Raw genomic sequence first — 128,959 nt, 5'->3', positions numbered from 1 at the left:
AGGGCAGTTTTGATAATGGCTGTAAAATGTTAGGAAAAATAAAAGGTGTTCAGGCCTGCATTATGTTCAAAAATCAACTTGCTGTCTGTTCTCCTTGTGCTTCTGATTTACTACATCTTGTAGGTGTTAATACTGCATAAGCCTATATTAAAATGTTCATCTACTTTGTGGGCAGCAACTTTTTTTGTTTTTCAAGACTAGCTCTCTAAGGAGGAGGAATAGAACAGAAAAGATACACAGCTCACTCTCAGACATACTAGCCTGCATGGGTCAGTGTTATTCATTTACTCACAAAGAATCTTCTGGGTATTCTGCAAGCATTTGAATGTACTCTCAAATTAAACTTGATGCTTGAAGCTCAATCACATCTAGAAGCATTGAAAAGATACTTCAGTTCATTTTCATGCCTTTTGTTGGCAAGCTTTTAGTACAAGATTCTTTCAAGTACTGATGACAGAAGCAAGATTTTACAAGCCAGAGAAATCTGTCCTGAATCAGAAGTAGTTCTCGTTGCACACATTGAAGAAGTAAAACAATGTAGAGAACAGTGGCCCAATATTTTTCAAGAAGCATGTCTTATATCAGAAGGCATTTTTAAAGTTTTTGATAATATTTATTTGTATATATATATTTTTAGCTTTGTTGTACGCCGCCCAGTCACTTGTCTGTGAGATGGGCAGCCATATAAATATGACGTAATTAATTAATTAGCCAAAGTAGAAAGCAGGAAGTAGAAAAGAGTAAATGTTGACTCTAGTAAGGAATCATGTTTCATCCACTGATGAATTTTTATTCAGAATGATAGTTTTCAGTATAATTTTGGCAATTATGTGCAAATCGAAGTGCGGATTCAAAGCAACCAATACGTTTTGCATTCCATTCAGCTCTAAACTTTGTGACATTGGGGTCTGAAGAACAGAAAGAAGCTTCTAAATGGTCTACTTTTCAAGCATCTGACATACTTCTGAACATTTTTCTTGGGGAATGTCGCAACTGGGGGGAAAAAAGGCCAATCTACTTGTAGGAAAGAGTAAAACTTGGCCTACTAATCTTATAAAAAAAGATTTACAAAAAAAGCCAAACAGCCCATAACTAATTTTTAGTGGAAGAGGTCTTTTGCACATTGCCATTGACTGGCTGTAAGTCATGAGCAACCTTTAAATTGAATTGATCTATGTGTTTACTGCCATGTTGTTCCATTAGAATAACAACAACAACAATCCTACTGGGATATTACTATTCTCAGAAGCAACATTAAAAAAAAGTTATACAATAGCCAGCAATGGATAGTTGAGTAAAACAGAATCCTTTATGCATGAAACTTTATGCATATGGGATGGGATACAGGCAAGGCTCAGCAATTTGTATCATGCACCATGTGGCAAATTTCTGAGCTTTGAAACAAAAGCAGCTATGATGCAGCTGATCCAGTTACTTTCAATAATATATGGCCAAAGAACATAAATCTTCTGCAAGGCAGTTTAGTCCCTTTCTCACGAAACAGACCTGTTTGCCCCATCCTTTCCCATCATGCTTAGACCCTAGAGTTATGGCAACTATGTTTTTTCCCTGTGAAGAAGGAAATGTGTTGGCATTTCTTTGTTTTTGCCCGGACCAAGCCACTAGGTTACCATGGTAATTGAGTACTTTCTTAAGTATCGGCAGGGTGAAGAGGTTGAACTTAATTGTCCTCAGTTTGGGTGTTAATAGCTGCATTGCCTGGGGGAGGGCAGCTTGCCTGGGTTCGTTTAACTTCGCTTTTGCAGCCTCTCAGCTCAGTCCTCTCTGAGCGCATGTGAAGTAAAAATATGTTTTTGTGCTTTCTGTAAATACATTTATTTTTATAGAAATGCCTGGTGAGTGATTCTTCTGATCTCTTGGGCCAAACGCTTTCTAGCACTCTGACAGGTTATAGGCCCAGTCCAGAGAGAGCAGAGAGATCAGCTCCACACCTCATGTACATTTTAAAGGCAGATAGCAAAGACCTGTGAAGATTTTCTTTGGAGCCGCCTGGAGATTTTCCAGCCACTGCTGGTCTGCAGGACAAAGAAGCCATGACTTGCAAAAGAAGGAAGAAGCCATGGCTACCTCCCAGCCCTCAGCGATGCCTCTGGAGCGCCTATCAGAGACCAACTACTTGAATTGGGCCCTGAAGCTGGAGATGTATCTTCGCAGAGAGAATCTTTGGCTGCCAATTGGTGAGCCAACCCCCCAAAATCCCAGTGCTGAATGGCTTAGACAGGATGAGTGGGCTAGAGCCACCGTTATCCTGGGAGTTGAGGACAATCAGCTAGTCCACATGAGAGGCATGCAGTCTGCAAAACAACTTTGGGACACTTTGAGAGACTTGTATGTAAAGGCAACAGCAGGGAGTAAAGTTACCCTGATGAAAAAGCTGTACAAAGCCTACCTTGCAGAAGGAGATAGCCTTCCTGAGCAGCTGCATTATATTCAGCAGCTGTTTGTTGAGTTGCAGGAGAGAGGAATGGAATTTACACCTCTCAAAAAATCCTATATCCTGCTGTCCTCATTGAATGAAATGTGGGACATGCTGATTTGTACCCTGGAGGCTATGCCTGAAGCAGACCTCACCCCATCGTATGTAACACAGCACTTACTCGCTGAATGGGAGAAGAGAGAGGAAAGATCCCCGCCGTCTCTTCTGGAAAGCTGCAGCACCAGAAATCAAGGGAAAAGAAGGGAAAGGAAGCTGAGGCCACAGCGCTAGCCAGCCAGCGATGTTTCAACTGTGGGTCAGCTGGACATTTGCAGAAAGACTGCCTTGAGACCCAAACGTAGAAAGACAGAGAAGAACACCACAAGGGCAAAGCAGAAGAAGGCTCTTCAGACAACCCAAATTGCACAGGTTGCTGAGAAGGGTAATTCTGATGTACGGGTGTAAGATTCTGGGGCCAATTGTCAATTATGTAATTGTAAAAGCTCTTTTGTGTCACTATCTAAAACTGACAGACAAAGTGTATCTTTGGCTGATGGGTCTGTGACCAAAATTATGGGACAAGGTGACTTGTATTTAACCTGCTTGGGAGAAACTCTGAAAGGTGTGTTGTATGTTCCAAATTTACAGTCAAACCTTTTATCTGTGGCACAATTAGCTGCAACAGGGTATGTCATAACATTTAAGAAAAATGGTTGTGAGATACGTAAAAATGGAAAATTGTGTGCTACTGGTATATTAAAAGACTCCTTGTACATTGTACAAAATGCAAGGAAGCCAAGCTGCAGATGGCAACACTCCATATCATGACCAATGTGTACACCTGATGCACAGGAGATTTGGTCATGCTAATTTCAAGTATATAGCACAAATGCCACAGCTGTGTGCTGACCTAAAGATAAAATCCTGTGACAAATACTTAGGCTGTGTAGTTTGCAAAGAATGCAAAACACTAAAAGCTCCTGTGAGTAAGCACAGTGACAGAGTTCCAACTAGACCTTTGGAAATTGTACACTCTGACATTATTGGTCCTTTTGCTCCAAGTCTTGGACAAGCAAGGTATGCAATGACCATAATTGATGATTTCTCAAGATACACATTTATCTACATCTTAAAACATAAAGATGAGGCATTTGAGAAATTCAAAAGTTTTGTGACATGGGCAAATGGAAAATTGCCAAGGCCTGTATCTGCACTCCAGTGTGATAGAGGAGGAGAGTACCTTTCTCACAAATTCAAACGGTTCTTAGCAGAAAAGGGGACAGTACAAATTCTTTCTAACCCTTACACCCCTTAGCAAAATGGTGTTGCTGAAAGAAAGGGCAGAACCTTGCAAAATGCGATGGAATGCATGCTTAAAGATTCCAGGTTATCATTCAGATTTTGGGCAGAAGGAATATCCACTGCCTGTTATGTACAAAACAGATTGTATAACTCTGTGATTCAGGACACTCCATTCCATTTGTTTTATGGTGTGAAAACAAAGGTAAACCATCTTAAGAGTGTTTGGTAGTACTGCATGGGTTCATATTCCAAAACAACAGAGAAGGAAAGGAGGCCGCACAACAAAGAAAGCCATCTTTGTTGGCTATGAACACAGCCAAAGGAGCTACAGGTTCATAGTGGGAGAGAAATTGATAATTAGCAAAAGCGCTTCTTTTGCTGAGCAAAACTGGGGGAGATTAAATTCTAGCTCTCCAGTTGATCTATCTACAACAGAACAGCAAGGACTTGCTGATAGTGATCTTTTGCCTAGTGAGGACATTAAACCAGAAAAGCAAACTGAAGATCTGTCTGATGAGACAGATGCTTCTCAGGAAAGTGATAGGAGTCAAAATTTAAGCCCTGTATTACCTCGCAGATCTCAGAGGAGTAATAAAGGCATTCCTCCATCATGTTTTCAGGCTGAAACAGTAAAGGCTTTTCACCTATTCACTGAACCTTAGAACAAGTGAATGCTTTACCACCTGAGATTGCACAAAATTGGCATTCTGCCATGCAACAGGAGTTAGCATCCTTGAAAGAAAATAAAACATGGAAACTGGTAAATCTACCTCCCAATGAACACTGTCTAGGTTGTAGGTGGGTTTTCAAACTGAAAAGGGATGCTGATGGCAAAATCCAAAAATATAAAGCAAGGTTGGTTGCAAAAGGGTTCACTCAAAGGAAAGATTTAGACTTTGATAAGACTTTTGCACCAGTTACTAAAGGCAAATCAATTAGATTACTGTTAAAAATTGCTGCACTCAGAGGAATGTCAGTTCATCACTATGACATTCAAATTGCATTTCTCTATGGTGATTTAGACCACAAATTATATATGCAGCAACTCCCTGGCTCTGAAAAAGGGGAGAATCTGATCTGTGAACTGCAAAAGTCAGCCTATAGATTAAAACAGGCTGCTAGATCCTGGAACCAAAAATTAGATGAAAAACTGCAGAATTTTGGTTTTGAAAAAGGTAAAGCAGATCCATGTATATATGTGAAGAAAGACAAACAAGGCTGTATGTATCTGTGCATTTATGTTGATGATTTGCTGCTGTTCACATCAACAGAAAAAGGCTTGATTTTGAAGCCTGCATGAAAAGCCATTTCACATTAAAAAGTCTTGGAACAGTAACAAATTACCTAGGCTTGGAAATACACAGGGACAAGGATGGTAGCTTTCTGTTAGTAAAATTCAAAAGCTCCTAGAGGATTTTAACATACAGAGTTGACAGAGAAAATTGGTTTGTGTCTTACTCTTTAGCAAAACAAAGGGGAGTGTTGGCATTTCTTTGTTTTTGCCTGGACCAAGCCACTAGGTTACCATGGTAATTGAGTACTTCCTTAAGTATCGGCAGGGTGAAGAGGTCAAACTTAATTGCCCTCTGTTTGGGTGTTAATAGCTGCATTGCCTGGGGGAGGGCAGCTTGCCTGAGCTTGTTTAGTTTCGCTTTTGCAGCCTCTCAGCTCAGTCCTCTCTGAGGGCGTGTGAACGCACAGCTTGTAAAAATATGTTTTTGTGCTTTCTGTAAATGCATTTATTTTTATAGAAATACCTGGCGTGTGATTTTTCTGATCTCTTGGGACAAACGCTTTCTAGCACTCTGACAAATGCAGAGAAGAAAAGGGCTAAGTAGACTTGCCTGCATTTTTTTCAATTCCCAGCTCCTTTTCATTTATAGTAAAAAATCTGAGGAAAAAATGTAATGCATTGCCATATTTATCTTGCCATCCAAAAAATTTGGAGATGTGCAATATGCGATCTTCTTGTCAAAACTGGAAAATAATGCAGGCAGCAACTAAAGACTCCCTAAAATCTTGTATTCCTGTACCATGAAAATTCAACCTGCTAGGAAAATGATGTATTATTAAAGGCATATTTAAGCTACAAAATGTGAGTTTTTTACATATTTTTTAGAGAAATATTGGATTATGTATTTGCTGACAAAATAAAATGCTCTGATTTCTTTATAGAGAAGCTAAAATTTGATTGTGTCTCTGTGAATATCCTAGGGGGAAACAAGTGGTGGGGGGAGCTATACTATAACAATGTTCAGAGGTATCCATGGAAGGGATTCAAAACAGTCAAGATGGCAGCTGTGTGACTGAAGCTCTCCCCCTTTTTAGTGTCCCTCGTGATGCATGTACAAAAGGTGTGGAGCAACTATCATGCAGTCATGGCCACCATCTTGACTTTTTTGAGCCCCCCCACCCCAACTGCAAGAGCCAGTGGAGATGTTGCACCTGCAATCTCAGAATGATTAACTTATCATGGTTTACAATCCATGTACCTCAGCCCACACTTCTTTCTGTTTTGTCACAAACAGAAAAGGCTAACCCTGATAAATACGTAATGGTATTATTTTAGAACATAATCACAAGTTCCTTCCATGTTTCCTCAGAAGTTAGTCCTAGCATTTTCAAGTATGATTAAAGGATTGTCGCTGATTTGTGGACTATTATTGTTGTTTTGCTTGCTTAGAAGTAAAGAATAGGTCATGACTTGTTTAGAAAGTATGTTGGAACCCGAGAATTTGCCAAATTCAGAACCAGGAAAGGTGGGGACTCTTTTTTGAGGTGGATACAGCATAAATGTTTGCCGGGTCTTTCCTGGTTAAAAATAAGGGGTAGTGAGAGCAGCAAAAGAAAACATGAAGGCCAGCAAGGATTATGTGGAAAATGCTAACTCTGTCCCATACATACATGTGCAAAAGCCTCCAGTGATCAGTCTTTCCAATTTGTGATTTATTTATGGAAAAAGATTCTGATAAATTAGACCTTTGAGCTTGCTAGCACTTTTGTTGGCACAGATGTATAAAAAAAAACAAGCTGTGGAAGAGAGCCCGCCCCCCCCCCAAGCTCTATATTTTAAAATCTGCCTGTTGTCCTAAGCCCATTAAGTAGTCTAATTCTCAGGAGTACTGGTTCATGATGCAATCTCTTCTGACAGCCCATCATCCATCTTTGGCTAACCCTGGGATTGGGTAAAAATGTTGTAGCTGTACATTCTCCCTCTAGGGAGAGGTTACACCCCCACCTCCATGCACTCCTGCTATGCTTCCTGACCTAGATTAAGAAAGAATTCGTCTTGTAGAGAAATCTGGCTTGCAAATGGGCCACAACTTTGCATTGTTGGGCAGAAAGGTTGTAAGTAAAATTCCAATTGCCTTTGAGTTTCTGCCTCTCATTAGGAAGTCATGGGGAAAGGACAGTTCTTTACTGAAAGAAGAAAGCATTTGGTGTTATTATTAGGGTACAGTAGTTGCAAATGATAGCCCTGCTTTGGTCCTGTCTTTTGACAGAGAGGTAAAGCAAAAGCAAATGGGCAGGTTTCACTGAGTCCTTTGCTGGCCACTTCAAATACCCAGTATTCAGTTACGGGCCTTTCATTCCTCAGGTGCAAAGTCATTACCTCAGAGATAACAAGCCTGCTGAAGCAGTACAGAGGGGTCCCCGCCATGGTTCGACCCTCTTCTCCACCTGCCTGCTCTCAATCTTTGAAGATGCAGCAAAGATGCAATTAAATACTACCATTCTTTGTGGCATAAGAGAAAGACAAGTGAAGCAGCCCTGTTAATACTCTGGAATAAGACTGGTTTATTAGTAAAATGCAAAGATGAACCAGTTAATTTTAGTAAATTGAAGTTCAGTTAATTTCATTTGGTTGCAATATTTAACTCTTCCTTTAAAATCAGTGGCATGTTAAAAAAAAACAGTTGGATGGGAAGGCATACATTGGAGAAATCTGGTCTGAATCTCCACTCAGCCCTTTGCCAGCTGTCAGTCTAATCAGCCTTGCAAGGTTGTTATGAGGATAAAAACAGGGATATATTCACCATCCCTTGCTGTATACTGCTCTGAGTTACTTGAGGAAGGACAGGACTGAAGGATTGTTGCATAATATTAATATTTAATTAATGCAATTTTTATCCCTGCCCACATTTTAACTCTTTTTATGTTGTCATTTTGCAATGTGTTTCCCAACAGACCATTTCAAACACTGTTGCAACCCTTGACTCATGAAAATTGTATGCCCTTCTTAAGCCAGATTAATACATTTGTTCCCTCAGAACAGTTCTGAGGCAAAGTAAATAATTTAGAAAAGCTACCTTGCCTTCCAGGTTTGCAAATTGTAGAATGAGTTTTGGAGCTACCCAGAGCTCCTCTGTAGGCATACTTGATACTCAGTAGTTGTAGTTGCTGCTGTGGGAATAAATCAGTAATAGAACCAGACATACCTGACAAGCCATAATGTGATTTGTTTTTAGCTTGTTGTATGAACCAGGCCAATGTATACAATAGTGACCTGATCAAAAAGAAAATTGGGAGATCATCCATAACAGAAAGAGGGGGAAGGCTTTCATTGTAGGATGACTGGCAAGTCTACAGCATTTCCATGTGATACAGAACCTTAGTTATGATGAAGAAAGTCTGACTGGTTATTGCAAACAGAGTGAATCATGGAGCATACGAGCCCCTCAAGGCCTAACTCTGGAGTGGAAGTAATTTGTTAGAAATGTCCAGACCATCAGTGAAGCAATTAAGGACCCCAAGGACAGCAAGCTTCAGTACTTGGTCTTTTCTTTCCCCCAAATTAACCAATAAGCTAAGTACTCCAAAAGGCAAGCAATTCTTGGGATGGTAACTAGGGAGTGGGGTACTGTACCCACACACAGCCTCTTCTTTTTGAGCTTTAGAATGTTGCCCCAGAAGTAACATCACTCTCCTGCTAAGCAGAATATCTCAGGTAGCCTTTCTTGGGGACTCACATTGCCAGCTGGAGAAGCAAATGCTTCTGGCTGCATTGACTATTGTTTGACTCAGTAGCATGACAGCTTTTGTTTGTTTGTTGTTGTTGTTTATTCGTTTAGTCACTTCCGACTCTTCGTGACTTCATGGACCAGCCCACGCCAGAGCTTCCTGTCGGTCGTCAACACCCCCAGCTCCCCCAGGGACGAGTCCGTCACCTCTAGAATATCATCCATCCATCTTGCCCTTGGTCGGCCCCTCTTCCTTTTGCCTTCCACTCTCCCTAGCATCAGCATCTTCTCCAGGGTGTCCTGTCTTCTCATTATGTGGCCAAAGTATTTCAGTTTTGCCTTTAATATCATTCCCTCAAGTGAGCAGTCTGGCTTTATTTCCTGGAGGATGGACTGGTTGGATCTTCTTGCAGTCCAAGGCACTCTCAGAATTTTCCTCCAACACCACAGTTCAAAAGCACCGATCTTCCTTCGCTCAGCCTTCCTTATGGTCCAGCTCTCGCAGCCATATGTTACTACAGGGAACACCATTGCTTTAACTATGCGGGCCTTTGTTGTCAGTGTGATGTCTCTGCTCTTAACTATTTTATCGAGATTTGTCATTGCTTTTCTTCCAAGGATTAAGCGTCTTCTGATTTCCTGACTGCAGTCAGCATCTGCAGTAATCTTTGCACCTAGGAATACAAAGTCTTTCACTGCTTCTACATTTTCTCCCTCTATTTGCCAGTTATCAATCAAGCTGGTTGCCATAATCTTGGTTTTTTTGAGGTTTAGCTGCAAACCAGCTTTTGCACTTTCTTCTTTCACCTTCATCATAAGGCTCCTCAGTTCCTCTTCACTTTCAGCCATCAAAGTGGTATCATCTGCATATCTGAGATTGTTAATGTTTCTTCCAGAGATTTTAACTCCAGCCTTGGATTCCTCAAGCCCAGCACGTCGCATGATGTGTTCTGCATACAAGTTGAATAGGTAGGGTGAGAGTATACAGCCCTGCCGTACTCCTTTCCCAATCTTAAACCAGTCTGTTGTTCCGTGGTCTGTTCTTACTGTTGCTACTTGGTCGTTATACGGATTCTTCAGGAGGCATACAAGATGACTTGGTATCCCCATACCACTAAGACCTTGCCACAATTTGTTATGGTCCACACAGTCAAAGGCTTTAGAATAGTCAATAAAACAGAAATAGATGTTTTTCTGAAACTCCCTGGCTTTTTCCATTATCCAGCGGATATTGGCAATTTGGTCTCTAGTTCCTCTGCCTTTTCTAAACCCAGCTTGTACATCTGGCAATTCTCGCTCCATGAACTGTTGAAGTCTACCTTGCAGGATCTTGAGCATTACCTTACTGGCATGTGAAATGAGTGCCACTGTTCGATAGTTTGAACATTCTTTAGTGTTTCCCTTTTTTGGTATGGGGATATAAGTTGATTTTTTCCAGTCTGATGGCCATTCTTGTGTTTTCCAAATTTGCTGGCATACAGCATGCATTACCTTGACAGCATCATCTTGCAAGATTTTGAACAGTTCAGCTGGGATGCCGTCGTCTCCTGTTGCCTTGTTATTAGCAATGCTTCTTAAGGCCCACTCAACCTCACTCTTCAGGATGTCTGGCTCTAGCTCACCGACCACACCGTCAAAGCTATCCCCGATATTGTTATCCTTCCTATACAGGTCTTCTGTATATTCTTGCCACCTTTTCTTGATCTCTTCTTCTTCTGTTAGGTCCTTGCCATCTTTGTTTTTGAGCATACCCATTTTTGCCTGGAATTTACCTCCGATGATTCTAATTTTCTGGAAGAGGTCTCTTGTCCTTCCTATTCTATTGTCTTCTTCCACTTCCGCGCATTGCTTGTTTAAAAATAATTCCTTATCTCTTCTGGCTAACCTCTGGAATTTTGCATTTAATTGGGCATATCTCCCCCTATCACTGTTGCCTTTTGCTTTCCTTCTTTCTTGGGCTACTTCTAGTGTCTCAGCAGACAGCCCTTTTGCCTTCTTGGTTTTCTCTTTCTTTGGGATGTATTTTGTTGCCGCCTCCTGAACAATGCTGCCAACTTCTGTCCAGAGTTCTTCCAGGACCCTATCTACTAAGTCCAGTCCCTTAAATCTATTCTTCACCTCCACTGCATATTCCTTAGGAATATTAGTGAGCTCATATCTAGCTGATCTGTGGGTCTTCCCTAATCTCTTTAGTCTGATCCTAAATTGTGCAAGAAGAAGTTCGTGATCTGAACTACAGTCAGCTCCAGGCCTTGTTTTTACCGACTGTACAGATGTCCGCCACCTTTGGCTGCAAAGGATGTAATCAATCTGATTTCGGTGTTGTCCATCTGGTGAAGTCCATGTATAAAGCCGTCTCTTAGGTTGTTGGAAGAGAGTGTTTGTTATGCAGAGTGAATTGTCCTGGCAAAATTCTATCAGCCTGTGTCCTGCTTCGTTTTGTTCTCCCAGGCCATACTTACCTGTAATTCGAGGTGTCATTTGACTGCCCACCTTAGCATTCCAGTCTCCTGTGATGAAAATAACATCTCTTTTAGGCGTGTTGTCCAGTAGGTGCTGCAGATCCTCATAGAACTGCTCTACTTCAGCTTCTTCAGCATTTGTGGTTGGGGCGTATATTTGGATCACTGTGATGTTAGATGGCTTGCCCTGAATTCGAATTGAGATCATTCTGTCGTTTTTTGGGTTGTATCCAAGCACTGCTTTAGCCACTTTACTATTAATTATGAAGGCTACTCCATTTCTTCTGTGGTCCTCTTGTCCGCAGTAGTAGATCTGGTGGTCATTTGATGTGAAGTGGCCCATTCCAGTCCATTTCAGTTCACTGACGCCCAGAATGTCTATCTTTAATCTTGACATCTCACCAATAACCACATCCAATTTGCCCTGGCTCATAGATCTTACATTCCAGGTTCCGATGGTGTGTTGATCCTTAGAACATCGGATTCGCCATTCACCACCAGCACCATCGGCCGCTAGCCGTCCTTTCGGCTTTGAGCTAGCTGCGTCATCACGTCTGGGGCTAGTTGAGCTCATCCTCTGTTCCTCCCCAGTAGCATTTTGACCATCTTCCGACCTGGGGGTCTCATCTTCCGATGGTATACCGACATATCTCTGGTTGTACTGATCCATTTAGTTTTCACGGCAAGAATACTGAGGTGGGTTGCCATTACCTTCCCCAGGGATCGCATTTAGTCTGACCTCTCTGTCATGACCTTCCCGTCTTGGGTGGCCCTTCACGGTTTAGCTCATGGCATCATTGAGGTGCTCAAGCTCCAGCACCACGACAAGGTAACGATCCTTTGCTGAAGTGTGCCATGTTAGCAGATTGAAAACAATTTAAGGGAGAAACACCCACTTTTATTCCTTCTTTTGCAGAACTTTTATTTTGTTACTGCCCATCTCCCCCAAAAGAGGGACTCTGGGCGGTTTAAAATAAAATTAATACTATAACAATTAAAATCCCATAAAAAGTAAAAATAAGTTACAGATATAAAATACAATATAAATAAATACAGCATCCAAGTGGCTATAAAAATTCCAGTCTGGGAAGAGGAAAACAGCAAACCTTTATGGGGAAGGAAAAGAATATGCACAACTTTGGCTGGATAGGAGATTTTTTTTTTTACATTAAAGAGGCTTCTGCACTGCCCTTCATCACCATATTTTTAAGATATGTACGAATAAAACAATTATCAAAACATCAAAAGCACTGCAGGAAGTTAAAAATGTTTATCTCGGACCTAAAAAAACATGCAAAGTTCTTGCCTGTTGTTGAAATGGTAATGTTGGCAGCAGCAAACCTCCAGGATGGAGGAGTTCTAACAAGGGGGCTCCCCAGCCAGAATGGCCCACTACTTGAGGTTACATGCACAGAAGACATCATAAGGAAGAGGCAGGATCAAACATGCCTTCAGGTTTCTGGACCCTACACCTTCTCAGGCTTTATTAGGAAAAACGGACCCTCGAACTAGATCAGCAAACTATTTCAATCTTGGCAAAGTAAGCTTCCAGTGATTGGTCTCTAGGAGCTGCGTTCTGTGCCAATGGAAATGTCCAGATCATCTCCAAGGCAGCTGAGAAGGCTTTATGGAAGTCTAAACTTGGGGAAATTAATCGATTGATTATGTGCCATCAGGTTGGTGTCAACTCTTAGGAACCACATAGATTTTCTCCATGATGATTTGTCCCTAATCTGGTTTTTCAGGTCTTCCAACAGTGTACACATCACTACTGTAACTGAGTCCATCCACTTTACCCTACCAAGTGCTATTCTGCAGCATATTTCTCGACTTCTTGTTCCTCTACTGTTGATGGTCGATTCTAAAAGGCAGAAGCTATCTATTACTTCAATATCTTTATATTGAAGTTCTAAAGCTAGTCGTTGTACCTGTCGTCATTAGTTTGGTCTTCTTTAGATTTAATTTTAGTCCCATTTTTTCACTGTGCTCCTTGACTTTTATTACTAGAGCTTATCTGACTGTTCCCTAGGCAGCATCTCTTCCCCCTGTCTCTTGAGGTCTTTCCCAGTTACCATTTGTCATGAGTGCCGTTGAGCTAAAGTCATCAGCGCAATGGCACACATGACAATGGCAAGGAAATAGGTGAAGGGGTACAAGATAAGTAGCCATCAACCCACAATGACTAACGGCCAACAAACAATAGCTAAACGGATCACGGAGCACACCCAAGCCATCAGCGGCAATACAACGGGGATCGCCCAGCTGAAAGCAATCAGCAGAGGAATGGGAAACCTGATGATGGGCGATCCCGGAAACCCTCACCCACCGGCAGGGCAACGTATTGGACAAAGGGGGGTGACGTGACCGTGAGCGAGGGGGCGGTGACTGGCGCGGGGTATTTAAACCCCGCACCGGCGCGCTCCTGTCACTCTCAGCTTTTTTCTACCAACGCTGTACCTGCCCTGCAAATAAACCAGAGCCTGATCCGCGAACCAGTGTCTGAGTGTTATTCAGAGGTAGGCAGCGCATGACATAAAGCTGAGAGTCATAAACTCAGCCTCGCCGAGCCCCACCGGACGACAACGAGCCGCGGGAGGAGTAGACGGCGAGAAGACCAGCAAGATGAGGCCGGAGCGGCGCGGGCAAGGAGGGCGAGCCGCGCGGCAAGAGACAGAGGAGGACCGACCAAGGCCAGAGGCACCGCGGACTCCCGGAGCCATGGACGCCCACCCTACCCGACCTGAGCCTCAGCTCCAACCCCAAGGGGAGATGGCGACGGAGGCAACCCGACCGCGGGAGGGAGCAGCACGACTTCCGAAACCAGCGGAGGACCCCGCGCCCCACATCGCACCCCAGCAACGGGCGTGGAGCGACAGCCCCACGGCGGTCAACACGGAGGAGGACGACGGAGACACCCATCAGACGGCGGAGGAAGCGGACCCGCGGCAGAGGGACGATGAACCCCGCCGGCAACCCACCCCCGAGGACGCGCCAACGGAACCGGCCCCAGCGGCGGCGCGGGCTGTGGACGAGGAGGCACGAGCTGAACTCGCGGCCATGCGGGCTCAACTGACGGAACTCCGGACCATGCTCCAGGCGCTTATGCCCCCCGCGCCACCCAACGACGTCCCCGCACAGGCCCACACCCCGAGCGAAGCACCGAACCCACACGGGCCAGCGGAGGGTCAGCAGACGGCACAGGCGGCCGACACCACACCCCGGGAAGCGAGAGGCGGGGCCGCACAAAACGCCCGGGCCCCAAAGGACTTCCCCATCTTCTTCGATGGGACCCCCACAAAACTCTCGTTTTTCGTGACCAACGCTAGGGAGTTCATGGGGAGGCACGGACACTCCTATGACTCCGAGGCCGACAAGATCGCCGCCGTGGCGATCAAACTCCAAGACAGGGCGGCGGACTGGTACGTCCAACTGTACGAGTCCAGATCCCCCGCCCTCGCCACCTTCCCTGCTTTCATCAATGAGATGAAAAACTACTTCGAAGACCCCCTAGCCAAAGTAAGGGCGAAAAGCGCACTCCAAAGACTCAAACAGGGCACACGCACGGTCCCTGACTACGCCCTGGAGTTCAAAGCCCTCGTGGGGAAGGTCAGCGACTGGTCCGAGACCACCCTGCTGGAAATGTTCAAAAGGGGGCTCAACCGCGACGTTCTCCAATGGGCCCTCTACCGCGACGACCCAGAAACGTTACACGGGTGGACCCACCTCGCGGGGAAAGCCGAACATGCGCACCGCACCTTCCTCATGACAACCACGGAAGACACAAACTATGCCGGGAAAAAGGTACCCGCACCACACGGGGGGATGGCCGGCCCCATATACCCAAAAAAGAAGTTCAACCGGGAGCCCTGCGGGAGGTGTGGCAAATTAGGGCACAAGACGGTGGATTGCTTCGCCAACCGACCGCCGACCAGCGCGCCCAAACCCACTCCGAAAATTAGCCCCAAACCACCCAACCCGGGGCCGCCCCCTCACCGCCGAATGACCGTGGCCACAGCGACACCAGAAGAGGGCTGGGACGCTTACTGGGGGGAAGAGGACAATACAGACCCCGACCAGCCGGCGGGAAATGCTCCCCGCTTGCCCTGAGACGCGTGGCGAGGCAGGCGGTGGGACAGCAACGCGGACCACCTCAACGAAACGACGAAAGCCCCGTAATATTGGCAGCAATCCAACTCTCTGCCGGCAACGGAGCCACCACGGCCGCGGCACTAGTGGACTCTGGGTGCTCAAAAAACCTCATCCACCCCGACCTAGTCGCCAAACTCGACCTCCGCTGCTTCCCCCTCCCCACGCCGCTGGCATTCCACCATCTGGACGGCTCTACAGCGGGAGGGAAACCAGCCACGCTACAAACCGAGCCGGTCACCCTGCAAATGGGCACGCACACCGAGCGCACATCGTTCGTAGTCACGCACATCGGACGGCCCATTGCAGTCCTGGGGATGCCATGGCTCGCGACAAACAACCCGCGGATCAACTGGGAGACCCGCACCTTCACATTCGGCGACGGCGAGTATCGAGCACCAGTTCCAGCGGGCAGAAGCAACCCCACGGTAGGACGAGCGGAGGCGACCACACAAGACAACGCCGCTACCACAGCAGACCTACCAGAACAATACGCCGACTTCTCCGAGGTCTTCGGAGAGGCAGAAGCTGACCAACTACCCCCCCACCGCAAGACGGATTGCCGGATCGACCTACTGCCCGACGTCCCCTTACCTAGACCAAAGATCTATTCGATGACCCCGAAGGAGATGGCAACCCTCCGGGAGTTCATCGATAAAAACCTAGACAGGGGATTCATAGAGCCAGCATGCTCACCGGTCGGAGCCCCCGTCCTATTCCGGGAGAAGAAAGACGGGACCCTACGGCTCTGCACCGACTACCGGGGCCTAAACGCGGCTTCCCTGTCCAACAAATACCCCTTACCCCTGGTGAAGGACATGCTCGCCCACCTGTCCACGGGCAAAGTCTTTTCCAAACTGGACCTTCGCGAGGCGTACTATCGCATCCGAATCAGGGAGGGGGACGAATGGAAGACGGCGTTTAACTGCCCCCTAGGCGCTTTCCAGTACAAGGTACTGCCCTTCGGACTCGCGGGGGCCCCTGGGGTGTTCATGCAACTCATCAATGAGGTACTGCATGAACATCTGTTCAAAGGGGTCCTGGTCTACATCGACGACGTCCTTATTTACACAAAAACGCACGAGGAACATGTAACCCTAGTCAGGCAAGTCCTCGACAAGCTCAGAAGGGCGCAGCTCTATGCAAAGCCTACAAAGTGCGAGTTTCACAAAGAGCGCCTAGACTATCTGGGGTACCGAATCTCCGGGGACGGCATCGAAATGGACCCCGCAAAAGTCGAAGCGGTGCTAAACTGGGAGCGGCCCCGCAACAGACGGCAACTACAGAGCTTCCTCGGATTCGCGAATTTCTACAGGTCATTCGCCCGGGGGTTCGCTGAGATAGCCCTCCCCTTAACGGACCTCCTCAAAACCAAAGGGGTGGGGGACACCCGACGCGCCAAGAACCCAGGCACAGTGCTGAATTGGACTCCCGCGTGCCAGACCGCATTCAACAAGCTGAAAGCGCTGTTCACTACGGAGCCAATCCTAGCGCACCCGGACCCAGAACGGCCGTTCGTGGTCCAAGCCGACGCCTCAGACTTCTCCCTGGGAGCCATCCTGCTACAGAAAGACCCCACGGGACTCCTGAAACCATGCGCCTACCTGTCAAGGAAGTTCTCCGAGACAGAGAGGCGATGGCACGTCTGGGAGAAAGAAGCCTTCGCGGTGAAATCGGCACTAGAGACATGGCGACACCTACTCGAGGGAGCCACCCAACCATTCGAGGTCTGGACTGACCACCGGAACCTCGAGGCCCTACGAACGCCTAGACGCCTTAGCCCAAAACAGGTCCGATGGGCCCAATTCTTCAGCCGCTTTGATTTCCAGCTGAAGTTCATGCCGGGCAAGAAGAACTTCCTGGCCGATGCCCTCTCCCGACTGCCCCAAGACGAAGAGCCCGCCCCAGACACCATTGGGACGGTCCTATCCGCCTCGCAACTGGGGATGGCCGTGACCACCCGAAGCGGCGCACGGAGGCAGCTCGACTCTACGGCGCAGCCGACGGCGGGACAACCGGCGACTGAAAGAAGCCAACCGCAACTACCAGGGGGAATGCGCACGGACCTCGCCGCCGCCCTCAAAACCGACCCCTGGTTCCTGGCAAACCCCGACAAGGTAACGATGGCACAAGACCTGGCATGGGGGGAAGGCAGAATCTACGTCCCGGACTCGCAACGCCAGGCGATCTTGCATAGGTCACACGACGCCAAGCAAGCGGGACACTTTGGGTTCCTCAAGACCCTACACCTAACACGGCGTCAATTCTGGTGGCCCGCGCTCAGGCGAGACGTAAAAACCTACGTGGCGTCCTGCCCAACGTGCGCTAGGGCCAAACGGGCACCAGGCAAACCCGCGGGGCTATTGCAACGGGTGGCAGAACCCTCCCGCCCATGGGAGGAAATCTCTATGGATTTTATAGTGGACCTCCCACCCAGCCAGAAGAAAACGGCCATTTGGGTGGTGAAGGACTACTTCTCAAAGCAGGCCCACTTCATCCCCTGCACGTCGGTCTCATCCTCACAACAGCTAGCCAAACTCTTCCTCATCCACGTGTACAGGCTACACGGATGTCCCGCACGTGTGGTGACCGACAGGGGCACACAGTTCACCTCCAAATTCTGGCGGGCCTTCCTGAAGCTGACGGGGACCCAACAGGCCCTATCTACGGCTTGGCACCCTCAGACGGACGGAGCCACAGAGGTTCTTAATGCCACCTTAGAGCAATTCATACGATCATATACTAACTACCACCAAGACGACTGGGCTGAACTGCTCCCGTTCGCCGAAGTCGCATACAACAACGCCGTCCACACGAGCACGGGGAAAACTCCGTTCGAAGTAGTCTCGGGGCGCGACTTCGTCCCCATACCGGAGCTACCTCAACCCCCGGAACCCCAGGTGAACGCTAGCGACTGGGGACGGAAGATCGCGGAAGCATGGCCAGTAATCACGGCGGCGCTGAAGGATGCACAGGCTGCCTACAAAGAGCAGGCCGACAAGCACCGGCGCCAACAACCGACGTTCCAGGCGGGGGATATGGCCTATCTATCCACCAAGTTCCTAAAGTCAACCCAACCCTCGAAAAAACTGGGGCCTAAGTACATCGGGCCGTTCCGAGTCACGCAAATAGTGAACCCGGTAGCAATACGCTTGGACCTGCCACACAACCTCCGGAGACTCCACCCGGTGTTCCACACCAGCCTCCTGAAACCGGCAACCACCTCCCGATGGCACCCAAGCACGCCACAGCCCGCACCGGTGATGATCGACGGGCAACACCACTTCGAGATAAGGGACATTCTCGACTCCCGCAAGCAACGAGGAACTCTACACTATCTGGTCAGGTGGAAACATTTCCCCCACCCGGAATGGGTGGCGGCGCACAACGTTAAAGCGCCTGACCTGACCAGAGCATTTCACCGGGCATACCCCGACAAACCGCAACCAAGGTCAGCAAAACCAAACCCCCCCCCCGCAGGCCCCCCCCGCCTCCCGTGCCCCAAGGGAAAGGGCCCCCCCAAGCCCGCGACTTGGGTGGACCTCCCCCCCCCGGGACTCACTCCCCCCCGCCCCGGGCCCACGGGGTGGTGACAAACGTTCGCCAGCACCCTCCCCCCGCCCCCCGGCCGCGGGGGAGTGGCAAGCAAGTCAACAGGGCAACCTGGGGGCAACGCCCAGGAGACACAACAAAGGCGACGCACTTTAAATAAGAAAAAGAAGGGCCCTACCTGGAGCTGAGAAGCACCCGACCAGCCACGCCTCTCTCCTCGCCAAACTGAGCCAAACAAACAGGGTGTGGCTGGAGCATGCGCACGCCAGGTCAGGACCCGAGCATGCGCACCATGGACACACCCTGGGAAGGCACGTGGTAGAGGGAGGAGCAAAGGGAGGGGCGACAACTACTCCGGCGGGAACTTTGAAAAAAAAAATAAAAAAAAAAATGTGGCGTTTTGACAGCTCCACGGGGAAAACCCAGAAAACCGGGGGAGAACACTATTCGAAAAGGGGGCAGTATGTCATGAGTGCCGTTGAGCTAAAGTCATCAGCGCAATGGCACACATGACAATGGCAAGGAAATAGGTGAAGGGGTACAAGATAAGTAGCCATCAACCCACAACGACTAACGGCCAACAAACAATAGCTAAACGGATCACGGAGCACACCCAAGCCATCAGCGGCAATACAACGGGGATCGCCCAGCTGAAAGCAATCAGCAGAGGAATGGGAAACCTGATGATGGGCGATCCCGGAAACCCTCACCCACCGGCAGGGCAACGTATTGGACAAAGGGGGGTGACGTGACCGTGAGCGAGGGGGCGCTGACCGGCACGGGGTATTTAAACCCCGCACCGGCGCGCTCCTGTCACTCTCAGCTTTTTTCTACCAACGCTGTACCTGCCCTGCAAATAAACCAGAGCCTGATCCGCGAACCAGTGTCTGAGTGTTATTCAGAGGTAGGCAGCGCATGACACCATTACAGTGCATTAGCAATAAGGGGAGATTAATAGACATGAGTAAATGTGGCTAGCCCAACCTTTTTTTAATCTGGTGCCTTCCTGATGTGTTGGGACCTCAATCTGATGCCAAGTCGCAGAAGACTGGTTTGAACTCTAGATGTGTTTGCATGATACACTTGAGCATGTTTAACCTGATTTACTGAATTTATCCAGTTGACTGAGTTCGCACAACATAACCTAATCAAGGGTTTGCACAATATGCTAGACTAAGATGTGATTGGCAAGGCCGTGATTCACAATGTTGTGGAAACTCAACCCTTTGGCTAGGAGAAGCTGTACTGTTGCAACAGATTAAACAACTGAAAAATGCTTCTTCCCACCAAGGCTACTCAAATCTCTACTGTTATGACCAAGGTGGATCTAAGAATACCCCCAAACTATAGGGTGGTCCTTTCCAAGTACAACCCCATCTCACCAAAGGTTAAACTAACAATGCAGACAGACATCTCCTTACACACCTCTTACCGTGTCAGAAGCAAGTTTTATTTTACCTAGCCAATTTATTCCCTATTCCAAGCAATTATTTCCACTTCCTTGTCTCCTGCCTCAGATGTCAAAGGGAAATAAATCCTTTTCAAGCATTCAGATTCCCAATGGGTTTACAGTAGAATCAGTTAGGATCATGCAAGGGCAAGTGGCTCAGTCTTGCTAACTCTGCTTTCTCTTCAGCATCCATGTTGCTGCCCCCCCTCCCGCTCTCTGTGAGTCAGCGGGCAAATTACTGGGGAGGGAAGCATGCTCCCTAGGCAACTGAGGAAAGTGTTCATACATACAACACAGTTGCTTGGCCTTGAACACTGAGAGATGGAAGGTCTGGCCACACAGATGCAAAGGAGGGAGGGGAGTGACAGAGAGATCACAGTTAACCAATTTGGTCCAATTGTTCCTCATGTAATTTTAATTGGTTAATTTGAAGGTTGTGGCAGTGACACAGACCAATGTGTCAGTGAACCCTTTCCTTGACGCTTACCAAAGATCCCTACTTCATCTGACTGTATTTCTTTTTCAATACTTTTAAAAATACACATAAATACACTGAAAGTTGGCATGCTGCAAAGCAATGTGTCAGCTCTAGTATCATCTATTTTTACAAGAATGTCTCTAGGCCCCACATAAGCTCCAGAGGTATTTTTAGAAAAGAAAAATTATGGATGGCTGCAGTTCAGTGCTTTGTCTGGAAATGTGATCACTGGCCCAGGGAAAAAGGTGAAGATAAAAGAGGAGCAGCAGTGTTATTGGGGAGGAGAGGGAAGTACCTCATCCACTTTGCCTTTTAGTAAATGGCTGTTTTGTGATTGACCAGGTGGCTCCTCAGGCAGCCATTTGGGAGAGGATCCATGGCATTCTCTCACCGTTTGAATGGGGAACTAGTAATAGGTAGGTTTTGGCTCCAAAACCTCTTCCTGGGCTATGGAGTTGAGCCAGCCATGGATTAACCATTAAGCCAGTGTTTCTCCTGTGCAACTTGCTGGCTGGGGAATTCTGGAAGTTGAAGTCCACACACCTCAAACGAATAAACAAACAAGCCCATGTTAGGGCACCAAGGGAAGGGGAGGCACCATAGATTGTTTACCCCTAGCTATCATGCCCTTAACTCTTTCACTGCCACCCTTGACTGTAGTCAATTTTTTGGTAACTGTCCTCATCTGCCACATTCGACTTTAATCTACTTTGTTTAAAAAACATTTTCTTTGGCATGGTGAGTGACTAAAGTTTAAAAGTTTGGTTTGAAGGTGTTGTCAGATATCACATGGTATGAAAGTTTTGCTTCCATCAAGAGGCACCATAGTTGGGTTGTGCATAGGGCATCTGTTGACTTTAATCTGGCCCTGGGTTGAGTATTGTGCCTAAACCAGAATTGGAAGTGGGTTACATATTCTCTTCAAATATAATATTTAAAGGAGCAGGTTAACCTCAAAATGCTGGGGTATTACCACAGGCGTCAGTACTAGGCATAAGGATGGCATGTGTATTATGATATCATCTCTCAGAATGATGCAAATTATGTATTTCAGATCATTTGCACAATGACATCATGATGTGATATTGTTTTTCCCCTTATACCCCCCCTCCTCGTGTATACCCATGGATTTTGCACCAAGGCAGGCAGGCAGGCAGGCAGGCAGGCAGGCAGGCAGGCAGGCAGGCAGATCTATCTATCTATCTATCTATCTATCTATCTATCTATCTATCTATCTATCTATCGATCTATCGATCTATCTATCGATCTATCTATCGATCTATCGATCTATCTATATTTCAAGTTTTTCTTGAATCATGACCAGGATTACACTTTCTGTCTCTTCAGCCACCACAATCTAACTATACTGGCTGAAGATGATAGAAACTGTAGTTAGCTTGCCTGGAGAGCAGAAGGAAGACTGCTCCAGGAAAGGTGGCAGTCACATTATTCTTTCTCCCTTGGAGATAATTTAAAAAAATTAAATATATTTTTCAAAACTTTTGTAAAATGTTGCAGGTTCTGGGTGTTTGTGGGATTAAACTGATTGTTGCCAATGGTGCTGTATGTGCTTATTAAGGTATTCCAGGCTGCATGGACTTACCTCAGTCTTCATCTGGAAAATTCTGGTCATTTGCTAATCTGAGATAAGCATGGGAGATTTTTTTTATGGGTTAAGTTTCTATGTAGGTTTTAACTTAAACAAATGTACTGGTGCTACTTTGTACCTCCATACCAAAAAACCTACCTCTCCCTCTGTGGGTTTTTTGACTGCCACACGGGACTTGCATTTGCCAAAGGAGTTGTAAAGTGTTTGAGGAAGTGGGAAAGACAGGATGTATTTGCTCCCTCTTTCATTAGAAGGGCAGTGTGGCATATGCCCATCCCCAGCATATGCCAGCAAGGACTTTTGTTGCAGGATGACACTGGCAAGGGAATTGGAGTGGCGGGTCCAAACCCCAAGTCTTCCTCCCAACACCATTGTCCTGACCCTGTTCATCTGCACCTATTTTAGCAGATAACATCTCTTGTAGGCCAGATGACCCAGCTGGGGCCAGTTTGGGCCCAGTCAAAAGGGCTTGTAATTGATGACAACTAAGCCTAACCAAGTCTTCCAAGCTCTTGATTCTGGGTTTTGCAGTGGGGAGAGGCAAACAAGCTTAGCAATGTCATAGCTACAACTGATTTTGTCTGATTTTGTATTTTCTTCTGATTAGAGAGTTAACACAATAGATAGCTAAATAGGGGAGCCACAAAAAAAGGTCAGGTCCTGGCTCAGATCTCCTCTCCTATGAATATACAAGAGGTCCTTAAGCAAGTCTCAGTTTCTCATTCTCAGTTTCTCCCCTGCCCATTTTCAATATGGGAAAAAATAATTCCCATCTACCTACAAGGCATGCAGTAGAAAGGTGCTATATAATCTTTAAATGTTTTATTGTTTACTATCTTGATTTTTTGTTTTTAGGCAGAATGGCATTGTATCAAGATTTTAAACAAAAAATAAAGTTAAAAATGTCAATGTTAGTTTGTATTATTTTTCAGCTGCACAGGCTGTTTCCTTTCCTGTAATCATTTAAACTACCTTTTTTTTGTATCTGTCCTTAATGTTTGGCAACCTCTAAGAGGCTCTTCTTGAAAAAGCAATTTTGAATAAGAGGTCTGATCTGCGGTCAGGCACTTTCCCTTTGATCTGGAACCCAAGCAGGCAAAATGTTTAGCACTGCAATTCATAGCTGCCATCTAGTGTCATTTCAAAGCCCAGCCTGTTATATTTGCTCACAGTTCCTTTCCATTAGCTTCTGTCTAGTACTTTCAGCCAACTAGCCAGAAATAAACAGCCTAACCAGTGTTGAAGTATTATTCTACAGAGGAGCAAAGCCTATGTCTGCCTGTTGTTGTTGTTTCAAAACATAATAATTTTCCATCCATATGGTATTTCTCTTGTGTATATTTAATCATTGCATGTACACATCCAATTACAACTGACATTGCCAGTTACTAAGGAAAACTGTACATGTGCCATTCCAAATCTGATACTCTCTCCATGTTGGCTAGAGACTGAATTCCAAGCCTTCTGGAAAGCATCAGGCTAGAAAAGACTGCACAAAGATCACAGCTACTTGGTGCCAATAACTTCAGTTCCCATTCTATCACAAGTCCTGGTCCCAACCAATATCTTATTTGGTGTTCTCTTATTCAAACAAACGACTTTCTCACTGCCTCTGCTTTAGAGGTTTTGTAACTTCTTGTTTATAGAGTTGGAAGACACATCTCTCAGTACTTAAACGCACATATAAAATATCTGACCAATCCTTTTTTTTTAATTGTATTAAAGATTACAATTATACAGATAAAAGCTAGTACTGATTACAAAAAAGAAAAAAGAAAAAGTGCAGAAAAGTAAAAGAAATATATAAAAGGAAGTATAGGAAAGGAAGAAATAATAAGAATATAACGAAGAAAGAAAAGACAATATAAAGAAGTAACTTCCCCCTTCATCACAACAAGTATAAACAATTTTAACAACTTGTCATTTTCTCTTAAAATACAACAAACAATCTCTTCATTCCGTATCACATCTCTTATCTGTAGACAAATCCTTAAAAACTCATCATTCAGTCCTGGTTGGCAAAAGTCTATTAAGGATTACCAGAAATATCTATTTTAACCTTGATCAAATAAACCAACTTTATATTTCTTCTCTTTACTTTTAACAATCTTAATTTCTTCAAATAATGTCCTAGAGCTTGATTTCTTTTCTTTTTTTCTTCTCACAAAGTCTTTAAAAACTTTAACACGTCTCCTTTGTAAATCCAATATAGGAAAATTATCCAAGTCATTTTCCTGGTTTGTTATTTGTATATCCCTTTTAATTATTAAAACATCAGCCATTTCATTCAATTGTATACTGTATATACAATTTCATCTTTTTTCAAATCATACTTGTAGCCAGTCATTTTTAAATCCATGTTCAAATCTATTTCCATCTTATCTGGTAGAACTTGTTCCTCTTCCATGACATCATACACACACAGTCTGTCTATGATGACAGGCATTCTTAAAATCAACTTCGGAGTCCATTGTTCACAAATATCCTTCTGTACATCTGATGTTAAAGTATTTTGCTCCATTCTGTGTTAACAAGTTGAATAGGTATTCTCCTTTAATTATAATCTTTACTTCCTTCTGGCTCCCTCTAGTGTCCAACCTTCAAAATCCCATCCTATCATATTGGGTTTTTTAAAAAATTTGGAATTAAAACAACCACCATTTCCCATGGGAAGGATTCTTTTAATAAATTTCAAAATCCCATTGCAAGTCCATCTAGACCCTTAATCCATTTATAACTGTCCAGAAACAACACTCTGATCATCCTTTTGCCATTTATTCTCAAAAATCGCTAAGTCCTTAAACTCATACTGAAAAACTTCTTTCGTTAAGGATTGAAGGAAATTCACCCAGTGAATACCAATAAACATGTCGTTCCAAAGTTCTTAATATTTGAAAAGGCTTGGCCAAGCTTTATGTCCATATAGGCTACTTTATGACTGTGGGTGTAGTTGGAATCCCTTGACTCCCAGCTGCTTCACTTACCAGCTGACCTCAAAAACTCCAGTTCCTGCAGCCTACTCATGAGTAGCAGCTGTCCAGAGTACATGTGGGCATTCCCATGATCTCTCCTTTCTCCAGAGAGATTTTGCTGGCCAGATCCATCCTCTGGCCACCAATTTTGGCAGTAATGCTGTCCCCACTCCTTTAGGGATGTCTAGCTTGCAATGCCCTCACCGGAAGTCAAAAATATTTGACCAATCCTTATGGCAAGTTACCTTTCTCTGTATTTTAGGGTGGACTAGTGTTCTTTACACTAGTTTGGAATGGAGCTACTAAGATAGTAGCTTATATTGGGACAATATGAAGCTTCTTCATCTCTTTCATCTCAGTCTTGGTTACAATGAACATTTTCCCACTTTCCAGAAGACACTCCCTGGTGTGAAGGTTACTGATAATGCCACCCACTCCAGAACCATAAGAGGGAAGAGAGCAGAAGCTCTGAAATTGCTCATTAACATCTACTATTCATGAAGGAGACTGAGCTGGGACACAGATCACTAGGCTCCTATTATTCCCACTGCAGTTAAGTTGCATTTTATTTCTCTTTCTATTATAATAATGATTTCCAACTGTGCATCTCTGTATATTGGCCCAAGTTCTATACATAATGTCAGTCCTTCTTCTCCCCTCTTTTGTCATGATGAAATACAGTGGTCACACTGCTTTGCAGTTGGCCAAGAAACCACAGAGTGGATTCCCTGGGCAGCTTGTTACATTACAGAAATCTTGCTAGGCCTTGCCCTCTCTTTAAGAATTTCTCCCTCTGTGTTGCTGGTGAAGGTACAGAAAGCTAAGAGCTCTTCTCAGTTGCATCTCCTTACTCTGGGGATGGAATCTCTACCACAGCCCCGGGGGCACCAGCATCCCCACTGACTCTTCCCTTGGTACCTTTTAGGGTCCATGTCCTGCATGAGTTTTTTGATTAAAATACTGTAATTTTAAAAAGAATAATTAAACATGCTTGCATCCAGCATCTTCTTTATTTCCAAGGATGGGTTCCATAAGCTTTCTTATAAAATACAGTTGATGGGCAATAGCATCCCAGTGCTTTGTCTGAAACTTTTCTCACTTGCCCGGAAAAAAGGATGAGTTTATTAATATGTATGAAGACACATACATCCATATTTATTTATTTATTTATTTATTTATTTATTTATATATATATATATACACACACACACACACATACATACATACATATACACATACATACATACACACACACACCATATAACAAAATGAAAGAAATTTTAATATAAAGTAATTTTGCTTAAGACTGAAATCTTTATTGTAAAACAAATACCTTGATGTATGCTCTTCCTTCATTTTTTCATTTCATTTCCAATGCTATATTTAATTTGGAAGAAAAGTCAAATAATCATAATGCTTATAACATTAATATCTGAAATTGTAAGTAATAATGATAGAATATCCATTTTTTGTCTTATCTATATTCAATATTCTAAGGCACCTAAATAATAGAATATTAAGAATCTAGGTATAGTATATAAATATCATTGTACATATTGTACCAAAACTGAGAAGATGGAGCAATTGACGGCTAGATTTAATAATATGTTAAAGGACTGAGCTCCTATACTTCTATATTAACACTTTATGGATATTAGTTTCTACAAATATCACTCATTTAATCTTTATTCTGTAATTCTTTTCTGATTTTATTAGCACTGTTACGTTTTTGGTTGTACTTCATCACACCATCTGGTTATTATATTTACCAACAAGATGTATATGTATATGTATATGTATATGTATATGTATATGTATATGTATATGTATATGTATAAAGAAAAAAGAAAAAAGAAAAAAAAAGTAAACCTAAATAAGACTAATATGGAACAGCCTGCTGGAAGGAGGGACTGAGGAGCATTCTGGTCAGTTAGTGATTATATTCCCTGTGGCAGCCATGTTGTAACTGATCAAACTCCACCCAACACCCAGTTCACAGGTTCCTTAAATTCTAAATGTGCCCATGGCCCTACGCTAGAGCTTACGTCCTCCTGATTGGTTGGACCTGCAACTCTAAGGATATGCTATGCTAGTTTCTGAGTGACTCGAGTGTTGTGTGGGACCTTAACTCCCAACATGCATATCCTTAGAGTTGCAGGTCCAACAAATCAGGAGGGCATTAGGTTAGGACCTATGTATTGTATTATCTCACAAAGCTTGTGGTTCTAAATTGATATTGTATAGGAACTGCAGGTTTATATGCAGTAAGAAGCAAGGTAGGGAAAGCATTCAGAGCATGGCTTCTGAATTTTTTTCCAAACTCTTTATCAGCAGTAGCCACAGGAGGCACCTGTATTTTCTTCTCTACAAAGGAAAAACATATTACATCTGGGTGTGGGAATGTGTTTCTTCTCTCACCTCGTACTGCACTATGTGTGTGTATGCACTGGACAGTGTGGGTCTGGCTGCACAAGGTCTGTTGTGGATCACTTAGAATGTGGGGCACTGTGGGGGTGCTTAGAATGGAGCAGTTGCCCACATTTGGAGCCTCTGTCCAACTGTCTCTTCCATAGGGATGCATAGGGGGAATTTTTTAGGATTTCTTTTTCTTTTTCACAGCCTGCAGCCTGTTCTAGCCTATTTTCAGACTTGATCTTTCTTTTGCTGGCTCTTCCCTCTGCATCAAATCTGATCCTTCTGTTCAGTTTTCAGACCATTATCATGCCAAGAGGCAGAGCCCCAATCCCCTTTATTTCAAACATTTGGTTAGGTTGGAAAGAATGTAAAAAAAAATCTGCTGAAAGCATCCAACAGTATTGACTGAATCAGTTAAAGCTGAGAGTTGGATCCATGTGGCAACTGTGTTCATTTTTTCTTGCTCTGTTTAGGCCATTGTGGCCCTGGTATATATTTGTCATTGGGAAAGAAAAAGAAAACCAACAATGAATAGTTCATTTTTGCTTTTCCAGTTGTAAGTTCTCTTACTTTACTGCCTTTAGCAGTTCAAAGAAGCCTTTGTGTTGAGGTACTGGCAAGAGTAAAATGCATTTCAATTTAATTGATCTTATTAAACTACTTATAAGCTAGTTAGCAGTCCTTCTGGGATATTACTGTCCTTTCCTTGTCCTTGTTTTCCAAGTCTGTGTCCTGGATTCTTAGCATCCCTCAGCCATCAGTTTCCAGAACCCCACCTCTTTTTCGGGCAACTTCTCTGGTCTCCCACCAATTCTGCTGTTCAAGAGGAAAAGACAAAAGAGGCCCCTCCCTGCATCACTTTGGCTGGGAATAAAGAAAGCCTTGTGTGCTCCCTGTAGCCTCATTAGAGCCTTGGATTCCCTTCGGCGGATTCTGATGTCATAATGGTCCCCAGGCTCCCTGGCTACTAAACAAACAGTATAAGACATGGTCTCCAAGAGGTTTGGCAGATGGTCAACTTACCCACAACTAGAGTAGTACAATGGAACTTCTTTCAAAATCTATCTGAAATCAGATTTCTCCCAATACTGGGTTAGCAGGATTTGGGGTCAACAGTTCAAATTCAGCTGCAGGTCACTGAGTATTTCTCTACTTTTTAAAGCTATTGTCAGTTGGTCCCAGAGTGGCCTCCTTTGCAACAGTGAGATTGCCAAAATGAAAACAAGACCCTGTTGTTCCACATTAAGTATAATAAAATGATGTGACTAGCTTGATGTTACAATCCAATATGCAATTGGTTATTTTAAATCAATGTATGAGCTTCGGCTCACTCCATGTTATAAAAGGCAAGGAGGATGCACCAATTAGTAAGCTAGATAAGAACTTTATTATCTTTTTCTAGTAAGAAAACATCAGGAAGTTCATACCTTCATCCAGATGCAATGTAGCCCAATGCTATCTAATATCAGGATCAAATCCACCCAAGCCTCAAAGAAACTTGTGGGGGAAAAAAGGGGGATCTACAAGGAGCCCCATCCTATGGAAAGTTTAAGAAACCTTCAGTAGACCCACAACATCAGAAAAGTTCTGCTCCAAGGAGGACTTGCTTTGGCCCTCAACAAAGATATGCTGAGTTCTCCATTTCTCTCCTCATCCTGCGCTCCCCAGGAATATCAGTCATTTTCTGTTTAAAGTTTTGGAAGATACGAATTTTGGAGAGAATTTTATTAAATTGGTAAGATTTATTTACATTTCACAGAAAGCACAAATAATTGTCAATGCAGATCTAATAAAACCCTGTTAAGATACAAAAAGGGACAAGACAGGGATGCTCATTGTCTCCTCTCCTGTTTATTTTAGTTCTTGAAATACTGAACAGAGATATAAGACAAGATGAGAGGATTGTGGGAGTAATGATTAAAAAAGAAACTTCTAAGTTAAGGGCATTTACTGATGACTTGGTGTTGACTGGAAGATCCACTAAATGTAATAGAGACATTAATAGGAAAATTAAAAGAATTTGGTGCACTAGCAGGTTTTAAGATTAATAATCAGAAGACGAAGATGTTAACAAAAAATATAAAAATAGAGGATTAAACAGTATTGATGAAGAAAACAGGTTTTAAGATTGAGAAAAAAGTAAAGTATCTGTATATCTGCATGACAAATATGAATTGTATGTTATTTCAAAATAATTATGTTAAGACTTGTTTGATTAGAGAAAAGACAGTATCTATGTTTATTGCTGACTGGAAACCCCTTATGGACTTTTTGCATAAAACAGAAAAAAATTAACTTATGATCTATGGTTTTGACGATAGGATAGATTATAGCAAGAAAAGAGTCACAATGTAACTTGAGAGAAAGAGGTAAATCTACAATTGTACTTATAACTGCTGTAAAGAAGATTGGAAGCCACTTCTTTATATCTTTTTTCTTTCTATTTTTCTTCTACTTTTTCTTTTTGCACTTTAGCCGTTTTATTTCTTCCTTTGTCTTTTTTCCTTCTTACTTTATTTTAGTTTGTATTAATTTTACTCTTGTTTTTAAAACTTTCAATATTTTTTTTTTAAGGTGCAGCAGTCCTGGTTGCCATGATGGGAATCTTTGAATTGCCATGGAAACACCCAGCTGCTGATAACAATGAACCAACAGAGGATAAGAAATAGGGGAAGCTAGTATTGACCATTTTCTAACAAGTTTACCCATGATTTGCTCAATTAATTCAGTTTTCTAAGTGTGTATGATACTAACCTAACCAAATAAGTGAAGCTTGCTCACACAACGTATTAGTCTAAACCACGGTTAATTGACATGTGGTTCAGAAAGTAATGTAACCATAGCCACTATCCATATCAGAAATTTATATTCTTGGGTCAGATTTGACCTTTGATTGACATGCCTAAGACTGCACTCTAGAACTGAGGCAGGACCAGGAGAAAGAAGTGGGTGTCAGCCCTTCAAGGTAGACCCGAGCAGGCCCCGCAAGAAATACTAGAACTCCACTTTATTGATATACAGTAGGTTATAATAATATATGCTGATATTTGACCGTAATAAAGATTTGTTTGTTTGTTGTTATAATAATAGAATTTTGAAAGCCTGACACCATTTCTTCTTCCTTCCCTCTTATACCAAGGAGAGTCAAGACAGGGCAATCTTGAGTTTTTTTCTCACTCCTTTCAGTTTTCCCAGGCTAACTTCATATTTTCTTAACAGCTACTGTATATTTTATTCAAGGCCATTTCTGTGTTCCTCTAAGGTGGATGAAGCTAAGAGACAAAAAAGATTTAATTTAATTTAATTTAATTCAATTCAATTCAATTCAATTCAATTCAATTCAATTCAATTTAATTTAAACATTACTACTCTACATGTTCCCACTTTGGGCACATTAAAGATTGCCATTCTATGGCAACTTTTGGAAGGGCAAGTTATGCACCTCCATACCTTTGTCAAATTAATAGTTCCCATATCTCATCTTCTCCTGCTATATGTCCTGGACATCTATTGACCATGCTATCTAATGACAACAGCTGCTTTCTAGGTTTCTCTGCATATTCTCTCTTCCAAAAACTAATATTTGCTCAGCTTTGGTTATGTTTCTCTAACTTGGTGTGCTCCAGAGATGTTAGGACGATAACATCCAAGATGCTATCTTTGGGTGATGGGATCTGTAGTCCAACACCTCTGAAAGGATCTTGTTGGGGAAAGCTACAGTAATATTCCACATCTTCACTCCTCCCCACTTTTAGTATTGCACATAGAAATAAATAATGTTGTGTGAAAAATAAACCAGTTTTTTTTTCAGATAGTTGTGAAACAGGGCAACACTCACTGTGGGATTTTCTCAGTGCCCACCCAACCTTCGTGACGGCTCCTGCTCTCATCCAAGCATCACTACACTACTTGCATTTTCTGGGAGTGTCATTTGCATCCTTGCAACATTCACTTTCAGCCAGTGCCTCTGCATACAAATTATCCTTCCACAATTGCACAGCAGTTACTTCACCTTAAGCCAGGCTGTGTAATGTCCCAGGATCTATGATAGCCTTTGCGTTGCAGAAATTAAGAGGATCACACAGAGAACTCCTGGTGGGGGGAATGGGGTGGTCAAATCCAGTACTAGTCTTTTAGCTCAGGCAGATGATAAATTTCTCTTTCCTCCTCCTCTTCCCCCCCCCCCCAATTCAATCTCCCTAGATTACAAACAGATCACAGGCAAGGCAAGCAGGAAGAGGTGCTTACTGCTCATGCTTTTCTGGCAGTGTGAACTTGTCTGTTTTTCAACATGCACAGACAACATTAAGTAACCTTACAGTGGAGATCTGGGTACTAAGTAATCAGCTTAAGACCAAAACCTTTATTGTACAACAAATACCTTGATGCAATCTGCAGCGGTTTTTAAAATATTATATTCAGTTCTGGATGAAAAAGCTAAATAATCTTACGTTCATTAACACTGAAATTTTAAATCATAATTAATATCAGTATAATATATTTTTTTTTAACTTCAATGGTCTAAGTTATCTAAATATTAGAATGTTAATAAGCTTTAATCAATACTGTACAAATACCACTGTATCAAAATTATATAATGTATTATGTAAGTTTCACAACAATATAATAAAAATATTACTATATATAAAAAAAAGAACTTGTCTGTTGGCAGTTATCTATCTCTGTGTGTGTGTGTTTCTCTCTGCTGAAAATGTCATGCTTTGTTCACATGCCATTCAAGCCCCGGAGGCAAATTTGTTGTGACTATTCCTCTGCATGATGAATTGATTTTTGGTTTTGAATGTTTAGATTCCCAGTTGATGGATGGTTGCATTGTGATTGATGGAGGTTTCAATTTTGATTCTATATTTCTGTTGCTGTTATATTCATCTTGTCTATCGAACTCCAGTTACAGATTTGGGGTATTGTACACTGCTCAGAATCAGCATGATTGGAGTGGCTTATAAACCCTGTAAACAAACACACACAAAAAACAGCCTCTCTTTGTATTTCATTTTTCATCTCCCTTTCAATTTTTTAAGAGGGCCTTTCTTCCAGTAATCAGCCAATCATCATGCCTGTCCCCTCGACAGGTAGGTCCCCGTATCAAGAGAAATAAGAGAAGGAGGAGCTGTATAAAGTACTGGGAAGCCTGTTCTTGAGAAACCACAGCCTAACCTGAGTTTTCAACAGAATGAGGTTCCTACACTTCTGATCCTTTAGTCCAAGGTTCTACCCTTATAATAACAAGTCCCAGAGTCTATACAACCATTACTACCAGCAGGTTAAGACCAAAAGGTAGAAACGTAGAGGAATGCTATTTGTAATCAAGTCTGACCAACACTGGCTGCATTAGGTGGAGGCCAGAAATTCCAGATCAACATCTTCGTAGGTGCTGAAACATCTGTATCATCCTCCCCCAGATGCTGTATGCCTTGAACAGAATTGTTGTGGTAACTGCCCAGATCACTTGACCTTTACTAATACTCTGACAATATTGTGCTACCTAATCCTCTAAGCCTTGTTACAGATACCCGAAGCCCATTGATATTATTTTGGGGTGGTTTTCAACCCAGGATTGTGTGGCTACATCTCTTGCCATATTGTTTGAAGCCCAGCCCAAGACACCAGTCTCCTGTAGTCTCTCTGTAGTTTCTAAGCACGTGCAACCTAACCTGGACTGTTCCCAGCTTCCTTAGGGAAGGGGCAATCACACTGTTTTGAGTCAGAAGCTACCCTTGGAGGAGAATGCTGTGGTTTCTGTTTCTGAAGGCCTCAAGAGGCATGGCTAATGATGCAGTGATGTCACAGATGAGTAGAACCATTTTTTCCCTTTTTTCTGTTTGTTGAGGGGGGTGGGGTGGGCTTAATAGGAGGCTTAACATATTTTTTGTTTCCCCCTGTTTTGTCCCCAAAATGCAAACAAGAAAAGAAATAATGCTGCTGAAAATAGTTTTGCTGCCAGATTTCAGATGTATAAACAGGAAATGTTCTGGGAACTGCAGAAAATGAGGATGGGGGTTACAGGCCTCCTTTGGGAAAACATAGTTCCTCCCAAGCCTGCTGATATCTCATTCTTATGCATAGATGGTATTATTCTGACTGCATAGTAACAGCACTTAAAAGCTTGATTTTGCTACAGTGCTTGCATTTTTTAAAGTTTGTAATATTTATATCACACTTTCCATCCAGGAGCTCGAGGTGGCATCCATAACGCTCCATTCTTTTCTCAACAACATTACAATACAACTGTGAGCTATGCTGTATTGAGGGTGGCTGGCCCAAAGTTACTCAGTGAGCTTTCTTGACACACTGTGGACTTGAGCCTAGATTTCACTAGCCCCACCCCAATTGTTAACTACTACACTATGGTGCTAGGAATGGGCTTTTTTTTCCCACCTGAATACCATAATCTTTTAATAGCATGTTGTTAACTGGATAAAGCTAAGCCCCAAATTCCGAGTTTCCTGATTTTTTTTTAAAAAATTACCAATAGTAAACTGCAATTGAATACTTGAAGAATGGAAGCTAGACTCACACCACTGAATTCCGGCAATGACTGTACTTGGGCTCCATAACCCTAACCCAAGATCAGGGGCAGAAGATGCAGTGACAGACTTCTCATTCCTGATATATAAGGTATGTAAGGGCTACTAAAACAGTCACTGATTCATTTACAGGTAGTCCTCGTTTAGCAACTGACTTGTTTAGCGACCGTTCACAATTACAACAGTGATGAAAAAGTAACTTTACAACCATTCCTTGCATTTATGACCTTCACAGGTCTGTAAAGCAAAGGAAAGCTGAAATAAGATCATAAGCACAGTCACGGTTTCACTTAGCGACCACTTCACTTAACAACCAAGTTGCTGGTCCCAACTGTGGTTGTTAAATGAGGACTACTGGTAGTCCCGTTCTACATGCTCTGGTATAGTGTTTTTCAGTAGCATTGTAGATATTTAAAAAAAGAAGTCTTGTTGTCACAAAGACTTGTAATGTCTGAGCATATGAAGAAATGTTTCAGCTACAGTCCACATCATAGACCTGCCGTCTAGCACACAACAAGGAGCCAGGTTTAATGGATTATATATTTAGGGTCAGGAATCCAGACCACAAAAGGGTATGGTACAACTTAATGTTATGGATTGTAATGCACTAGTCCTAATACATAAAATGCATATAATTAATACAGCTAATGTACTTACAAAGTTTGCGTATAACTTTCCCTTCAAGATTATAGCTACAATAGAGTATACTTAGCAATCTTGGCGGACAGCACTCAGGTGTACACCATCATCTATTTTAATTTCACAGAATTATTAATTACTAATACCTTAATATGTGTTTGATATGAACTTCCATCTGATAGAGGGGCAGAACATAAACTGTCTAGCTGCTCTCTGGAACTCATGATTCTCTTTTCTATCTCTTTCTTCGTGTCTTTCTCTTGTACAGTACAATTACACAGTGTTCACCCACCCCTATATTTCCATTTTAGTACATCCTTGTTTCCACAAATTCCAGCTTCTCAGCAATTAATCAAAACACAGTTTCCTTATCATAGATCAAGAGAAGGAAACCCTTGACCTTCCATGTTCTGTTGAACTATAGAGCAGGGCCAGTGGCGAGAGATGTTGAGAACAACAGTTTAGCGATACCTGGAGGACCACAGGTTTCCCACCCTAACAAAAATCAAGGGCTGCCATCACTCATCCTTCTGCTCATTATTTTTACTACCACAGCTGATTTACCATTGGCAAACAAAATCAAATCTGGCATGTGATTTCATTTTGGATTCTACAATCTACAACAGAGAGCCATCTCTCATTCACAGCTTGTCATAAAATTATATATCTTTCATGCAAGAGCTTCAAGTTCCTAGGGAAAAAATGGGACATGAATGCAAGTAATAATCAAATAAATAAAACAAATAGCTTCCTAATTTCCACAAAGGTACCATTCCCAAATTGTCCCTCAATTGTCCCTTCCTGCAGGAGGAGGTGAGCTTTAATTAATTCCTTCCCTTATTTATTTATTTTATTATATAAACACTGAAAGAAAATATCACGGTAGGAAAGCAGGAGATAAATTCACCCTTTCCGGGAATAGGAACTTTTAAAGGGCAATTCAGAAGGCATTATGAATGGGCCAAACAGAAATCAATTCACCAGTAATCCTCACCTACATTCAGCAAAAAATAACAGAACAGGCTTAGACACAGGAAACCTTTAACTAACTTTGATAGGGACCAGTTTTCTTCTACATACACATTATAATCTATGGAAAAGGATATCACTTGGGAATGCTGTGCAATATTAAGTGCCAATGAATCTGTTGTATTGATTGTGTTTCCAATTAATTGCCAAAAATGCATTATAATTTCCACATAGTATTATGGAATTACACAATATTATTATGCAACTGATCTATGTTCCTTTTGAGACACATCAGTAATAGGAGCCCTAGAGCGAAAGATCTAGGGGCATCCAAAAACATTGTTGCATATGCATTATGTAGGTTACAGTAATGTCATTGCAGAGACTAAGGCATTTGAATAATAACTTTGAAATTCTTCCTCCGAAATTGCCCAGTGTCGCTTTCACAGTAATGAGAAAATTAATGCTTTATTATTGTGGTCACTGGCATGAATGCTCACTATGTTATTTTTTTAGGTAAGTCTTACCAATCAGTGAAGTGTGGTTTTCAGTATCTGGCTCAGAAGTCTACAGGACACAGCTGCGTGCATCAAATTTTGAATTCTTAAGGCTGTACTGCAAGGATTAATTGAAATATTAGATCATACCTAGTGGAATTCCTGAATAGGCTTACTTGCACCTATCCAGGGCACCAAATGTCTGCCATGTCCCCATAATGTTGCCTTCATCTCACACCCAGTCTCTGAGTGTGGCAGCCTTTAGTCAGCTGTACTGGCAGGAGCATCCAAGGGGTAGGGGTCAAAAAGGGGAATGACAGCAGCTGCAACCATGTGATTGAAAGCCCATCTCTTTTTTTACATGCAGTGTAATTTTTAAAAAGGGGCAGGGCTTCCACTGCATGGTCACATTTACCATGTTGACCTTTTTGACACCTCTGTTTACTGATTAGATGCAACAGAGGAAAGACATACAGTGCAAGATATAACAAAGCCAGCTACAGCCAAATGGGGATATCAGCGTAAAACATGCTCCAGTCACTGTACCTGATGGACATATCTTGTTTGCCACAATTAATCTCATTTAAAAGGAAAACTACAAGGGGTCTTCAAGGCCCCTAAAGGTAGCCTCCTCCTCTGTTGCTGCAGCTGCATTGTTTCCCAGGACTTTGCAGAGCTGAAATACCCGACTGAGTTATATAGGTAGTTCCCCAGAGATGTGCCAGGTCCCCAGTCATGTGGGATAAAGAAGACTTAATTGCTATGCACAGGCCGCTCCTTCCCCGCTGCCATCCTATTCATAGCATCCAACTCTTGCCCAACAGCCAAACAACAGTCTTTTCTCTCTGTTCCAATGGGTGACATGGCTTAAAAGACTCTGGAGCTGGCAAACAACTTCCTTGACCTTCATTTTCTGGGCAGGGGGGTTGCACAGACAGGGAATTGAGCCTGGAGATAAGCCAGGGACAAGAGGAGCCACAGTCGGTTTTATAGTTACATAGTTGTAAAATTCTCCTGAACAGCAAGTTAGTCACTACGGTACTTGGCTGTGGCTGGGGTCAGTGCACAGGACAATCATGTTATAGGACAGGGTGGCATAAGGGCACCAATATATATGTGGCCGCAAGATCATGAGTACAAAGGCATGAAGACCACCTAATGCTGTACTTTTCTATGTCAGCTGTTGCAACATTTACTGTAGTATAGCTGTTAGTACTAAAGACTCAGGTCTCAGTTGTTTAAAATCTAGTGAAGGGCATCAGAGTCATTGATCATGAGCATGGAATGTCATATCCTCACTGGGGATGGTCCCCAATCCTTGGGGTTGGTGGACCCCCATTTGGAATTTGAGGGGCATGTAGGGCATACTAGCAATATGGCTGATGGGCGTGGGGGCTCCCTATTCATAATATGGCTGATAAAGCACCAATTTATCAGAATCTACCTCCCACTTGCCTAACTCCAGCCCAGCCATTTTGCTAGGGCTTTCCAAACCAAGTGCTGGATCACAACAATGTGTCATTTTTATTTTCTATGAAAGCTTATGGATCCCATTTGGGGCACAAGCATTCTTGGAAATAAAGGTGATGAAAGAAGCTAATACAGGTCAAATTCCCTTTTTAAATTATTTTTTTAAATGTAAAAGGTCAGGTAATAAAGTCGTTTTTAAACCTGTGTTTTTTCCACATGTTCATTTTTTAAAGTTTTGCTAACATGGTTTGCTTGCTCTAAGTTGTAAGATTCCTTTACCACTAGCTATAAATGGCAGTAGCCCAGATTTTGTTTAGCAGGCTGAGATTATAACTTGGAATCTATCACTTAGTTTTAAATCAGTCTCATGCAAGCTAACTGAGACTTTCTGGGAGTCATAGTCTAACATATTGAGTTTAACCAAACTTGTATCAGTTTGGTTTATATCACCATACAAAGCAGTTTCTGTGCTACCTGAAGTCACTTCAGAATGTACCAGTGAAGTCAAACTCTTTGCCTGATGCTCTTGCTTGGTTTTTTTTTTTTGTCAAGTAGGGAAGAAGTGTGGTAGCAACTGAGAGATGCATTAGCTAAAGTGTTTGTCAGCTGATATCAAGGGTAGCATTTCAGGCAGAGAGGACATAAGTCAGTAAGCTTCTGGTTACTCTGAATTCTGTAGGTCCATCTCCTTCCTCACCTAGTCAAATCAGGACTTAAAAGTCTGACAATGAACATGGAGAAGAGGAACAAACCATCAGCTTACTGTATATTCTTTCTCTGACAGACCTGAACACATTTGAAAATAGAGTAACCCCCTTCCCCCAAAGCCAAAAGACTTTCTCCTCCTCCATCTTTGCTTTTGCTCTGTGTGTTCATTTGATTTTTACCTTTGGATAAACATATTTTGAAGGCTTTTGCATGAAAAATCTGTTTTAGTGGTGTCATCAAGTCATGGATAAATGCATATGATAAAAAAATAAATCCTGTCTCAAGCCAATTGAGCCATGAATGGTGGAGAGCTATTGGCGAGCTATCTCAGGCGATGTCCTCAGATACTCTAATGGTATGTGGGAAAGACCTTGGGAGACTGGGCCAAGATACGCCAATGTAGCTTTATAATAAAGTAGAATTAGCTCATCTGGTCTTGCTTCCTGTCCAGTCTGCCTAGTAAAGCTGACATCAATCTTGTAGGTCTGAAAGTACCCCCTTCTCCTTTACAGCCCGAGAAACTAGGGAGGGTCTCTTCTGAGCCTCTTGCCCTTCCCACTGTCCAGCTGTGGTCTATGCTGTCTCTTATCTGACCATTCCCTAGGCAGTATCTCTTGGCCCAGTCTCCCAAGGTCTTTCCCACATACCATTACAGATACTCATTTGGAGGAAAAGACACCAGAAGAAGCAACTTCAAGACTCTTGCCTGGACCATGGCTGAGATAAACCTTCCAATGAAGAACCATCATTTGTAGATAAGAATACAAAGATATCCTGTATATCCTTGCTGTTAAAAGTCAGAAGTCACCTCTTTTTGTAACTTAAAAAAAATTCTTTTGTGTTTTTATACTTTTTTAGTTTTTTCCTTTTTCTTTGTAGTTTTTTGTTTTTCTGTAGTTTTTATCTTTGTATGAAACTTAATAAAATTCTTATTAAAAAAAGTACACAAAGATATCCTATTTTAAAGACTCACGTGAACAAATACAGATGATTTTGGGTTGCGACTCCTAGACAATGCACTATTTGACAGTTGATATTTAGAATGGCATAGAGCTAGTAAGGTGCAAGGAAAAAGTGTGACTTTCAGCCTAGGTAAAAATATTACCCCTGAAGCAGCGTATGATCTAAGAAGTATACTTGGAAGATTTTGCTGGCATGCCATTCTTAGATCGTGCACCACATGGGCCATCTCTAGTTCCTCAAAGTTCTCTTCAACAGAGGTTTCCAGCAATGCTTCCCCCGCCCCAACTTTGATTTCTTTGTGTTGTCAGTTTCTTCCCTGGGGATACTGTGTCCCTGCAACAATTCCCAGTCTTCTCGGCAATGCCAGTGGGACTAGGAAGTGGGTATCAATCTTGTCATGATGAGCATGAAACCAGACAGCTTGAGACAGGGCACAGAGTACAGAGCTCCTTCTGTTCTAAGAAAAGGACTCATGCTGTGGCCTCAGGTCTATTAGTAAGGCCCTTTGTGGGGCTGTCCGCTTCTGGCTCCAGAGGGACGCAGGGCCTGGTCAGCCAGGACTGTTCACAAAGTGGTGGGGAAGGGGTAGTTAAGCAAGGGCTGGAATGAGAGGAGATGGCTGTAGACCAGCGGTGTGGTAGGCAGAGAAGCAGTTGGCCCAAATTCTACCAGTCTTCCCCAGCCCTGGGTAACTGCCAGAGAATTGGGAGTGTCAAGGCCCATTTGCTGTTAAGACAGTACTGTATGATACTAAGGTGGGAAAGGCCTGATCAATGCGGTAAATGAATATGCATTGTACCACAACCTAGGAGCAAAGGTGTCTCTGAAAGATGCTCAATTACTCTACTCCCTGTGCATCTTTCTATGTTCCCTGCTTTTAGGTGGAGTTGTGTGGTAAATCTGGATTTGACTGATTTCTAGGAAAATGGAAAACTCACCAATGCCTTTTTATATTGACCTTCACCAGCCTTATTCCCCTCCAGATTGTTGAATTAACCCCCCTTCCAGGCAACACAGTTAATGGCTGTGGTGGCTCCGGCTGATGCAGCTGGAAATACAGGAAGGTAGGAAGCCTCCTGGTTCATCTAGTTCAGCACTGTAGACCCTGAGTGGCAGTGACTCTCCAGGCTAGAGTTTGTCCAACGTACATGAAGATGTTGGGAACTGAACCTGAGACTTTCTCATGTGAAGGACGTGTTCTAACACTAAGCAACTGTCTCTTGGAGGAGGAGTGCCAGGTTGGAAAAGGCTGGTTCACGTGGATAATAAAGCTTTTAATGGACAAGACCTTTTTGCATGTTGTCTTCTACAGTACCTAAGTGGCAGAAGGAGGGATTTTAAAGGATATACTGTAAATGGTAGCAGTAATAATGAAACAAATGCAGTATGATCTCCTTCCTCTGCATTGTATTAACATCCTTTGTGCCTTCAGGGTGAGCACAATCATTTATTATTTGGGATCAACCAACCTTGTGTCTGCTGCCCACCCACTTATCCCAGTGGGGGTCAGAAACCAAGAGTCCACTTAAGGTCAGCAGTGACATTACATTCTTGGTGGTTCTTTTTGCCTTCTTTTTCCTTTTTTATCCTTAGGAAATTTAATTGGTTATTTAAAGTACAGTATATCCCTATTTAGTTCTTAACCTTGTTCAAGCAGGAGAACAATACTAACATACTGTATACAGGAATTGTCTCAGGCCACACACCTCTGAGATTAGAATGAATTGGTCTTGAGTAAAAGCAATTTTCCCCAAGATGGTGTCCAAGAAAGATGGAAGCTGTCATTCAAAACCTGAGAACTAACTGTGGAAGTTCTGGCAAATCCAGCATGCCTCATTTGCATGTGAATTAACATGTAAATTAAGTTGTCCCACAATGCAACTCTGAGGAAGCTGTTTGTTGCCACTCCCACTTCCTTTCCCTCTTCCTTCTTCTCCAGCAGAAGCAAGCACAGGGATGTGTGCTGCTCTCCTCCATTCTGGGCACCACGTGGTAGGCCTGGAATTCCCCTTTCTTCCACACAGCTCTTGGCAGCTGTAGGGTTGAGAGTTTAGGGCAAAACTAAGTATTTAGAAAGAAAAGAAAAACAAAGGAACCTCATCTTTTCCACCAAGATGGATGTAACAAAAGCAACAATAAAGCCAGTAAGATTCTTTTTACTTCTTAACCTAATGTGTCTAAGCATGTGATTCTTTAAACTTGGGAGGGCTGAATGTGTAAGATCCATAATCTGTGTTTCCCTGGCATGCTCATTGGAGCTTTCTAAGATAATTATCTTTTTCTGTGCCCGCTTCTCAGCTGTATTATAAGCTCTGCTCCATTTCAGTGGTTCTAGCAGGCCACTAAATTGGCTTCAAGAACTTAAGGTTTGGGAAGGCTAAATACATATATACTGTATAAGTATTTTCCAAGCAAGTTCTAGTCTGGCATCTCTTTGTAAAACTAAGTTAACCCATTGATTGCTTGTGTGCCCACTCTTGTTAGTCTTGTCTTCTCTTAATGGCACCAGATGTATCTCCAACTCAAATCTGAATTGAAAAGAAATCTAAAAATATGGAGGATCACTCTCACCCCTGTCTTTAAGGAACTGCTGGAACCGAAAGTCCGAGAGTTGAAAAGGCATTTAATTTAAATCTGGTTTAATTAGTTTCTCAGCTGTCTGCTTGTGAGATGAATCAGACTCATGGCATTTGGATACTTAAAGAAAATGCAGTAGATTGCTGAGAAAAAGACAAGACGTTGCTACTCACATTCCAAAAAAAATTGCTCTAGCTTGCTGTACTTCTTCAGTCTGAAACTCTTTCCTACTTCTTCCTTCCATACCTTAGATCCAGAAAACTGAGGAGGTGAATGGTTGCAAGGGGGGAGGGGGGGCAAGGGGACATAACTCTTGATAGCATCACACTGCCTTAACATGTGAGTTACAGGGAGATGGTGGCCTTCATAGATGGGCAAAGTCATCCAAGTGCTTTCTCTTTCTTGTTGATCAAGAACGCTCAAAGCCTCCTGCCTGATGTCTTTCTTTTCGTGCTTTGCCAGGGCACAGGGCACTTGGCATGGTAAATATGAAATATGTTGGGGCCTGGCAGGCAACCCATTCCTCCCCCTCTTCCAGCCCTTCTCAGGCATATGATCAGGCAGGGATGGTTAATCCTTCTGCATAAAACCCAGTGCAGCACACATACAGAAAAGCCTGAGTGTGCAGAGCCTGCAAAACTGTTTTGACCATGGAAGGACACAGAGTCTCATCCTATGGAAGACGCTTCGGCTCACAAACCACCTCTGTCCACCATGCCCTGAGGTTCTCGCCAGGCCGCAGATACTTTTCTCCATCTCCCGCCACCCAATTCTCTCTCACTAAGCTGAAGACAGCCAGGCTCAGTTTCCATTCTGGCGCCAAGTTCTCCTCCGACAAGGTGGATTTTTCTTTGGCGGATGCCCTCAACAGTGAATTCAAAGAGACCCGCACCAATGAGAAGGTGGAAATGATGGAGCTGAATGACCGTTTTGCCAGCTACATTGAAAAAGTTCGCTTCCTGGAGCAACAGAACAAAGTTCTTGTGGCTGAGCTCAATCAAATCCGAGACAAGGAGCCAAATAAGTTGGCTGACATTTACCTTGAAGAGATGAGGGAACTACGCCACCAAGTAGACCAACTCTCCAACTCTAAAGTCCGGTTGGAGATCGAGAGAGACAACATGCTGGAGGATCTCAACAACCTCCGGCAAAAGTAAGAAAGCCTTTCCGGTTTTCATTTGGTGGGGTGGGGAGTTCCTAAACATGGCCAGAGAATTGGAACATGGCAGTATAGGTGGAAGCTGGGGAATTCTAAGATTTAAAGTGATCTAGGATTTCAAGGTGATAATTGGGGATGATTTAGTCAAGATCTGCCTCTTCCAGATTTGAAATAGATTTTTCAATCAGTCAGATTAGTTAAATAATTTTAGGGAGGGGCATATTTGCATCCCCTTGCCACATGCTGCTTGGCTATGGAATTGGCTAGAGCCTGTTTCTCCAAACTAGTGCCCTCCAGATGTTAAGACTGCAACTCCTAAAATTCCAGTTAGCTTGGTGGCCTGGAATTCTGAGAACTTCAATTTCAGCACATCCTAGGAATTCTACATTGAGGAAATACACTTTATAGAGCATAGAGTTTCACAAAATGTGATTCTTCAGAAATCTATTAGTTCTTCAGCAAGAAAGTAAATAACAGCAGACTTCTCTTAGTGGCAGTTTGCCCATCATTGCTGATCATCTCCTGCAGTACGAGGCAGCAGCAGAGGTTTTGGGGGAACATTTTCCCCAGTAATACAATCTGATAGTGAAGTCTGAATTTCTGGCTAGCATATCTTATAAAGTGAGCATGAGTTAATGTAAAGACTTTCCTGAAGTAAAAAGCTTGAAAGCAGCAGATCCATTGCATGGGTAGCTTTTAATCATCTGCTTTTCTTATTTCTGACTTACAATTGTTCATTGTTCATTTATTCCTGGGAGGTTTCAACTAGATAGAAAACACAGGAAATGCATAATATATATGTATATATGTGTATGTGTGTATATATATATATATATGTATGTATGTATATATGTATGTATGTATACACACACACACACACATATACAATTTACAAATTACACTATACCATAATATAGCATGCTCAAGTGAGTAGGGCCAAGACAGAAATTGCATTTGTTTTAATTTAAATGTAACTCATTACATTTAGTTAATTTGTATTTCTTCCAAATATTTAATAAATTTCTCCTTTGGTCACATTTAAAATTACAATTCATTGTCAACTCCGAGAGGCACTATAGGGCATTATTCAGTTCTATTGTTCCATCCTCAATTCAATAGTCCCCCTTTCCTCTCTGAAACTCAAGCTATCTTTAAAACAAGAGCATTGTAGGTATTACGGTGTAAGCAAACCCCATAATATCTATCTAACTATCTATCTATCCATCTATCTATCTATCTATCTATCAAATTTGTCACTGCCCATCTCCTCCAACCGGAGGGACTTATTCAAGATCAAGAGAGTGCTGGCCCTGTTATTAGACAGAAGGAGGCATTTGGCAGTTGCTGAGATGGCAAAAGATTTCCATCATTCATGAATATCCTCAGCTACTCTGGTGTGTAACCTTTAATCAACTACAAGGGAAGGCTTGTCCAGTCATCACTGTTACTGAAATGAGATTTAAATGGCAGTTCGATCTGCTTCTGTACATGGCATTTGGAGCAGGGGAGGGTCTAAACCTTGTCCTTTGCCTCAGGTAGCAAAATGCCTTTGACCTGCCTGTCAGCATGGCTGACTGGGGAATTCTAGGAGTTGAAGTCCACACACCTTTAAGTGGCCAAGATTGAGAAACACTGCTCTAGATACTGGGCTGCATTGACCTGTTCTTGGGAGAGAAAAGCATACAGTGGGAGATGATACGAAATGGATAGGACCATGACAAACATGGAAGGGAACAAGAAAAAAATATTCCCAGAATTATGGGGAAAGTTTCCTTATTTTATGGTTTACATTACAGTTTGTATATATTTTGTGCCTCCAAATGGCAGTAAACTGTGTTGCCACTTTTCAGCAATTTGGGATAGCAGAGGCTCCTGAAAGGGCCTCTGGTTGACCATCCCGCCTATAGAACATCATCACAAAAAGGTCCAGTCCCATCTGAGTCCAGACCAGCAGGAGGAGAGCTATAGCAGTATAAGAGCAATCACAGAACTGCTCCTCAAATATGGGGGATCTCTCTCTCTCTTTTTTTTTCCTTTAGATTAGCCATGACTCACATTCCCTACTGTGATGGGCAAGGACACTCTGTACTCTTCCTGCTTTTGCAAGGCCCTTTTCTCTCTCCCCCTGCTTCCCCTTTCCTTTGGCCTTCCCATTCTGTAGGTTGCTAGGACACATTGCTTTTATAGGAGTTACAATCTGGATACCAGTTACAGGTGGTCCTTGGACTTAGGCTTGATCCTGCAGTTTGATCAAGAAATACACACCAGCTTGATCTCCAACATTACATTAGGACTGAGGCTGCTCACTTGAGCTCTGGCTAGCTCTACCGGTGGGTGGTCCCGCTGACCACCTGGATTACAGAACAGGGCCAAGATGAGGGACTAGCTAGGCCTGGAAAAATGTTGTAAAAGTAAAAACATTCCACATTATTTTTACCCCTGGGAGTTGCATATTACCAAAGTGCCACCCTACAGAGCCAAGTGTTAAAATCAATTAAAATTCCTGACAGTGAGAGAATGAAAGGCGGGAACCGTTAATCACTTCTCATTATATTTGACAGATTCCCCGGCCCACACACCCATGCACATGCACACAAAGCCGCACTTTTCTCCAAGTTTCCTTCCTCCCAATGGCTGATTGAGAGGGAAAAGGTGATTAAGCCTTCCCTCCTTGTGAATCCTGTCAGGCCTTCAGTGTATTATTATTATTATTATTATTATTATTATTATTATTATTATTATTATCCCTTTATTGCCTGCAGAAGTTTGGAGGATGGGTGTATATGAACTGCAGGGGATTTGCGAAGGTTTGAGTGTTCCATAGATGCTTTGAACTTGATGTTTGTCCTTGATTAGAGCCTTTGGTAGAAGAGTACTGATCATTCAATAAACCTGCCTTACTTTTCCACCCTTCTCTCTCTTACTCTCATTTAAGATTACAGGATGAGATTAATCTGCGCCTTGAAGCTGAAAGCAATTTGTCTTCCTACCGACAGGTAAGGTGGCAAAATGACAAATCTTGTCTTGGAAAAATGGGAAGAAAATACAAGTCCTCACAATTGGTGCCTGGTTCTTTGGACATTGTTTTACTTCAGGGGCATTTGCTGGGAGGGGGTCAAAAAAGTCAAGACGGTGGTCGCAACCATGCAATCAAAGTCCTGCCCTTTTTTATGTGCATTGTGAGACATGTAAAAAAGGGCTAGGTGAGGCTTCAGTCGCATGGTTGTGGCCACCATCTTGACACCCCTGTGGATACCCTAGTTTCACTTTCTGTGCGGGGAATTATTCAAGTGCTAAAATTGGGCTACTTGCATAATAGTTGAAGCAGCCCACTGAGTGTGTTCATTTTTTTCTGATGAAACTAAGAATTTCAATAAGATTTTATATCAACAAAGAAACAAATATTCAAAGGGTTCATATCTAGAATGCACTGTCCTCTGTCCTATTCAGATAGCTGCCATATTTCTACATCAGCTGTTTATTCTGGAATTGACATACTTTATGCATTCTGTTTTAACAGATAATATCAATCAGGGGTGTGTCACTTTTTCTGAGCAAAGAGCAACACTTGAACTGCATGCCAAGAGGTGTGCTCCAGAATGTAATGGATGGATCCAGGACAAAAATCAGAAATTAATTGAAATGACATGTATATTTTTATAATTATTTATTTATTTATCGTATTTTTCCACCACCCGTCTTGAAAAATCACATATGATTAATACAGTTATTCACGTTATGTGGAGACTCAAAAAAGTATCTTTATAACACCTTGAATATTACTTGTTCTCAGACCAGATAGAAAGAAATGCATATTTACAACTTTTATCATTCACTTTCTGAACTACACACATCATTCACACATGCACATGTCCATATATACTTAACCAATTTAAACTAGCTGATTAGCTTAGATTTGAGTCCTAGAAGAACAGAGGCAGGATGCCCACCATGTATGGTACCTTGCTCTATGTGATGGCTCTGAAGCTGAAGAAGTAGAATTAGTAGGAGATTTGGGAGGAACGTGTCTAAATACAGTCGTAATGGAGTTCTTTAGTGGTGAAGCATAGTCAAAGATGTACTTTGGAGTTCAAAAAATCAGAGTATAATTTCAGAAAAATTATAAATAGGATCCCATGGCAGGAGAAGCTAATAGGAAAAAAAGAATGAGATAGTTGGGAGTTCCTAAAGAAGGAGATACTAAAAGCACATTTTCAAATAATTCCAGTTAAGAGGGGGAAAAATGAGGACAATGGAAGAGGCTAATGTAGCCAAACAAAAACCTTAATGAAAATCTGGAACCAAAAAAGGATGCATACAGGTAACAGAAAAAGGGACATATCACAAAAGAATAGTAGAGACTGGACAACCCTGTGACCTGTGTAGTGCAGTCTGATGTGACCAGAATGAACATTAAATTTTAGGCTGACCGTATTTTTTTTACCCTAATGTTGGATGGTCCCGTGATCATCTAAGAAGAGTATATATCATAAATAGAAAAGTAATTGTAGTGGCAAACAAACTTCAATAATAAGTCAGTATTTACTTACCTAAACAGATAAACAGAATGGCCACAGGCGGGCAAAAAAGCAGTGGGAGCAGGAACAACTTCCAACCTTCTGCCAACTTCCCCATTGACTTTGCTTGTGGGAAGCTGGCAGGGACCATCGGAAATCACAGTCATGTGACTGTGGGGATGCTGCAACAACCACAACTTTGCTAATAAAATCAATCTGAACATCATGGAAATTTCAATTCCACAGGAGTAGTGGGTCCTGGATTTTTTACGCATTCTTTAAGTTAGCGGATTTTAGGTACCTTGATTCAAAAACTGTTGTGGTATAATGTACTGTTTGGGCTAACCTGAGGACACAAACAGTCAAACAGATAAAGACAATGAGAGATTTAGTAGTATATAGATAAGTAGTCTGGAACTGGTATTATGAAAGCAAAAACTCAGAATGTAATTTGGTTAGTGAAGGATGCTAAGAATAATAAAAAGGGCTTCGTTAAACATGTTCAAAATAAAAAGGAAAAGGAAAGCATCAATAGAACAGTCACTCAATTTTTTTCCTCCTAGCGTTTTTCCTGCATATGCAGGGTCCACTTTTTTTCAGATCAACTGAATGTTGATCCGTTGATTGCAACAGGGAATTAACTGACCGGCTTGTCGCTCAAGCCTGACGTCAGGGGCCGAGAAAAAGTGACTGGCCCAAGGTCACCCAGCTGGCTTTCACACCTAAGGCGAGACTAGAACTCACAATCTCCTGGTTTCTAGCCCGGAGCCTTAACCTCTAGACCAAACTGTCTCTCTTACCCGTTGTTCGATGAAGAAGCTAACAAAAAACAAAAGATAGAACTATTCAACTCCTATTTTGCTTCAAGCTTCTCTAGCAAAAATAAGTTTGTGTTCCATCGGGAAATTGTGAAGAACAAGTTGAAGGGACAGGACCAAAGCTTGAAATTCATAAAAACATAATCAGGGGATACTTATTTACTTTGAATGAGCTTAAATCTCCAGGGCTAGATGAATTGCGCCTAGGTACTGAAGAAACAACTCACTGATGGTCTGGCTGAATACTTTTTTTTTTTATCTTTGAGAAATTTTAAAGAATAGGTGAAATGTTAGATAACTGGAGGCAGCAAATGATGTCACTATCTGTACTGTATCTGGGAAGATTCTTGAACAGATTAGGAAGAGGTCATTTTGAAAGCATCTTGAAAATAGTGTAATTACCAGAAATCAGCATGGACTTGACAAGAACAAAGAGCCAACTAATCCAGCCTTTCTCAACCTTTTGACCCTGGAAGAACCCTTGAAATATTTTTCAGGCCTCAGGGAACACCTGCACATTCAGGCTCAAATATAGGCCAGAAGTTACAAAATTATTGAATTTGTTTCATGGGTAGGCCTGTGTAGATGCATCAACAGTGTTCTTAAACTAAAAATAAAGAATGAAATTTACCTCTTTATGTGAGTTGCAAATGTGAAATTGCCCAATTTGAAATAATTTTTAAAATTATTATTATTATTATTATTATTAATCAAATTTGTCACCGCCCATCTCCCAGAAGGGACTCTGGGCAGTTTACAGTAAGACAATAAATTGTCAGTAAGACAATAAATTGTGATCCCCCAGGGAACCCCTAGTGACCTCTCATGGAACCCTGGTTGAGAAACCCTGAACTAATCTATTGGGGGCTCTCTCTCTCTCTCTCTCTCTCTCTGTGCCTTCAAGTCAGTATTGACTCCTAGTGTCTGTCTGGACAAGTCCCTGCAGTTTTCTTGGCAAGGTTTTGGAAGTGGTTTGCCATTGCCTCCTTCTTAGGGCTGAGAGAGTGACTGGCCCAATGTCACCCAGCTGGCTTTATGTCTTTCTTTGAAAACAAAACTATAGTATACTATTTTGTTCCTTTCTTTTTAAGTAGCTAATAAATTTCTTCTTATTCACTTGCTACTGGGTTTCCTAATTACCCTTAATTAATCAGTTCCAGTTCCCACTGAGAATCAGTGGATGGTATGAGAACAGGAGAGTGTATTTTATTACTAAGTTAGTTTTGCAATCAAGAAAAAAAATATCCTATACACAAAATAGGATTTTTATGAATGGACCATGCGCAGTAGCAGTGTTGCCCCCCTCCCCCTCCCCCCCAAGGGAGATCAGATGGAACAAAGTGCCTTTCTGGAGGGAGCTTTGTTGCACACATTAGATTTCCCAAGAGAAATAATGGCATATTTCACATTAACATTCTCATCATAAACGTTTCTTCTCTGAACTGAGTATGAAAAGTGTCATTCCCTCAATAGGGGATCAATCCCCAACTACTTTCAGTGCTGTCTATGCTCCTGTAGTTTAATAAGATGTGGCTTTATCAATAAAAGGATTAAAAAATATATAAACTCTTATTAATAAAATTATCCAGGAAATACACATGGAGGGATGGGTATAATAACTGCATTTAAACATTGTTTTCTCAGTGCCTGCTGTTGTAACTGTTCCAATGCTGTTTGTATTCTGCTATTTTAAATAATGCTACACTTTTTAAAAAAAGATTGATTTGTACTGTTGCTATAATGGATCTTGGAAAGGTCGTATTGAACAGTGGGTGAAAATGGCTGTATTGGGCCTGTCTCTTGATCTGGCTTGGCTTTTCCTCCCTAAGTAGAATGTACAGGTAATCCTCGTTTAGCGTCCACAGTTGGGACCGGCACTCAGTTGTTAAGCAAAGTGGTCACTAAGTGTAATCACAACTGTGCTCACAATCTTACTTCAGCTTTCCTTTGCTTTACAGACCTGCAATGGTCATAAATGCAAGGATTGCTCACAAAGTTACTTTTTCATCATTGTCGTAACTGCAAACAGTTGCTAAATGAGTCAAATGAAGTCACTAAATGAGGACTACCTGTATTATTGTGGTACTAAAATAAGTTGCATGGGGCTGACTTTCCTTCTCATATCCCAGTTTGTCTGTCCCCACAGGATGTTGATGCTGCTGCTTTAGCCCGAATTGATCTGGAACGCAAAATTGAATCATTGCAGGAGGAGATTATCTTCCTAAAGAAAATCCATGATGAGGTACAATCCAACAGAGTCTACCACTTTTTTTTTTTAAACAGAGTATGAAAAGGAAATTGAAGGCTCAGATTAGTCATCTTGCTAGACAGTGCTTGTTTTTCTTTAATGTCTACAATCAGGCTGGGTTTACACATTGCATGATGCCATAATTGTTTGGTTTTGTCTTAGCATGTGTTTGAACTCTGCTTACTGGACATTAATCCACAAATGTGTGAACCAGATCAGTTTTCAATTATAGGAAAACTGGACAACAGCTTCCCATAACCTGGTGTCCTGAAGACGTGTAAGTCCAGCCAGCACACCCAAGAGCCTTGTTGGGTGGAAACTATGGAACCTGTAATCCCACACATCAGAAGAGGAATAGATTGGGAAATACTGCCATACAAAATATAGTGATGCTTAGTTGCGTTGTTTGGAAAGCTAACCTGTTTGTCATCAGACTCACTGACTGACTATTATACTTTATGCAAACAGTTCTTAAATTCTTTTTTACTTTACTTTTACTATCATGCTCAATGTTATCTCCCACTCCAATTCTCTGCCACAATAATTCCAGAATGCAATGTTATCTAGGTTTAACTTCTTTTAAAATGGGGTCACTGGAATGTCATATTTATACAGAAATCAGTAAAGTCCACAGTTTACCTTTGAATAGATAGTCTTCCATAGTTCCAATATGGCTCTCTGTTAGTCTCAACCTGCCTCAGAACTGAAAATTGATTATATTGTGCAGTTTTTATAAAGACATCTGGATTTGTGTGTTTGGGAGGAAGAAGAAACAATCCAAGCAAGCTGTCTTCTTATCCTTCTGGTTAAGAGCACGTGATCACCTTCAGTTAATTTACAGACATCTTCCAAGGGATTTTTTGCAAAATATCTTGCTCCCTTTAATCCAGAGTCCTTTATACTCAACATCCTTGAGCTAGAAAAGTCCTGAGGAGATTATTTAGTCTTGAGGTGCATAATTTCTTATGGGATGAGCTCCACATGTTGTTGTGCAGTGTGTGATGGGCAGACACCAAATAACATTAGATAGAGCCAAGAAAAAATATTATCCTCCAGTCATATAATTCATAATATTCTGTTTCATTTAAATTACAGTATGGGAATAAGTTAAAAACCAAGACTTTGGAGAGCAGCATTCAGCCCCAGGGCCTCAGATTGTACACCTCTGATTTAATGCAGTCACCAGTCCCATAATACAGAGGTGGGCATATTTGTTTCACTCAGAGACTGTATTTTTATTTATTTACTTAGATGTCCAAGACGTGCAGAAAACTTGGTAGTGACATAGTGACATAGTGGAAGGAGCGGCAGGGCTGAGAACTTCCCCTCCTCCTCCCAAAATTTCAGTGGTGGTTTCTGATGTCCTGTAGGAGACAAAAAAACAGCCCCAAGGCCATATGTGGCTCACAAGCTACAGATTGTCCCCTCCTGCCATAACCATATTTAAATATGGATGCATGTTCAAAACTGACTCATCAATCTTAACCTAAAAAGCCCATCTCCTGGAACCTGGAACTAGAGATGCTGATTTTGTAGTCCCAATTACCTCCAGGGTTCCGGAAGCAAAACTACCAAATATCAATAAATATAGTATTAGCATGAATGAGAAAAGGAAAGAAGAAAAGGTAAGTATTGAAAAACCAAGCCAGTTAAGCTTGATTTCAGTTGTAGGTCAAATGGTCTGATGGTCAAATAATTCCTTTTCTGATGTAGGAGGTATAGGTAGCAATAAGTAAATGGTAGCCCAGCTCACTTCAGCAAAGGATTGTTACCTTGTCATGGTGCTGGAGCTTGAGCACCTCAATGATGCCATGAGCTAAACCGTGAAGGGCCACCCAAGACGGGAAGGTCATGACAGAGAGGTCAGACTAAATGCGATCCCTGGGGAAGGTAATGGCAACCCACCTCAGTATTCTTGCCGTGAAAACTAAATGGATCAGTACAACCAGAGATATGTTGGTATACTATCGGAAGATGAGACCCCTAGGTCGGAAGATGGTCAAAATGCTACTGGGGAGGAACAGAGGATGAGTTCAACTAGCCCCAGACGTGATGACGCAGCTAGCTCAAAGCCGAAAGGACGGCTAGCGGCCGACGGTGCTGGTGGTGAACGGCGAATCCGATGTTCTAAGGATCAACACACCATTGGAACCTGGAATGTAAGATCTATGAGCCAGGGCAAATTGGATGTGGTTATTGGTGAGATGTCAAGATTAAGGATAGACATTTTGGGCGTCAGTGAACTGAAATGGACTGGAATGGGCCACTTCACATCAAATGACCACCAGATCTACTACTGTGGACAAGAGGACCACAGAAGAAATGGAGTAGCCTTCATAATTAATAGTAAAGTGGCTAAAGCAGTGCTTGGATACAATCCAAAAAACGATAGAATGATCTCAATTCGAATTCAGGGCAAGCCATCTAACATCACAGTGATCCAAATATACGCCCCAACCACAGATGCTGAAGAAGTTGAAGTAGAGCAGTTCTATGAGGATCTGCAGCACCTACTGGACAACACGCCTAAAAGAGATGTTATTTTCATCACGGGAGACTGGAATGCTAAGGTGGGCAGTCAAATGACACCTGGAATTACAGGTAAGCATGGCCTGGGAGAACAAAACGAAGCAGGACATAGGCTGATAGAATTTTACCAAGACAACTCACTCTGCATAACAAACACTCTCTTCCAACAACCTAAAAGATGGCTTTATACATGGACTTCACCAGATGGACAACACTGAAATCAGATTGACTACATCCTTTGCAGCCAAAGGTGGCGGACATCTATACAGTCAGTAAAAACAAGACCTGGAGCTGACTGTAGTTCAGATCACGAACTTCTTCTTGCACAATTTAGGATCAGACTAAAGAGATTAGGGAAGACCCACAGATCAGCTAGATATGAGCTCACTAATATTCCTAAGGAATATGCAGTGGAGGTGAAGAATAGATTTAAGGGACTGGACTTAGTAGATAGGGTCCCGGAAGAACTATGGACAGAAGTTCGCAACATTGTTCAGGAGGCGGCAACAAAATACATCCCAAAGAAAGAGAAAACCAAGAAGGCAAAATGGCTGTCTGCTGAGACACTAGAAGTAGCCCAAGAAAGAAGGAAAGCAAAAGGCAACAGTGATAGGGGGAGATATGCCCAATTAAATGCAAAATTCCAGAGGTTAGCCAGAAGAGATAAGGAATTATTTTTAAACAAGCAATGCATGGAAGTGGAAGAAGACAATAGATTAGGAAGGACAAGAGACCTCTTCCAGAAAATTAGAATCATCGGAGGTAAATTCCAGGCAAAAATGGGTATGCTCAAAAACAAAGATGGCAAGGACCTAACAGAAGAAGAAGAGATCAAGAAAAGGTGGCAAGCATATACAGAAGACCTGTATAGGAAGGATAACAATACCGGGGATAGCTTTGATGGTGTGGTCAGTGAGCTAGAGCCAGACATCCTGAAGAGTGAGGTTGAGTGGGCCTTAAGAAGCATTGCTAATAACAAGGCAGCAGGAGATGACGGCATCCCAGCTGAACTGTTCAAAATCTTGCAAGATGATGCTGTCAAGGTAATGCATGCTATATGCCAGCAAATTTGGAAAACACAAGAATGGCCATCAGACTGGAAAAAATCAACTTATATCCCCATACCAAAAAAGGGAAACACTAAAGAATGTTCAAACTATTGAACAGTGGCACTCATTTCACATGCCAGTAAGGTAATGCTCAAGATCCTGCAAGGTAGACTTCAGCAATTCATGGAGCGAGAATTGCCAGATGTACAAGCTGGGTTTAGAAAAGGCAGAGGAACCCGGGACCAAATTGCCAATATCCTCTGGATAATGGAAAAAGCCAGGGAGTTTCAGAAAAACATCTATTTCTGTTTTATGGACTATTCTAAAGCCTTTGACTGTGTGGACCATAACAAATTGTGGCAAGTTCTTAGCGGTATGGGGATACCAAGTCATCTTGTCTGCCTCCTGAAGAATCCGTATAACGACCAAGTAGCAACAGTAAGAACAGACCACGGAACAACAGACTGGTTTAAGATTGGGAAAGGAGTACGGCAGGGCTGTATACTCTCACCCTACCTATTCAACTTGTACACAGAACACATCATGCGACGTGCTGGGCTTGAGGAATCCAAGGCTGGAGTTAAAATCGCTGGAAGAAACATTAACAATCTCAGATATGCAGATGATGCCGCTTTGATGGCTGAAAGTGAAGAGGAACTGAGTAGCCTTATGATGAAGGTGAAAGAAGAAAGTGCAAAAGCTGGCTTGCAGCTAAACCTCAAAAAAACCAAGATTATGGCAACCAGCTTGATTGATAACTGGCAAATAGAGGGAGAAAATGTAGAAGCGGTGAAAGACTTTGTATTTCTTGGTGCGAAGATTACTGCAGATGCTGACTGCAGTCAGGAAATCAGAAGACGCTTAATCCTTGGGAGAAGAGCAATGGCAAATCTCGATAAAATAGTTAAGAGCAGAGACATCACACTGACAACAAAGGTCCGCATAGTTAAAGCAATGGTGTTCCCCATAGTAACATATGGCTGCGAGAGCTGGACCATAAGGAAGGCTGAGCGAAGGAAGATCGGTGCTTTTGAACTGTGGTGTTGGAGGAAAATTCTGAGAGTGCCTTGGACTGCAAGAAGATCCAACCAGTCCATCCTCCAGGAAATAAAGCCAGACTGCTCACTTGAGGGAATGATATTAAAGGCAAAACTGAAATACTTTGGCCACATAATGAGAAGACAGGACACCCTGGAGAAGATGCTGATGCTAGGGAGAGTGGAAGGCAAAAGGAAGAGGGGCCGACCAAGGGCAAGATGGATGGATGATATTCTAGAGGTGACGGACTCGTCCCTGGGGGAGCTGGGGGTGTTGACGACCGACAGGAAGCTCTGGCGTGGGCTGGTCCATGAAGTCACAAAGAGTTGGAAGCGACTAAATGAATAAACAACAACAGCCCAAAAGGCAACTTGGGCTGATCTTAAGAATGCTAAGCAGGGTAGAACCTGATTAGTTATTGGATGGGAGGGCTCCAGGAAAGCCCGGACCTGAAGGTTATATTATGAAGTTTAAAACAACAACAACAACCCCTTCTGTTCTGTTGCCATGAGCACTGTATGCATATCTCTATGTAGTCATCAGGAGTCAAGACCAACTCAAGAGAAACATTACTCACTTTTTTTTTTAACTTTGTTTAGTCTTTGGCCAAACTTAGCCTACAAGCAACTGCCAATTCATGTTTTTCTGCTTGCTTATGAGCTGTGGCTAATTGGTAGCCTTTAAACCACAAGCATTTATGAAGATTCTGAACTCAAAAAATCATTTTGTCTCTCGGAACAGGAAGCACTGCACTCTGTAGCTCTCAGAAGTGGGGGAGAGTGTTAAGAGACTCACTTCTAGTTCTGAGTCGAAAGCTCCAGTTTGAATGCAGCATGGGGCTGAGTCTGTAGGAGTATAGCCTCACTTATGGAATATACAAGGTGTGACCCAACCCATCCTCCTTAATTTATTTCCCTCCAAAACCTGTTTTTAACTCTGACTGCTTTTATGATGGTTCTTTCAAGCAACCAAGTGGTCTTTCAAACTTAGGATATCATATAACCAGGAGAAAGCTGCTTGAGGAATATACAGGCAAAATCAAGCCACGCCATTTTTATAGGGATTGTGAAATTGTCTAGAAAGGGTTAAAACTAACAGTAACAACAATTATAACACCACCAACACCCCACGGCATGGTCCAACCACAATTAAGATTATCAGTTAAAACAAAAGTAAAAATTACAAGAATGCTATAAAATCAATATGTGTCCTACAATCCCCATTAAATAATACCTGTAGAAATAGTAAATCTATATTAGACAGATTAGGATTGGTTTTGCTGACACAAATTCTTATGAAATCTACTACAGTGCTCTGACTAAAGAGTGAGTAACTTGCAAAGGGGAGAATGGAAGCAGAGAGGGAAGAAATGCTCCAACTTGGTATGCCTGAGAAAATTAGAGTCAAGTAAAGTGTTACATCTTTTCTTTCACAGGATGTTCTGATCTATGTACTTTTGCTGACAAAAATTAGGACTAAATCAGCAACGTGCACACACACACTCACACAGACTCAACTACAGTATTGTTGGTCACACAAGCATGAGTTTTGTAGCAGCTGATTGTTCCTCTGCATTTGTGAGGTGTGTTTCTCATGCTTCTGTAGTGTAGTGATTAAGGTGGGTGACCCAGAAACTTTGGACATTATCTCTCCATTCAGCCTACCTCAATAGAACGGGTGTGAGGATCAAAGTAGGGGAGACCACGCACACCCCACGTATAACACCTTGAGCATTCAGAGGAATGTGGAATATAAATATAATAGATAAGCAAATATGCACACAATGGAAGAGTAGGTGAATTTGGGGAAACTACCACTGACATAGCACTCCATACCTGGAAGAGTTCTCCTGTAAATTCTGCCAAGATTTCATAGTGGAAACTTTTTAAAGATTTCCCTTTGAAAACCGCATAGGCTGTGAATTATTGCATTCAGTCCATTGGGAGGACTTCTTTTTTTGGTGGTGGTTGTTTGAAATAAGATTGGCTGGGTGGTTAGTTAGAGAGAAAAAAGACAGCATTGGTGTTAGAAGCTGGCAATCGGGAATCACATTAGTCAACGATGAATCCCCAAGGTCATAGATCTGCCTGAATTTTCAGTGCTTTGGAAGGAACAACGAGAGGTCACCACATAACTCTCTCTGAGAGACCAATTTCATACAAGCAATTGCAAAGTGGTAAAGTAAAACTGTTCTGAACTGAACCACTTGATATTTGGGGGAGGGGAGAGAGAGAGTGCTGGAAAATCAGGCACCATTGATGGAAACATTCTATGTTTTCTGAGTCTGTAGAGAGCTTGTTACACATGAAAGCATTTCATTATGCCACCATCGCAGTGTACCAAATAAAGGGCACATGCAAGACCCATGTATCTGCTCCATACCACTTGTGTAAATTTGTATGTCTGCATTCTCTAGGGTGACTTCATTCCAGGGAAACTTGGGCCTGCCCCAACACTGATGCTTCTGGCTTAAAAACCTTTCCATCACTTTCTCAGGAACTGCGGGAGCTGCGGGAGTATTTGCAGCAGCAGCAGGTCCACATCGAGATGGACATGACCAAACCTGATCTGACATCTGCCCTGCGTGAGATCCGTATCCAGTATGAGTCCATGGCCACAAACAATATGCATGAGACTGAGGAATGGTACAAGTCAAAGGTATAGCTCCAATACTATGGACAGGAATAAGAAGGACCATCAAAGGGAATGTAGCATAACTAAGGGCTTCTGTTCCAATATCTTCTGGCCAGCATTTCTGATACTGAAGAAGGGGGCCAGGCTAATCAAGATGCAAGACACTGACTGGAGTAGCATGGGCAACAACAACTTTCAATTCAGTGTTAGAAATTCAGGCTATTAATTTTATTTACAAAACATTGTGTGCTGCCTACTTAGGCTCTAGGCAGGTTGTATTTCACTCTTTGCTGCATGAGTGGAAGTCCTTTGAGGGGAAGACGAATCATGTTTACTTTGATCGTAAGAATAAGGACAGGGATATGTGGCTAAAAGCAAATATTCTTTTGTTCTCCTCCAACTATGTATGTTATTGTCATTGCCATCATTATTATGTAAAAAACTGGTTTTTTAAAAAAAAAACCATCTGAGGCCCGGTCAACATAGAGCAGGAGAATATTAACTGTTCTGCATTACCTGCTATGGAAATTGCAAGCCTCTGATTTGCCTCTCCTCTGAGGGGCAGCCCATTTGAATTCAGGTTTGGTGTTTCCATTGGCATGGGAGCCAAAGACTTTCTTAATGGCAGAGATCCAGGCATAGTTGACTGCTCAGCTTCAAGAACTGGGTGATGAAGGATTGGAAAGGCCGGATAATGTTGTTTAAACTTCTGGCTGCAACTTTTGGAAATAACTAACTTGTATCTGACAGTTTGCAGATCTGAGTGATGCCGCAGCACGGAACATTGAGGCACTGCGTCTAGCCAAGCAGGAAGCCAACGAGTACCGCCGGCAGCTGCAGGCCCTCACTTGTGATCTGGAGTCCCTTAAAGGCTCGGTAGGTGGAGCTGATGCGTGGAAATACCGAAATGTCCAAAATATCTGGCTAGCAGGGGGTTGGCTGGTCCCAGCTCATAGTTTCTATGGATAGCAGCAGGAGGGAGTTAATAACTTTCTCCTCAGCCACAACAGATGATGAGATAAAACAGAGAGCATCTCTCCACTGAGTCAGTTGAAATCATCTATTTGCCTCCACCACCACCAAACTGTCTCCATCAGTGGTCATTCTACATGGCTGTAGCAGAGGGTGAGATGGAACCACAAAAGCCCTTCCATCAGCTGAGTTAGTGGTGAAGGCAACAGGCTAGAAACCGGGAGGCCATGAGTTATCATCCCACCTTAGGCACAAAGCCAGCTGGGTGACCTTGGGCCAGTCACTTTCTCTCAGCCCTAGGAAGCAGGCAATAGCAAACCACTTCTGAAAAGCCTTGCTAAGAAAACTGCAGGGACTTGTCCAGGCAGTCTCTGAGAATCGGACATGACTGAACAGTTTATGAATGTAGCTGGAAAGTAAATATGGGTCACTTTCAGGGACCATAGTGTGGTCAACCTTGACCATTCTTGCTAGTGTCACTTAGAGCTCCCTGTGAGCTGCAGCCAGCAGGTGACTCTTTCTCTGTGCTGATTACAGTAGTGGTTGATCACTGCCTTGTTGCCTCATCAATAACCTTTTCATTTTTTTCCTTGCAGAATGAATCTTTGGAGAGGCAACTGAGAGAGTTGGAAGATCGTTATGCTCTTGAGACTACCAACTATCATGACACAGTGATTCGGTTGGAGGAAGACAGTCGGAGCTTAAAAGAGGAGATGGCTCGTCACCTCCAGGAATATCAAGATCTCCTCAATGTCAAACTGGCACTAGATATTGAGATTGCTACTTACCGCAAACTCTTGGAGGGAGAAGAGAGTAGGTAAGATACAGATCCGTTTCTTGTCCTGACACTCTTGCGTAACAGCTTTCCCAGTGAAATTGCTGAGAATCCTGTCAGTGGTCAGCCTTGCCCTATCAGAAAACAGCAGACCTCATCTGTATATTAGCTTTGATCTAGATCAGTATTTCTCAACAAACTGCTGGCTGGGGAATTCTGGGAGTTGAAGTCCACTCATCTTCAAGTTGCCAGGGTTGAGAAACACTGGTCTAGATGTACAGCAGAGTGAGTCTTTAATGTCCTGAGGTATCAGAAGAAATTGTACAATATCACACTGGGGTCATATTTTAAATGTTCTCCTATGTTAAGTTCCTGCAATTCCCTCAGGTAGGCAACTGGCACAAGAAGGAGCTGGCTGAGCTTCTAGGGAAGGATGGGCCTGTACAACATGCAAAAAAGGAATGCTTTGCAGCCTGTCCTTCCTCCATTCTTTTTAAATGGCCCCAGCAGATCACGACATCAGCAAGTTAAAAGAAAGAATTTACAGCCCAGTAAAGAGATCGAGGAAAGCCTTTTCATGCTCTTGAAGCCGGCTGAAGGGAGTGAAAAGCCATCAGAGCCTGGAAAGAGCTGGACATTTTTCCTTAGAGATGGCAGGCTGAAAACCTGAAGAGCCAAAGGAAAACAGCCATCTGGATGAGCTTGCCTGAAACTGCAGCATCCGAAACTATGAAAGGAGGACAACGCCAAAGCCAGGAGGAGGCTAAGTAGGATGGGTAAAGCAGACAGGCCTAGGGAGTATTCCTATGAATTAGCCCCACAGCAGCTAAGACCCACTAAAGCGGCCCAGTGGCAGTGACCCACAAAACAGATCTGGTTGCCAGCTATTGTCCACTCTGTGCTAATTTCCTGGGAGAGGCAGGTGGAAGGCAGCGGGTCACAGGAGGAACAACCCCCATGATTACAGTGACCTCCCATACATCCTTTATTATAAGGGACAGTTCTGCTGTCCTTTAGCTTTATTTAATTTAATTACTTATTTTCTTGCTTTCGCTCTCAAATTTTCCTTTGTAAAGCAAAGATATAAACATAAACAATTTTTTTTAATCCTTATGAATCTTGTTCAGATTTGCCCCTTTTTCAGGTTTGTCCTATACTTTTTCCAAGAAAATAGGGTCACTGTACCCATGATAAAATCTGCATCAGGTCCTGGAGGACCAGATAGGCTCAGGAAGCCTTCAGCCAACCCAAAGGCTAAGTCCTAGTGGATCATAGAAGGACTACAGGGACCCTACTCAGTAGGTGTAAGCAGCATAGCCCTATACCCTTAGAAGGCAACTGGGAGAAGGATTGCACTACCAACTTGTAACCAACCTACCAATTAATTGCCCAGTATATGGGCATTGTCACTTTCCCTGCCTGTTACTGATTCCATTCTAAGTGGAACCTAACCACAACTTCAATCTGTTTTCTGCTTGCAGGTGGGTAGGTGGATAAATGGATGGATGAATGGATAGTCAGATAGATAAGATACTAATCCCCATCTGCAATCTAAAATTATAGTCTATTCTCTCACTTCAGAGTTCTTCTGGTTCATTCTACTTTATGTGGAGATTAGGTCTCCCTCCAAAGCTGGGACAGATGATTAGGAAATACCATGAGAGAGATAAAACGTATGCCTCGGGGTTGTCTTGTTGCTAGTCAGACACTGCAGTTTAATATTTTAAAAAGTGATCCAATACAATCAGGTTTGAAAGAAGACATGTCTTTGTCCCATTGAGCTACCATATAGGTTCAAAATTCTGAATTCACCATGCTAAAACTCTCCATTTAGTTTAGGAGTAAGATGTGTGTGGAAAGCTCCTGTCTGTTAACCTTGGCTCTGAAATATGGTTGTTTTTACTGTTTCATGTCAGTTTGAGCAACAACTTTGTCAGATTCTTGTTTCTTTTACTAGTGCTTCTTTGATCTTATACCTTGTCTAAAACAAAATCTGAAATTAATTGATGAACTGGACAGAGATTGGGGAAGGAGGGAGAAATGAAAAGATTAGTACATAATTCCCAAACCCACATTGTTCCTTGCTTACTTCTGCAGGATTACTATCCCAGTACAGACTTTCTCCAACCTTCAGATCCGAGGTAAGATATTCGTTCTGCCTTGCTAGTCAGCACATACGGTCCCTCCTGCTTGAATCAGTACTATTCTTTTTTTTAAGAACTGAATGCTTCCCTATCTTCTGACCAGTGGGCTGTAGAAAGATGGCTTTGGCACAGCTGGTTATCTTTGGAACAGGAAACTGTGGCAAATTGCCTCTTTATGGAAATAAAATAACTGAATAGGCTTCAACCTCAGAAGGAAATACAGAAGCAGCAGCCAGAATGATGGATACTTTAAAAATGTATATGATTATGATTATGATTATGTTATTATTTCTAATCCTCTCAGTAACCAAAGTTCTTGGATTATAAAGTAATTTGAAACAGTAAAACTCTCAAAACATTAAAAATAATACAGTAAGTACAAGAAGTACCAAAATAAACATACAAACATGTTTATAAATTTGTTTATTTTCTATATACTTATTTCCTGCCTAACTCCAAAAATTTTGAAGAGCTTTCACAAATATTGAGAATTTTATTGGAAATAAAGAAAAAAATATTCCTTGCTTATTGAAACTCTTTCTCGGGCCAATAACTGAATCCAGAGTGTCTTTTCCCTTGCTCCTGCAGCTGTAGGGGAAGTTATATACTCTTATATGGCATCTCTTTTATCTCCTCTTCAAAGATGTGTTCTAGTTCAGTGATACTGGAATGCTGATCATCTCAAAACCTTTTGTTGCGATCCAGCATAGAAACACTGTAGGTCCTGACATTCAGCCAGCTTAGAACAAAGTGGACTGCACTTGATAAATCTCTGCTTCCAACTTCCAACCCAGCCATTTAAAAATTCTGCATCTATGCACCTTAGATAATCAACCCCGTGAAGCACAGAAGCATCGCCCTGTTAAATGCTATACCAGTTCTCTGTTTCGTATATATGTCGTATATGCTTCTTTCTCAGTTACTACATTTTTGTTGTTGCCTAATTTAGGAGAGGCTGTTAAAAATACTCCAAACTAAAAAGTCAAAAGTCTATCTTAGGGCCTTAAATCGTTTTTTTCTGTCTTCTAACACCAAAGATGCCATTATGGATTAGTTATGTCCAGCAACATTACTTATGTTTAGTCTACCTGCAGCACTATCTAGCAAAGTTTCTTCCATGTTTTCATGCTAGGTGTTCAATGAAGCAGCATTACAGAGTGAAAGACATTGCATGTTACATCAGAGTGTTTTTTTTTCCCCATCACCACCCCTAAGAAAGTCCTTCAGCATTTTCTTTGTCATTACTTTTCTTACGGTCTCATATCTCAAAGCTCACTACAGATCACCAGTGCAGTGGCTCCCAAGTCAAAGTTATGCTCAGTGGCAATGACCCAGCTGTTCTTTTCCTCTTTACCAGAAACCAGCCTTGACACCAAGTCAGTCTCTGAGGCTCGCCTGAAGAGGAGCATTGTGGTCAGAACAGTGGAAACTAGAGATGGTGAGGTAGGCGATAGCTACCCATGCATTCAAAGCCTTCTATTTTTGATCATAGAGTTTGTCTTATAAAAAGTTTAATGAAAAATCTAGTTTGACCTTTTGTTTCCAGACATCTGAAGCATCCATGAGCATGTCTATTCAGAATCTCCCTAATTATTTGTATTCCCTTTCACCTCTGATAGCCAAGAAATTCTTAATTTTCAGATTATTAGTCGGTGATGTTTCTCTTTTTCATCTTGTTCTGCCATCAGCAGGTAAATGACTCTATCCCTTTTAGCTTTCAAGCTTCTTTGTAAATTGCCAGTAGATCTTAGTCAATTTAATGTTTATCATCCTAACTTGCTAAATTAGACCTTTAACTAGCCAGCATTAAAGGATTGATACAGCTCAAAACTGATAAGCATAGTACTATATTAAGAGGGGAAAAGGCGTGGAAATTATGTCATAAACAGAACAACAAATCTCTGACTATAGTGCTCAAAAATCTTATACTTTGTCTCTTTGTCAAAAAACTACCACCACCCACAACAACCCACCCCCCGAACTCTCTTTGAAATGATAACAAACATCATTGTGCATTACTGCAGATCAGCAATAAGTCTTACTTTCTTGTGTTAAAATATAGTAATTCTTTTAGACAATTCCCATGTCCTTCTGCATTGGGGTTCCTTTTTAAAAAAAACATGTAACAGTATTCTTTCTGGTTTTCATACTGTTGCTTTCTTGCTGTATCCCCAGTTTACCACAATGGAAATATTAGTAAGATTCCTATCTTACAAGTAGGACTGTGCACAGTAAAAATAAACTTTATTTCTTCTAGAACTAATGTATAGAAATATAGGTGATGGGTATGCGGAGTGGAATTAGAAGAGATGGGAATTCTGTAATGTTATCTCTTTTTTAAAAAATAATTTTATTAAAGATTATAATTGCAATAGTAAAAACTAATAGAAAAAGAAAGAAAGAGAGTAAAAAGTGTAAAGGGAAAGAAAAAAGTAGAGAAGGAAGGAAGGAAGGAAGGAAGGAAGGAATATAGTAAAGAAAAAGAAAAATATATTAAAAAGTGGTAACTTTTTATCTCCTCTTAATTTAAAACCAATGATCTCTTCTTCCCATGTCCCATCTCTTATCTATAAACAAATTTTATTTATTTATTTATTTTCGATCCTGCCTTTATTATTTTTATAAATAACTCAAAGCAGCGAACATACGGTACCTAATACTCCTTCCTCCTCCTATTTTCCCCACAACAATAATTCTGTGAGGTGAGTTGGGCTGAGAGAGAATGACTGGCCCAAGGTCATCCACTAGCTTTCATGCCTAAGGCGGAACTAGAACTCTCAGTTTCCTGGTTTCTAGCCCATTGCCTTAACCAACTAGACCAAACTGGCTCCATAAAAATCCATAAAGCATCATCATTTCAGTTCTGGTGTCAGCAAAAGTCCATTAAGGGTTGCCAGAAATAACAATATATCTATTTTAACCTTGATCAAATAAACCAATTTTATATTCCTTCCTTTTACTTCTAACAGTCTTAATCTTCAATCCATTTAAGTAATGCCATAGCACTTGATTTCTTTTCATTTCTTTTTTTACGCCTTCTCACAAGATTCATCCGAGCTTTAACAAATCTCTTTTGTAAATCCAATATCAAAGAATTATCCAGGTCACACTCTTGGTTTATTATTTGTAATTCCCTTTTGATTTTTAAAGCATCAACTGATTTCTTTTGTATGCCAATGAAACATCTTTTTCCATGTCTTTCTTGTAGCCTGTCATTTGTAGATCCACTTTCAGTGCCAACTCAGTGTCTTGTTAGATAAAACTTGCCTTTTCTTCCAAAACACCTTTTGGACACAGTGTAGCTATAGAAGCGAACATTACTATTGACATTGTTGATATTAACTTCTGATTCCATTTTTCAAAACTATCCTTCAGTATTTCCAATGTTATAATATTTTGAGTCATTCTGTAGCTGTTAATCAGGTTTATGTATTCTTCTCCTTTAATTAAAATCTTTAGTTCCCTCTAGTGTCCAATTTTTAAAAATTATTTATCTCTTTAATGCTGTAGAAAAAATTTAAAGTCAACTTTCTCATGGGAAGGATTCTTTATAATTAATTCCAAAATCTTATTTCAAATTTATCTAGACCTTTAATCCATTTATAATTTTCTAAAATCAAAGTCTTAATTAGCTTTTTGCTGTTTATTTCAAACATTTTTAAGTTCTTAAGCTTGTAGTTAAAATTTTCTTTTATTAAGGATCAAAGGCAGACTCACCTGGTGTTTTCAGACTTGTCATCCAAAGGTTTCTAATAGCTGAAAAGTAGTTAATAAGCAATTTCCAAATGTGATTAGGAAAGGAAGTATGCAAACTTAATGTCCTTTTAAAGGTGCTGACCGCAGTTTGAGCTTCGTGTGAGATGGGTAGTGACGAAATTTGAAGTATAAATAAAATAAAAATTAAGATAGCTATTCCCTTGTCTCCCAGTGCTCAAAACCCACCAGAGACTGCTGTCTTGTTGTCTCCTCATGAGGAGCAACTGTCTAGGCACTTGTGAGCAATTTCCCATCCTCTCTTTGTCCAGAGAGGTTCAAAGAACTGGTCTAGTTCTTCACTGTGGTTGTCAGATCCACTTTTCACGGAGCTGTCTTCAGTCTGTCATTTCTTCCTCTGAAAGTCTGAATTCTGTAATGTTATCAATAGGACGAGGATTTCTATGATCCAAAAATGTTAGAAATATGCAAGCATTCATGACCTTAAAACCATTTAAATATGACCAATTAAACCAAAAATATGACTTTTAAAGCAAAAATATGACTTTACAATTTTTCTGAAATTAGCACCCAATTTTTAAAAATCTGTGCTTACACACACACACACAAATTAAAAGGTTTATTCTTCTTCACGTCCAGTGCAGAAGTGCTAGTATTGAAGGAATCAAATTAACATTTTGAGAGTCAAATGGTCATCCCTGGATTAGTTTTCATTAACAGCAGAATTGCATTGGATGACCATGTGCACCTTGAGGTTATCAAACTCAGAACTCCTTCTGTTGTCCACCAGTATGTTCTTGTATCTGGAGAAACTCCATTCAACATCACAAGAGGTTATAGGAACAAATTTGAAAAATGGAAAATCATCTGGAGAAAATTCTGGCTCGAGGTCTTCAAATTTTGCTTCGAGTCCATTTAGAACGTTACTTATTTTGCAAAGTGTCGAATAACCCAGATTAGATTGCAGTTTATCACTAATTTTTTCAGCCACTTTTACAAGTTAAAATGAACATTTTACAATGTTCAGTGCATCACTAAGTTCCATTCCTACAGTTTCAAGGCGGGTGATTGCTCTTGATAATCCACTGAAGTGAGATCCTATATATGCTAAGTTTCCAGCCAAGGTTTCAGAAAAAGAATCTTGCACAATCTTGATGGAGGAAGATTCACAACAGTTAAATTCTTTAACTATACACTGCAAGGAAGCATAATTTGTGAAATAATACATAGCCGCATCTAGCCAAGTCACCCAACATGTCACGACAAGTTGGGGAAGGAGAGCCAAAGTAGGAGCAATTTCTTTGAACTTTTGTACGTGAAGTGGAGCTTTAATGAACATTTTTTTCCCATTCGAAATTATCTATATCAGGATAGTTGCTTCGAATCTCTTTGGCCACTCTGTGTAAACGATGTGCAAGGCATGTGACATGGATCATTTTTGGATAAAGAAGTTTAAGTCCCTTGGCTGCTTTAGTCATGTATGGAGCAGCATCTGTTACAAAGAGAAGGATATTTCCTCTTTTTATACCATCCAGCCAGAGTAGTTTCATAGAATCGTCAAAGAGCATAGCAATAGTGGAATTGTTTACTTTTTGTGGAGTTTCACATGTTAGAAGAAATATTTCACCAGGCTTGTCACATTTCAGAGTGCCAATAATAACATTGGCTACATATCTTCCATTTACATCACTTGTTTCATCTATTGAAACCCATATCTTATTGTTGTCAACAGCAGATCTTATCTTCCTAGCATATCTTCATAGCAGGCAGAGATGTGATTTTTCCTTACAGTTGATTCATTTGGAATTGGGTGACTGGTGTACTTCTCCAAAAAATGCCTGAGACTACCACTACCTAATTTCCTTAAGGGAATATTTGAAGTAACCATCATTATACAGAGATCCTTACAAAATTCTGACTGGGTATTTGATGAACCTGCAGTTGAAGAAGAAGCTCTCTTGAAAAGGAGACTTTGCCTGTTCTCAGTGAAGGTAAATCTTGCTAAACAAGTCTTGTGTTTTGCGGTGTCACAATGTTGTTGAATATTAAAATGCTTTTGGGCCGATACCTTAACTTCACACAATTTACAAAACGAAATATCACCATTGCTACTGAAAATCTGCTCCCCAAATTCTTGAACAAGACACCATAATTTCACACTCGCTGAACATCTACTTTTAGGCATGTTGAAATCAGATTGCAGCTCTCACGTGATTCCACCACCTTGAACACACACAGACCTGAGTTGGGGAGTAAATGAGAGGAAAAAAAAAAAAAGGCAAATTCTCACTCTTTTTTTCAGGCCTGGTCAGGGGAGAAGCTTCTGCCTGCTGAAGTCATTACACACACACACACACAGCCCTGAGTTGGGGAGCAAGTAAGAAAAAGAAAAAACAGGCAAATTCTCACCTTTTTTTCAGGCCTGGTCAGGGAAGAAGCCTTTGTTCCCACCCCTCTCTCTCTCTCTCACACACACACATACACACCTCCCTGAGTTGGGGAGCGAATAAGAAAAAAAACACACACAGGCAAATTCTCACTTTCTTTGCTAGCTCAAACTTGCTGGCTTATCAGGAGGGTTGCCAATGACCAAAATATGACATTTGTTAGAAAATTAAGCAGAAATATGACATAACACCTTTAAAAAGTCAAAATATGACTTTTCAGGCAAAATAAAAAGCATCTAATTCTCACCAGATTACTCTAAAACATGTTTTAACTTACTTGTAACTTCAGATAAAGGTTCCAGAAAAAATATGACATGTCATAGAAATCCTCGCCCTAGTTATCAAAGTGAGCTTTTTCACTATAGAGAGATGCTCAGCCACTTGGGAAGGAATACTTGATCCTTGATTTACACAACACCATAAAATACGATGAGTAGCAGATGGCAGAGTATGAATCAAGTCTTCTGCCTTACCTCCTAAGTCTGATCATTTTGGATCAGCATGCAGAACCTATTCTACCAGAATCATCATCTTTAGGAGTCCACAGTGGGTTTCATGTATATTACAATTTTTCAATCACCTTATAAGATAAATCAATTTCATTTGAATCTGGTGGCTCACTCAAAAGGAAGACCTCCTATTTTGTAGCTTTGAAGCATTTTCCACAAGGGTCCTGCTGTGTCATTTCCATTCCCCAGTACCTCAAGAGCAGTTTGAAATCCCCGTTTCCATCCACCTCAGCATGCTGAGAACTATGGTACAGCAGCTGAACTGCTGGTGGTGGAGGGAGAAAGTTGATGAGAGGCAGAATAAGGTGAGTGTTTGCTAGTGGAGAATGGACCACCCCTAAGCTCAACAGAGCTGTAATGCTTAGTGAAAAGATTGCCTGTGCTGTGATTCCAGCTGAGGCAGTGAGACTGACTTAGTTCCTCACCGTAACCCAGTTTGTGAGAGTGAACAATTCTGGAGGTGATAAACTGGCATAGAAACCCCATGTGAAGGCTGCCTCAGTGTACCAGCTAAGGTGCTAATTTTATGTACCAATAGAGTTCTACAATTTGAGTAAATTTCAGGAAGTTGCCTTGCCTGAAATATCTCTTAGGCCAAATTAGATATGCCCCCTTCCACACAGAACGTGCTTTGCCTGCCAGCCATAAGCAGCGCTGTCATGCCACTGCATGATGAAATACTTCCCTCTTTAAAATTGCCAATAAACAAAAACAGATCATTGGAGGCTGTGGCAAAGCTGCCCCTCAGAACAGCTAGAAAGCAGAGATGGTGTAATAGCAGCAAGACATCACTGTACCTTTCTTGGGGAGGCGAAACCTGAGGTCCCACAAAACAGCCCACCCAGCAAATCAAGTTAATATTGCAAATCAGCCTTTGCAGTGTTTCTTCTAGAGCAGGAGCTGGCTGGGGAATTCTGTGAGTTGAAGTCCACTATCTTAAACTTGCCACGGTTGAGAAACACTGGTATAGAGGGAAGAATTTGAACCTGAAGCTTATGGAGAGGAGATTTACTGGCTCTTTCAACTAAGGCCAAATTCCCCATTTAAACTGCTTTACAAACTTGTCATTCATCCAACAGGAAAAAACAAGAACTGAGGGAAGAATCTTAATCAAGAAAATGGTGGGGAGTCCTTGCCCACCAAGATTCACATTTACTTTTAAAAAGCCAAACAAATAACAGAGAACCCAACAACAGTGTAAACAGGCTAAGGGAGGATTTCCCCATCTTACTAGCCTTTCTTTTTTGCTAACTGGAGTTGGATAGAATCTCAGGTGCCCTCTTGTGTTTTACAAGGTAGACTACAGTTAGTTAAAATCTTTCTTGGCTGATTTTTTTTTGCATGCAATACCTATCCCCTTGGTATTACATTTTCCATCTCCTACAGGTTTGTATATTACAAACCATTAGCTAAATTAATACATGAAAGTATTTTATTTTTTTATTTAATTTCTATCCCACCTTTATTGTTTTTATAAATAACTCAAGGTGGCAAACATACCTAAGTCTCTTTCCTCCTCCTATTTTCCCCACAACAGCAACCCTATGAGGTGGGTTGGGCTGAGAGAGAGTGACTGGCCCACGGTCACCCAGCCGGCTTTCATGCCTAAGATGGGACTAGAACTCTCAGTCTCCTGGTTTCTAGCCCAGCACCTTAACCACTAGACCAAATTGTCTGTCTTGCATTATTAATTGCAATAACAAGAGCCAAATTAATTGCTTAATTTCTAGTTTCACCTTAGTATTGTGTTAAAAAACTGGGTGAAAACCAATCATATTGTAGCCTCTGTTAATATAGAGTTGGTAGAAAAGTATTTTGATTTTTAAAAAAATGTAAAATGAAGCACATGCCTGGTCAAAATGAACAGAAATATGGCAATTATAGGTTAAACACCAAGTGATGCAACTTTCACATTCTCTCACACTCTATAGGTGATCAAGGAGTCCACCCAGGAACAGAAGGAAGTGGCATGAAGTAAAAACCACGTCTAGGAACAAGGAAGAATGTTTGTAGCTTAGGATGCTAAAAGCTTCGCGTCCTTCCAACCTTCAGTGCCTCAGCACAGAAGCAGTTCTGGACCTGCAGCAACCACTGAGGATAAGAAATATGCAAATTTAATTACCATGCCAGAAAATAACCAAATTACTTGCTAGCTGGTGCTTCAGCTGATTATAATGGCTTTTTGAGTTTACTTTTGTCTTGAGTGCTTCTGTCACAGTGACCTTTAAAGTGTCCCAAATAGCACAGTGTTTACACCTGAATATGCTTTGTCTAAATAATCGTTCTGGGCTGGCTTAACCAGTTTGATGCTTCTCATTAAAACCAACGAATGAATAGGATCCATGTTATTGCTGATTACAGGAAGGTGCTGGGTGCATTTACGTGTGAGAAATATGACCATTGACCTAAAAGGGCTATAATTCAGAAGCAAGCTTCTTTAATGAAAATATATGCCATAGATTGTAAAGCTTAGATGTATTATTTCTTAGTAATGAATTCAGATAGACTTACCTGACTGTGAAAAGGAAATTGATGTTTGAGACACTCCTACCTTGGCTTTTGAGTTAAGGTTAGTCCCATTTTCCGGCAAAACCTCTGTGATTTTAAGAAATGTATAACAGACTGAAATTTAAGAGGCAAAATATCCTACTATGAGTTTACAATTAAAATAATCCATGCTGAAGTTTTAGCTGTGTTACAGATGTTAAAGGCATAGCTTCTTTTCTAGGGAAAATAAGCAAAGATTCCCACCTGGGCTTCCTGTACCCCTGCAAGTAGGGACCATGGTGAGCAGGAGGCAGGTTTTATTTTAAAAAATAATCCATTTGTGGTCCCAATTCTGCTTACTTCCAACAGCATTTATTTTATTTATTTGTTAGAATTACATCTTGCCTTTCTTCCAAGAGTACAAGGCAACTTACAAGGGAATCTCCCTTTTAAAAATTCTCATTTATCAATAAGCAATTAACAGTGTTTTTAGCTATTTACATCCAATAATCTTGTATCTAGTTTTGCCCTCATAGTGGATAGGTTTTGTTCACCTTTGACTGCCATGGAGTTTGGGAGGAATTCCAGTAAAACGTGGCTAGTGACTGAAATTTGTTTCCTTGTATTCCCCTGTAGGATATGTCCCTTCTCTCTATCATCTTGTGTGCTAGTTTACTGGTTGTGATGGATAGTAGTATTCCAAATTAGATAAATGTGTTACGTGTTTCATTTATGTATGGAAATCTGAGCCTATAGAGTGAAAATTTCGAGGTCTCAGACTCTTCCCCCTGAAGCCCTCTGAGTCTACATGTCTTAGCTCAGCCTTTTTCCTTGGTGTAGTGGCTTGGTAGTTACTGCTGCCATCACCAGTCTTCTAGGGGGTCACCTTACCTAGTATCCTCTCTCTAATCCCAGCATGTGAGAGAGAGAGGGTTCCACAACCCTGTGTTGTCTTTCTGGCAAAATAAGAGAGAGAAAAAAATAAGGAAAAAAGTGAAATAATTTTATAGCACTACCTTCTGGCCCTGAAGCACAAAGGCATTCAGGTAAGGGCTAAGCCCTTCCTCCTCTTCCCCTTTGGGAGATAGATCAATCTCACAAGAGAGAAATAAAATCAATTTTTATTTTTTTAAAAAGGGGGAAAGAAAATATAAAAATACCATTTTAGTATCATCACATGCAAAAACCAGTGAAAAGGGAGATAAAAAGATAGTATTGTTCAAATCACAGATCATGACTTAAAAGTATTTCCCACAGGAAAAAAATATAAAGGAAAATATATGGCTATGTGCAGACCACAAGAAGTTGCTTGTCTGCTCCTAATTTGGAGACAACTTTTCTGTAAAGAGGTTCCAAGTTGCATAACACAATTACTGATCTCATAAAGAGAAAATAAATACCCCCCAAAATTAGATTTAAGCTCAAACAGATTAAAATATGATTGTTACAGTATATTGTTAGATATACTACTTTACTAGTTACTGAGATCACCATTTCCCTCTGTCTCAATTGTTCCTGGATTTCCCTCCACTCAGTTAATTATGAAATTGCTGGGGAAATGGAATGAGTTCCATTTCTGTTCTCAGTCTTGCTCCTCCGTTGCTTGCTCCTCTGATCCTTGGAGTTCTGCCTTAATGTTTTTAAAAGAACAAAGCTTTTTCCCCTCCAGCAGGGGTGAAGCTGGAGGGATGTGCCTGTTGTACATGACTGAAAAAGCATCTCTCTTGTAAATCATGATGGGGGTTTAAATCCAAATGCTGGCTGGCAGTAAATATAAGACTGAATTGCCTGCCCATCAGCTCCAATTGATATCCCAGTTTTCTGTTAAGGAGTTAAGATGGTTAGATGACTCTTCCTGTGCTTTCCTCTAAGCAATCTTGTGCTGTAGATTAGGCTGAAAGATACTGACCAAACTGTGGGTTTGAAACTGTATCTCCACATTTGTAATGCAGCATTAAAACTTCACAGAATACTGGTTTCTTATAGCTTTTAGCATCTTCCAAATTGATGACCCTGTGATTTATATTCAGCAAATTGTATGTGTTGTGATCCAAGTAAAAAGGGGATGCAATTGTATTCCTCTGGGGGCTACCAGCCATTTGAGTCTGTGCGGGTGGTGTGCAGTGGATGATAAAGAGGACTGACGGGAATGAGACCAAAAGACAAAGTGGCAGAAGAGAGGGAGATAGAGGAGGAAAGGACAGGTGTTCGGGAAGGGCAGTGTCAAGATGCCTGTAAGATTAGAGGTCTAGGGGAAAGGTTGGAGGAATTTGGCATATGGTTTAACCAAGCCAGTGAAAGTAAATAAAACTTTAAAAATTGGATAGGATTGTTTTCAAATATTGAAGCAATTGCTCTAAATCAGGGTTAGGCAACCTATGGCACTTCAGATGTTACTGAATGACAATTTTCAACTTCCCTGGGAAGTGTGGCGAATGCCTACCCTAGCCCTAAATGACAGCCCACTCCATTTTGAAGGCTCAGGAAGTTACTCTTTATCAAATATTTATTCTCTGGGTAAATATGTGTGGGTAGGAGGATTTCAGTTTTGGGAAGTCAACAGCTTCAGCTTAAAGCAAAACAGAATTTAGCTGCATAGCAGAAAAGATACAAGTAAGCAGGTAGCCGACGTTAGGGGGTTTCTCAGCGTGTGTTGACAAGGCAGGCAGGCAGGCAGGCAGGCAACAAATAAGTCTTTCACATAGCATGCTTATAAGAAGCAGTGAGGCAACTCTCTCTTCTTCAGCAACTAAATGAGAGGAACAGAATTTGAGGGGACGGATTTTCCAAGAGTGACTGGAGTTTTCCACCCCTGTTAAATCAGCCACATGTCCAATCATCATTTCAGGATGTCAGCCTGCTTAATGGGATAACGCATACGTTTAGCGACATAAATTTCTTATATGAGACTTATATGGCTGTGTGCACACTGTCACTTAAACGTTGCCATTATACAAATGCTGCTTATTGCGTTTTTCACTTTTGCCTCCCCGTGTCACATGCACTCAGGCATGCACTACATGACTGTTGTTGTTGTTGCTGTGTTTAGTGGTTCTTTGGGGGAGAAGACTGCATGATGTTTACGCTCAGCCTCTTCCCTTCCTCCAGTGTCCTATGTTTCAATTAGTAGCTGTGACTGTGGAAGAAATGGGATCGCTTTCATTTTTCTTTTAAAAAGGAAAAGTAGGGGAGTCTGAAATGATCAGTGCCTCCAAAGTGCAGAGCGACTCTTGATGGAACTCATTATTTTCCACCACAAAGCAGTGACGCAGAACTTACCTTTCGATTTTCCAGTAAAACTAGCTGTACTAACACCAGTAGTGTGGGTCGTACAGATACGGCTAAGTTATATAATTCATATTTCAAATATTTTCCTTTTTTGGAATCACAGTGCAAAAATACTTCACATGTATAGTTTCATGCTGTGCTTTGTATGCTGGCCTCTCAAACCTGCTTGCATATTTCTATTAATAGATGAACTTCTAAGGATAGTTTTTACAGAAGATTGTATGTAAATGCTTAACAGAAACTAGAAGTATAATGAGGCTGCAGCAATGGCACTATTTAAAATTGCACTCTTGCTTATTATTATCATCTTTCTTTTACAATTAAACATTACATTATAAAATTGCTTCTCCTCCAGTTTCTCACTGCTTATTCTGTTTGTTTGATGTCTTTATATCCTACTCTCCAAAGTATTCTCATAGTGACTTACTGAGGAAACAAGAAAAATATATGATATCGATAGAAACGTGTACATCAAACCAAAATGCAGAAGTTCCTTTTGGGATAAAAGCTGCACAAAATCAGTTGCTTGTTCTTCCTTACAGCAATTAAACTGGATGAGAAATGAATTACCCATCTACCTTCAAATGTCAACAGAGTGATTGCTCTGTGTGTGACTGCTAGAGATTTGCAATATATGTGTATTGTTCAGGTATTTTTGAACCTGTACTAGTACAAAACTTTGACCCACCTTGCCGTAGTAACACCTGGTCAGAATGGCAGCAACTCTCAGGTCTCAGCAAAAAGATTTCCTCTAGCCCACCTGAAATCCTTTCCAAATTTAAGATGCTAATGTCTGCAGGATGAAACTGACACTTTCAGCAGGCAAAGCATTTGCAGTAACATGGTGTTCTTACAGTTTTCCTATCAGTAAGAATGACAGGCAACTCATACTGACAATGCTCAGTTAACTATTTTATCTGGATTTTCACAATACCGATGGCTTGTGATCTGGCTTACCAAATTGGCATATTATTACAACAGTGAATTATACAGTAGAGAGACTTTTGTATTCCCATATTTAATGAAAAACTATTAAACAGTGTCCTTGCCTTCTGTTAACAGTTGCTTACTCCATTGTATATTAGCTCTCACATTTAAGAGAGCTGATTGTCTAAAGGGTTCTGCAGTGATCTTAAACTGAAATACTTAACTGATAAAGAACCAGACAGCTGATCAATTAATTAAATTAGTTATGAGACAAACAGTTGATTGATTAATTATTAAATTAGTACTGAGACAAATCATCGTCACTTACTAGGCCTATGGTAATTTTCTTGAGATGCTATTCTATAGCTGTACACTTAAACACATAGAGACAACAGCAAACAATGTGAATGATGATAAAGAAGATGGTGATGAGCACATAGCTTGTGACAATAGCCTTAAGAGCGTACTGAGTTTCAGGATCATCAAGGCTTCGTCTGTGGCGGCTTTCATACACTACAGATAGCCGGAATCCAGCAACTATTTCTCCTTCTCGCCAGCAGTAATAAATACCTCTGTCATTCATCTGGGTAAAGCGAATGTGGAGGTGATTTCCATGGTCAATGAAGACCCTCATTGTCTTATTAACCCCAGTGAGAAACCTAGTGAGGTACAATCGAGTTGAATCTTTATCCCAGGCAACAGCATGCTCTGGCCTAGCACCGGGGCAGGCAATGATCAATCCTCTGCCAAGGGACTGTCTGTGGAATTGAATAGGGATGTTGGAAACCCAAGGTTTTTCTCCAAGCTTTGAGATGATGTTTGAAATGGGTGCCTTTCCTTCATTTGAGGGTGTCTTCCCCTTACAAGATATCATGCAACTTCGTATAACAACTTCAGGCTTTCTCATCTGAATACCACGAAGAAAATGCTTTGGGACTGACTTTGAGCCACAAGATGCCATCTCTTCTATAGTGGTATGGTACCGCCTGAACAGAGAAGGACTCTTCACATAGCAAAGACCAATTCTCCGTTGCTCACCTCTGGCATCACAGCGGTTACATTTGGTCCAGTCCCAGAAAATGGTGAAGACCGTGAAATTTGCTTCATGGAGGTCATTCTGTGGATGCTGTCCCTCATCTGCAAAGGCAACAGCTATGCCCCTTGAAGGCTGTACATCTATATCATAACCATAGAAGAAATCCCCTTTCTTTGTACCACAAATATAATGCCCTGAATCTTCCACCTGAACTCGGAAGACAATGAGACTGAACATCCTAATGCTGAAACGTCGGAGCATGTCACTGCCCACCTTGACATGGCTTGAGTCTACTATCAAAGTGCCATCAAAGTCTGTCAAGACCTTAGTTTGCTGACTGCCCATGCTTTTTTGAAAGTACCAAACTACAGTAGTTATTTCCTCTGGTTTACAATTACAGGGCAATTCAAAGCTCATATCAGCCAAGTAAGCAGCATTCTCAAACATCAAGAAAGCTGGACAAGGAGTCTTCTTGAACACATCTTCCTTTTCCATAATGGCAAAGGCATGAAGAACATCAGCAGCGCCAAGGACCATAGCTATCCCAGCCCACCCTGCTGATGCCATTGGATGGCTGTCCAAATACACATCACCCAACAGTTTCCATGTCCTATAGGAGAGGCTAATTACAAATTCTGGAGTTTACATTTTAACTATGTACATCAATACAGCAAGTCTTCATTCTAGAATTGCTGGTTTTGTTCCAATTCTTTTGGAGCTGTCATTTTAATAATCTGTATCTGTATGTGCATATTATCCTTTCGTAAGAAACAAAGACTCTAGAATTGCTTCATAAGAAACAAACACTCTAGAATTGCTTCTAGAATGCAAACTGAGCTCTGGCAAAGACAAATCTAAGTCCTTGTAGAACATTATGGCTGATTGTATAAATAAAGCTGCCTCATACTGAGTAGGAGCATTGTTTTTTTGTTTCTGTTTTTCTGAAGTAATCAGAAACCTAGGACCATATGCTTCCTGTTGTTAGAGACCTTCAGACTGCACTGCCATTTCTATAGCATAATTATTGAACCACCTGGCAGCGTGGTTTCCTGTCATTTTAAGGGGAGAAATACTGAAAAACTATTATGTAACTCTTTAAATGGGTTTAACAGTTAAGGAACAAAAGTAATTTTCCCATTTGCACCTACTGTAACTACAGCACCAACATGCCTGGCAATCCGTTTGATTGTTATTTTTCTTTTGCCAAGTCCTCATGACGAACTTTCATCTCATTCCCAGCCTATGAGCCTATGACTGAGACAGTCATAAGGCATCCTTAGTTTTACTACTGTATTGTTAAAGCCCTCTTTCCCACCTTAAACTGACAGCATTCTACAGCAGGTGCATGATGTGCAAAATCTGTTTCACACACACAACAAACACACCCATATGTTGAAGGTGAGTAGTAGATGGGATCAAGGAGGTGCTGATTGGCATTTCAGGCTGATGTGAGCATGCACTTTCCCCTTCAAACCCTATTCAGCCCTGTACTGATCATCTGTCAGAACTGCACAAGTGTTAGACTGCTCAACCACCAATATTAAAGTGCTTTAGCTCTATAACCTTTACTGGTTTAGTGAAACTGGAATGATAGGACCATTACAACAGGTAGGATCACCGTATCATTGCACCTCCCACTGTATATAAGTATCTGCAATATTTAATGTAACATCTGAGTAATTCTTTTTGGAAGACTCAAATAGAGACTCTTTCCCTCCCTCCATATACCACCCCCGTTACTTATGGCTTTTCTACTACAGTATACTCTAGATACAACTTCATAATATATGAAGTTATATAGTTAAGAGCTAATCACAACTAAGTTAAATTAGAGCAGTTATGGTGAAGATGGCCTTTGGTGTCTGAAGCTTGTGCAATGTCTTCTGTGGAACATTAAGGGATCTAGAGATTGAGACAATGATACAAGTGAGTCTGGTAGAATCGTATTTGCTGGCAGGCTGATTTTTTTTTTTGGTTTTCAGGGTGTGTTGTTTTTTTAAAATTGTATTAAACTGAGTTGGAACCAAAGCCTGGCTAGGCCGCTCAAAGTAGAGTTCAAGGAATGTGGCTTTCCCGGTTCTGAACTAGATAGAAGAAACTTATGGTACTATGGCAGAAGCTTTATTTTTTTGAATGTGGCAAATATAGTATCCCTCTTACAGTTCATCTGCTGTGTTCACAATATGCTAAGCTCCAAAGTCTAATCCTCTTGGTCCAAACATATATGTGGTTCTATGCTGCTTTCTTGAGCCTCATGTGGCACAGAGGGGTAGGCGGCAATATTGCAACTGAAACTCTCCCCACGACCCAAGTTCAATCCCAGCATAAGCTGGATTCTTGGGTAGCCGGCTCAGGTTGACTCAGCCTTCCATCCTTCCAAGGTCTGTAAAATGAGTACCCAGCTTGCTGGGGAAGGTGACTGGGCATGGCAATGGCAAACCACCCTGCTATAGTCTGCCAAGAAAACATCGCGAAAGGGGCATCCCTCCAAAGGGCCAGACATGACTCGGTGCTTGCACAGGGGACCTTTCACCATGCTGCTTTCTTACTACTTTTACAAGAATATCTTTTTTATAGTGTCATTTCTACCTCAGTATTGTGCCCAAGATGACACAAGACCAAACAATTTGACTACTTGCTAACAGCAAAGTTCTTGACAATGCATGGCCTGCATATTTATCTTTAGTTAAATTAATTGTGAAGAGTTGGGGGCACTCTCAACTTGCCAAGGCCTCCCTGGTATATGTGGTATCTCTGATGGGAAGGATGAGAGAGAATGCAAAGGGCAAAGATTAAGTAGAAAGTACTGCATACGTAGGTATTTGATGGACCGTTCCATCTGATACCATGATCCAAAACAACTTCCTTAAATTGGAGTAAGACATCTTGGGATGTCTTTCTTGTCTAAATGTTTTATTACTTTGCTGGGAAGTAACACATTTTTTATTTTCTTTATCAAGACTAAGTTTGTTGGAATCCCAACTAATATAGTATCAAGTTAATATTAGCCTGGATGTACAATACTATTTTTGCTTTGACAGAGTATGTCAGAACATTGCAGATACTCAAAAGCTTGCTTCCAAACTGTTAATTGGACCATTGCTATGGTAAGCATCTAGAAATAGAGGAGACAAGCAATCTATCATACCCTGTCACTGACATCATACGGCTCTAAAGAATAAAGTGAATTCCCTTAAAATGTCTTAATAAAATCCTTTTTATGACTAATACTTTCCTTCAGGTTCTACAGCCTGAATTAAAAGTCCTTCTCTCTAATCCCAGCTGAGTTGCTTGCTATGGTTACCCATTAGTCAGAGAAAAACACTATGCAAATATGCTCAGACAGCCACATTTGAGTTGCCAGTTTTGCTGTGCCTTTGCTACTTCAGGGACTAAGCCTTCTAGCTAAAGCAGAAGATAAATCAAGATGTGTCATAAGAAATATGAAAAAAGTACTGCAAAAACAAATCAAATAGCAAATACTTTTTAATACTTTTCCCCGAGGTGAGGCAGGCCCCCACTCTCCCAGCCTTCTGGAAAGGAGTAAAGACCTGACTTTGCCGTCTCGCATGGGGGGTGAAGAGGGCTGGCCAACCCTGTGGGTGTCTGGCACCTTAAGTTGCTCCCTGGAATTTAAATCAAGAACTTTTTACTAGCTATATTTTTGGAATTCATTACTTATTAAGAAGATTGTTTTTATTGTACCGTTTTACTGTTTTTATTGTATTTTGTTTTACTCCTGTTTTATGTAACCCACCCAGAGTCGCTCTCTGAGTGAGATGGGCAGGGAATAAATTTGATATATAAAATAAAATAAAATAAGTAAAATTGATAATGGTTTAACTGTGTGATTGGAGAAAGTAAAGTTGATATAACATTTTAATGCAATAGAGACAAAAAGCAAGAGGCAAGGACTCTTCAACTAGGTATCTATTCTTCATATGCTCTTCTGTCTTTCCAATACATACTAAAAGGGCTGATGGATATGTTCTTAATGGGCACTCTAGTCCTTCCTTTATGTTACAATATTTCCATATCCTGTGTAGTTATTAATATAAATTCAAGACTTGACCAAGGAGATTTGGTAAAGGCTCATCAGTTCTAGCACTTTTCTTTCAACTACTTCACCACCTTGGCAATGGATTTGAGTAATATCTGTACCATCTTCATTTGGAACCTGTGGAGCTTCAGGAAAATCACCAAGGCCAGTTCCCATTTTTTGCAATTTTTCAAACAACTGCCTGCAGCTTTCTTTCTCGCTCTCACTCAGGAGTTCAACATTTAATCCAAAACGTTTGGTGCCTGATAAATTCTCCAAGATATCCAAGATAGCATTGCAGTCTTTGATGCAAGCATTTTTGCTCAGCACCACTAGAAATTCACCTAAGAGGCCAAAGGCAAGATCTGTTTGGAACATCCGGCCCAAGTTCTCAGATCCAAGTTGCAGCAGGAGGTGATAGCGTTCCTGATTGCTTTTCATACATCTGCGCCAATCTCTGTAGAACTCCGCAGAGGTCTTAGGCAGGTGCTCCAATTCCTAAAGAATTAAAAAAAAATGACATAGGCCCACCACCTAGATATAATTCTACTTTCCAACCCCATAATTAAGAACTCAGACTTCTTCCTTTTATAGGGTGTCAATCATATGTCTTATGGAAACTGAAATTTGAACAGGGCTGGTAGAAACTAATTTTTTTAAAACAAAGGAATGGCACAGGATAGTAAATAATGATGAGCAACCAGAAGTAGAAGAGACCCAAGAGAAGAAAAGCAGAATGCAGAAGCACCATCTCTTGAAAGATATTTCCTCTCACTATATACTTTTGAGTATAACTCTTCAACCAAACAATAAAAACTAGGGATAGAATAGGAGTAGGATAACAATGATTCCATATTCATTGTCAGATTTAGCCAAATATTGAGGAAAACAATCTTCAATTTTTACTGCTAAATACAATCAAAGTATAGTTTTAATTTTAAAAGAACACTGGAGAAAAAACATCAGCTTATAGAGAGAATCACTCTTACCTGAGGCAACTCTATCTTACTCTCTTGTTTGCGATTTGCTTTAACTGCACAGGAGTTCCATAACACATTTCTGCTATTTCCCATTTTGTCCTTTTTCTCCAGAGGTTTCAAATGGGAGGCTAGAACAATATCCCTGCAGATAGAATGGAAGAAGGTTCTAGAGATGTTTCAGATAACATTTCAGCAACAGCAATGTGGTCTAATACTTGCAGAGATGAGAGAGTTTAAAGCTACTAAACTGTCATTTTTATCTAATTATTGAAGATATAGGAAAGTTATCAATTGTTTCATGCATCCTACATGAGCCCTGGCCTCCAAACTGTTAGTCTATGGGAAAGGCAGCTCTACCACATGAAACTCTGGATAACTTACTATAATGTAATATAGACTGAAACCTGCAAGGGAAAAAGGATATGGTAAAGAGAACACCTCTGCTTCCTCCAGTTCTAACCAGTAACGCTAGCCTCTCTGTATCATATACTCCAATTGTTGCTTCTTTCCCTAATAAATAATGCAAAATAGTAAGAGGGAGAGTGATTTAATTGTTAGTTATTTGGCTTCCTTCTCTCAGGTACGCAGAAGTTAAAATTGGAGGTGATGGAAGCTGCGCTGTATTGTTAATGCATGTCATAGAAACAAATACCTCTTCAGTGTTGTCGTTAAGGTTCCTGCACAAGATAGAAGGATTGGACAAGAAAGTCTCCTAGGTCACTTTCCAATCTCTACATTCCATGATTATCATTTAAGATGCTATTTAGTGCGCAACATATCATCCAATATTCTACATGCAGTGAAATAAACATTAAAGAACTAGTAATCTTATGGAACAATTATTACTCTCCAGATTTAACACACTGCAAGTAGGCTATTATAAAATAAATGATTATATTTCTCAGCACCAATAGAGCAGTAGGAGGACAGCTCAGACAATAACTGTTGGTACGAAAACAGAGATGTTACAAATATTGTGCTTTCATCCAGAAGAGCTCAGATTCCAAAAATAACCAGGCTTACAAATACTCACATATTAACTGTGTTAAATTCAAAGGAAGCTGCCCTCATGGATAAATTAATGTCTCTATCCACCTTTTGTATCAAATCAATAAAGGAATCAACGAAAATCAAGAAACCTGAATTCTTCATAAGATGACACTTTCTGACGCACTGCTCGGAACTTAGCCTCATTTTCTCTCTGGTATTTCTCATCAGTAGCAATAGCTTCTTCCAGCTCTTTCTCCAAAGCATGGAAATCTATCATGTCTTCCACTTCGGGAACCTAGGAACAACACAGCTACCCAATAAATTATACAATTGATTTAAAAGATTGGGTTTCTCTCTCAAATAATCTCGTAAGAAAAATCAATCAGCTTCTTATGATTTTCCAAACACACCAATATTTTGTCCCAATTCCCCAAATGGTAAAAAGTTCCAAGTCTAAAGATACATAATAAGCTTCAGTTTCCTTTAGGAGAGAACACTGAAGACTTTGTAATACACCTTTTATTTACAAATATATTAGTAAACAGAAAAAAACAGTAGCCCTTGCACTCAGAGGTACTTCATTTTCAGCCAACTCACAACTGTAAATTCTCAGTATCTGGATTCAGTCATTCCAGTGAACCATGTCTTGTTTTAACCACTGTTTGGTGAATAAGCCATAATGGCAGCAGTATGCTTAATTTAATATGCATATTGCATTATATGTAAATCATGATTTGCTAATCAAGGTGGCTGGGATCATGTACTAAATCAATATTGAACAATCCACTTCATTGTTTAGCATGATGCATAATTCCACTGATGCCTCTTGTCTGTTCAAATTACAAAAATTGGCTCCATGTTGTTCCTCTGCCCTTTGCCTTAGCTCTGAAAAGTACCATTTTCCAACATTGTAATGTGAAAATTAATAAAATAATACATTGCAGTGACTGCTCCCACTGACTATTCCAAATTAGCCATACCCGCCCCCCCCATATATATTAGATTTTTATAAATAACTCAAGGCAACAAACATACGTAATACTCCTTCCTCCTATTTTCCCCACAACAACCCTATGAGGTGAGTTGGAATGAGAGAGGGACTTCATTTCATTTGTTCTAATATATGTAATTCAGTCCCCATCCCCATTATCCTGTGTCCAGTGAACTCATTCAGTAAAAACAGCAAAAATAAATAGAAAAACAGACAGACAAATAGATATGATCTCTCTTGAGTCAATTCAGCTTGGGGTGATTTCACCGCCACAGCCTTGCAAGGGGGTTCTGGCCACACTGTGTAAGGGATTTGCTACTGAATGCACCCCTCTTCTGGGTCTTTTTTTTTTTCAACTTGCAATCTAGCCTACAGCCCTGGGATCTCCTCGTCGACTCCCACCCAAGATCGGCAACTGACGGAACCGAAGTATGTAAATTTAAAATAGTAAGCAAGCAAGAATATATTCAGCAACACTCCCAAAAACAGTAAGCAAATCAGCCCGAACTCATAACACTGTTTTAACTACTCCATAATCAGTGCCGGCGGATTCCACTGGTTTATGTTTTATGTTACTACCCCGAAAACTGATCCCAATTTCCCTCTCCCAAACACGACCGATACCATATAGAACGAAGGGAAGCTTTTCCCGCCAGTCTAGCATTTCGTGGAAACGTGGTTCGATACCTTGCTTCCGCCTAAGCCTCCGGTTTCCATAGCAACTAAGCTTCGGTTGGGTTTCCATAACAACCAGAAAACGAAAAGTCAAGGGAATGGCGGGATGGACCTATGGCCATCGGAGCAGTCTATAATAAACGCCTGATCATAGTCGACGCTCATGCAGGAATTTCCATTTTGCCGAGACGGACCGAAAAGAACCGGAAGTGAATCTCTAAATCTCCCTCACTCCCCAGCACCAAACAGAGGGAAAAGGGTTGAGAATCAATTAGGCCGCTAAATAGACAGCTACATCCGGAGGAAGTGGGAGGGACTTTTTATCCCGCTGTCGCATCGTGCGCCGGGAAGGGAAACGTCTCAAGCAACGCGCGCTTGCTGAGAACGGGAACAAAAAAGGTGTGTGCATGCGTATTTCTTGTATAAGCTTACAATCTAAAAAAAATATTCTTTTTTAAACCGATAACTAGCCGTTAGATTGCACGGTACTTCTCAATAGGCTTAAAGTACGCGCTTCGTACATTGAACGAACTACGGGCTGAAATTAGAATGAACGGGTATAGTAACGCGTAGAGATTTAGGAGAACCCTATCCATGGAAGCTAATAGGAAGGTAGATGAGGGATTTTAGAAACAAGATTTTATACTTTCAAACTGTAGAGAATAAACGTAGACTTGCCAAATCTATACATGCCTGCCTTTATTGATTGCAGCGTGAAAGAAGTTTGTTGTTTATTCGTTTAGTCGCTTCCGACTCTTCGTGACTTCATGAAAGAAGTTAATATATGCTTAATCCTCCCTCTGAAATAAAAAGGACTCAACAGTGAAACCATATACATGCATTCAGATAGACTCGGTTTCTGGGCAATAAAGCTACAGTATACATTTCTGATATGATGCTGTTCCGTTTTCTTCCTTCTTCTTTTTTTTTAAACCCATAATAGAAAGCCATCATATTCTAAAATTGGAAATTGTGGCTGGTAATTTAGAAAAGGTCACTGTTGAATAAGAACAACTAATAAGACTAAGAATAGCTGTTTTTATTCTGGATAAGGTAAATGTTGTCAAATGAGCACAGTTGTGACTGAAAAGGAGTTGGAGAAGGTATACCTGACAATTAAAACTAGGGAGAATGGTGGAAGTTGTTAGGAGAATTGATCAATAAAGAAACAGTTCTTGGGTAAATAAAATAACAGGAAAGCTAATGGATTGGTAGCTAATAATAGGGAGGCTGAAAATATAATGCAGAACCATAAGCAAGGAATAGGCTGTTGAGAAGAGTAGCTTTACATTCTGATAAAGTATTAAGCTTGCAATAAAACTAAGGTGTCAGGATAATAATAAATTGAAAAGTATCCCAATATCAATCCTGCAAGCAGATGTAAGGCACATTAAATAATTAGCAAAGCAATTAAATATTGGAATGATATTTTCAGAATACAAACTAGCTCTGTTAAAGGATTTTTTTTTTCTGTCCAAGACCCAGCAACATGGATACAGACCTGTATGATGAATTTGGGAATTATATTGGCCCAGAGCTTGATTCTGATGATGACGATGATGAACTGGGTCGTGATTCAAAAGATCTTGATGAGGTACTGATTTCATGTTTTTGCTGCAAATAATATTCATGCTTAAGATCACCCTTTAGTTTTTTGTTTAGTTACATGCTTATGTAATTCAATTTCTGTAATGAAGAGATTAAAGTTGTTTTTTTGCAGCTCTTGCTCCTGAAAAAAGTGTGAGTTCGCCTTAATTTTAGGAGTAGCTATGTCACATGTTGCTGAAAAAGCACCTTAGTGTTTGCCAGCATTTTAAAAACTACCCAATGTGCATATCTGTTTGCAAGTTATAACTGTGAATGTATACACCAGCCCTAAATTCTGTAAGTGGGATTCTAATTATTAGCAGTTGGCTGAGGGCAATTTGTTTTGGTTTCAGCCTGATGATGATGACGACGACGACGATGACATGGGAGACCATGATGAAGATCACCCTGGGATGGACATAGTGTTGCATGAGGATAAGAAATATTATCCAACTGCTGAGGAGGTATATGGTCCAGAAGTAGAAACCATAGTGCAGGAGGAAGATACACAGCCTCTTACAGGTAAGAAATTTAAATGGTAGCACTCAATTTCTTGCATAACTTATTACAGTTTTCTCCAACCTTAGCTCAGTTTTGTTGGATTACAACTGCTTTAAAAGCCAGCCAGCTTTCCTGGGAGTGATCAGAGTTTTTTTTTGTTTTTGTTTTTTTTTGTTTATTTATTTAATTCATTTTCTTTTTGGTCTGCTCAAGGTGGCATACTTATCTAATGCTCCTACCTCCTATTTTCCCTACAACAACAACCCTGTGAGTTGTGTTGGGCTTAGAAAGAGTGGCTGGTGCAATATCACCAGTGGCTTTCATGCCTGTGGGAGGACTACAACTCGCAGTCTCCTGGTTTCTACCCCATTGCTTTAGCCGCTACCCCAGAGAGGATCTCACAGTTGTAATTTGACATATCCCAATGACACCAGCTTGGGGAAGACTGTTCCATTAACATGATGAGAAGGCAGCCAAACCTTGGGTAGAAAGGCTAGATTACAGCATAAGTGGCAAATAAAGATGTTTCCCCATCTGAAAGGTGTCCACAGTGCAGGCCTGGAAAGATATTTCTAGCGGCCAGTGTCAGATATTTAGCTCATAGCACCTTTCAGGGCTAGAAAAAAAGATATGTCTGACCAGTCTTAAAACTATTCTGTTAAATGTATTTATCTACTTAAGCATCAATAGGAACTGCCTAACTGTCACTATATCTGTATTCTATCCTCATTCTATCTCAAGAATAGTTTATATAACTTCAATTTAAAAAAAATAAAGAAACAACAACTGAATAGTTGTTTTTTCTTTATTTTTTTTCAAGGAGCATTAAAACACAGTGAGTGTTTAAAAAAATAACTAAAAAACCTCCTGATACTGATGGGACACAGATGTAGCTGCTAGGTACATCTTCCTGTACTAAGGAAATATGTGAAACTCCCAGTACGTGTAAAGCTAGCACTAACCCTTATCAAGAGATCTGTTTTATATTTATTCTTTTGCACAGAACAGCATATATGAACACTGATTTGCCGTGCTATATTTCAGGCTAGATGTTATACACCAGTGAGAACTAAGCCAAAATATATTGTTCTGTCTAATGTGCTATTAGTTACATTCAGTACCTGATACCTGGGAAATTTCTCTTTCCCAGCCTTTTTGCACATAAATCAGAAATCCATGGAATTCAGTTTGAGATTTGTGACACGCAAAGCATGTATTATTGCACCTTTTCCCACTGATCGCTAGGTGACTAAGGAATGCCTTGCTTTCCCTTTAAAGACAATATTTTTAAATGCTTTCTTTTACTGTAGAACCTATTATTAAACCAGTGAAGACCAAGAAATTTTCCCTCATGGAGCAAACATTGCCAATTACCGTATATGAGATGGAGTGAGTAGAACTTTGGATTTATTTCTTTTCCCTCTTCTTTTCCATCCAAGACTCATTATTATTTTTGTTTCTGCCAGTACTTTTCTTATTCACAGCTTTACGAATTGGCCAGTAAAAGATTTAGTGATTACTGTATTCATCTGAACTTGTATCATCTTCTGGGAAATGTAGTCCAGCTTATATGCAATGTGCAAGCTTTGTGAAAGATGCTTTAGTTCATATTACAACACTTTTCTTGTGTTTCTGCACTACCCTTGTAAGCATTAGCCCCTAAACCCATTTTTATGTAATCACCCTCGTACTCAAATACACACGCACACAGAGTGTATTTTACTCATTTTTTGTTGACCAATCAGAAGCCCTCTGTCATATACTAATTCTTTCCAACTTATCTCAGTATCTGCAGAACTTACAATCAGCACTACATAGTTTTTCTTCCCTTCCCCTCCTGTTTGCTGGGAAAGGCCAGTAATGTGAAAGAGAGATGAGGAATGCAGAATATTACACCAGTCATAACACCAGACAAGTTTCACTGGACTTTAATTGACATTGATGCAGCAGTTGTGCAGCTGCTCATCTTGCTCTCTTCCTGCCTCAGTTCAGTGGGGCAATAATCTTGCTGTGTACATTTTACTATGAGAAGAACTCTTCCATTTCGTAGAGAGACTTTGAGAAATCATATCCTTATCACTCCAGCATTGGGAAATTCATTTAAGCTATTTAAAGACACAGCTACAAAGTAAAGATTCGCAAAAACTGGTAAGGCTGTAATGATTTTTCTGCCTCTGACAAGGATGAGGTGAGAGACCAAAGCAGCTGTAAGGAAACTTTCTTTGGCAGTGATTACCACTAACGGCTGTTTCCTCTCTTTGATCTTCTTCTCTTAGTTTTCTCGCAGATTTGATGGACAATTCGGAACTGATCCGGAATGTTACACTTTGTGGGCACCTACACCATGGGAAGGTGAGCATCAGTTAACATGCTCACTCATAAGGTTGGCTAGTTTGTTTAATAAATGTGGTAGTAAAAAAAACTTCCCTGTAGAGATTTAGGGCTCTGTAAAATCATTCTAAGCGTTATTAGTCATGAGGGAGTTAACTCTGATGTCTCTAAGATGCTCTTGAAGCTATTCCTTTCAGTAATGCGTATATTTGAAATGTATTATTGTCAGTGCAAGAAGATGCAGTAATCACTTCCCAGACTAGGAATAGCTCTTTGTTTTTGAAGCTTTGTTTGCAAGGCAATAGATGATGTTTTGTTTGCTGGAATTATCAACATGAATATCAGTTACATTGGACTTCTGTTGATTATTTTTGTAGGAGTTTTTAATGCATTTAATTTAAAGTGAATTGTATGTTTTTAAATAATTTAGTAAAAACTGGTAGTGCTTTTCAGTGATTGTGGCATATTTATAACAAATAAGGCATGGTTTAATTGTAGCATTATGACTCTTCCTTGTAGAAGTAGTTTCAAAATTTGGTTGTGTGGAAGGAAAAGATACTGAAGTTATTTGCCTGCCTACAAGTGAAGCTGGGATAGCTACACTTCCATAAAATGCTATGGAAAATAGATGCAGAGTGGGGAAGAAAATGAAAAGGCAAACATTTATTTATTTAATAATAATAATAATCGAATTTATCACCACCCATCTCCCAAAAGGGACTCTTTTGAGGAGTGTCATTAGATCTAGGAAAGAATGAATTTCTAAAAGAAAAGTTATTAAGAGGGCAAGCAAACTGTCTAGTGGATGTGGGGGTATTAAAAAAATGCAAGGCATGGAATAATGGTCTTAAATTACAGGAAAGCAAATTCTGGTTGAATGTTATGAAAACTATCAGTAAGAACAAGGAGCCATTTACTAAGAATAAGAGTAAGCTCCTTTTCATTAGACAGATTGACCATTGAAGATGCTTTACGTTGGCTTCCTGCACTGTTGAACTCTCTTAGTGAATAGATTTCTGTTTTATACACCTCTAAAATATGTGAAACAGGAGTGTCTGCAGTGTGTGTCAGAAGAGTCAAAATGGTGGTCCCAATCACCATCTTGATTTTTTTAACACTCCCCATCCCCCCACCCCCATGCTGCTTGGTTGCATCCCAGAATATGGGGCCCAAAATATTGCTCGTAATTGGTAAAAAGAGCTATGAAGCCACATCTTTATGCTTCTTGGACTGGGTATTTAGCTAACCGATGTGTCATTTCTTTTTCCTTTTCTAATGCCTTCAGACTTGTTTTGTGGATTGCCTGATTGAACAGACACATCCTGAGATCAGGAAGCGATACGACCAGGATGTAAGTTACCATGGTGCTTTGTTTCCATTCTTTGGGAAGTAGGTTTATGGCACTGTAAAACAGATAAAAGTGATTAGTCTTCCAATTAGATAGTCCATTATTCTTGGATTGTGTTCAGCAGACAGGCCAGGTCAGTTTTCTTGGGACTTTGGTGCCAGGAGACACAGGTTCAGGTCTACCCTCTGCCATGGAAATTCAATAGTGATTTTGGGCCCCTCTCTCAAACACAGCACAGCTTCACAAGACTGTTAGGATGAAATGAAGGGTGAGCCCCATATAAGCAGTTTCAAGCTCTTGGAGGAAAAGCAGGTTATAAATCTAAAGAATAATAAAATCATAAAACACAGCAGAGTATTCCAGGAGCAGATCTCTGAGACCTCTCATATGACATACTGAGAGCATGCTGGAAAAACAGAAGTAAAGGAGAAACAGCACTCACTGTTACTAAGATGGTCTGGATGAAAATATTCTGCCTCCTTTAATCCAGTCTCTGAGCAATGCTATTTCTGTTTTATTTTTCTCAGCTTTGCTATACAGATATTCTGTTCACCGAGCAAGAGGTAAGTATATTTAGGTCTTTAATACTGGTTTATGCCCTTTTGGAAGTGATTCTTTGCATCTTGCATATTGTGCTGAATTACCTATTTCATTATATTCCTGCAACATTCTGAAGTACAAAAAACTATATAAAACCACACAACAATAAGTTTTGGTTCAACTCTGGCAAAAACATAAAAAAGCCTGTTATATTAGGCAAAAAGTCCATTTTATTCGGCATATTTTTTTCTGCAGTGACCTATCAGATGGCCCATGTAACTTCATAAAAACCCCTATTTGCTGTTAGCGTCTCTGGAACTAAAATTAACTTAAGGAATAGGAAACATGTAGGTCTTAGTTGTTACTGGACTACAGTTCCCAGTAGCCCCATCCAGCATGGCTATGCAAGCTAAGGCTGGTGGGAAGTTTGTTTCAGCAACATCTTGAATGCTACAGGTTCCCTATCCCAATCCATATTTAATATTTTTTTATACTTCAGTACTTGCATAAGGAAGCAGTTCCATTTACCTCAGCAGAACCTCCTGTCAACAAGTTTCACTGGAAAACATCTTCCTTTTCTCCCCTTCCAGATATAAATCCACACATTTCAGGTTTTTTTTCTTTTGCTATCCTTTTTCCCCTTAATTTTAAAAATTCCAAATGCTTTAGCTTTTCCAGGAAGGAAGATGTTGTAACTCCACATTGATTTCAGTTGTTCTTTTCTGTACTTTTATTCTGGTTTTTCTTGGGAAAGGGGAATTTGATCTAACCTAGAATGCATATAAATGTAAGGAAATTCCAGAATTTTTATTCCCCTGCCTATCTATAGCACAAAACCTAGAAGAAAGGTCTCAGGTTCTCATACCTTTATCTATTTTGGAGCTCCAGGATTTTCATGCTGTGAAATGCCGTATAACAGCATTTATGCCGTATAACTATCCTTATGTCTTAATGTTATAGTTCCAGAAATGTGTGCAATTTTTGCTTATTCTCTTGTCATTTCTTACCATCCTCTGTCCTAAATTATGGTCTCTGGTTTCAGATGAAAAAGTTATTTCTACCTCTATCATGATCTTGTTTTTCTTTCAGAGGGGTGTTGGGATTAAAAGCACACCAGTGACCATTGTCCTCCCAGACACCAAGGGCAAATCATTTCTCTTCAATATCATGGACACACCTGGTGAGTTGAACTGGCAAGAGACCTACGTATAAGGCAGCCGAAATTTGGGCTAAGAGGTTTTTACCCTGCTATATTTAAAAAGAGAATCTGCAAAAATGATGGCACAAAAGGATAAATGACATGCAACAACCGCAGTTTATATATTTAATGACATGCAATTCTTGACATTTGTACCTCCTGAAGTTCTACTAGAGGGAGAAAGTTGCAGTCGTGAGCAAAGTAACAGTATGAATTGTCCTATTATTGTCCTAGAACTGTAGTTAATAAAGATGTATTTAATTACTGGATTTATACCCTGCCATATTCAAATAACTCTCAGTGGGTTACAGTGAATACAATGAAATGACAATTTAAACATCTACGTAGAAAATGAACATAAATGACAATAAATAAATGAGTGAAATATTATAATAAAAGTAACTCAAGAAATTAAGTTGGCAAGAACATGAAAATGCTTTCTGAAATAATTTGTTTTTTTAATAGTTTTAGAAAACTAAAGAGAGGGATGAGTCTATCTTCAGTGAGAAGCCATTCCAAAATAATAGGGCTGCTACAAAGAAGCAGCGTTGCCTAGTGTTGGCTCTCCCCACCACACCAGTAGCTGTTTCCTACAAGATCTGATAGGTTGAGCCGACGTAAATACAGATTTACATCGTTCTGTAGATACAGAGGACCCAAGCCTCGAAGGTCTTTATAGGTCAATACCAATATCTTAAATTATACTCAGAAACGTATAGCAGTCAGTTGCGGAATTTGTGTTACAAATTCCCAATGTCATGTCTCAGTAAAAATGCAGACCATTGCATTCTGGTCCAGTTGTAGTTTCCAAATTTTCTTCAAGGGCAGCCCCATGTAATGCACTTTGTACTAATCCAGTCAGGTAGTGATGAGGGCATGAATTGCTGTGGCTAGGTCCTCTTGCACCAGATAGGATCACAATCAGTGCACTAGCCAAAGCCAAGGAAAGGTCCCCTTAGCTATGGCCTCCACCTTTTTTCCTAGCAGAAGCTATGAGTCCAGGAGAAGTCCCAGATCATGAACCTACTGTACTCTTTCAAGGGTAATGCCTGCCAATCCAGAGATACGCTGGCGTTGACATAGGACCCCTTTGTATAAGCAGCAAGTTCATCTCATTACAGTTCAGCTTGAATATGTTCTCCCATCCGGACCCTTAAAGACTCCAATTACTGTGACATTGACAGCATCTCCCCTACAGCCTGAGATGACAATGTAAAGTTGGGTGCCATCAACATATTGATGATACTGCATCCCAGACTGTTGTATGACTTCACACAGTGGCTTCATATAGATGTGAAAAAAAGATGTGTATCTTTTGAAAATGATTTGAAAGGAATTTTTGGAGCTCACATCATCATAGTACCTCATTATTTTTCAGGCTTCTAGGCCAGCCTAAGGAAAATGGTGCTACTACTTTGAGAGTTATGTTGACTTTAAGGAATGGATTCCTTAAAATAGTAGCATTTTTCTAAAGGCTAGCACACAAACCTGAAAAAAGAGAGGCAGTTTTAACAAATAGCACAGAGGTACTGTGCTTGGACAAGGTCTGAAGATCTTCCAAATCATTTTTGATGTAGGCGCAGCCCTACTATCTAGCACATGAAGATGCAGTTACACTGAATGAAACCATTGGTCTCACTAATTTAGCATGGTCTCTCCACTAAGGTCTTCAGAATTTTAAATATGTTCTTTCTAAGCTTACTTAGGGTGCTATAGGTTGTACTTTATATTTTATGTACATAAAGTCTGCAGATATTCTGTGACAGAGCTGCAAGTTTTCCTTTCCAAAACAAGCTTCAAGCCAAGACATATTCAAGGTTTACCAATTCAGGGGAAGCTCTTGTTTTCATGAATTTCTGGAACACTGAAAATCAGCAAACTCTTTAAGGGTATTTTGATGTCGGCAGTATTCCCTTTTTCACTGTGGGGTGTAAAGAATGCCTTTGACTTGCAGCATTCAAAGCTTTGAAGCACAATGGGCCAAAGACTGATTTCTCATGCTCTAATTAACCTCATTTCCTAAGAAAAGAATGTCATGATTTTCCATTTCTGAATTGTGGTTTTTCTTTCTTAACTCCTAAAGGCCATGTAAACTTCTCTGATGAGGTCACAGCAGGTCTTCGCATTTCTGATGGTGTGGTACTTTTCATTGATGCAGCTGAGGGGGTGAGTGTGTGTGTTCTCTTAGGTTGGGAGCAAGTACACAGATTATCTAGGCAGAAAGGAAGTTCTTTTGTTAAAAATTATAGCCAGCACCAAGAACAGTTAGTTTTTTCCAAAATTTGAAAGCAGGATGTTTCCAGCCTAAATGATTACATAAAATGAAAAGGAGAAGTGATGATAGTGTTTCAAGTATCAACCCAGGTCAGGAAAAGAAACGTGTTACATCTACAGTTCCCAAACTGTGTGTTGCAGTGCCCCAGGGTGCTGCAGTGAACTCACAAGGGTGCTACTGGATCGCAAACTACTAGCTTGAGGTAGTTTACAGTTTTGGCCTAGGGGCATGATGAAAAAATTACCAAGACCCTAAGGGTGTCATGAGGCGAGAAAGTTTGGGAGCATGTGGGTTACATCATTAAATTTACCGGAAATTTCTGAAGCAGTCGGGCATTTGAGCCTCAAGGTGGTTTCTGAAATCTCTGTTCTCACAATTTCAAGAAAAGACTTCAGAGGCCAATGTCTTTCTTTCTCCTCCTTGTGAGCCATTTGAATTGGTAGCTCAATCTGTTAAGCATGAGTCCCCTTTTTGGGAGAGATGGGTGGTGATAGAAATTTGAAAAATAAATAAAATAATGCACCTACACCTTTTGCTTGCTAACTTCCTTATGTGGTATAGAGATTTGTTTTTGTGAAAAGTCATTGTCTTAAAAAAAGACAATGTTGCAGTAAACATTTTTATTCTAATATTTATATTTATATTTATATTATAGATAGATAGATAGATAGATAGATAAGGACTGCATTAAGGAGGACATGGAATGCGTGAACGCCACCCCTGAGAATGCCTTGGGCCGAGCCAAATGGAGACAGATATGCCATAGTGTGGGAAAAACGCTAAGAAGGTAGGTAGGTAGATAGAAAGATAGATAGATAAGACAGACAAGCCTACAGTTGAGCATTCTTGTTCTGTAGACTGCTCCTGCACCAGATAAGGTTTACTGTTTTCTTCCTCAAACCCTACCTGGTGCTCTTACCTATTGTGTTTCCATTTAGGTCATGCTCAACACTGAGCGGTTGATCAAGCATGCAGTGCAGGAAAGGTTGGCAGTGACAGTGTGTATTAACAAGATTGACCGGCTGATATTGGAACTGAAGCTGCCACCTACTGATGCCTATTATAAACTGCGGCACATAGTGGATGAAGTCAATGGCTTGATCAGGTACAGAAATGGGACTATTTGTAATGGATATGCTTGAATCCCACAGCCTCAACATTTGATGTAGATATTAACTAAGAACAATAGCGAGCTTCCTTAAATGTCAAATTTTTAAAATGTCAAATTTGGGAAGATTCATATCCCAGTGGTTATTTTAAAGTATATGATTTTCACCTATTTTTATATTTATTCATCATTCAGGACCCCCCCCCCCCCCGTTTAAAATGTGGATCAAGTGTGTTGAAGACTTCACCTTGTTGCCTGACATTCCAAAGTTGGAAATCCTGTTGTTGTTGTTATTTATTAAATACATATGCCACCTGACTTCCAGTGACTCCATTACCTCATGGAGATTAAGTGCCAAACTATTTCATTTTATTTCAATCCAGTTTTTTCTCTTCAAAGCACAAGGCAACATATATGGAACCATCCTAATTTTTTCCTCACAATATACCAACCTTGTGAGAGTGGTTGGGAAGAAAGGGAATAAGTGGCCTAAAATTCCTCATAGGGTGCCATGACTGAATGAAAACTTGAACTTGGGTTTCCCCAGGCCTAGCCTAGTCCTATTCTAACTGCTGTGTCACTGGATATTGATGACAAGTGCAAATTATTTGCATTTAGCCAATTAGTTGGTTAAAAGGTAGACAAATTAAATTGGTTTTAACCAGTTAATCAAAACTTCATTAAGCTTACCACTGGGAGATACTGAAGGAAGTATGATGGAACGTTATTCAGTAAATAAAATCTGTGTGTTGTTTCATATCATTTTACTTCTTGTTACCATAATGAAAATAGTCTAGGTAACCTAAACACGTACATCTCAGTTTCGTTGACTAAAACTTGTCTTCATAGATGGTAATTAATTCAAAACAATGAATTTCCTGGCAAAAGCTTTGGTTTGAGTTCATGTTTATGTTACAATCTTACGGTTTCTCTTGATGAAGTTGTCTGATTTCAAACTTCCTTGTTTTCAGCATGTATTCCACAGATGAGAACCTGATCCTTTCACCTCTTTTGGGCAATGTCTGTTTTGCCAGCTCTCAGTACAGCATTTGTTTCACGCTGGGTTCTTTTGCCAAGATCTATGCTGATATGTATGGTAAGTGTCAGACAAAATGTGAGTTGAGAAATCCTGGTCTCTTATCCAAAAGAGATTGCAAAATCCAATTGCAAAATCCAGATGTTCTTTATCCATGTAAGTGTTTGTTATATTTTTACTCTTTTTAGTGTTGGTATTTAAGTACGGGTTGTGTATATGTATTTAGATTTAGATTAGATCTAGATATTAGAATTCAGCAGATCACAAAATGTCAGGTCCAGCCCAAGAACAACAAAGAATCAATCCAGCCAAACTTCAGTTCTTTATTTGCTCACACCATATAGACAGAATCTTGCCAGACTAAAGCTACTCTACCTAAGGGAAAATAACCTGGGAGGCTCTAGGGCATGGCTCTTTGAACCTCTTAGTCTTCCCATGTTCCAGCTCCGGACTGTGTTTTATCTTGCTCCCCTCCTTGGAATGCGCTCCCTCCTTCCTGAGAACCAGCTGCCTTACTGTAGTCCATCACACAAAATAACAGAATATTAGATTTCCCAAGTGACTTTTGAAGCACTTCCATTTTTACCTCAGTGACTTCCTTGATCTCTTTTTCCCCAGCTCTTTGCATCCCATGCAAAAACATCTAGCAGCTAAAGAGTTGTTATTGAATAAGAACTTCTCATCTTGTCTCTGCCATAGGCTCATTTCAGTGTTCTTGCAAGGATTTCACACACTACATGCTCGTGCTACATTCGTGCACCTATACCTGCTCTCGGGCCATTCTGATCTCTTGCACCTGCTTATGTTAGTCCCTTTTGCATAGTCACACTCCTCTCTATTGTTTCTTAATTCTCAAATCCATTTATTAGATCAACATAGCATCCTCTCAATTTGTTCCTTCAATTTGTTCCTTATTACACACCCAGTTTTCAGTCTCCCAGTTCTGTCTCCCAATTAGCAGACCACTAAGCAGTCTGTTGCATCTGGAATTGTAATTTGTGTATGCTGATGTTCAGTTTCAGTTGGTAAAATTTCAAGTTGTGGTGGGCAGAGAAGGGCCACTGGTAAAAAGGATTCCAAGGATGGAATGCTGTAACACATAGACAGAATACAGGCCTCTGGTCACAGGTTGCTTCCTTCAGTATTAAGACCAGAAGGGTGAAATAAGGTCAAAAGTGTTATATCCACCGTGAAGGGTTGTAACTTTTTGTAAATTACCCAGTTGCTTACTGAGGGGGAAAGTCTCATATTCAGAGGCAGAATTTGGATTCTGTGGTATCTTGAGAGGTTTTCCTTCTCAAGCAGCAGCATTTCCATTTTCAGTGCAGTTCCTCATTAAGTTCTATTTCATTTTCTCATCCACATTAGAATGGAAAAGAGAAATAAACTATTGGAAACTGGCTATTGTACAGATAGTTGTAACTGAAGTGAGAGATTCAACAACTTCTTTCTGCTTGTTACAGGAGACATCAATTACCAGGAGTTTGCTAAGCGACTGTGGGGAGATATCTACTTCAATCCCAAGACGTAAGGAGCGACTATTTTTTATTGTCTCATTATTTATTTATTTATTTATTTATTAGATTTATATGGCCACCCATCTCAAATACATGACTCTGGGCAGCTAAAAAATATTTAAAGTGATAAAAACGTACACAAAAAGGTAAAACACACAGCAGCCCAGAACTTAAAAAAAAGTCAATCATTACAACCAAAAATAGGCTCTGTTACACACCTGAACCCCAGGCTTGAGTGCAGAACCAAGTCTTCAAGGCTTACAGAAGGCCAGCAGGGACAGGGCCAGTCTGAACTTTGGAGGGATGATATTCCAGATGGTGGGCGCCACAGCAGAAGGCTCTCCTCCTGGGCCCTGCCAGCCAACAATCTGTCGAAGATTGGACCCAGAGTGTGCCCCTCCTGCTGGACCAAATGGGACAGGTAGAAACAACCAGGAGGAGATGGTCCCATAAGTAACCCAGCTTTAAGCCACAAAGGGCTTTAAAGGTGACTACCAGCAACTTGAATTGCACCCGGAAGCAAACTGGTAGCCACTGCAGCTCATGGAGCAGTGATGTCACATGCACCAAAAAACAGGTACTATTAACTGCCTACACTGCTGCATTCTGCACTGGCTGAAGTTCCAAATGCTCTTCAAGGGCAGCCCCATGTGGAGTGCATTGCAGTAATTCATTTGGGAAGTCATTACAGCAGAAGTGACCGTGAGCACAGCCTCCCAATCCAGGAATGAGTGCAACTGACACACAACTCGAAGCTGTGCAGAGGCTCTCCAAGCCACGGCTGCCACCTGCTCCTTGAGCAGATTGTGCAGTGGTTCTGTCTGAGGAAGTGCAACCCCATCCACAATCAGAGATGGAAGGTCCCTGGAATGGGGAGGTGCAAAACCCAAAGCCGTGGTCTTGCTAGGGCTGAGCTGAAGCCTGTTGTGCTCCTTGCTGGATAGGCTTTCCCTAACGCAGCTTTGTTTATGGATTACAAATTCAGCATTCCAAACTGAAAACAACATAGGCTGGAGTTGGCGGGGTACGTAGTGGTGTAGCCTGACTTCCCCACTGGAGTTGGGTCGAAGTACTGCTACAAGGGCCTGGAACAAGTGTGGTTTATGTTTGTGGTATTTTTGCTGTTACTGGTGAGCTATGGGGTGAATGGATGCCTTGGCCTGAGAGAGGGGAGCAAGGGATTTTTCTCTTCTGTGGATGCACATTCATGCAGAAATGGAGTGGAATATACAGTATTTATGAATGAACAAATGCATTCCTGATTATTCTGGCAAGGAAATCAAACTCTGCTTTCTCAAGCACTCAGTACCTGAATCATTCCGGGAGAGGTTTTCATAGCTGTGGTAGCATTCCACCTGGCATCTAATCTCCAATTTCAGTCACCTGATGTTCAAGAGCAATGTGTCCTAACAGTGAGACACACGCTGAGACAAGGAGTAGTACTCTAATGTTTATTACTGCTACATAAACAGAATCCTAACAAACTGAATAAGCGTGGGAAAAACCCAGACATATAAACCCCAAAGGCTAAGGCGGGCCTGATCAGTGTCTCTTTGAATGGTTGCTTAATTCCTCAGTACTACGCATGCGCTTTACAGCCTGGATGGGAGCCCCCTGCTCGCCATCCTTACTCATGACACAATGCTTGACAAAAAAAGTGAAATTGTAGCTGCTATTCTGATCTGTCCTAATAGTCATCTAATAATTATAGTTGGGAAAATAAAATTGGGGCATTGTTGAGTTTTGCTTTCCAGTTACTTTAATACATGGCTAGAATTTTCCTAAGTATCTTGGTACAATATCAGAACAGGATTTTTAACTAGGTTTGATGAACTATCATGCATATTCAGTTATGTATCATTTTGTACTTTCTAGGAGAAAATACACTAAAAAAGCCCCAACCAGTAGTTCCCAGCGAAGCTTTGTGGAATTTATTCTTGAGCCTCTTTACAAAATACTGGCTCAGGTATGTTCATAACTCTGGTGAATGTATACATGTCTTTTGATTGGGAATATTGAAACGCAAGCTGTTTTTACAATATGGGAGACTTGTCATTTCAAGAAGAAAGATGGAGCAGAAGAGAACTGCTCCTTCCTTCCCACGAGTGAAGCATTTTGGGTATGTGCCTCAAGCGGTGATAGACTTTATTTTGCTACATCTATTTAAGCAACAATATGACAGCCATCTGCCAGCACTTGTGTAGTTATATCTCGAGGGTAGACTAGAAAGCTTCCAAAATCTCTTTTAGCTCTGACATCTGTCCTGTTTGCACAAACTTCAAAAAATATAGTGTTGTTTCTTTTCCTTACTTCAAAGTCTAATCTTGCCCCATTTCCTGTACTGAGAGATAAACTAGTGGGCAAAAACATCCCGGAAAGAGATATGGAAAGCTTTTTAATGAAGCAAGCAGTTAAAAAGTTCTGTGGGAGACTTGTTCTCTAGCAACAACAAAAAACAGACAATCTGCAGTGGAACTAACAAATTGAGACGGTGCATTAATCTCAGAAGAAGAGGAGGTTGGGAGGAAGCATTGTATTGTTTGTGTAATATATTTTATTTCAAAGCAGCTTACGAGCAAATTAAAACTATTCAAACAGAAAGTTAAAATTGTTGATAAAAGCATACATTGTATAAAATATGCCAGATAAAATAATAAAACATACAGTAAAAACAATAACAGAGTAAAAAGCTGGCCCTCTGAAGAGGATCTTGGTATACAAGTAGGAGTGTAAACAAAAGGGCATTCCTTCAGTTATTTTAGATACAGTTGCAATCGAAATTATTCAACCCCCGTTGCAAATCAGGTTGATTGCCAAAACGTACAGACTTTCAGCTGTTTGCAATGAACAAATCAAACAAAAGCAATTGAAATAGCTCTACACAACAAATGCTTCAAGTGGTGTCCCCAAAGTCAACTGAAAATGCAACTTATCATGACTTCTCCAGTCTCAAAATGATTCAACCCCTTCATGGCAAGCATCTTCAGTACCTAATAGAGCACCCTTTTGCTGTTATGACCTGCTGCAAACGAGATGCATAGCCAGACAACAGCTTCTGGCAGCGTTCCTGAGGAATCTTAGCCCATTCCTCATGAGCAATGGCCTCCAGTTCAGTAATATTCTTCGGTTTGCATGCTGCAACCGCCTTCTTCAAATCCCACCAGAGATTTGAAGGATCTCCTCAGGAACACTGCCAGAAGCTGTTGTCTGGCTAAAGTTATTTTTTCAGCACCATCATAACTTCAAACTGTTGCTGAATGAGGCAGTTAGTAAGCGAAGACTACCTGTATGGATTTTTTAAAAGATAAGAACAAATCAGCAAAACCAAACCTTAGTATTTCCTTAATATTCCTCCCACACATCAATATATTCAGCTGAGATAAAACAGTCACAATTCCCTTGATTAGCATAAACCATAAAATCAGACCATGTATTAGAGAAGGCTTTAACTTGTCCATTATGAAGGCGAAGATGCTAAGTCAGCTTCTCTGCTATGGCAGTGTGCCAGACGTTCTGAAACCAGAGCTCCAGTAACAGGTTTACCTTCCCAGTGTTTAGTTATAGACATTCTGTCGGCAGTCAGCAAAAATACTACTGATCCTTTAGAGAGAATATCTGCATTGGACCCTAGAAATATATTCAACAAAGCAAGCTGTGGATACACATTAATTATTTGATTCATAATTTTAGAAATCTCCAAGAACACCTCAGATCAAAAGGAAAAAACATAGGAAAAAACTGCCACAGATGGAAATATGTGTCTTTTTCTTCACGGCCACTCTAAGATAAAGAGGACGTTTTCTTATTCATACATGCTAGTTTATAAAAAAACATATACCATATGGAACAATTTCAGAAGATTTTCTTTAATTTTGGCCAAAGAAGAAACCACTGGTTTCTATTTTATTCCACTTTTGATAGTTAATCTTTTTGTTAATCTTTTGTTGGAAATCCTTTTCTCAGGCCATTTTCAGACCAATGAGGGCTGATGTGTTTGTTTCATAATATTACATAATTTAGAAATAAGACCTTCAGATGAATCTGGAAGGTTCAGTGCCAATTTTTCAAAATTTGTCAAGGATCTGTTTGCTTGGGTCTTTATTTCTGAATTAAAAAGGAAAGATCTAAACTGTAAGTGGTGTAATCAGGTGCAGTTTAGAGGACTTAGTTCATTGATTATCATCTCTAAATTAATAGCTTTGCTGGAATAATAGAAGTCCTTCAGTCTATATGATTGCTTGTTGGCCCCTGGCTTAAAAAGTAAAGTGACAGATACAGGGAGGGAGGAGGCATGAGTCATATTCAGATTGTCAGTGTGAATCACTATTGCCATCCCCTCCAATGAATTTAGTATCTTTTGAAACTTCACACCTACATCTTTCATTCATTTTCCTGCCTCCATATTGCACAGGTAGTTGGGGATGTTGATACCACCCTGCCTCGAACTTTGGATGAACTGGGAATTCACTTGACCAAGGAAGAGTTGAAATTAAATATCCGCCCCCTCCTGCGGCTTGTCTGCAAGAAGTTCTTTGGAGAGTTCACTGGTAATTATACTTCCCATAATTCCCTAAATCCTCCCAGCCAAAAGATAGCTAAACATGTGTTGCTGAAGATTTCTTTAGCAATAACTCCTCAGTGTAACCTGACAGAGGTGGATTTAGCATTAGAAGGAATCCTTGATTCCAGACAAACTGACATAGAACACAATGAGTTAAAGCCCTAACCAGGAGGATGAAAAGAAATCAAACAACACTTGTTCTACCACAGAGATGTTCCTGAGTGCGATGCTTTATTTTTTCTAGAGAAAGAAGGGCAGCCATTTGTTTATATGGGAAGAAGTCAGAGAGACCTGATTTGGATGTAAGCCCATCCCTGGCGACTCCAGTGTTTTTAGCTCATTAAGTGCCCTTGGGCCAATCACTTTCTCTCATCCTAATCTCACAGAGTTGTTAGGATAACATGAGTTTGACTGGTACATAAACCTGGACTTTAAAAAATGGCAGCATTAAAGTATTATAAAATTTAAGTGTATGATCCTGGGAATGTCTCAATTGTATTCTCTGCTCTTTTACTGCATTCTTTACAGCATTAAAAATTGTTATTAGAGTGGACCTCATAGTAATAACATTAGGTTCCTTGTGTTTGTTTATATATTCAAGGATTTATTAGGCTCCTTTCTGAGCACAACATGGTTTTCAAAAGGTTTTCAACGGCTAAAAATGTACTTAATCAGAACTTTAAAAGAAACGGTCTTCTTCAAGCACTGCACAGTGATTAATGTGGGTTGCAGTGAAAAACTATTCAAAGATTTCTTGAAAGTTGAAACAAAAAAGCTATATATAATGTCACCAGAGAGTCTATGTATGCTGCAAAGTGTAATTTCTCTTGTCTATAATGAATCCTGTGCATCTCCATTTCAGTGAGTTACCCTAATTTTTTTTCTTTAAGTATGAATATTGATTTATGTTTTCATTCTATTTAGAATCCTTATGTGATGTATGATTCATTACAATGCAACAGTACAACAGCCTCTTTAAGTCTCAAAATCATACGTAAGAGACAATGCCTGGGTGAACAAAAACAGTTTAGCTTAGCGTTGGAAAAGTTGTCAGGCGCCAAGAATGCAGTCATCTGTAGAAAATAGTATTCCATCATTGGGGAAGGATAAAGGGGTGCTGCCAGGAAAGTTCTTTCTCTTCTAATAGACAAATCTGAATTTCTGGCAAGACTCTGCTTCAGAGTCTTGCCAGAAAATCATGTAGGAAGTAGGCTGGTATGAGATGAGGTGCATCCTCAGTTATTTAGGTCTTAAATTATTTTAGAATTTTAAAACTTTTTATCCACACCTTGAATTGGTCCTGGAATCAAATAAATAACCAATGAATTTTTATAAACCTCAGAATCCCTGCCAAAACTTTGCTAGATATATTTATAAAATACTTGTCTTGTTTTGTGTCTCCTCATGGAGCGAGATCAAGAACAAACTATGTATCTCGTGTCAGAAATAAATTGTTGGGGAAAATCGTCTGCTTTTTTTCCATCTTGCCTGTAAAATGCAGAGGTGTTGACGCCATTCTGCATGTTGTACACTCAACTGTTTCTGGCACAAACCAAACCTATCTGGCCACATAAATAATCTCAAAACAACCTTAAACGGCATCATTCTAACCTGACACCTTCCAGATGGTTTGTACTACAAAGTCTCATAATCTCAGCCTAGGTAAAGAAAAAGATTAGGTTGGACAAAGGTTTCCTAGAACAGATGCTGTTGCATAAAAATCATACAATTGAATATAGTGGGTTTTCTGCACATGAAAGAGGCTATAATCCAATGGGACATTGGAAACTGGCACAAGCTTCCATCTCTGCCTTTTCCAAATATCCAAAAGCTATATTGCTGTCTCATTTAGTGTTGTTCTTTTAGGTTTTGTGGATATGTGCGTCCAACACATCCCCTCCCCCAAAATAGGAGCAAAGACCAAGATTGAGCATACTTACACAGGGGGAGTCGACTCTGACCTGGGAGAAGCCATGAGCGAATGTGACCCTGATGTAAGAGTTTTGTGTACTCTTCCTTTGTTCGTAATTGGCATCAGCCTGGTTTGTGTAGTTGGGCTTGAGTAGCATTTCATTTCATTTCATTTCATTTCAAAATAAAAGAAGGAACACAGAAGAAACACTTTACTTCTGGGAAGCAGGTACTAAATTAGGGGATTGCCTTTCTCAAAGCAGCTATGTATAAGTTGCTTCTTTGACTTTAGCGGTTTTTTATACCATTGTAAATTGAAAATATTTGCAATTACATAATAGCATTGCCTAATCTCACCAGCAAAATATCCTATAACTCAATGTTCCTTGCCAGGTATAGTATTTTAAACTGCATGTGTGCTGCATCTATAATCGGGAAACCAGACATATGAAGGATGTGTGCAAAAATTGATCTAAGCTTTGTAAGTGCTGAAAATTATCAGTCAGCATTTCCCACCACAGCCTATTGCTAGTGGATCAGAAGAATAAGGAACCAGCTGGGCAGAGACGACTGACTTATAGTAGTCCATTTTAAATGCCTTGGCTTCAGGTGTGGCACCTTAGTTCTTTCAGGAACATGGAGTCTGTACAAAGACTAAATGTGGCAGCAAAGTGTGGTCACATGTTTGTTCTAGTGATGTATAAAGAGGGTTGTGATGCAGGGATTCTTGAAAAGAATGAATGACGGTGGGCACTGCTAGGAATGATGAAAACTAGCCATCTGCAACAGGCATCTCCCCAAGGATTTTTCTTACGAGTCTGCCCTGAAAAAAGGAAAGTAAAAGGTATAGTGGCCCTAACAGTTTTATATGTGAAAAATCAAGTATGACCCCCAACATCAATGTGTGGCTCATTTTGTGTGTCATTGGGTCATTCCCAGCAACCTTACAGGACTATAGTTTCTAGGTTTCTTTCATGAATCCAGTGATGGTTCCTGCAATTCAGAATACAATAATCCCGTAAGATAAATACTATTAGGTTAAAGTATGTTTATTGTAGTGCTATCAGCCTTGATAACCAGCAGTGACCATTCAAAGCCTCTCAGATGCAGCCTTGGAATTCAATAAACCAGAGTGTCAGTATGACTATTGATTTCAAGATTTGTATATGATGATGATGATATTATATATTGTAAATCAGTCAATAGCTGATTTTTACCAAAAATTTTCTTTGGAAAGGGTCCGCTTATGTGCCATACCACAAAGATGTATAGTACAGATGATGGAGTCCAGTTCCATGCATTTGGCAGGGTGTTAAGTGGAACCATCCATGCAGAGCAACCTGTCAAGGTCCTTGGAGAAAACTACACCCTAGAAGATGAAGAAGATTCACAGATTTGCACTGTGGGACGCCTTTGGATCTCTGTAGCAAGGTAGCTGTTTCTGAGAAAAGCTGTTTGGTATTTTTTATTTGTAGCGCTGCAGAAGCAGTGTGAAATTTTGCACACGGTCAAAGATCCCAGTTGTTATTGGGAATATCCGCAGCGTTTGGTGTTATGTGCATCCTGGCCCAGGAGTGTGTTACATTAATTATTAGCAGATTTTTTCTCTTCCATGTATGCTTTTTGTAGTGTCTGTCCTTGATGTGGAGACCTTATAGTCTCTAATCTGGCAGCCAGTTCAGAGACAAGACTAGATTATGCAGAGAAAACAAGTACATTGTTAAAGTAAATGGGAACAGTATATTCCTTGTATATATTGGTACTGTTTTTAAGTTAGAAGAAGGCATAAAGGTTCCTTTCTGAATCAACTCTTTTTAGCATACTGAGTAAAAGCAAGGGGAAATCTGGACAGAGCTTTGTTGAGGAAATTCAGAGTTAGCCAAAGTTTGCTATAATAATTGGTCCTGAGAGACCAGTTCACACATTTACTGTACGTAGGTTGACCAGACTTCTGATCAGAGGTTAGTGTTACTAGGCCTGTGCAAATCCTTGAAATTGATGCTTCACTTGGCACCCCTCTGGATCCCCTCAAAAACTCAGTGCTACTTCAAGATTCTCCTGAGGTGTTCTGATATTGTGGAAGTGTATTCTGCATGTGCAAATTCATGCTGAGAAAACCACAGGAGGGCTTTAGAGTAGTTGTGTCAAGCTTTTCAGTGATGTTTGAGGATTTGGGCGGATCCAGAATGGCATTTCACTTTTAAGCAAAGCCCAGGCCTATGGCTGAGCATCCTTCTCAGCACTCTTTGTTCCTTCTTGCACCCAGCTGAACCTCACTTTTCAGTCCTTAAAAGTAGAAATTTGCTTGTGAATGAAAGTCGAGTTTCTCAGGATGCTTCAGGACCTATACAGACACAGCTTCAGATGCTCTTCATTATTACCTATTATATTCATGTTTTTTCCCCTCAAGTAATAAAGGAAGTTCACCAGCTTTTTCCTGAATGTTCTGGGAGCCTGACATGGAGAGCCAAGAATGATACAATTATGACATTATTGTTTGAGACAATCTGTTTTTGAAGATTTCACATGCAGAATATTTTTTGGGTATCTTGATGTTTTAGGTACAATTGGAAAAGAGGCATTACAATTGTGTGAATGGATTGCTAATAAGTCACATAACTTGTATACAGATTTCTTTAGCCTTTTTTAAGAGAGATTGCACTTGCTAGTCAGAGAAAATCTATTAGAATAGCCTTGTAACAATGAACAGGAATACTGAAGATGCATTAACTAATGTCTTGTCTTCTTTCAGGTACCATATAGAAGTTAATAGAGTGCCTGCTGGTAACTGGGTGCTTATTGAGGGAGTAGACCAGCCTATCGTGAAGACAGCCACTGTCACTGAGCCCAGGGGCAATGAAGAGGTAGCGCAATTAATATCAACATTTTTCTCATAGGTAGTGGGAAAAGCAACCACAGTGCCATATCCCATGTTCCAAACACCAGCTAGCAGTCAGAAGACACAATGAAAACTCCTTAATCTCACAACATGGACAGACTCAACCATACTTTCAACTGGGAAACTGGGAGCATCCTGGACCAAGCCAAATCCAAAAACGCTAGGGAATTCCTGGAGGCTTGGCAGTCAGACATGTCAGCCATCAACAGGCACATAGAGATAAACAACATTTACATACCATTCAAAAGAGACAATAGAAAAGCCAAAAGACCAGAACACCTCGCCAGCAACCAACACCCAGATATGCAAAGATTAACACCAGGATTAACACCAGATGAACCATCAAACAGCACAATACATCCTAATCAAGGAACTATTAACTCAGTCAATCAACCCAGCAGCAAACAACAGCCCAATCAAAGAACTCCCAAGGAGAGAACAACACCCCCACCAACACAAGCAGGGCAAGCCACTGTATATAAATAAAGAGCAAACACCACTCCCTTTTCACACTGAAGATGTTGCCTAGTCTGGCAATGAAACGTCTGCAAGAAAACAACAAGGCTCAGAGAGCACCAAGGACTCCACAGTCCCCTGTTCTTACAATAAGAAAAAGTACAGAGTATTTTTGGAGAATTTGTGGGTGGGAGGTTGATGTCTGCCATCACACGCTCTTTGGAGGAATACAAATGTGATGAATTATAATAATTACCTGTTTTGTTCAGGCTCAGATATTCCGTCCCTTGAAGTTCAACACCACATCTGTGATCAAAATAGCTGTGGAGCCTGTAAATCCATCTGAGCTGCCCAAAATGTTGGATGGCCTGCGGAAAGTCAATAAGAGCTACCCCTCTCTCACCACCAAGGTGCGTGTTCTGTTCAGAAAGGTGTAAAAACAGTAAATGGAAAATGTAAAAAAATGGCAGATTGTAACATTCACTAGCCATATAGGTAGTCCTCAGTTAACGACCACTCATTCAGCGACCGTTCAAAGCTGCGATGGTGCTGAATGAGTGGCGCTTACGACCGGTCTCAAAATTCTTAATGTTTACACCACCCCCATGGTAAGGTGATCACGATTGGGTGCTTGGCAACCAGCTCACACTTACGATGGTTGCAGCATGCCACAGTCACATGATCACCATTTGTGACCTTCCCTGCCGGCTTCCCCCAAGCAAAGTCAATGGGGAAGCTGACAGGGAAGGTTGCAAGTCGTCCCCGCTGCTTTTTCTCCCAGGGAGCCCCCTATGGCATATGAGATCCCAGGGATCTTGTACTCCGTAGTGTGCTTGTGCTACAGCACCCCCTCCCCAGCCTGCATGCACTTGTGCAGCGCCCCCACACCTCACTTCATAGTACTCACTCGTCCTCTGGCCTGCTTGCGAGCTGCCCGGTACTTGCAACTTCCAGCAGGGGAACCACTGGCTTTACTTGTGGGAAGCTGGCAGGAAGTCGCAAGTTGTAGTCACGTGAGGTCCTCGCCTAACAACCAGTGATTTTGCTTAACGATGACAGTGGGGACTGCTGGAATTGCCGTCGCTAAGTGATGTGGTCATATGACATTGCACTTTATAACCTCATCACTTAGTGATGGAAATTCCGGTCCCAATTATCATCACCAAGCAAGGACTACCTGTATTCTGAGATCTAAATTTCTGTCCCAATGAAGAAGTGTTAATAACTGGAAAACTAATTTTGATGACAAAGTTAAATTGATTTAGCTTTTGAGTACGCTTCAATAAGAAGTAAACATGGGAAGCCTGTGGCAAAAAGGGTCTTGGAGTATTTTAGCTTTTTTTGCTTGTTTTTTTTTTGGCATACTTTCACTGTGACACACTTGTTATCTGAAAGGCAGAAAGTTAGGACATGCTCTCTACTCAGCAATAGTAACTGGTAGTTCTCTGTAGTTTACTAATGGGCTGAAGAACTCCTAAGTATTAAACTTGTATGTATTTTGTGTTTTCTTAACTTTAACATTTGACATGTTTCTGTGTTTTTACTCTCTTTGACTGATTCATATGATCAGTCACTAATAGCCATTTCTTAGCCTGAGTTTCTGGGCTGTTCTCAGAATTTCCTCCATAGAAGCAAATGATGGTTAAGATACTGCTTGTCTCCAGCATCCAAATGTATGTTGCAGTTAAAGAGGAAGATTTAATTTAGCTGTCTATCCAGGCCCTCCCTAATCTGCATGCCCTATAAATATGTGAACTTTAGTTCCCCAAATTCCCCATCCAGCATGAACACTGCTGAGAATTCTGGGAATTGAAGTCCATGCATCCGAATGACACCCAGGTTGGGAAGATCTAGTCTAATCTCCGTATCTTGCTTCTGTTGCTATAGGCTAGGTAAAGCCGCCAATCCATGTATTCTTATATTTTATGTTCTACTTGTGCCTTATCCAGGTGGAAGAATCTGGGGAACATGTGATCTTGGGAACAGGAGAGCTCTATCTTGACTGTGTAATGCATGATCTTCGGAAAATGTATTCAGAGATCGATATCAAGGTACTAACAATGTACCCACAGAAAAATACAGTGATGGTAAAGTGATAGCATGCACACAGTGATGTCATCCTGCAAATGCCACCATTACTTACTCACACCTCGACAACTGGTGAAAGGTGAAATGTCCCCTGTGCAAGCACCAAGTCATGTCCAACCCTTTGGGGGGATGCCACTTTAATGACGTTTTCTTGGCAGACTATGGTGGGGTGGTTTGTCATTGCCTTCCCCAGTCGTCACCTTCCCCAGCAAGCTGGGTACTCATTTTACCAACCTCAGAAGGATGGAAGGCTGAGTCGACCTGAGCCGGCTACCCTAGAATCCAGCTTCCGCTGGGATTGAACTTGGGTCGTGGGGAGAGTTTCGGTTGCAATACTGCCGCCTACCATTCTGCGCCACACGAGGCTCAACATCTGGTACAAGTACATAAATGGTGGCATATGCATGATGGCATTGTTATGTGCCTCTTAGCACCCTCCCTTAGGGACAGCTGTGAATACAAAGGAGTTTACCTTTCTAATACTGCTCCTGAATTTGACTTCAGTATTTGGCTTTCCCTGAGTCTCCCCATTTGAAATGAATTGGGGGGAAGTTGGATTATTGACCCTCTGCCCATTCTCATTATTTGTTTTTCAAAGGTAGCTGATCCTGTTGTCACATTCTGTGAGACAGTTGTGGAAACATCTTCCCTGAAGTGTTTTGCTGAGACACCCAATAAGAAGTAAGATCTTTGATGAGAATCTTAAAAATGAGCTATAACGTTATATGATAAAGACCAGTTTTTGCTATGCAGTCTACTTGAGATGGTCTGGAGATATTCAATAAACGATTTACTTATTTACTTGCTATGCTGTCTTTAAAATCCCTCAAATGAATTTTGAGAGCCAGTTTGGTCTAGTGGTTAAGGTGCTGGGCTAGAAACCAGGAGGCTGGGAGTCCTAGTCCTGCCCTAGGTATGAAAGCCAGTGGGTGACCTTGGGCCAGTCACTCTCTCTCAGCCCAACTCACCTCACAGGGTTGTTGTTGTGGGGAAAATAGGAGGAGGAAGGAGTATTAGATACGTTTGCCGCCTTGAGTTATTTATAAAAATAATAAAGGCGGGATAGAAAATTAAATAAATAAATAATGAATTAGGGAAGAATTGATTTGGAAAAGTATCTTTTTGGGGAGTATATATTAAACTACGAAAGCCATTTTAAATCCCTCCTCATCACAGCTATCCTAGTTAGTAAGCTATTTCTGTTCCTTCTTTGGGTCAAAGTATTTTCTTCCCAGTTGTTAAAGATAGTTTTTCAACAACGTACAGTATAATATTGCCTAGAAAGAAAGCAGACTAGCTGTCAGATATTGTACAATGCCCACAGGTCCTCTTACTCATAGTTGTAGTGTTGAATCCTTCAGCTCCTTTCAAAGTAAACTTCAGAAAGAGGGCGAGGACTGCATAGGTTTGCAGATACTCTGTTGAGGGCCAGTGGCTTGCAATGGGTTGCCCTAAGTACATGGGGCACCTCTTTCGTTTTTCCCCCATTGCTCCATGCTCAGTAGGTTGCTAGGAGAGGGACTGATAGTTCAAAGTGATAGTTTCCAGAGGGTTTTTAAATTAGCTCAAGGCATGTGTGTAGCCTGAGGAATGCAGACTGCCCTCTTAAAGCCTAAAAGATTTCAAGCAGAAGAGCCCCAATTCACCTGCAGCTGCCAAGAATTGAATAAAAACAATAGTTTCAAACTATCAGAAGTCTCATCTTCCTTATTATAATAATCTCAAATGGAAGAACAGTTCCCAGTGAAAGAAGCTCCAGATTGAAGTTTTAGCAGTGCCTTTCATTTTAGAAAACCTTCCCTCTGTCCTTTGTCATCCTTCATCCCAGCCAAATAACATTTGAATTTTTGTTCAGGAACAAGATTACAATGATTGCTGAGCCTCTAGAAAAGGGCTTGGCTGAAGATATTGAGAATGAAGTTGTGCAGATAACATGGAACAGGTATGAATCTGCTAGAGACCTTCCAAGGTGGGAGAATTTGTGAAGTAAATAATCTCTTTAATTCTGGCCCAGTGGTCCAGCTTTACTGCTTAAGTTGTGAGCTTATGGCCGTCATAAGTTTTTTGCTGTTACATCTGCCAGTTCCATTCCATGTTTACACTGTTGTGAATTTAGAACTGAGTCGTTTTTTAAAAAAGTTGAACTGTATTATCTAAAATATGGTTGTGTCTAGGGACATTACCATGCCATTACAGCTTGCTTGCTGCATCAAGGCCACCTTAATTCTTCCAAAAATGTGTAGTGGGTTAACCAATTAGTCAATAAAGCATTGCCATGGAAAACACATCCATGCTTTAAGAGGTATAGAAGTTATGCCAGGTTGCTAGGGAAAGTTGAGCAATTTTCCCTTTGAAAAGGTATAAGGAAGAATGGACAAATATCTGTCAGAGAGAAACCGTGGTGTGTTTCACTGTTGGAGAAGAATGTTAAGCTGTCTGACTTAACAGTCCTCTCCCTTCTGCTCTTGTAATATTTATATATCTCCTATTAGGAAAAAGTTGGGTGAGTTTTTTCAGACCAAGTATGACTGGGATTTGCTGGCTGCCCGTTCTATTTGGGCCTTTGGACCAGATGCTACTGGACCAAACATCTTGGTGGATGATACCTTACCCTCAGAGGTAAGGATGCTGCAGAAGCTATTTGCAGTAGATGGTTTTGAGCTTGCGATCAGCATTCCAAATGGATATTCATATCTAGGAATATTTAATAGAGCTGTACAATACTCAGGAAAAATGCTCTTTTTTAATTCAAAAAAAGTGCTTAGATGTGTGTAGGGGTGTGAATGTAGCATTCACCTGCAAACTCATTAAAAGAGCTGCATCTTTTTCTCGGATCACGCTATTGCTACCACATGATCTTGAGAAAAGAGGTGGCTGCTTTAAAGAATTATGGATACATGCTATGTTCTACCACACATTGCAAAGCAGGATTTTGGAACTGAATCCAAAGCATTGCACAGCCCTTCAATCGGTCATTCATGCCCTGATCGTCTCCCATATAGACTACTGTAATGTGCTCTACATGGGGCTACCCTTGAAGAGTATCCGGAAGCTACAGCTGGTCCAAAATGCACCTGTGCAGGTGATCTTAGGTGCCTCAAGATCAGCACATATTACTCCTTTGCTCCATGGGCTGTGTTGGTTGCCAGTTTGCTTCTGGGTCCAATTCAAGGTGTTGGTTATGACCTTCAAAGCCCTACATGGCATGGGTCCAGGTTACATAAGGGACTGTCTCATCCCCCATTATATCAACCCATCCCACCCGGTCATGCAGAGAGGGCATGCTACGGACCCTGTCTGCAAAAGAATTCCATCTGGTGGGGTCCAGGAGGCGGGCCTTCTTTGCAGCAGCTCCCACCCTTTGGATCACCCTTCCCCCTGAAGTGAGGTTAGCCCCCTCTCTTCTGGACTTCAGAAAACAACTGAAGACCTGGTTTTGCCATCATGCTTGGAGTAAGGAGAGGAGGAGCCACTCTTCGGGTTGGTTGGCTCTGTAGGCCTGCCGGGGCCGGTCTCGTCCCCTTTGGATTGAATTAAATCTGCCCTTGCTTGGGTTTTATTATATTTTATATCTGTATTTATTGATCATTGATATTATTTATGTTTTTATTGAATTTTAAACATTTTATTGTGAACTGCCCAGGGTCCCCTGTGTGGGGGAGATGGGCAGTGATAAAAATATGATAAATAAATAAAATAAAATAATCCTGTAGCCCTGAAATATAGAATGAAAATGATGGTAACAGAAAGCTAAATAAACAAGCAAAATGCAACTGATCTTCAGTTCTCCAGAAAGGCTTGTTCTGGAGTTGGATTAGAAGACACCTTCCACTTTCTGAAGCCATTTTTTTTCTTGCCTTCACAATGAATAAATGTAGGAAAATTGATCCTGATCTGCAGTGCTAGTAATGTAGAGTATCATGAAAGAGAAAGAAAGCTGGAGCTTTAGAGCTGGGAGCCATTTTGCTCCACCTCTAAAATGTTGTAGTACTCCATGTTTGCTTTGGGAATTGTGTTTCTCCAAGTAGTCCTACATGCACGCAAACTGAATTAACACATGGTTGTGAGTCATGGTTTCTTTTCACCATAGCTTGTTGAACAATCCCTATTGACTTGGTTTGTACATAATGTAATCCATGAAGTAGATTAATTAGCATACCACGTTGTGGCTTAGTGTACAGGGACTGGTTTCTCCTATCTGATAATGCTGCTGCTTCTTTTGCACAGGTTGACAAAACCCTCTTAGGTTCTGTGAAGGACAGTATTGTGCAAGGCTTCCAGTGGGGGACTAGGGAAGGGCCCCTCTGCGATGAATGTAAGTACATGTTCAAGAAAGCCAAACCTGTTCCCAGTGTTCTCAAGCCCATTCTGCTGACACTGTATTTTCAGCTCATAAAGAGACACATCTTAATGCACCGGAAATCACAGCAGTCCTGATGAGAGTGGAGTATCCATTACCGCCCCTCAGAAAGTTCCCAGGCTTTGATTACTCCATGGAACTGTGATTTCTGCTTAGCAGTATGGATTACTCATTTATTTAACAAATAATACTTTTTCCAGGAGAAGACGTTCTCAGGGAACTTGCTACGAATTTTTAAAATTTATTTCACTACCACTACCACTCTTCAGAGGAATCAAAGACTTAGAAATTGTGCATGGCAATTATGTCATACTGGCCAGAATCCTCCTTTAGCACCTTATCTTGCTTTAGCTTCTTTTTTATTCAGAGCCAAAAGTTAGTTCAAGCCGATGAATGTTTCAGGGACCTTCAGGGCCTTTGTTGGAGCCCGGTATATACAGCCTGTACATTTTAGGATGTAGGTAAATTGAGAATAACTTATAAACTTGAGATATTCTATTCATATGAAGATATAATAGCTTGCTTAATCCCCCAACCCCTAAGTTAATACTGCAGTTTTAATCATACGAACAGACCTGGCTTGCTTACTGTGTTCTGTGCTCCCTTTTTCGCTAGTGATCCGCAATGTGAAATTTAAGATCCTGGATGCTGTTATTGCCCAGGAACCACTACATCGGGGAGGTGGGCAGATCATCCCAACAGCCCGTCGGGTGGTATATTCTGCCTTCCTCATGGTAAGAAACTTCTAGCATAGCAACAAACAGTAGCTGTCCTGACCCAGTGACTTGGTTTGCAAGACACATAAAGCTCTATTTTGGTTAGGCTTAACCCTTCATTCGGACCTGGACTATGACCTGACATTGTGTGAAGAGCTCTAACCATAATGTGAAAGTACAGCTTGTTTTAACTTAACTCACCTTAACTATAGTTCTACACATTATTTAATTCTGTGTAGAGATTTTTGTTGTTGTTTATTCGTTTAGTCGCTTCCGACTCTTCGTGACTTCATGGACCAGCCCACGCCAGAGCTTCCTGTCGGTCGTCAACACCCCCAGCTCCCCCAGGGATGAGTCCGTCACCTCTAGAATATCATCCATCCACCTTGCCCTTGGTCGGCCCCTCTTCCTTTTGCCCTCCACTCTCCCTAGCAACAACATCTTCTCCAGGGTGTCCTGTCTTCTCATTATGTGGCCAAAGTATTTCAGTTTTGCCTTTAATATCATTCCCTCAAGTGAGCAGTCTGGCTTGATTTCCTGGAGGATGGACTGGTTTGATCTCCTTGCAGTCCAAGGCACTCTCAGAATTTTCCTCCAACACCACAGTTCAAAAGCATCTATCTTCCTTCTCTCAGCCTTCCTTATGGTCCAGCTCTCACAGCCATATGTTACTACAGGGAACACCATTGCTTTAACTATGTGGACCTTTGTTGTCAGTGTGATGTCTCTGCTTTTAACTATTTTATCGAGATTTGTCATTGCTCTTCTCCCAAGGATTAAGCGTCTTCTGATTTCCTGACTGCAGTCAGCATCTGCAGTAATCTTTGCACCTAGAAATACAAAGTCTTTCACTGCTTCTACATTTTCTCCCTCTATTTGCCAGTTATCAATCAAGCTGGTTGCCATAATCTTGGGTTTTTTGAGGTTTAGCTGCAAGCCAGCTTTTGCACTTTCTTCTTTCACCTTCATCATAAGGCTCCTCAGTTCCTCTTCGCTTTCAGCCATCAAAGTGGTATCATCTGCATATCTGAGATTGTTAATGTTTCTTCCAGAGATTTTAACTCCAGCCTTGGATTCCTCAAGCCCAGCTTGTCGCATGATGTGTTCTGCATACAAGTTGAATAGGTAGGGTGAGAGTATACAACCCTGCCATACTCCTTTCCCAATCTTAAACCAGTCCGCTGTTCCGTGGTGTGTTCTTACTGTTGCTACTTGGTCGTTATACAGATTCTTCAGGAGGCATACAAGATGACTTGGTATCCCCATACCACTAAGAACGTGCCACAATTTGTTATGGTCCACACAGTCAAAGGCTTTAGAATAGTCCATAAAACAGAAATAGATGTTTTTCTGAAACTCCTTGGCTTTTTCCATTATCCAGCGGATATTGGCAATTTGGTCCCTAGTTCCTCTGCCTTTTCTAAACCCAGCTTGTACATCTGGCAATTCTTGCTCCATGAATTGCTGAAGTCTATCTTGCAGGATCTTGAGCATTACCTTACTGGCATGTGAAATGAGTGCCACTGTTCGATAGTTTGAACATTCTTTAGTGTTCCCCTTTTTTGGTATGGGGATATAAGTTGATTTTTTCCAATCTGATGGCCATTCTTGTGTTTTCCAAATTTGCTGGCATATAGCATGCATTACCTTTACAGCATCATCTCGCAAGATTTTGAACAGTTCAGCTGGGATGCCGTCGTCTCCTGCTGCCTTGTTATTAGCAATGCTTCTTAAGGCCCATTCAACCTCACTCTTCAGGATGTCTGGCTCTAGCTCACTGACCACACCGTCAAAGCTATCCCCGATATTGTTATCCTTCCTATACACGTCTTCTGTATATTCTTGCCACCTTTTCTTGATCTCTTCTTCTTCTGTTAGGTCCTTGCCATCTTTGTTTTTGATCATACCCATTTTTGCCTGGAATTTACCTCCGATATTTCTAATTTTCTGGAAGAGGTCTCTTGTCCTTCCTATTCTATTGTCTTCTTCCACTTCCACGCATTGCTTGTTTAAAAATAATTCCTTATCTCTTCTGGCTAACCTCTGGAATTTTGCATTTAATTGGGCATATCTCCCCCTATCACTGTTGCCTTTTGCTTTCCTTCTTTCTTGGGCTACTTCTAGTGTCTCAGCAGACAGCCATTTTGCCTTCTTGGTTTTCTCTTTCTTTGGGATGTATTTTGTTGCCGCCTCCTGAACAATGCTGCCAACTTCTGTCCAGAGTTCTTCCGGGAGCCTATCTACTAAGTCCAGTCCCTTAAATCTATTCTTCACCTCCACTGCATATTCCTTAGGAATATTAGTGAGCTCATATCTAGCTGATCTGTGGGTCTTCCCTAATCTCTTTAGTCTGATCCTAAATTGTGCAAGAAGAAGTTTGTGATCTGAACTACAGTCAGCTCCAGGTCTTGTTTTTACCGACTGTATAGATGCCCGCCACCTTTGGCTGCAAAGGATGTAGTCAATCTGATTTCAGTGTTGTCCATCTGGTGAAGTCCATGTATAAAGCCGTCTCTTAGGTTGTTGGAAGAGAGTGTTTCTTATGCAGAGTGAGTTGTCTTGGCAAAATTCTATCGGCCTATGTCCTGCTTCGTTTTGTTCTCCCAGACCATACTTACCTGTAATTCCAGGTGTCATTTGACTGCCCACCTTAGCATTCCAGTCTCCTGTGATGAAAATAACATCTCTTTTAGGCATGTTGTCCAGTAGGTGCTGCAGATCCTCATAGAACTGCTCTACTTCAGCTTCTTCAGCATTTGTGGTTGGGGCGTATATTTGGATCACTGTGATGTTAGATGGCTTGCCCTGAATTCGAATTGAGATCATTCTGTCGTTTTTTGGATTGTATCCAAGCACTGATTTAGCCACTTTACTATTAATTATGAAGGCTACTCCATTTCTTCTGTGGTCCTCTTGTCCGCAGTAGTAGATCTGGTGGTCATTTGATGTGAAGTGGCCCATTCCAGTCCATTTCAGTTCACTGACGCCCAAAATGTCTATCCTTAATCTTGACATCTCACCAATAACCACATCCAATTTGCCCTGGCTCATAGATCTTACATTCCAGGTTCCAATGGTGTGTTGATCCTTAGAACATCGGATTCGCCGTTCACCACCAGCACCGTCGGCTGCTAGCCGTCCTTTCGGCTTTGAGCTAGCTGCGTCATCACGTTTGGGGCTAGTTGAACTCATCCTCTGTTCCTCCCCAGTAGCATTTTGACCATCTTCTGACCTGGGGGTCTCATCTTCCGATGGTATACTGACATAACTCTGGTTGTACTGATCCATTTAGTTTTCACGGCAACAATACTGGGGTGGGTTGCCATTACCTTCCCCAGGGATCGCATTTAGTCTGACCTCTCTGTCATGACCTTCCCGTCTTGGGTGGCCCTTTACGGTTTAGCTCATGGCATCATTGAGGTGGTCAAGCTCCAGCACCACAACAAGGTAACGATCCTTTGCTGAAGGTGTAGAGATTTAGTAGATGGCTAATTCCCTGCCTCGGAAAATATGCTGGAAGAGCGGGTATTATTGCATGGTAAAACCACTTCCGCTACAGTGTCTCTACTGCTCCAATTCCATTTTTCAAACCACTTATCTTGCAAGCTTAGGAAAAGGGGCCAAGGGGCCATGTGCCTGTATTTTTGTTTTTAATTAATAGTTAATTTTTTAACTATTTGTTTAAAATGTTGTAATGGATAGTAGCTCCTGTTTTACTTGGAGTAAAGTGGATAGGAAGGTCTGAACTGTTATTCCTGGAGCAAAATGGCTTCTAAGGAGTGATAGAAGAGGTGGGAAATATATTCAGTCTGGAGAAACAAAACCTTACCACTGATAAGCTTATTGGGGAACATTCATCTCCAGCTAAACTCTCTTTTATGGTGTTTTCCTCAGGCCACGCCACGGTTAATGGAGCCGTATTACTTTGTGGAGGTCCAGGCTCCTGCTGACTGTGTCTCTGCAGTATACACAGTCCTGGCCAGGCGTAGGTAAGTGGCAGCTTTAAACTATGTTTAAGTTTAAAATAATATTGATTGAAATACTCTGGGGAGTAATATTTCTTAAACTTTGTTAATACTTTCTTGAAATTTAGTAGTTCATAATGTAGCAAACACTGTTTTAATCTTTTCTAAAAAAAAAAAAAGGGGGGGGGGACGGTTTGTCCCTTCTCAGGAAAGGGTGGGGAAGGATTCTTTTGAACTTCAGGCCTGAACATCTCTGACATTGGCCAGTCTGACTTCCCACTCCTGCTTTAGGACCAAACTATGTAATATTTTCTGACTGGAAAAAAATGAAAAAGAATAGGAAAAGAGAAGTGCCAGAATGACAGAGAATGGATCTGTTGGCAACTGCACTGTTTTGTCTGTCTTTTTTCTATCTCAGGATACAGTAATGTCCATGAATGTGCATTTCTTTTAAAAAAAGGTGTTTGCTCACAAAAGACTCATTGCTCCAATAATTACACTGTTATTGAAACTTGAAACTTAAACTTTATTACAGCCAAAGACCAACATACAATATATATTTTTTAAAAAACATGGAGGAAATATACAAAACCAATCAGGATATACTTAAAACTGCCACAACAGGTAGTAAAAACCAAAATGATAAAAAGTCAAAGCTATAAGAATATATACTAGGCAAACTAAATCCTGAATAGAGATGAAATGGATAAAATCAAGATAAAGTTAGAGCCATTATAAAATTTTCCTATATAAATACAGTATACTAGACAATGAATAAAACAGGAAAAAATCATTTCATTATAAAGTGAATCTAAAATCGCTGGCCAAAAACAAAAAGCATGCAAGAAATGATTATTCCAAAAAGGTTATTACAAAGAAGCTTAGGAGGAGACAAATGATCTGAGGAAAAAAGAAAGCTGTTGGTAACATTTTGGAGCAACCAACGTCTTCCTGATTGTATATTCCCTAGTGGTTAAGGTGCTGGGCTAGAAACGGGCAGATTGAGAGTTCTAGTCCCACCTGAGGCATGAAAGCCGGCTGGGCGACCTTGGGCCGGTCACCCTCTCTCAGCCCAACTCACCTCACAGGGTTGTTGTTACTGTTGTGGAGAAAATAGGAGGAGGGAGGAGGATTTGGTATGTTCACTGCCTTGAGTTATTTATAAAAATAATAAAGGCAAGATAGAAAATAAATTAAATAAATAAAAATATAATTTTGCTACATTATATGTTATGATGGAGCTCTTATCGAGCAATAGGAAAGATGAAATGCCTGGGGCAACCTGGGAATATAGGTACTTTGTACATGGCTATAATATTGACAAACAAGTAGCACATGTTCAGTTGTTTCTTCCCATCCCCACAGGAGCACAATAATTTTGGGTAGGGGATTTTTTTTATATAGTATCTCCCCTCTAGAGCCCCTGAAGGAAGGGTGCTGCACCTTGCAGGGGTGAAGGCTCTTCTATGCCTAAGTAAATCAATTCTGTGAGGTATGAGGCAGGTTTTAGAAGGTACCTTATACTCTAGTACACTGGCAGTTTAGAAGCACTGCTTAGATCACCTTGGTGTTCCACAACGTTGTTGCATTGTACCGGACATTAAAGATACAGGTAGTCCTCGACCTACAACCATTCATTCAGCGACTGTTCGAAGTTACAACAGTGCTGAACGAACGGTGGTTATGGCCCGTCCTCAGAGTTCTGGCTGTCCCAGCATCCCCATGGTCACGTGATCGCAATCTGGGCCCTTGGCAACTGGCTCGCACTTAGACTGGTTGCAGTGCCCTGCAATCATGTGATCGTCATTTGCAACCTTGCCTGCTGGCTTCCCCAGAAAGTCAGTGGGGAAGCCAGCAGGGAAGGTCACAGGTCGCTGGGGTAAGTCTCCTCCACACGCACATCCTCCCCCAGCCCCTCTGCGCTTATGCCTCCCACGTACCCCAACCCTCACCACGTCTCCCCTGCACCCTCTCACACTCTCTTGCACCCTCCCTGACCCTTGCCACGCCTCCCTCACACCCCTGTGCACCCTCGCCACACCTTCCTCACTCTCACACACCTTCCCCGACCCTCACACCTCCCCACACTCTCTCGCACTCTTGCACACCCTCCCCAACTCTCACACCTCCCTCGCACACCCTCACTGTGCCTCCCCTGCACCCTCGCACACCCCCTTGCACCATTGTGTACCCTCACTGCACCTCCCTCACACCCTCCCCGTGCCTCCCTTGCACACACCCCTGAACCTTGCCACTCCTCCCCCACACCCCCATGCACCCCCTCACTCCCCCGTGCACCTTCCCTAACCCTTGCCACGCCTCCCATGTATCCCCTCGCACCCTCTCCCACCCAGCAGCAGCCACTTATCTGCCTGCTGGACTGCTTGCAAGCCAGCTGGGACTTGCAACTTCCTGCTGGCTTCCCCACTGACTTGGTTGTGGGAAGCTGGCAGGAAGTTGCTTTGCCTAACGACTGTGGGATTCAGTTAAAGACGGCAACTGGGACTGCCAAGATCACCATCACTAAGTGATGCGGTCATGCTTTACAACCACATCGCTTAGCAATGGAAGTTCCAGTCCCAATTGCCATCATAAGTTGAGGTCTACCTGTAGTCAGAAATTATACAAGATAATTTTTGTTACTTCTCTTCCTCTTCAAAGTTAAAATTACTTACTGAAGACAATTTGACTGAGCCCTCCCAAAGCCTGCAGAATCCTGAAGTTTGTCGTGCTAGATATTATCAGGGAGAAAGAAGCAGCAGCTGCTGTTTTTTGTCTCTTTTGTAATGGCTGGTTCTGACTTGGTACTGGCTGCTGAAGACAAATGAGAAGTTTATCTCCATCATGCCTTGTTTATGCACTTTGCAATGAGCTGGTTGTCTTTGCCAAGACAAATGTTTACATTCTTCCTTCTTCCTTCTCAGAATCTTTGGACATCCCACTTGCTCTGTTCTCCTCTCTCTCTCCTCCCCCCCCCCCATTGCTATGTTTTGGTATCTCACCTATTTTTCTATCTAATAAAACTTGTCTCCTTCCTTGTGTCACACTGGGGCAAACACAGAACCTCTCAGTTGAGATTATGAGGGAAACATGGAGGAAATCAAAAGAGTTTGCTTTCTTTTTTGTATTTTTGCAGAGGCCATGTGACCCAAGATGCGCCAATCCCAGGATCCCCTCTGTACACTATCAAAGCCTTTATCCCAGCTATTGACTCATTTGGATTTGAGACAGACCTCAGGACACATACCCAGGGACAAGCATTCTCACTCTCTGTCTTCCACCACTGGCAAGTAAGTGCTATGGAGGCTTTGTAAGCAGATAGATGAGAAAAAGTTGGAGCTCCAAAGTTCTTAAATTTTTATTTAAACTCCCAGCTGGCCAGGCAGATTTATTTACAGAAGTGCCATAGTTGGAGACCCTGCTAAGACAGCCTACATTAAATATTGAATTACCCCACATTCTTTGGCAGGGGACAAAAAAGCCAAATGGCCTGTTCTGAATTCTACATTACTGGTATGTTTGCTTATTTTGCATAAGTTCTGCTTTTTTGGTGTAGGGGAAAAGGGCAGAAATGTATTCCAATTTTGTTAAGGTAGAAGAAGGACAGATTGCTGCTTGGTGCCCTGAAAGTCTTATCTCCCTGGCCAATTAAATTTCTGTTCAGCCTTTCTTACTTCTTTTCCTCAAGCTATTAAGAAGTCAATATTGGGTTTCCTTCTGAAGCTTGAAACTAAGTTTTTTACAAATCTGTTTCATAGCTGCCATACTTAGCTCCAACAGCAGCAGCAGGAGACATCTATAAACTATAGGTCCTTTAATCCATTAAAGGTGTTTTAGAACATTTAATGGCCTGTGATTCTGAGATGTGGGCAAGACTCTTCTTTAGAATGCTTTGAAAAACATTTACTGCCCTATAAATATGAGTAGAAAGGCATGAGGTAAAAATTAAATTATTATTTTATTAATAATATTCCAATGTGAAGATTTTGAATATTTTGTGTCAAGACTGATTTGGAAATCCAGCTCAACGTTTACTAAATGTGCCTGACATTACAGATTGTGCCAGGTGACCCCCTGGACAAGAGCATCGTGATCAGACCTCTTGAGCCACAGCCAGCCCCCCACCTGGCCAGAGAGTTTATGATCAAAACTAGACGCAGGAAGGTAAGACGTAGATGAGAGGCCCATTTATCTCTTGGCTTCTTTCCCTGCAATGACTCTTCCCCCACCCATCTAATGATCACCATTCCATTATTTCTCCTCCAGGGTCTAAGTGAGGATGTGAGCATCAGCAAGTTCTTTGATGACCCTATGTTGCTGGAGTTGGCCAAACAGGATGTGGTACTGAACTATCCCATGTGATTGTGCCAGATTTGGGTGAATTCCTCCTTCCCCTCCCGCCAGGATAGTAGCATTTTCCCAGCAAGACTGATTCATTCTTTATGCCACTATTCCGTAGTCAAACAGATTTTTGGCATACCAGTTTTGTAAGGGCAGACCCCAGCCTTGATATGAACAAACCACTGTGGTGATCCTCCTCCTCCATCCTTCAATAAGGCTTCGTACCATCCCTTGGAGAACTGAGCATTGCTTGAGTCCTCAGCATGCTACGTCTGAAAAGAATAATCCCAAACCTGTCCAACTGTGTTCATTTTTTAAAAAAATCTGCAGCCAGTGTTAATTTATTTTTGTCTAAAATGATACTGACAGAGCTGCTGAAAGGTTTGGGGAAAATTTTAATCTTTTCCATTTCAACTGAATTGTGATTTAATAACCCAATCTGCTCACAATGGTAGCATGGTGATTCTTTGCTGCCAGATACTGTTTGGATTGTGAAAGACGAAGAACACAGCAACAGTTCTGTGAGATAATATTTATTGTCCTGTTAAAATTAACTGGAGATACAAATGTATAAAGTCCCATCTTCCTGTGCTATCCCTAGCTCATTCAAGTTTGACTTTGGACATCTGATTGAGGTTTTGATGTAGGAGTAGTATAAAGAAAATAAATATTTTTTATGTCTTGTAATAAACCTATATGAGTCTAGTTCTTGGTTTCATTCCTATATGTGTGAGTGAAAGAAATCTCTTCCACCAGTATCATTCAAAATTATATTGGAAATCTCATGTGTCCATTTCAAAGTGGTACCTCTATTGTTGAGTTTTGCTAGTGAACGGACTTCTTCATGTTCGCCCTCCCCTTCAGTTGGTAAATGCCATATGTTGCCACAACCACAAACCTCATCATACCTGCAAGGCCAGAGAAATAGGAGAATCAAAACTCTAGAGGTGATCCTTCTGTCAAAGGCCGAACAAATGGCTGTTTAGGAGTCTAAATAAAGGTCCCTTGGACCAGATTATTGACCCTGGTATTAAAAATACACATGCCCAGTAATCACTGATGTTCATAACTATCTGCAAACTTCTATGTATCTGCAAGATCAGCAGCTGTTCTAAAGATAGATTCTTTATCCCACAATAGGCAGGACTGCTACTTGCTCCTCTCTTTTCCTTCATGGTAGGAGGCAACCATCCTAGGCTGCTCTGACTAGTTTGGTCTTACACATAATCTCCTAGTTTGTAATATTTCTGTTCAATTTTTACCACCCATATGCTAAAACGCTGTGTACAATTACCAAATAAGGAAAAGCTGGCATCTTATGTCATAGTTTTAAGTTCCATTCAGCTATATTTCATTATGGGTTGCTGCTGCTGCTGATTTTGGGAGATCTGTAAGAAAAAGTGGAGTTGACCAGATGACTTTATTTATATTAAGTGGTTGTATGAGAGAGCTGAATTGGCAAAGAGCAGCTGCAAATGTTCTTTTAAACTAAAAGTGAATGTATAGCTCAGTGGTAGTACACATCCCAGGCAGCACTAGTAGAAATATAAGTCCTCTCTTAGAATTTGAGGTGGGAAATCTGTAGCTCTGCAGATGTTGATTAATTATAACTTCTAACTTCTTCACTATTGGCCAAGCTGGTATGAACTTGTAGTTAAACAACTTCTGGAAGGCCACAGATCCTCCACCCCTGGCATATAGCTTTCTGCAACCTGAGGGCTTCAAGATGTTTGAAATCCACCTTCTATCAGTGCAGCTAACCATCGGCCATGCGGGCTGGAGGCAATGGACCTTTTAATTCATACCAACCGGAGGACAGGAGATTGGGAAGAGCTAGATATGGGATGGCTATACAGAGGTCTGACTATATAAAGCCACATTTCTAACTAACACTTCATTGCTCATCATGTTTTCTGTCTGCCATAAACATGTCTGCCCCTTTTCTGTCTGCCATAAACATGCTTAGGGGCCTTCTGGTCTCACTATTCCATGCCTGTCTTTAGCCCTGGGCTGTATTCCTTCTGTAGTTGCTTTGACATTTTTATCAATAAAAGCTGTTGAGGACATCTCTCAAGGACTAAGAGGAGAAAGGATTATACAGATTCCTAAACCTTAGGTAGCAAGTGAGTGCGTCTCTTTGCTATTTATTTATTTCATTCTAAATTGACTGGCCAGTTCACACCATAATCTGCATTCTTCAACAAAACCAATGTTTAGTTTGCAGTTTTTCTACTACATATGTTAATTATACAATTATGACTTCAATTTTTAGTGACACAGAAATAGGCACCATTTTGGCACAAAAAGTATTTTTTATACAGGGGCAAAATCTTTGGATACAAATTATAGACCAATGGCAAGTTAGCATCCTTGTTAAGAAAAATTTAGGGTTAGAATGTCTACATTGGAACTAAATGTAATGTACAATGCCTTGAACTTGTACTTGGAACTGGAATTGGATTTTACTTGTTTGATTAAGCAAATAAGCTAATCATATTCTGGCCACCAGCGGTTTATTGGGAATTGTTTCTAAATTCATACATAAGGATGGCATTAAAACTCTTCAAATCACAATACAAGAGGTAGCAAAGTAGCTCATAATTTGTGCTACTTTAGCAAAATCATACATATGGTAGAAAATCAGACCTCTGAAATCTGAATTAAAAATAATATTTCTATGGAAAAACAGGACATGCCTCTTCTCTCCCTGTTTCTCTTTTTCTCTGCCTGACTGCCTCTTTTTCTTTATGATTTTCTGTGTTCCCACTAGATCTGTGCTACAGTGCATTTCACACAGGATGTTTACAGCAAAGGTCTCGGTTGGAGCAGCCAGCTGCTCACATCCACTCCCCAGGCCTGTGATGGAAGGAACGCAACTGAAAACACTGACCCTTTTTCAGATTCCAGGTCTGATGGATGTAGAAACCAACGTCAAGTGGAAAGCTTCCCATGGTGGTGTGTGCAAATACATCATCAGCGAATCAATAAAAAAGTAGAGCACAATTTTCCACTCAGAAGAATGAAGCTGAAAAAGTATATAACAGCCAATTTGATGCAATTGTAAGGAAGACATTCCAGGTAGCCCACTTCCTGCTGAAAAACAGTGAATGTGGCAAAGGAGGGTGGCTTTATCTTCTCCCTTCCCACCAGTTGCCCCAGTGTTAATCTCCAGTTGCTTCGACACCCTACAAGGTTCTGCTTCTGGCTATCTAAAACACTGTTTCTCAACCTTGGCAATTTTAAGATGTGTGGACTTCAGCTCCCAGAATTCCCCAGCCAGCCAAACTGGCTGGGAATTCTGGGAGTTGAGGTCCACACATCTTAAAGTTGCCAGGTTTGAGAAACTGATCTAGACCCGTGGGATCCCTTGGAATGACTTGGGGGAACACTTGGGAGCAGAGAAGTGAGTGCTGGAAAAGGATTACATGTATCTCCCTTCACATTTTTCTAAAAACTTTCCTCTCTGAATGCTGATTTAGTCAAAAAAAGAATAAAAAGGAAAAGGGGGAGAAGGAAAAAGAATTATCTGATTTTCTTACATATAAAATATAATTTAGCCCTCAAATACACATATTAAAGGTATGGGCTTTTATACAAATTATTTATCAGCAGGGCCTTTTAAAGACTGTTGTTTATTTGTTCAGTCGCTTCCGACTCTTCGTGACTTCATGGACCAGCCCACGCCAGAGCTTCCTGTCGGTCCTCAGCACCCCCAGCTCCCCCAGGGACGAGTCCATCACCTCTAGAATATCATCCATCCACCTTGCCCTTGGTCGGCCCCTCTTCCTTTTGCCTTCCACTCTCCCTAGCATCAGCATCTTCTCCAGGCTGTCCTGTCTTCTCATTATGTGGCCAAAGTATTTCAGTTTTGCCTTTAATATCATTCCCTCAGGTGAGCAGTCTGGCTTTATTTCCTGGAGGATGGACTGGTTTGATCTCCTTGCAGTCCAAGGCACTCTCAGAACTTTCCTCCAACACCACAGTTCAAAAGCATTGATCTTCCTTCGCTCACCCTTCCTTATGGTCCAGCTCTCGCAGCCATATATTACTATGGGGAACACCATTGCTTTAACTATGCGGACCTTTGTTGTCAGTGTGATGTCTCTGCTCCTAACTATTTTATCGAGATTTGCCATTGCTCTTCTCCCAAGGATTAAGCGTCTTCGGATTTCCTGACTGCAGTCAGCATCTGCAGTAATCTTTGCACCTAGAAATACAAAGTCTTTCACTGCTTCTACATTTTCTCCCTCTATTTGCCAGTTATCAATCAAGCTGGTTGCCATAATCTTGGGTTTTTTGAGGTTTAGCTGCAAGCCAGCTTTTGCACTTTCTTCTTTCACCTTCATCATAAGGTTCCTCAGTTCCTCTTCGCTTTCAGCCATCAAAGTAGCATCATCTGCATATCTGAGATGGTTAATGTTTCTTCCAGTGATTTTAACTCCAGCCTTGGATTCCTCAAGCCCAGCATGTCGCATTATGTGCTCTGCCTACAAGTTGAATAGGTAGGGTGAGAGTATACAACCCTGCCATACTCCTTTCCCAATCTTAAACCAGTCCATTGTTCCATGGTCTGTTCTTACTGTTGCTACTTGGTCGTTATACAGATTCTTCAGGAGGCATACAAGATGACTTGGTATCCCCATACCGCTAAGAACTTGCCACAATTTGTTATGGTCCGCGCTGTCAAAGGCTTTAGAATAGTCAATAAAACAGAAATAGATGTTTTTCTGAAACTCCCAGTGGATATTGGCAATTTGGCCCCTAGTTCCTCTGCCTTTTCTAAACCCAGCTTGTACATCTGGCAATTCTCGCTCCATGAACTGAAGTCTACCTTGCAGGATCTTGAGCATTACCTTACTGGCATGTGAAATGAGTGCCACTGTTCGATAGTTCGAACATTCTTCAGTGTTTCCCTTTTTTGGTATGGGGATATAAGTTGATTTTTTCCAGTCTGATGGCCATTCTTGTGTTTTCCAAATTTGCTGGCATATAGCATGCATTACCTTGACAGCATCATCTTGCAAGATTTTGAACAGTTCAGCTGGGATGCTGTCGTCTCCTGCTGCCTTGTTATTAGCAATGCTTCTTAAGGCCCACTCAACCTCACTCTTCAGGATGTCTGGCTCTAGCTCACTGACCACACCGTCAAAGCTATCCCCAGTATTGTTACCCTTCCTATACAGGTCTTCCGTATATTCTTGCCACCTTTTCTTGATCTCTTCTTCTTCTGTTAGGTCCTTGCCATCTTTGTTTTTGAGCATACCCATTTTTGCCTGGAATTTACCTCTGATGATTCTAATTTTCTGGAAGAGGTCTCTTGTCCTTCCTAATCTATTATCTTCTTCCACTTCCGTGCATTGCTTGTTTAAAAATAATTCCTTATCTCTTCTGGCTAACCTCTGGAATTTTGCATTTAATTGGGCATATCTCCCCCTATCACTGTTGCCTTTTGCTTTCCTTCTTTCTTGGGCTACTTCTAATGTCTCAGCATACAGCCATTTTGCCTTCTTGGTTTTCTCTTTCTTTGGGATGTATTTTGTTGCCGCCTCCTAAACAATGTTGCGAACTTCTGTCCATAGTTCTTCCAGGACCCTGTCTACTAAGTCCAGTCCCTTAAATCTATTCTTCACCTCCACTGCATATTCCTTAGGAATATTAGTGAGCTCATATCTAGCTGATCTGTGGGTCTTCCCTAGTCTCTTTAGTCTGATCCTAAATTGTGCAAGAAGAAGTTTGTGATCTGAACTACAGTCAGCTCCAGGTCTTGTTTTTACCGACTGTATAGATGTCCGCCACCTTTGGCTGCAAAGGATGTAGTCAATCTGATTTCGGTGTTGTCCATCTGGTGAAGTCCATGTATAAAGCCGTCTCTTAGGTTGTTGGAAGAGAGTGTTTCTTATGCAGAGTGAGTTGTCTTGGTAAAATTCTATCAGCCTATGTCCTGCTTCATTTTGTTCTCCCAGGCCATGCTTACCTGTAATTCCAGGTGTCATTTGACCGCCCACCTTAGCATTCCAGTCTCCTGTGATGAAAATAACATCTCTTTTAGACTTGTTGTCCAGTAGGTGCTGCAGATCCTCATAGAACTGCTCTACTTCAG

At 41.2% G+C, this 128,959-nt stretch overlaps 4 protein-coding genes across 5 annotated transcripts; 2 read left to right on the top strand and 2 right to left on the bottom strand.

Moving 5' to 3' along the window:
* The first annotated feature begins 42,787 nt into the window (after positions 1 to 42,787).
* Positions 42,788 to 72,284, top strand: GFAP (glial fibrillary acidic protein). Its single transcript, XM_063300540.1, has 8 exons — positions 42,788 to 43,308; positions 46,250 to 46,310; positions 50,796 to 50,891; positions 58,010 to 58,171; positions 58,898 to 59,023; positions 59,716 to 59,936; positions 61,992 to 62,035; positions 70,640 to 72,284. Exons 1-8 carry the CDS (start codon positions 42,806 to 42,808, stop codon positions 70,684 to 70,686), a joined length of 1,260 nt encoding a protein of 419 aa, XP_063156610.1. The 5' UTR covers positions 42,788 to 42,805; the 3' UTR covers positions 70,687 to 72,284.
* A 3,462-nt stretch (positions 72,285 to 75,746) lies between these two features.
* FAM187A (family with sequence similarity 187 member A) lies at positions 75,747 to 77,116 on the bottom strand. Its single transcript, XM_063301979.1, has one exon. The coding sequence runs from the start codon at positions 77,011 to 77,013 to the stop codon at positions 75,766 to 75,768; it is 1,248 nt and encodes a 415-aa protein (XP_063158049.1). The 5' UTR covers positions 77,014 to 77,116; the 3' UTR covers positions 75,747 to 75,765.
* Positions 77,117 to 80,188: 3,072 nt separating this feature from the next.
* On the bottom strand, positions 80,189 to 84,366 carry CCDC103 (coiled-coil domain containing 103). Its single transcript, XM_063300539.1, has 4 exons — positions 84,134 to 84,366; positions 82,605 to 82,750; positions 81,475 to 81,607; positions 80,189 to 80,983 (listed from the first exon to the last, which is right to left on the bottom strand). Exons 1-4 carry the CDS (start codon positions 84,161 to 84,163, stop codon positions 80,507 to 80,509), a joined length of 786 nt encoding a protein of 261 aa, XP_063156609.1. The 5' UTR covers positions 84,164 to 84,366; the 3' UTR covers positions 80,189 to 80,506.
* An 87-nt stretch (positions 84,367 to 84,453) lies between these two features.
* On the top strand, positions 84,454 to 123,550 carry EFTUD2 (elongation factor Tu GTP binding domain containing 2). 2 transcript variants are annotated; one of them, XM_063300536.1, is made up of 28 exons: positions 84,454 to 84,520; positions 85,607 to 85,715; positions 86,062 to 86,230; positions 87,520 to 87,598; positions 88,486 to 88,561; positions 89,826 to 89,891; positions 90,416 to 90,451; positions 91,518 to 91,608; positions 93,710 to 93,792; positions 94,840 to 95,006; positions 95,981 to 96,105; positions 97,509 to 97,572; positions 99,438 to 99,528; positions 101,974 to 102,109; positions 103,990 to 104,117; positions 105,272 to 105,465; positions 106,787 to 106,898; positions 107,659 to 107,799; positions 109,339 to 109,440; positions 110,076 to 110,158; positions 111,333 to 111,419; positions 111,970 to 112,096; positions 113,705 to 113,792; positions 114,453 to 114,571; positions 118,448 to 118,542; positions 121,655 to 121,808; positions 122,575 to 122,682; positions 122,785 to 123,550. In XM_063300536.1, the coding sequence occupies exons 2-28, from the start codon at positions 85,611 to 85,613 to the stop codon at positions 122,878 to 122,880; spliced, it is 2,922 nt and encodes a 973-aa protein (XP_063156606.1). In that variant the 5' UTR covers positions 84,454 to 84,520; positions 85,607 to 85,610; the 3' UTR covers positions 122,881 to 123,550. The 2 variants fall into 2 exon arrangements, with proteins under 2 accessions (XP_063156606.1, XP_063156605.1); XM_063300535.1 differs by having other exon boundaries at positions 84,457 to 84,520; positions 85,601 to 85,715.
* The last annotated feature ends 5,409 nt before the right edge of the window (positions 123,551 to 128,959 follow it).

This window comes from Candoia aspera, chromosome 4 (assembly GCF_035149785.1).
Source record: "Candoia aspera isolate rCanAsp1 chromosome 4, rCanAsp1.hap2, whole genome shotgun sequence".
Taxonomy (NCBI): Eukaryota; Metazoa; Chordata; class Lepidosauria; order Squamata; family Boidae; genus Candoia; species Candoia aspera.
This window is presented reverse-complemented; position numbering and strand designations above follow the sequence as displayed.

Excerpts from the sequence above, each read along its gene's own strand:
- CCDC103 (XM_063300539.1), bottom strand. The coding sequence starts at position 84,163 with ATGGAAACCGGAGGCTTAGGCGGAAGCAAG. Across the intron at positions 81,608-82,604 it reads TCATCTTATGAAGAATTCAG|GGATATTGTTCTAGCCTCCC; the intron begins GTTTCTTGATTT and ends TTCTATCTGCAG. Across the intron at positions 80,984-81,474 it reads GTAAGATAGAGTTGCCTCAG|GAATTGGAGCACCTGCCTAA; the intron begins GTAAGAGTGATT and ends TTAATTCTTTAG.
- FAM187A (XM_063301979.1), bottom strand. The coding sequence starts at position 77,013 with ATGGCATCAGCAGGGTGGGCTGGGATAGCTATGGTCCTTGGCGCTGCT.
- GFAP (XM_063300540.1), top strand. The coding sequence starts at position 42,806 with ATGGAAGGACACAGAGTCTCATCCTATGGAAGACGCTTCGGCTCACAA. Across the intron at positions 43,309-46,249 it reads CTCAACAACCTCCGGCAAAA|ATTACAGGATGAGATTAATC; the intron begins GTAAGAAAGCCT and ends CTCTCATTTAAG. Across the intron at positions 59,937-61,991 it reads TTGGAGGGAGAAGAGAGTAG|GATTACTATCCCAGTACAGA; the intron begins GTAAGATACAGA and ends TTACTTCTGCAG.
- EFTUD2 (XM_063300536.1), top strand. The coding sequence starts at position 85,611 with ATGGATACAGACCTGTATGATGAATTTGGGAATTATATTGGCCCAGAG. Across the intron at positions 95,007-95,980 it reads GAAGTCAATGGCTTGATCAG|CATGTATTCCACAGATGAGA; the intron begins GTACAGAAATGG and ends CCTTGTTTTCAG. Across the intron at positions 106,899-107,658 it reads AGCCCAGGGGCAATGAAGAG|GCTCAGATATTCCGTCCCTT; the intron begins GTAGCGCAATTA and ends TGTTTTGTTCAG.